The following is a 144,179-nucleotide window of genomic DNA, read 5'->3' on the forward strand; positions in this document are numbered from 1 at the left end:
CAGCAGCTCATTGCTGTTTGTAGGAATGGCAAGAGTTTCTAACTGACTCCCTGCTAATAAACAGGGCTTAGTTATATCCTGCAGTGCAGGTGAAGTTTCATATTATTATAGTCTAATTCCAGTAAGAAAAGGCCTATAACTGTGGCTGCAACTGGGGAACAATGATATTTAATAAGATATAAGAAATGAAAAACAGATTGTGATACAAGGCTTCTCACAATATTTGAATATAATTGCAACACTTTTCTTATGAATAACTTCATAATATGACCTTTTGCAATGGGATAAGGAGACCTGGATTCTTTTGATAATCGTTTGTGTATATTGAACAGTTGAGAGACGCCGAAATCTCAATGCAATAATTAGTAACAATCTTCTTCTTCTTTGGTCTCCTTGTCTCGAGAGACAATGGGTAAGCGCCTGGAGGTGGTCAGTGGATTGTGAAGCAGTGCCTGGAGTGGCTATAAAGACCAATTCTAGAGTGACAATCATTAGTAAACATAGTCATATGAAATACTCCCACCTCCCACACAATGCCATCTAAAATCTGAGCTGTTGCCTCTACATCAGCCAATCTGCCACTGAAACCTTCATCCATGTCTTTGTCACTTTCGGACACAGGTATTCCAGTGCACTTCTAACCAGCTTCCCGTTCTCCACCCTTTGTAAGCTTCAAAGGGTCTAGTTCATATCCTATCCTGCTTATTCATCACCCATTTCTTGCTGATCTACATGGTTTCCTTCCCCCAAAACCTCAAGTTTAAAATTCTCATTCTCATCTTTAAACCTCATCAAAACTTACTCGTCCCTTTCTGTTTAATCTCTTTCTCAATGCCCCCACCCCTCCAAATGCCTGTAGCCAATCTATATCGGCATTGACCTGTCAGTCCCAATACTAAATTCATGCAGCCTGTATTTTTAGATGCCCTCGTTAAGGCCTGCCCCACTCAGAGTCTTCAGCCAGCCTGTCGGTCAGCCATCAAAGATAGGCAGTGACATTTTCTTTTGAAATTAAACAAGAAGTTCCCACAGAGTGGGAGGAGCATGAGTGCTGCCCTGACTTTGCAAGACTCATGATTGTCTCCTGCCCCGTAGCCCTGCCCCCAACCAGCCCTACCCTGCTCCACAGGCAGCATGAATTTGAAGCCTTTGCTCTGGAGAGCTTTCATGTGAGGGTGTGGCCACAGCGTATGCTGATAGGGCTTGAGGACCAATTTCTGTCTTGCTTCGGGAATGTGCTGTTCACACAGCACCCAGTCTGACTAATTTCAACCCCTATAGCCGAGAATTGAGTTACTGATATTAGAGGATGCATAGAATACATTTGAATAAAATTCCTCTGGCCACTAAAACAGCAGCCAATGTAATATTGTACAAGCATGTTAATAATTCATCTGGTAAAGAACACTGCCAACAAATTCCAAGATAATAATTTACCAGAAGCAAATTTATTCAAATATGCTGTAAAACACCAATGATAAAAAATATGGAAAATAGAAAGCAGCATGAATTTTTTTTCATTCATGGGGTGTGAAAATCATTGGCAAGGCCCATCCCTAATTGCCCTTGAGAAGGTGGTGGCAACGAATGGCTGGTAGGTGATGGATAAGCTTTTGGGAGTCAGGAAGTCAGTCACTTGTTGCAGAATTTCCAGCCTCTGAGCTGCTCTTATAGTCACAGTATTTATGTGGCTGGTCCAGTTAAGGTTCTGGTCATTAGTAACCCCCAGGCTGTTGATGGTGGGGGATTCAGTGATGGTAATGCTGTTAAAGGGGAGATGGTTAGATTCTCTCTTCAACGGATGAAATTGTCTTTTGTCATCATTCTATTAATTATTTTATAAGTTTATCCAGTGAGTAGTTGAACCAAACAAAGTGGCTATCTGTTGGAATGACTGCAGAAACTGTACCCAGGTCCCGACAGTCATATTGTGAGTGTCTGTTTATTCTCTCTGAATGCTCAGTCAGTTCCGAGAAGACTTAGACCGGAATTTTACGTTGGACGGGAGGCCCCACCCACAATCCGAAAACTCAGTGGCATGCCCGCCTCCGCCAGGCCTGGGGAGCTAGGCCGGGATTTTTCGCTCCCCAGGCTGTTAATTGGGCTTGGGCAGGGCTTCCACGTCCTTGAGGCGGGAAGTCCCGCCGAATGGAGCTGCCGGCCAATCGGTGGGCCAGCAGCTCTTAGTCCCAGCAGCGCCACTGGGAGCAGTGGCCACTGCTGGGACTATACCCAGCCATCGGAGGCAATAGGAAGGTCAGCCCCAGAACTCATGTAAGTTTTTAGGGCCTCATTGGGGACAATTGGACGGGCCCCAGTGAGGAAAGGGAGGTCAGTTTGGTGGGGGAGGGGGAGTGTTGTGCTGTGGGGGCAGTTGGGGCTTCGGGGACGGCCCTCCATGGGGATTGGGGAACCCGATCAACAGGACCCATCCCTTCCCCAACCCCACGGCCCGCCAGAAGGCTGCCTGGTTTTACTAGGCGGGGTTCTTGAGCCTTTTGCCATCCAGAAGCCAAGGGTAAAATACCAGCTATGGAGGGCGAAGGACCTTGATTGGCCTGGGCTCAGCGGGCCGTTTATCGCTGTCGCTGCCCCGCGTAAGATTGCAGCGGGGGCAGAAGGGAGTCGGGAATGGCCCCCCTGCCTCCCACTCAATTTTACGCCCCCCCACCCCCGCCACCAGCCCGCTCGTTTGGGGGCCGTAAAATTCAGGCTTCAGTGTAACTCACTCAGTCTCACTTCTTGATTTGGGTGTTGGCATAACCTACATGTGATCAATGATGTCATGTTATACATTCACATTCCCTATGTTATGAAAGCACTTCCATTTTTTGTTTTTTTGAGGACTGATATTTAAATTGTGAAGCTTTTATAAATGCTGGACCTTGTGTTTTTTTTCAAAAGAGGTCATCGGAAGGTCTTTTGGACCTGGTTTGTAAACAACCCTTACTAAAAGTCATCTGTCTTCAAATAAGTATCCAGTGGGGAAGATGTTTACAGAGAAGTGACATGTCAAGATTTATAGGGTCAAGAGGCTTGACTGTTGAGATACTGTTTTGCTTTTACTTTGGACAGTCAGTGGGGTTATGGACAGTGTTTTGAAAGGAGTTTAAAAATCCACCTCATGGACAAAACCCCAGCTCAGCCTGTTCCATCTCTTTGAAAAGCCTGCCAGACTTTCCATCTCTTTGATAAGCTCTTAGAAGCAAGGGTAAGCATAGAGAAATCGATGCTGCATTCTTCCTGAAAGGTCTGCCAACCTGATCTTCAACGTCACCTGAAAAGAACTGTTCTAGGAAGATCCCAGTGACAGCCGTCGACATGTATTTGGGACACCAGAATAAAAGGACAATTCACATTTTTCTACAACATCTCTTTTTTCTTCAAGAATTAGGAAGTATTCGGCCAAAATATTCTTTTTTGTCTTTTTGTTGTAGCAGAGCTCTAAAGAGAAAATGTCTTTATTTTTCGCTTAACCGTTGTGTATGTATTAATGTATGTGTCTGTGAGTGTGTTTGTGTGGGCTAAGGTAAAAAGGGAACTTTCATACTTCAGTCTCTGTGTTAATGCTTTGCTTCATTACTGGTTAAGTCTTGTTTTATAATAAACTGATAATTTTGTTGTTTATTAAAGAAACCTTGTTGGTGTGTTTTATTCGAGGATAAAAAGTAGGGTGTATGATTGGCCATATCTGGGTAAACATTTAAATATATATTGTGACCTTTGGAGAAGTGGAACTAGAAAAGACAATGCACTCCTCCCACCTCGGTCGTAGCACCGAGCAGTGTGGTAGGCAGATATTAGCTATGTTCCCTTGTGGTCTGGAGAGGTTTCACACTGCTCTATCATGAGAGTTGCAGCTCCTTTCGTCGGCTCCTGTGCTGTTCTTCCACTAGCATGGGGGAGTCTGCTAGACAGTTGGCTCTGATTGGTTCTAGGCTGAGGATGGGGGTTTCCTGCTGCCTAGACATCAGAACAAAAAGTTAAACAAGAAGGAAAGCCTCTTTTCAACAACCTTATTACCCCCTCTCCCCCACCTCTCCTGCCACTGGCCAATGGGAAAGGTGGAACTTCAAAGTCTTCCAGTGGTGGGAGGGGGAGCTCTGTGTCTCTCCCACCATTGGAATTTCATCTTGTCATGATATTTGTTTGGCATTGGATGGTACAGGGGAAGACATTTCCAGTTGCACCCTGACCCTCACCTTCACCAGTCTGACATTAACGCTTCTGCCATGTTCACAACCAATAGGAATGAAAGTCAAATAAAACAAGCTGGCATAAAAATTAAACTGGAAACAAAACCTTATAGCTAATCTGGACACTACCAGCTTCTTGAACCATGGGCACACTTGGCAGAGCCCATTCTGTGTTTGATAGATTTTTTCATCCATAATATGACCAAATCAAATCTTTTTGGGTATTCTGAATAACTGAAGATGGAGATTAAGGCTGCAGATTTATCACAAGTTAACATTGCAGTGTGAATGAATGCAAATTCTACTTTTTCTGAATTTCATTGAGACTTGCACCATTTTCATGTTATTAATTATCCAATCAATCTTCTGTGTACCGCTGAGAGATGTGAACAGTGTATATTCATTTAACTCGGACCTAAGAGAACCAGAGGACATGATCATAATTAACATCAGCTTCAAGCGTAAATAGAAGTATTCCCCTCTCCTTAATATAGAAAATTAATTATGGTTCAAAGGTTAGATTTTCACCTTGCCCCTGGGTGTAAAATGCACAGGGTTGTAGATCTTTGGAATTCTCTACCCGAGAGGGATGTGGACAATCAGTCATTGAATATATTGAAGACAGAGATTGATAGATTTCTAGATATTAAAGATATCAAGGGATATGGGGATAGTGTGGGAAAATGGCGTTGAGGTAGAAGATCAGTCATGATCTAGTTGAATGGCAGAGCAGGCTCGAGGGGCTGAGTGGCCTATTCCTGCTCCTATTTCCTATGTTCCTATGTTCAGTGGAAAGCAAAACCAGACAGTGTGTGTAACTTAGTGGATCATCTGTTTTATGCCTGGGTAGCAAGTTGAAAATCTATCCCGATGTGTCAAATGAAATCTCCAAAAAGTACTGCATGAAGATTTGTTTAGGAGCAGGATTGAAGCAATAAAGTTTAAGCTCAGATACTGTTACACAATGCTATAGGAAATTGTTGACCTGCACTGCTGAGATTTTGGAAATACCTGGGTTAAAATCATGCTGTGCAATAGTAGAAAGAACACTGTCATTTCTTTGTCTGCTATTTTAGCATTTTTTATTGGCTAATATATTACAGTTCAACTTGAACTATCAAGAGAAAGAACTGGTGTGGGATGAATAATGACAGCGTAAGAAATCCCAGAACAAACATAAAGTCATTCAGCATACCACGCTGACTCCAATCTGACTCCATGCTTGATCATTCGAACATGGACACTTCTCCCACACCATCTTTTGTTCCCTTTTTTCAGGAGAACTTAGTTCCTTCCTTAACTATTCTGAAAAAAAGTATCAGTGTCCTTAATATCGCTCAATCGCATCCAGTTTAAAGGCTGGCAACCCGACCCGAACCCGACGAGACCCGATGACATGTTTCGGGTTTGGGTCAGGTCGGGTTGCACTTCCGAGTACGGCATTCGGGCTTGTGTCGGGCCAGGTTAGACACGCTCTACCACAGGTAAGTGGCTCCAATGTTAATTTAATTTTTGGACTAGAAATGTGGTTTCGTTGCAGTTATTTTAAACTTGTGCAGATCAGCAACCAAGTGAAAAACGAGAGGTAAGTTGGGTTTGGGTCAGGTCGGGCACGGGAAAAAATTGAAGGACTCGGGTCGGGTCAGGCTCGGGTCGGATGTGGTTCTGTTGGGCTCGGGTCGGGCTTTTTTTGCAGACCCGAGCAGGCCTTTAACCCTGTTCCTCAAAAGATGATGATTCAGTTCTGTTTGAAAAGGTGCGAATTGATCCCAATTCAATCACCTTCGCTGAATATCTCTTCCACATGCCCACTATCCTTTGGAGGTACTGAAAAGTGTTTTCCTATTCTCTGACCTTGCTTGAGACAATGTGGAATGATATAGATTGGGTCGAGTTCACTATAGAATGGATGGTTCATGAATGGATTAGGTGCATCAAATGGTCTTTTCTGCCTCCCAACATTCCTCTGAAGATATCAACTCCAAATGAAGGACAAAGAATAGCAAAAATAATCATTTTTCCACACAATTAATATACCAAGCTTCCAAGTATATATTTGAATTCAATATCACAATAGTTTTTCAGAACATATTTATGTACAGAAAGTAAAAAAAGTTAGAAAACTAATAGATTGTATTCTCTATCTAAAAATAATCTCAAATCAAAATCTTTAAAATATAAAAATATTCCGATTTTACATTTTTGTTTACATTGTGGTTACCATACAACTGGACAGGGCGCAAAAAAAAACCTGATTTACAATGATGATACCAGAAATGCAGCAGTATAGATATCAGGAGAGGATGAACAGGCTGGAACTCTTTTCTCTTGAAAAGAGAAGGCTAAGGGGTGAGCTAATTGAGGTCTTTGAAATTAGGAAAGGTTTTCGTAGAGTAGTCACAGAGAGAATGTTTCCACTTGTGGGAAAGAGCAAGACCAGAGGACATCAATATAAGACAGTCACCAAGAAATCAAATAGGGAATTCAGAAGAAACTTCTTTACCCAGAGAGTGATCAGAATTGGAACTTGCTACCACAGGGATCAGCTGAGATGAACAGTATAGGTACGAGATAGGCATATGTGGGAGAAGGGAATAGTGGGTTATGCTGATAAAGTTAGATGAGGAATGAGGTTCGAGTGGGGCATAAATGCGGACATAGACTGATTGGACCAGATGGCCTATTTCTGTGTATTATATCCTGAGCAATCATAGATAGCTTTGGAGGGCAAGGGAATCTGGAGGCTAAAACCAGCACAGAATGGCTTCCACCTGTACAAAGATTTCTAGGATTTTACAATACAACCTGCCACCACATAACACAAAATGATTTCACATCACTGTGTTGCATCATCGCAATGAATATCATGTCTAACTGTTGCTATTCTTTTGTAATCTGAGTTAGTTTGATTGTCATACTGATATGATATATAATATAAAAAAAGTTGTGCATGACATATATTTTTTGCTGTGAATACAAGTCACAAGTGAATGGCATGACAGTGGACTTCCTTCTAAAATGTTTGTGTTTACTTCTCTTCTTTGGGCCTCCTTATCTCGAGAGACAATGGATACGCGCCTGGAGGTGGTCAGTGGTTTGTGAAGCAGCACCTGGAGTGGCTATCAAGGCCAATTCTAGAGAGACAGGCTCTTCCACAGGTGCTGCAGAGAAATTTGTTTGTCGGGGCTGTTGCACAGTTGGCTCTCCCCTTGCGCCTCTGTCTTTTTTCCTGCCAACTACTAAGTCTCTTCGACTCGCCACATTTTAGCCCTGTCTTTATGGCTGTTTGTGTTTACACTGTTCAAAATATTTGCTTGTTTTTCACTTTTGATGCTGTGTGCATGCAAAACTCTTCTTTAAATTCCAGTATTTTCCGTGTCTTTCTTGAAGGCAGTAATTGCTTGAAGGGAGATGGTCCCACAGGCCATTATTCACATTGATGACTATTCATCTGCAGGAGCCACCATGCTTTGAAGGGGAGAAAATTGCAGGGCTATGGGGAAAGATCAGGGGAGTGAGACTGATTGGATAGCTCTGCTGACACAGGCATGATAGGCAAAATGGCCTCCTTCTGCCTGGTAAAATTCTATGATTTTGCAGTTCATGGTTTCCTAACGATAATCCGTGTGGAAACCTGGGTGCAACTCATCACTGTTAACAACTTCAGTGTTCGAGAAAGCCTACTGTGATGGAGTATTGTGGCCTTGGAAGAAAGGCTAATGTGACCAAATAGCAATTAATACAATTGACATACTTGATCACGGGGTGGTTAGGAGTCTTCATGTCGATCTACAACTTGCTGCCCGGTATAAAACTGGTACTGCCATTAGATTGGTCAATAATTATAGAATTGCTTTATTTTCAATGTAAATCAATGGAAACAACAATAACAACTTGCATTTATATAGTAAAAGCAAAATACTGCGGATGCTGGAAATCTGAAACAAAAACAAGAAATGCTGGATTCACTCAGCAGGTCTGGCAGCATCTGTGGAAAGAGAAGCAGAGTTAACGTTTCGGGTCAGTGACCCTTCTTCGGAACTTCCGAAGAAGGGTCACTGACCCGAAACGTTAACTCTGCTTCTCTTTCCACAGATGCTGCCAGACCTGCTGAGTGAATCCAGCATTTCTTGTTTTTGCATTTATATAGTATCTGTAATGTATTAAAAAGTTAGAAGGAGCATTATCAAACAAACTTAGACACTGAGCAATGTAAAGAGATATTAGGACACGGAGTCAAAAGCTTGGCCAAAGAGATAGGAGCATCTCAAAGGAGGAGAATGAGGTAAAGAGACAAAGAGGTTTAGAGAGAGAATTCCAGAGCTTAGGACCCAGGCAACTGAAGACAAGGCCGCCAAAGGTAGAGCGATGAAAATTGGAGATGTGCAACAGGGTACAATTTGGGGAATGCAGAGTTCTCGGAGGGTTGTAGGGCTGGAGAAGTTACAGAGACTGGGAGCAAGGCCTTGGAGAGATTTCAATACATGGATAAGAATTTTTATGTCGAGGTGTTGCTGAAGTAAAAGTGGAGGGCGTCTATAATGGGTAGTCAATCAGATTCTGTAGCTTTATGAGCAACAAAATTAGAGAATCCACTTTATTTGGCTACAGAAGGGGAAAACTCCAGGAATTGTTTTAAGCCATGCCAGAAACTACTTAAAAGCATACTTACATACTTCAGCTAAATTTAGCTCGATAATCTCATTGGGAAATTCCCTTGTTATATTAAATATTGTTTCAGTCTACTGTTAATAAAAAGGTTGCGTCTTCCATATGGGAACCAGATTACATTGCAGGTAAATTATGTGTTTGATGTTTGAAAACAAGGGACAATAGCATGAGGACCAATGCTCTGGAGGTGGTGGGTGGGGATGGTTTATTATTCATTCTTGGTATATGGATGTTGCTGGCAAGGCCAGAATTTATTACCCATCCCTCATGCCCTTGAGAAAGTGATGGTGGACCACCATCTTGAACCGCTGCAGCCACGTGGTGAGGGCGCTCTCATGGTGCTCTGAGGTAGGTAGTTCCACGATTTTGACCCAGTGACCATGAAGAATCAACCGATATATGTCCAATGTCTAGATGTTGTGTGACCTGGAGGGCATCTAGGAGGTGATGGTGTTCCCATGCACCTGCTGCCCTTGTTGTTCTAGGTGGTGTACGTCACGAACTTGGGAAGTGCTGATGAAGAAGTCTTGGCGAGTTTTTGCAGTGCATCCTGTGGATAGTACACACTGCACCTGCAATGTACCAGTGGAGGAGGGAGTGAATGGCCCCATGTAAATTTTTTAAACAAATAAGCTGATAAGCAAGATCAACACGTTATAATATCTTAAAGGGCATTTGAGGGTGTGGGGGGTGGGTATCTCGTTTTAGCGATGGGCGTCCCAGCAAGGGAGGAACATAGCAACATAAAAAGACCCCAAAAAAGTTGATTAAGAGGTAAGTCAAACAGGACTGGAGAAAATTCTGCAGGCTGTCTTTGTAATGGGTTGTGAGCAATTGGACTGTGATTCAGATGGTCCATGAATGGTTTGAGAAACAAGTATAATTGCACAGTACCCGTCACCTGAAGTGCTTGTTTCACTCAACATTCATAGTTAATGTTTGGAAATTCCAGGGCTGTTGGGCACAGGGAGGCCTCTTGACTTGGCACAAGCCTCTTCTTAGCAACATTCGGTGCCAAAGAGAAAATGGCAGAAAAGCTCAGCGAGCCAGTTGGCAACTGAGAAGAAGGAAATGATGTGCAGCTGACAGGAAACTTGTACTCCCTTGCTGCCAGCTGCATTTGTAAAGGTAACAGGGTCTGTTTCTAGTCCGAAATTGGTCATCAGGCCTCATTAATATTTTTGTGCCTGTCATTCCTGCGCAGACAGCTTGCATGCTGAGGATGACAATTTTTATGATGCTTGCCTCACTGTCTAATTGACTTTTCAATGGTTACTTATCTTAAATTAACCATGCCTGAATGTTGCTGTGGTTTTCTCACCACTCCATTTCAACGACAATTTGCATTGGTATTTCAGAGTGTGTTTCCTCTCTTTCCTCACTTCCCCTCGTTCAGCTCCTTTTTAAATATTGTTCATCTATAAGATCTTTCAATTTTGAGGAAGGATTTATAAGCTATTTGCATGACACCTGACCAAGGGTATCCTGTTCTTGTTCGACATGTGATCTATCCTGGAGAAGGAAGAATGTCAGAATGCTCGTGGTGAAAATCCAGAGCATTACAAGAATACTTTAACTACACAGACTATAGAAGAAGAGAAACACAATGGATGCTATTATCATATTGAAACTTACTTTTCACAAAGGTTGAAATTTACAATAATGTTTATAAGTGAACTATTGTGTGAAGGGTTAGGAAGATCGAAATTACTAGATGAAATTTGCCTTCTACTATCCTGGTGGTCACATGGTAGAATAATAATGGAGTTGTTAACTAATCACAGCAATTAATCTCTATCACCAGATCCAAACATGAGGTGAGGAAAGCCACTAGTCATGGAGAACTTTGGAAAGCATGGGTTTTAGTTACAAAATGATTTCCTCTGAGCCTGTATTTAACCCAGTGGGCTTGGTGGTACTATCTTCTTTCTGATAGGTGGTCTCAGAATTTCTTAAGAAGATGGTTTTCAGCTTGTTGAAAAATTGTTCTCTGAACCTGTCCCCCAACATGAAGTAGAAAATGGGGTTTGTAATCGAGTTGAGGAAAGCAATGGGCCGACTGATAGCGTAAAGAGCCTTCACAGTTAATTTGGCACATTCTGACATGCTGTTGTTCTCCATTCTGGAAGCAATGCGGACATTACGCATGATATGATAAGGGGTGAAGAACATCAAGAAAATGACGATGGCCAATATGATCAATGTAAGGGGCTTTTCCACCTGAATCTTGGTGCGCTGTTGCTGTATTTTCTTCAGGCCACGTGCAGTTTGGATGTAGAAGAAAAGCATGATGCAGAGTGGTAGAAAAAAACCAAAAACTGTGAGATACATGCTGTAAATCAGATTGTCAGAGGCATTTCCTGAGCTGGCATAATCTAAACACAGTAGGAGGGACTTATTGCTTGTGGTATTGATATGATCAGCCTCGATGAAAATGAATATGGGCACTAACTCCAGTGTTACAAATATCCAAATACCAACACAGATGACAATGGCGTTCCACTTCTTCTGAAAAAAGTGAAGTTTCAGCGGGCTCATCACCAGTAGGTACCGATCGAAACTGATGCAACTGAGAAATAAGATGCTCGTATACATGTTAATGTGAAGGATGTATCTATTTAATACACACATTACCTGGCCAAATGTCCACTTGTTGCCTTTGCCGTAGTAGACTACGAGCATGGGAAGGGTGCAAATGAATGTCAGGTCTGTGATGGAAAGATTGAAAAGGTAGATGTTGCTGCACTTCCATTCCTTCAGACAGAATATATAGCCCCATATCACACTAAGGTTGCCTACAAGTCCTAATATAAACTCCATCCCATACATGGTTGGAAGGTAGTACTTCTCCAGTTGAGGATTGATGTTCAAACATGTGTCATTCACTTCCTAAAAATCAAAAAAAGACATAGCACAACATGGGCATCGCAAAATGGCTTATGATATATGACATGAACATCTTATAGTTTTAGAGAAATAATGTTGATATTCCAAACTGAAATATGTGAGACTGTTCTTATCATTTCAGTTTTTATATGTACAATAGTTTCACTGTATCAGGAGATAACTGGTTCGTTATTACTCAATTGACAAATTCATACAGTAGAGGACAATCAAGATCAGTTACATTCAACTGATGGTTCAATCAACTTAGAGCCATAGAACAATATAAGTTTACGACACAGGAAAAGGCCATTTGGCCCATTAAGGCTGTGCCAGCTTTCTGATGCAGCAATCTAAAAACTAACCTCTCTGCCCTGCTCTCTCCCCATAACCTTCATTCTTCTTCTATCTCAAATGCATACTCTCTTTACCTTGATCCCTGCCTCAACAATTCCCCATGACAAGGCATTCCATGCCCCAGCAATCCTCTGAGAAAGTAAAGCTCTCCTAACCTTACACAAGATAAGGGTTTGTGGTATTGGTGGTGGTGGGGGGGGCACATATTAGCATGGATTGAGGATTGGTTGACAAAAAGAAAACAATGTGCAGAAATGAATGGGTCATTCTTGGATTGACAGGTTGTAACTAGTGGGTTGCCACCAAGATTAGCTCTTGGGGATCAGCTATTTACAATGTATATCAATGACTTAGATGAGAGGACTGAACACAACATAAAAACACAAGAAATAGGTGTAGGAATACATCATATGGCCCATCGAGTCTGCTCCGCCATTCAATACAATCATGGCTGATCTTAGGCCTCAACGCCACCTTCCCGCCCGCTCGTCATATCCCTTGTTTCCCTGAGAGACCAAAAATCTGTCTATCCCAACCTTAAATGTATTCAATAATGGAGCATCCACCACCCTCTGGGGTAGAGAATTCCAAAGATTCGCAACTCTTTGAGTGAAGTCATTTCTCCTCATCTCAGTCCTAAGTGATCGGTTCCTTATCCTGAGACTGTGCCCCCATGTTTTAGATTCCTGTACTAGCAGAGACAATCTCTCAGCATCTACCCTATCCAGCCCCTTCAGAATCTTATCTGTTTCAATGAGGTTGCCTCTCATTCTTCTAACCTGCAGAGAATTTACTCAGTCTCTCATCATAGGACAACCCCCTCATCCCAGGGACCAATTTAGTGAACCTTCACTGTACCATCTCCTTCTCAAATGAGGAGACCAAAACTGCACATGGTATTCCAGATATGGTCTCACCAGAACCTTGGACAACTGAGTGTAATGTATCCAGGTTTGTTGATGATACAAAGCGAGAATGGTGATAGATTGGGAAAGGGGAAGGTGCAACGAGACCTGGGTGTCCTTGTACACCAATTGCTGAAAGTAAGCATTCAGGTGCAGCCAAGTAGTTAGGAAGGTGAATGGTATGTTGGCCTACATTGCAAGAGGATTCGAGTACAGGAGCAAGGATGTCTTACTGCAGTTATACAGGGCCTTGGTGAGACCACATCTGGAGTATTGCGTGCAGTTTTGGTCGCCTTATCTGAGGAAGGATGTTCTTGCCATAGAGGGAGCGCAAAGAAGATTTACTAGGCCGATTGCTGGGATGGCAGGATTGACGTATGAGCAGAGATTGGGTCGACTGGGCCTATATTCACGAGAGTTTAGAAGAATGAGAGGGGATCTCATAGGAACCTATAAAGTTCTAACAGGACAAGACAGGCTAAATGCAGGGAAGATGTTCCCGATGGCTGGGGAGTCCAGAACCAGCGGTCACAGTCTCAGGATATGGGGTATGCCATTTAGAACCGAGATGAGGACTAATTTTTTCACTCAGAGGGTGGTGAACCCATGGAATTCTCGACTGCACAAGGCAGTGGAGGCCAAGTCATTAAATGCATTCAAGAAAGAGATAGATATATTTCTTAATGCCAAAGGGATTAAGGGATATTGGGAGAAAGCGGGAACAGGGTACTGAATTAGACAATCAGCCATGATCTCTTTTGAATGGTGGAGCAGGCCCGAAGGGTCGAGAGGCCTACTCCTGCTCCTATTTTCTCTGTTTCTATTTTTCTGGATGGGAAAGGAGAGGGATAAAGACATGCCGGGGGAAATTTATAACCACAAGCGAGGTGGATGGTGCGGGTGTTGGTGTGTGATGGAGGGGTGTGGGGGTGTTAAAGATAGAAAAACTGCTGGGATTTCGGAAACCTGGGGCTGGATCTTCAATCAGGGTTTGGGAACTGGAAATGGGAGCTGGTGCCAAGTCCTGACACTGCACAGCGTGCTTCAGACACGACCATAGGGATTTTCAAATCCTCAGCCGTGGCGAGACCACACTGCAGTAAACCTTTAGTATCCATATCTAAGGAAGGAGATTCTTGCCTGAAAGGGGGTGCAACAAAGGTTCACGAGATTGATTCCTGGGATGAGAGGGTTGTCCTATGAGGAGAGAGTGAGTCGAATGGGCCCATTCTCTCGAATGTTCAGAAGAATGAACACTGACAGGCTGTTTTCGCTGGCTGAGTCTAGAACTCAGGTCACAGTCTCAGGATAAGAGGTTGGCCGTTTAGGTCTGAGATGTGGAGAAATTTCTTCACTCAAAGAATTGTGAATCTTTGGACTTCTCTACCACAGGAGGCTGTGGCTGCTCAGTCGTTGAGTATATTGGGAGGAGGATGGGGGAGGAGGGGGGTGTGGGGGTGGCTGTACAGATACACCTGAATGATGACTGGACTAAAAAGGTTAAATTATGAGGTCAGGTTGCATCGACAGGCCTTGTATTCCCTTGAGTATAGAAGATTAAAGGGTGATCAAATTGAGGAGTTTAAGAAGATTAAAGGATTTGAAAGGGTAGATAGAGAAAAACTATTTTCTCTGGTGGGAGAGTCCAGAAGCTGGGGGCATAATCTCAAAATTAGAGCAAGGTCAATCAAGGGTGATATCAGGTGGCACGTCTTCACACAAAGTGTTCTGTAAATTTATAATTCTTTCTCCCAAAAAGCTGTTGAGGTTGGAGGTCAACCGAAAATTTCAAAACTGAGCTTGATAGATCTCTGTTAGGTAAGGATATTAAAGCTTACAAAACCAAGTTGGATAGATGGAGTGAAGATACAGATCAATCATGATCTTCTTGAATGACTGAACAGGCTCAAGGGAATGAACAGGTTCCTCCTGTTCCCATGTTCCTCGTAACCTTGATCTGAAACTGCCGCTTTGTTGAGCTTTTATCCTCATTTTCCATGAAGGCACTTCAATGATCACTTTTCATATTTTCTTCACCTCTCCCCCTGTTCCCCCTGCCCCCGCAGTTTTCTCCCTGACTCTCAGGAAAGGTGTGAAACAGCTACGGTTCCTCTGTCACTGCCTTTCACTTCAAGTGGCCATTGTTCGTGCATCAACCTCGGCTGTGAGTGTTGACAAAACCTTCAACTGAGGTGAAAGTTGAAAGTGAGGCATCGCACATAAGTCAGAAGCAAAATACTGCAGATGCAATAAAGCTGAAGCAAAAGCAGACAATGCTGAAAATACTCAGCAGGTCAGTTCTGATGAAAGGTCGCAGACCTGAAACGTTAACTCTGTTTTGCTCTCCACAGATGCTGCCTGACCTGCTGAATATTTCCAGCATTTTCTGTTTTTGCATCTAAGTCAGATCCTGGTCCTCCCCTGACATCCAGACATAAACCCTTTCCCACAGGAACTCTTGATAATAATCAGAATTCCTGATTTCCCAGAAATGCTGACATGATTCATCGTAAATAAAGCAAAACTAATTTGCATTTATACGGTGCCTTTCACAACCTTACGATGTCTCAAAGCACTTCCTGGCCAATGATATCCTTTTATGAAGTGCAGTCACTGTTTTCATGTAGTGAAATGTGGCAATCAAGGTCCCACAAGCAGTAATGTGATAATTGACAAGATAATCTATTTTAGTGATGTTGGTTGAGAGCTCCCCTGCTTTTACATTCACCTGAATGGGCAAGAAGTGCCTCAAAAAGTTGTAGCTACAGTAATGAGGAGGGACTTGGAATACTGACACTATTCCAATGGTGCAGGGAAGACTTTAAGGCAGTGATGGTGAAAACAGATGGATGAGATCGAACAGGCTGAATGGATTTACCTGTCCATATTTATCTTGTTATATTAAACATATATTAAATTGGAAAGATGCATATTGAAAGAGTTCATTCTTCTATCTAATGAAGGTAGTCAATTGTCATCACAGTGCTGAAGTTAGAAAATACAAAATGTGTTAACATACCATATTGGGGTGTAGTTTTTCCCACTTAGTCAGAAGCTGGGAGGTTGAAAACGTAGACCACACCTCGGTTACTATGCCCGACATTCGGTACAATGGCCTGATCCTAGATATTCACAATGTTCTGTTTTCATAAGCTGGAAGAATGTGGAATAATGTTTATATTCTGAAAAGAAGAAGGGAATTAGTTTCTGTTAAGTGTAATGACAGCCTTCTGTTGACAAAGACAAGAGGAAAATTAATGCAAAGGGAATGAGAAGTGAATCATTTGGTGTTGACAGTTACTGCCCAGCTTTTCCATTCTCACATTTATTCTCGAGAACTATTGCAATAGTAGAGGGCGTGGTTCGCTAACAGTTTAATCACCAATGTCATTGTCAATAGTAGTGCTGGTTAGAAATAAAGAATTTGCATTTATATAGTGCCTTTTGCAACCTCAGGACGACTCAAAGAGCTTTGCAGCCTTCGAGGTCTGGTCACTTTTATAATGCAGAAAACACGGCAGCTAATTTTGCCCAGAGCAAGGATCCACATTAACAATGGGATAAAGCCCAGAAAATCTGTTTGTGACATTGGTTGAGGGGTAAATGTTGTCCAGGATATTGGGCCAACTCCTTCCTTGAACTTGTGCTATGGAGTCTGTGGTGCTTCGACTGGAAATAACACACACGCAGACGCAACTTAATCGGCAATGTTATCACCCTCCTTTATTCATATATCCTCCCAACAGAGACAGCAGTGTTACAATCTGATCAACTCTCATGATATATTGCACTCCCTCCCCACTGTAAAAAAAATGATTACCTCACATGCAATATTTTTTTTTATTCATTCATGGGATGTGGGCATTGCTGGCCAGGCCACCATTTATTGCCCATTTATCTCTCTTGTTGGAGATGGTCATTGCCTGGCACTTGTGTGGTGCAAATGTTACTTGCCACTTATCAGCCCAAGCCTAGATATTGTCCAGGTCTTGCTGCATTTCTACACAGACTGTTTCAGTATCTGAGGAGTCACGAATGGTGCTGAACATTGTGCAATCATCAGCAAACATCCCCACTTCTGACCTTATGATTGAAGGAAGGTCATTGATGAAGCAGCTGAAGAAGGTTGGGTCTTGGACACTACCCTGAGGAACTCCTGTAGTGATGTCCTGGAGCTCAGATGATTGACCTCCAACAACCACAACCATCTTCCTTTGTGCTAGGTATGACTCCAAACAGTGGAGAGATTTCCCATTGACCTCAGATAAAAGCAAAATACTACGGATGCTGGAAATCTGAAATAAAAACAGAAATTCTGGAAATACTCAGCAGGTCTGGCAGCATCTGTGGAGAGAGAAGCAGAGTTAACATTTCAGGTCATTGACCCTTCTTCAGAACTAGCTTCTCTCTCCACAGATGCTGCCAGACCTCCTGAGTATTTCCAGCATTTCTTGTTTTTACCCCAGTGACCTCAGTTTTGCTAGGGCTCCTTGATGCCTTATTAGGTCAAATGCTGCCTTGATGTCAAGGACAGTCACTCTCACCTCACCTCTTGAGTTCAGCTCCTGTGTCCATGTTTGTGCCAAGGCTGTAGTGAGTTCAGGAGCTGAGGGGCCCTGGCGGAACCCAAACTGAGCGTCACTGAGCAGGTTATTGCTAAGCAAGTGCTGCTTGATGACACCTTCCATCACTTTACTGATGATTGCGAGTAGGCTGATGGGGCGGTAATTGGCCGGGTTGGACTTGCCCTGCTTTTTGTGTACAGGACATACCTGGGCAATTTTCCACATTGCTGTGTAGATTCCACTGTTGTGACTCAATCATTCTGAACAATAAATGAAATTTAACAGGTTGGGTTGCCTGTTTGTTTTTTTCTTGCAATCACAATCAATACATATATAACAAATACAGAGTAAATTCCATGTAAAAAAAATTCTATTGCCTCAACACCAGTGTGTGTTCCCCTGATGGGTTTCATTAGAAATGTGTCTTTGATGGAATAACACCTAACCTCCTACCTCTTGCATATTTCTGATAGGTAGATGATATGTTTGCTATATTTGAATCCGCAGCTGCATGCAATAATTTCCTTGCACATCTTAATAGGCTCCATCCTGTGCTCAAATTCACCTTTGAAATTGAGCAGTCAAATGCCCTTTCCTTTCCTTGACATACTAGTTGAGAAATCTGTTGAGGGGTTCTCTACCACGGTCTAGCGCAAACCTACTTTCACTGGTCAATACACACGTTGGGATTCTTACAGTTCCATGTGCTATAAGATTGTCCAGATCGGCAACCTCGTAAATAGGGTCTGAGCCATTTGCTCACCATGCAAGCTTGATGCTGAAATAGGGTGAATCAAAGACATCCTGCATGACAATGTCTATACTGATCAGATCATTTCTCGCTGTTTATCATGCAAACTTATGAATGGGCCTCAGGCTGTCTTTTTCTGCCCTGAAAAGTGCCCAGTCTACCTCAGATTACCCTGGAAGGGTAATGTATCCCAAAAATTCAAGCAACGGGTAAAGCTAGCTGTTTCACGCTGCTACTATGCAGTAGCATCACGTGTGGTGTTCGCCACTAACAGAATGTTGCCGTCAAGCCAAAAAGATGTTTTGCCTATCACACAAATGAGTAACGTGATATATGAATTTTAATGCCAGTGTGATGCTAGGTATATAGGCCACACATCCCAAAGACTGGTGGATCGAATCAAACAGCATGTCCCTTCTGCTGTTCGTAATGGGCAAGGTACGGGCCGTACCCAACCAGCTGGTGCTTGTAAAACTCAAAGCACAGTGTCCAACATTAGATGTGATTCCGCGATTGGACAACATTTGCTAAATAATCCATAGTGTGCTAAGAATTATGCTGACAACCAATTTAAGTTTGTCAGTCGGGCTCACTGTGTGGCGCATTAATACACAGGGCCCTGTTCTTTGCAGACAGAAAGAACATGTACAAACATTGCACCCGTTTCAGCTGAACAAAGTAAGTGACAGCTGGTTCATTCCTCAGGGGAGTGCCTTGACCAATCAGAGTCAAGCTGCCTGGTTTAAATTTTAAACAAAGCTTGGCAGTTAACTGTCAGTCACCATAAACAGGTGCATTCACCATGGCAATGCTTCTACCAATCAAAGTTCACTTGCCAACTAATCAGCACTCTCTTCGCATGCACTATAAGTTGTCGTTTTCCCTTCCATTGGTTATAATTGCGATTGATGATTGCAAGCCGAAAAGCTTCGGCAACATGTCACTATTTTCAGCAATACTAAAGTGAATTTCCTACTGCACAGGTACTTGTGAAACTTTGTGACAGCAAATATGATGACGAATGCCTCTTTCTTATCTTGTGATTAATTTTGCTCTGACTTCATTAACATACGTGAAGCATATGCTACACGCCTCTCCACACCATCTTCCATTATGTGAGATACCACCACATCTATCTAACCCTTGTGGTGAGGTATCACACACTATAATCAGTTATTTCTTGGAATCATAGTAAATCAAAACAGCATCATTGGTCAGTCCTTACTTCATTTCTTCAAATGCTTTCTGGCACTCTACAGGTCACACTAAAGCGATTCCTTTTTGAGCAGTTCAGACAGTGGGATGAACGTGTTAGCTGAGTCTTTCAACGGTTTCCATTTTTTGTTAAAACTTGAGAATCTATATTTTAAAAACTGAAAAGGATTTCATGGATGCTGGAATCTTGAAGAAGCTGAACTTTGGGTGTTTTTCTTAAAAGGAAGGTCAACAGAATGTTGACCAGTAGACAAATCTTACTGGAAAGCATCTGATTTCAAATAAACATAGCAGGAGGTTGTGTTTTGACCTGAAGAGCTATTTGCATATTGACAAGTCAGGATTTATGGCTGTCATAGGACTTGCCTCTGGAAAGGATTTGTTTAATTTTTAACTGTTGAAAGAGCCAGTGAGTGTTTGGCCAAGAACAGAAAGATGTTTGCCTGCCTGGAGAACAGAAGAAGACCCTGCTTATCTTGCTCTTGAAAAGAAAAATCCTGTATAAAGTTGTACTGTTATCTCTCTCTTTGAAGACATTCTGCATCTTTGAAGGAATTTTGCATCGAATGTGTGAGAATTGAAACCTTTGTTGCTGCACACCTGATGTAAGACCTATGTGAAGCCTTCTGTAGCTGCATCTCTTGAAAGCCTACTCGGACTATTCATCAACATCACATGGAAAGAATGGTTCCAGGAATATTCCTAGTGGTAGCCCCCTATTCGCTTTTGGGACACCTCGCCAAAACAAAGGACTCCCACACTTTCTCTTCAGTCTAAGTTTTTTTTATTCCTTCCATTTCTTTATAACAGCTGTAAACAGAAATCCTTTTTTTACCCTGGTTAACTGGTTGTGTATGTGAGTGTGTGTGAGGGTGAGGATAAAAATAAGGGGCTTTAATATTTCAATTCGCGTGTATGTTTACTTTATCATTAGTTCAGACTTGGGGTATAATAAATGGATAATTCTATTGTTTATTAAAGAAACCTGGTTGGTGTGCTTTATTCTGGGGAAAAATAGAGTATCTGATTGACAGTTTTGGTAAGTCGGAAAGTTTAAATACATGTTGTGACCATGGGATAGGAAGTCAGAAATGCTCCATCCATCAATATCGGCGACCACACTCTGGAAGTGGTTCAAGAGTTCACCTACCTTGGCTCAACTATCACCAGTAACCTGTCACTCAATGCAGAAATCAACACGTGCATGGGAAAGGCGTCTGCTGCTATGTCCAGACTGGCCAAAAGGGTGTGGGAACATGGCGCACTGACACGGAACACAAAAGTCCGAGTGTATCAAGCCTGTGCCCACAGTACCTTGCTCTATGGCAGCAAGGCCTGGACAACGTATGTCAGCCAAGAGCGACGTCTCAACTCATTCCATCTTCGCTGCCTCCAGAGAATCCTTGACATCAGGTGGCAGGAGCGTATCTCCAACGCAGAAGTCCTCGAGGCGGCCAACATCCCCAGCATATACACCCTACTGAAAAAGCGACGCTTGAGATGGCTTGGCCATGTGAGCCGCATGGAAGATGGCAGGATCCCCAAGGACGCATTGTACAGCGAGCTCGTCACTGGTATCAGATCCACCGGCCATCCATGTCTCCACTTTAAAGATGTCTGCAAACGCGACATGAAGTCCTGTGGCATTGACCACAAGTTGTGGGAGTCAGTTGCCAGTGATCACCAGAGTCGGCAGACTGTCATAAAGGCGGTGCTGAAGAGTGGCGAGTCGAAGAAACTTAGCAGTTGGCAGGAAAAAAGACAGAAGCACAAGGAGAGAGCCAACTGTGTAACAGCCCCGACAACCAACTTATCTGCAGCGCCTGTGTAAGAGTCTGTCACTCTAGAATTGTCCTTTATAGCCACTCCAGGTGTTGCTTCACAATCCACTGACCACCTCTCGGGGCTTACCCATTGTCTCTCGAGACAAGGAGGCCAAAGAAGAAAAGAAAAAGATGTTGTGGCCTGTGGAGAAGTGGGAATAGAATAAACAGTGCACTCCTTCCAACTCGGTCGTAACATAAGGTGGGGATGAACTTAGAATAATGCACAACAATCCCTTTTCCTAACTGGGTGTAAGGTACTTGTCTGGCCTTGCAAAATGTCAGCTGTACATTGTCCTTTATCTTGTCTTCAGCCTTATGATGCCTAATTTTATCATTTGATCCTCCTTTCTCAAAAACCACATTGTGCTGTTTTAGCACTTTCTCAATGCCAGACGTACTCTTACTGATCCCTACTGTAAATAAGTCAACCCAGTTTAACTGTATCTTCTTAAGCCAATTCCTTCCCAACTACTAGCAAAGGCAAGTAATAGGATGCATCATCATATTCCACTCTAGCGCTCACTTGACCTAACACTGGGATACTGTTATTGGAATAACCAGTTTCACACCAGTTTTGCCGAAGGGAATGTGACTTAGGGATTTCTTGTACTCTCCTTCCGAGATAACAGGCACTGCTGCAGCTGTACCGATGATGAAAGCAAACAGTGAATCTTCTACTTTCATTCTACTACGGGTGCTGGAATTATATCTTCAGCCATATTACTCTCAGCTTCCATGTGTTGTTTTTGTTGATGGCTGACAGAGTACAACTCTTGATCTTCCTGCTTGATAACATCAACTTCTGTTTCCATATTTATCATATGTGCATTTGAGGACTTCCAGGCTTCCACACTAGCTTTTGATCTATCCTGACCTCGACCTGACGCTTAATTGCGAACCGACGCTTGGCCCTGATCTGGTGCTTGACTGCGACCTGGAGCTTGACCGCAACCTGGAGCATTAATGTTTCCTCTAATCCTGCATGCCATTTGGATATGACCGACTTTCCCTCAGGCATCGCATTTTGACTGGAATAAGAGACATTGAGATCGTTTGTGTCTGTTTCTGATACTGCAGAGTTGGCTGCTGAAATCCCACTGAAATCCAGTGGACCTCACCAGCCGGCTTGGAAAAAGAACTCCCTTGTAATTTGCAACTATCTCTTCCTGCCACTCCCATGGCCGTGGCCTCATTGTAGGCATCCCTCCACATCAGCTTATTTCCTTTACTCAACAACTATGCTGGGATTTTATAGTTCTTCAAGCCTCCTTTGAAATTGTTTCCAAGGTTCACACCATACCAACACTGGTGAGAGAGTTTCTTTATGTTAAGAATGTAATCTGCTACAGACTCACTTGGCAACTGTTTCCTCTGATGGAATGCAACTCTCAGTGCGATTTTTATACTTAGTCGTGCCATAATACAAGTCCAGAATCTCATTTATTTTGGTGTTCTCAGAGTACTGGGGTCTGTCGGCTAGCACTGGTTAGACACTATATCAAAGGCATCTAGCCCCATCATGGTGAGGAACACATTAACTTTATCCTCATCACCTATTTTATTTGCTTTCATCCAAATGTTAAGCCTTCATTCATAATTCCTCCAGTCTTCTTTGTCAGTGTTGAATTCCCCCATTGACCCCAAATAATCTTTTTGTGCCTTCTTCATGCAACTACATACACCACTCAATCTAAATTCACATCTGCTCACATATCTGACTGAGATGTGCAATAACGTGAAATCTGGACACAGCGCAATCTTTCTGAACTGCTCAAACATTCTCAAATTTAACTTCAGGGTTTTCAAAAAGTGTCACAATGTTCTCCAGTCCTTGATTATTCCAATGAAATGTAAAAAAAAAAATCCATCTCTTTTTCATCGCTACCTTTCTGTGGTGTTTGGACCGGACTGAGATGAGAAGAAATTTCTTCGCCCAGACAGTAGTGAGTCTGTGGAATTCGCTACCACAGAAAGCAGTTGAGGCCAAAACATTGTATGTTTTCAAGAAGGAGTTAGATATAGCTCTTGGGGTTTAAAGGGGTCAAAAGGTATGGGATGAAAGTGGGAACAGGCTACTGAGTTGGATGATCAGCCATGATCATAATGAATGGTGGAGCAGGCTCGAAGGGCTGAATGGCCTACTCCTGCTCCTATTTTCTATGTTTCTATGAAATACAGAGACTCACACAGAGACTCTACTAAATCGACCATGATGTCTCACTCTCTTATTCAATATCATCTCCCAGCAGAGAGGGCAGTATTATAAAATGATCAGCTCTTACCATATACTAGAATTCCTGAAGAGTCCAGGGTAATCCTGGAGGGTTGGCAACACAAGTGTGGGATGTCAGGTGAGTTTAGGATCCACTTCAATTGGGATGTCCTCCTGCCTGGGGTCAGATTCCAATAAATAATTGTACACCACCAAGAATCTCAATGACCTTCTGGTATGGAAAGGGAGAAAATATATTTTTTAAGTTATTTAAATGTATCTGGGACATCAAAAAACAAAGTTCAGAGTTTCATGAATTCAGTACTGAGTCATGCACTAGTTGCAAATAGAAGTCGATTCAGCGTAAATTGATGTTTCAGCATGCCATGATTTATCAGTTGGAAGATGGCAAAAAGCAAACGAAGAAAAAATGTTTTACTTCAGTAAAACATAATCTATGTCGCCTTCTACATCTACATGTGAACTATCTCAATTCCTCATCAGAAAGTGCTGAAAATAGAACTAATATTTATAAATGGAGCCTAGTTCTCTTTCACCATCAAGCTGCTAAATTTCACACATGACTGTCCTGTTTATATCCCTCTCTTGAATCAGCAGACTCCACACACACTGGCATTTCAGTCAACTGTAATTTAACTCAGAAGTCACTTAGCAATCATCACATGCAAACCATCACATGCCGGTTCACAAACCTATTCTATATGTTATCTGTGTTTTGGTGTCAGGTGATAACTGGAACTTATTTAAAAATTTATTAAAACAATTGTCAGGGCCCTGTAGCTTTTTTTCAGGAATATGCAGTTTGCCTTTAAGGCTTGCAAAGGATCAGTATTGTTTTAAGAGCTGGCAAGCCTTAAGAGTTATAGGAAGGTGCATTTTCGTTGCCTTAGAAACAGCCATTTGGAGATGGCAATTCAAAGGGTGCATTCTCATTACCATAGATATAGCCACTGGGAGTGAGTATGATGCGATACATTTGTTACAATTTAGTTTTGAACTGGCTTAGGAGTTGAAGACAGTTTGTTCTAACAGACACAGACAGAAAAGAAGACTCAGCAGTGGTGTTTAGTACATCTGAAAGAGAGCTCTCAACCATTTAAACTGAAGGACTAGGAATTTAGTCTGTTTCATTATTATCTCTCAAAATTCTAAAACATCAAGCCAAGACAGAGATCTCTGGTAACTTAAACTGAAGAAAGGGAAGTTAGACTGTGACAATCTTTTATCCCTCAAAAACACTAAAGTCAGATTGATTCTGTTAAAAGTATTTGCAAGTTATTAATTGTTGCAATTTGCTGGAGAAGGAAAGCAACATTCTGTGCGGATTTCGAGCAACATCCTGTGAGGACTTCAAGCAACATTGGACTGTAAATTTGCAAGGAATCTATTTTTTCTATTTTAAATGTTGTTCATATCTGCATAGTGTTTAAGAATTTAGTTCTTCTAATTAAAGAGTTAATATATTGATTTAAAGACACCTGGTTTGGTTAATAGATGGTACAATTTGGCTGGGTCTTTCTTTAATTTGGAAAGTTTTAAATGATATGTTAGGCGATCTGTGAAGTGATGGGATTGAATTATAAGTGCGTCTCTCCCACCACAATCAGAATCGTATATTTTGATTGGGGGCTTTGGAGCGGTCGGTCGTAACACAATTATTTTTGATTGAGGTGCTTTCAGAAATCATCTTACTTCCTTCATCAGTGAGCTCTTGTACCACTAGAATTGCACATACATGCTTTCAATGGTGTTGGCCAATTTCACGTGAGCTCTTGCACATTGTGCAATGGAAGGACATCAGCTTACAGCAACAGTCACATTCCCAGGCCATGGGAAGCTTCTTCTCTTCACCATATTTTCCATACTATCCTTATTTATCATTGTCAGTGTCAGCTCTGGCTTAGTTGGTAGCAAGCTTGTCTCTGAGTTAGAAGGATGTGGATTCAAGTTCCACTCCAGAGGCAGAAAAACAAAATCTAAGCTGACATTTCAGAAAGTGCTGCACCATAGGACGTGTTATCTTGCAGATGACATATCAAACCTGCTGTCTCAGGTAGATAGTGAAGGTTCCAGGGTACTAACCTGATGTAAGAGCAGGGGGGGTTAACCTCAGTGTTCTGACCAATATTTATTTCTCAATCAATATCACTTTTTAAAAATCTGGTCATTATCACATTGCTGTTAGTGGAAACTTGCTGTGTGAAAATTGGCTGCCATGTTTCCTGCATCATGATGGTGCCAACACTTCAAAAATACTTCATTGGCTGTAACACACGTTGGGATGTCATGAAAGGTGCTATATAAATGCAAGCCCATTTTGTATTTCTGTAGATACATTTAAGACGAGGCTAGATAAGCACATGAGGGAGAAAGGAATATAATGTTCTGCTGTTAGGGTTAGATGGAGGACTGGACGGAGGCTTGTGTGGAACATAAGCACCAACATAGACCAGCTGGGCCGAACGGCCTATTTCTGTGCAGTAAATATTACGTAATTCTGCAGTAGGAAAGAAAAGAAGAACTTGCATCTTTCAGATCCTCTGGATGCCCCAAATTGCTTCACCTCCAGTTAATTTTTTTGGAATTGTATTCACTGTCATCAAGGAAGAGAACACAGCAGGTTCTGCAAACAGCAACAAGACAAAATAGCACTTAATGGGGTAACGTACTGTCTTCAGCATCTGGTCAGTAATCTGACAAAGTGGATCACTTACCTCTTCTAGAAGTTACTTGAGTTTCATTTCATTTAGGGTCAAAATGGGGGTTTGGGGTGGGGGGGGGGGGGGGCGGGTGGGGGGTTGATTCTTTTGCCACATTATCGCCCTGGTGGTGAAGAGGAAAATTGACCCCAATCTGTTTTTAGTGGTGTTGGTTAAAGGATAACTATTAGAGCCATAGAATTATACAGCACAGAAACTGGCCCTTCAGCCCACCGTGTCCGTGCCGGCCATCAAGCCTATCTATTCTAATCCCATTTTCCAGCACTTGGCCAGTAGCCTTGGTCGCAATGGCATTTTAAGTGCTCATCTAAATATTTCTTAAATGTTGTGAGGGTTCCTGCCTCTACCATCACTTCAGGCAGTGTGTGCCAGATTCCAACCAGCCTCAGGATGAAAAATATTTTCCTCAACTCCCCGTTAACCCTCCTGCCCCTTACCCTAAATCTGTGCCCCCTGGTTATTGACACCTCCGTTAATGGAAAAAGAAATTCTTCCTATCTACCCTATCTATGCCCCTCATAATTTTGTATACCTCAATCAGGTCCCCCTCAGCCTTCTCTGGTATAAGGATAATGACCCTAGCCTACCCAGGCTCTCTTCATAGCTGAAATGCTCCAGCCCTGGACATCATAATAAATTCTCCTTCTTTTCTTCAAACAGTGCCATGGGATCTGACAGACTGGACCTCAGATTAACATTGCACATGGAAGACAGCATTTTTCACAGTGTAGCACTCCCTCAGTGTTGCACTGAAGTGCTAACCTGGATTATAGGCTGAAATGCAGGAATAGGGCTTGAACCCACTAGCCTCAAACTCAAAGGTGAGAATTGAGCCAAGCTGACACTGAAACAAACTAAAACAATTGTGTCTGCATGACTGTCGTGTCCTCGTTTGCTATCAGACTGGTCCAAATGCACCAGATTACAAAACCAGAAAGCAAATAGTAGAAATTGTGTTTTATGCTTTTTTACCATCATCGGGTAGATTTTCAACTCCTCCTTCCTCTTCATGACAATGTCCCCCAGAAACCCCCTGACTTTTATTTCTGTTAAATTTATTGTCCTGGCTCAGAACCACCTCCAATGTTACCAAAGTCCACTGCCTCCTCGCAATTACTGCAAAATGCAACTTCTCCGGCCCGACCCAACTACTACTCAACCTACCTTTTATCTGCTTCATGTTGTCCACCATCTGAGTATTGTGGACTTTACGATAATAGGAGCTGAAAATTAATTAAGGATATGCATTAATAGTTTTCACGGAAAAATGAAAGAATTTGGGGAAGTTTATCCTAAAACAATAGTAAAATCCCAGAATGTTGTGTAAAAAAAATGTTAGCGTCATAGAGTTATGGAGCACAGAAACAGGCCCTTCAGCCCATCGTGTCTGTGCCTGCCATCAAGCCCCTATCTATTCTAATTCCATTTTCCAGCACTTGGCCTGTATATCGGTGCAGATTTTTTTTCCTTTTAAGTTTGGTTCATTAGGTAATTATCTGAGTGGAGCACAAAGAGAAAGATCAGGTGTGGTGTATTGCATGCTTGCCAAGGGGTTTGGTAGTGTAGTTATTATGTTACTACACTAGTAATCTTGTGGCCTCAGTTAACGATCCAGAGACATCAGTTTAAATCACACAGTAGCAATTTGAGAATTTGAATTCAGTTGAAAAAAATTGAAACAAATAGCTGGTATTGATGACAGTGACCATGAAACTGCTGAATTGCTGTAAAACAAATAACATTTTGGAAACGAAGCCCACATTCCTTACTTGGTCTGGGCCTACATGTGACTCCAGTTACATACAAACATAGTTCATTCATAGCTCTCCTCTGAAAGTGCCCTAGCAGGCCACTCAGGGCCACTAAGGATTGGCAATAAATGCTGGTCTTAGCAGTGATGCCCACATCCCAAGAATGCATTTTTAAAACAACACCTGCAATAGATCCTGCCCAATATTCCAGTCATTATAATGCACTCCCGTAATTGCATGAGATATGCAGTTTTGTATCTGATAATCTGTTGATTAATTTATGGCGCTTAAGTTCCCTTTGATGGTTCAATGAGCAACTGCATTGCATTATATGGCCACCTGCTTGAAGGAGGAAGTCCTGCATCATTGAGCTGCTGACCAATCCTTAGACCGGCAGCTTTTAGTCCCAGCAGCACCACCGGGAGTGGTGTGCTCTGCTGGGACTGCAGCCCAGCCGAGGACATGAAGCCAGGAGTGCAGGTAAGTTTGGTTTGCCTCGCCAGGGGTAATCACTCGGGCCACGGTGAGGCAAGGGTGGTTGTTTGGTGGAAGGTGGGGGGCTGTCTTGGGTCCTACGGGAGGTTGAGGAAGCCAAGTTTCACCGGGCGGCCTTTCACGTCTCCAGGATGCCAGCTTGCCACTGTTAAAATCCCCTTGGAGACAGGAGAACTTGATTAGCATGGCACGGGCAGCCCACGGGCACACATAAAGTGGGGCAAAGGCGGGAGTGGGTTGGGAAGGCCTCCTGGAACCTCCAGCTCAATTTTACCCCCCGCCACCATCCGGCTCGCTGGGGTGGTGTAAAATTCTGGCCATTGAGTGTGTCAAGACTTGGTTGAATACAATAAAAAGTTGCGTTGCAACCATACTCGGGGTCAGATTTAAATTCTTGCTCTTGGCTTCAGGGGTAGAGGTAGTAGAGAAAGGCATTAGAGGAGGTGGTCTGTAATCCGAGGAGCAATTGAGAACTGTTCTTAGCTTCCAGGATAATTTGGGAATAGTGAATGCATGAACTCTTCTCAAAACTTTTAAAAGATGCTGTCGCCATGGAGAAGAGTTATTACCATGGTAAACAAAGTGTTTTTTAATGACTGAAGTCATCATCATTAAGAGGTAATAAGGGCCCATTCTTAAAGAGGCACGATAAATTGAATCATAGAATGGTTACAGCACATGAGGAAGCCATTCAGCCTGTCATGTCCTTGCTGGCTCTCTGTTACGATCCTGTTTGGGACCATTAACTTTTCAAAAGAGAAAGTCAAATTCCCAGTTATTACTGCAAGAATTACGCTACAAGATTTCACATTTTAATCAAAAAACTTTACCATGCAAGAGTTAAACAAAGCAAAACATTACTAACTTAAAACTACAATTTGGAAACATTTATATTTTAAACTTAAAATCTTAACAGAACAGGAAGACATATACTTCAAACTCTAAATCTCAACAGAACACTCCTATTTGACTGTTACTTCCACCCCTAGAATTTTCCCTATACCTTAACATGATTTTGGCAGTTTTTTCAAGTCTCCTGAGACCAATTCAAAGTGTACCACAGCTCTTAGAAATTCATTACAATTTCCTTAATTTCTAAGCTGTCTGCCAAGGTATGAGATCACCTTCCAAATCTGGATTTCCCAGCTTCAGCACGAGCCTTCCTCAAAACAGAAACACCCTTGGTTCCCGAGAGCCTCTTTGCTCTTGGGTCCAGTTGCTCCAAAAGCCACTGCTTGTCTGAAGCTAACTGCTTTTCCAAAAGCCAACTGACTGATTGTGTCAGCAAGCATCAGATCAAAAAACCAACAGGCACTCCCGCATCATCTATCTCCATAGAAATGTGGTACAAATGGGATGTCCCTGATAGTAACTAAAGCAAATTACCACCAACTCCAAATCTTCTGTTCGTTCTGGGAAACCATATGAATAATTTAAACGCTTGACTGAGATAGCTTGCAGACACACTGTCTCCATCAACAAGGGGAGTTCCCATTGTGTAAGGTCTTTGCACTTCACAACATCATGACCTTGTTAAATAAACATGGGACACGCTTTGAATTGTAACTCCCTAGGTTTGTTTGCCAGTTTCTCAAACCAGGTGTTTTATTTGTCTTGCATTAAAATAAAATCAATTCCCAAATTAAAAGTTACCTCTAGAAAATTAATATAAACCATGAACCAGGTAATTATAACACTTTGCAAGAGCAACTCACCTAGTGCGACTCCCCTGCCATTTTGTACTCCACACCTCTATTTACAAAGCTCAGGATCCTGTATGCTTTATTATCCACATTCTCAACTTACCCTGCAACATTCAATGATTTGTGCACATATACCCCCATCTGCTCCTGCACCCCTTTTAGAATTGTACTCTTTAATTTATATTGCCTCTTCTCATTCTTCTGACCAAAATGAATCACTTCACACTTTTCTGCATTAAATTCCATCTGCCACTTGTCCATCCATTCCATCTGCCTGTCTACATCCTCTTGAAGTTAATCACTATCCTCCTCACAGTTCACAATTCTTCCAAGTTTTGTGCCATCCTCAAAATTTGCAATTGTGCCATGTACACCAAAGTTAGATCATTAATATAGATCAAGAAAAGCATGGATCCCAACACTGTCTCCTGGGGAACCCCACTATGTACCTCCTCCAGTCCAAAAAACAAGCGTTCACCACAACTCTCTTTCCTGTCATGCAGCCAATTTCATATCCATGCTGCTATTGTCCCTTTTATTCCATGGTCTCTAACTTTTCTGAGAAACCTGTTATATGGCACTTTATTAAGTGCCATTTGGAAGTCCATGTACACCACATCAACTGCATTACTTCATCAACCCTCCTCTGACCTCATCAAAAAGCTCAAGCAAGTTAGTGAAACATCATTCGCCCTTAACAAATTCATGCTGGCTTTCCTTAATTAATCCATATTTGACTAAGTGACGATTCATTTTGTCCCAAATTATCATTTCTAAAAGCTTTCTCACCACTGAGGTTAAACTGACTGGCCTGTAATTGCTGGGCTTGTCCTTATACCCTTTTTTGAACAAAGGTGTAAGTTTTGCAGTTCTCCAGTCCCTTAGCAGCACCTCTGTATCTAAAGAGGATTGGAAGATTATGGCCAGTGCAACGCAATTTCCACCCTTACTTCCCTAAGTATCCTTGGACGCATCTCATCTGGGCCTGGTGACATACAAATAAACTGTAAATTATTCAAATTGTAAATGAAACTTAGAAAATCAGATAATTTTATCCTGGTGGCGTTGCTAGTCCACTCCAGTCCCTCTGGTGCCCACCTGTTGCAGAAGGCCTCAAGTGTCCCGGCAGACACTGCAAACTCCCTCTCAGGGACACACTGCTGCGGACATAGCTGTGGAAGAGGGTTGAGCAATCATGCCGAACTTTCCCCCCGACCGCTCGCTGCCTGGACCAGTCATTGTCCTCCTTGGCCAGGCCCAGACCCTCTTTGGAGAGATCCTCGAACCTGCCCACTCCCCTCTGCGCCGGGTGGCTAAATATCAGGAGCATGGGGCTGAAGTCTGCTGCACTGTAGAAATGGTTGAGAGCTGCAACATGGTCGGCAACACAATAAGATCACTGCGACAGTGATCATGTCTGCTAGAACCTTACCTGCAACAAAGCCTCAGATTAAAAGGAAACTGCATTGCAAAAGCCTGTATTGTAGCAAGTTCCATGAACTGAGCCTATGGTGTATTTCCGAGAATAGTGACTTCGTCATTTTGACTGTGATTTCTATTTTTAATGTCTGCTTTTCTTCCCCTGTCTCTCTGCCCTTCCTTTGTACAGTTTATCAGGCACTGGCAGCTCTCCATTATCTCATCTAAGCAGCTGGTCAGCGAGTGGTGGCAAGTTGTTGAACTGTGGTAATCATCTAACTCAGTCCTGTAACCTAGCATTCACACAGTGATCAGCTTTTAAGAACGGCAGTCAATTCGTAACTCTCTCTTTCCCTAATCTGAGGAAACCTGGAATAATTGTCCCAACAGCTGCCCTTTGTTAGTAAGCAGGGAGCTGATAGCGAGCCAGGGACATTCCTGCTCTGCATCACTCAGTATTGCAGCACACAACCACTCAATCATTTCATTTAAATCTTTTCACAGCTCCTTGATGCTTTCAACAATCTATATCATGCTGAAAGTCATGATAGGCTAACTATTGTCATAATTTATTGCTCATGTAACTTTATGATCATCTGCAAGGAGGTGAGCGGGATAATTCCCTTGAGGATGGTTGGTCCTCCAACTGTCCCTCAGGTCCTCACAAAATAAAGTGACAGGAACAAACTGAGATACAACCACCTTATTGTCACCTTGTAATCTAATATATGGATAACTTGGGGAGGTAATTTTACCTTCATCCCTTGATTGTAAACTGGTGTCAAAATAAAACCTGTCCAATTTTCTTTGTATTGAAATATGGCCAGTTTACCTCCTCACGTGTTGAATATGAAACCTCCACCACCAGTATCTGAGGCTATGGCTCAGTGCTAACACTCTTACCTCTGATTCAGCAAAGTCTTAGGTTCAGATTCTGCTCCAGGAACTCAAGCACAAAATACAGGCTGCTACTCCCAAAAGAGTATTGTCAGGTGGATATCAAACATTACCACAATACTATTTCACAGAGGAGCAGGGTAGTTCTCCCTGGTGTCCTGACCAATAGTTCTCACTTAAAGCTGATTATCTGGTCATTATTGCGTTGCTGTGTGCAAATTCGCTGTTTTCTACATTGCAACAGTGATTCCGTTTCAAAAGTACTTCATTGCCGATGAAACACTGTGGGGTTTCCCGTGTTTGTGAAATATGCAAGTTCTTTCTTTATACCAAACTGATATCAAAGATCTCCACATGAAGTATAGTCATGTGGAGAAATTGTACTACTGGTTTACAGCAGAATTGTCATTTATTTGTATTTTCTACCCTTTCAGTACTTTGAAGGTGAAGTCAGTAAAGCAGTACATGCAACTAAGGATTACTCACCATAACGGAACAAATCCTAGAAGGAGCAGGAAGGTTGCTCTGGTATTCCTACAGATCAGCTCTTGTTGTTGTCTGATTGTGTTTGAGCGCAGTCTCAGAATAAGAGGAGAAGTGAAGCAAACACAAGACCAACAAAGAGGAAGTGGATATGATGCATCTGATGAGTGCTCCATTAGCAATCTTTGTGTGCAATCTCTGGTAACTGTCCCAGTACAGTGACACCAAGACCACCGCCCTCTGGGTGCAGCATGTTCCTGAAGTGCAGAGGATTGTCGTCGTACGATACTGCGAGTTCAGTTCCTTTGGTTAAAGTTGTACAGCTAGACAGCACATGGTGCACATGGAACTAGGAGCATTCTGGGATCAGTGGATAGATGATTCAGCACCAGCAGCTCTTAAAGGGATGTCTGTTACTCCTAAGGGGGAGGGGGTGGGTGAGGAGTTGTTGCTGCAGTCATCTGCAGTAAAATGGCACCAGATAATGAAGCAGCTTTGGAGGTGATACTAGGAGATGTCCTGCAAGGTAGGTTGGTGTTCTTTGGAACTGATGGCCACGCTTCGGAGAAGAGGAGCACCAGAGCAGTCATAGTGGAGGTGGCTGAAAGAGGAAGTGTTGTCTTTGTTGTGTTCTTCGCACAAACTTACTAATCACACGCTGATGAATGGTAACAAATACTTTATGTTCTTTTTATTGAAGTTTCCTGATACCATATACAAGTTACAGGAGTGCTCTACATGCACATCTTACTGGGGATCGACACAACTCCTACTACTGTGTCACATGCTGTATGAGATCACTTGCTGCAGTGATGATGCACACACACTATTTACATATTCTGTTAAAGCAATATCACAAGATCCCCCTTTTTCCTCAAGTAGGGGTTTCAACTTTTCTTCTTTAAACCTAAGAAGGCCTGTTTGTGTTGGTTTCTTTGCCTTATAATTGGAAACCAATGAACAAGGATTCACCAATGGGAAGCTAAAAACACGCTGTGTTTAAAAGTTAAACCCTTTTACAGTAAGACCAGGTGAAGGCTGAGAGGAACCCCTAGACAACTTTCTCACCTATCGTAACATAGTGTTCACAGCAATCCTATTATGTTATGTCATTTATTCTTATTGTGTAATGTTCTACTTGAGGAAAAAGGGGGATCTTGTGATATTGCTTTAACAGAATATGTAAATAGTGAGTGTGCATCATCACTGCAGCAAGTGATCTCAGACAGCATGTGACACAGTAGTAGGAGTTGTGTTGATCCCCAGTAAGATGTCACTGACCCGAAACGTTAACTCTGCTTCTCTTTGCACAGATGCTGCCAGACCTGCTGAGTGATTCCAGCATTTCTTGTTTTTGTTTCAGATTTCCAGCATCCGCAGTATTTTGCTTTTATCCTGGTAAACCTCCTCTGTACCCTCTCCAAAGTCTCCACGTCCTTCTGGTAGTGTGGCGACCAGAATTGCACGCAATATTCTAAGTGTGGCCTAACTAAGGTTCTGTAGAGCTGCAACATGACTTGCCAATTTTTATACTCTATGCCCCGACCGATGAAGGCAAGCATGCCGTATGCCTTCTTGACTACCTCATCCACCTGCGTTGCCACTTTCAGTGACCTGTGGACCTGTACGCCCAGATCTCTCTGCCTGTCAATACTCCTAAGGGTTCTGCCATTTACTGTATACCTCCCACCTGCATTAGACCTTCCATTATTCATTACCTCACATTTGTCCGGATTAAACTCCATCTGCCATTTCTCCACCTAAATCTCCAACCGATCTATATCCTGCTGTATGCTCTGCCAATCCTCATCACTATCCGCAACTCCACCAACCTTTGTGTCGTCCGCAAACTTACTAATCAGACCAGCTACATTTTCCTCCAAATCGTTTATATATACTACAAACAGCAAAGGTCCCAGCACTGATCCCTGCGGAACACCACTAGTCACATCCCTCCATTCAGAAAAACACCCATCCACTGTTACCCTCTGTCTTCTCTGACCGAGCCAGTTCTGTATCCATCTTGCCAGCTCACCTCTGATCCCATGTGACTTCACCTTTTGCACCAGTCTGCCATGCGGGACCTTGTCAAAGGCTTTACTAAAGTCCAGAGAGACAACAACCACCGCCCTTCCCTCATCAATCATCTTCGTCACTTCCTCAAAAAACTCAATCAAATTAGTGAGACACGACCTCCCCTTCACAAAACCATGCTGTCTCTCGCTAATAAGTTTGTTTGTTTCCAAATGGGAGTAAATGCTGTCCTGAAGAATCCTCTCTAATAGTTTCCCTACCACTGACGTAAGGCTCATCGGCCTATAATTTCCTGGATTATCCTTGCTACCCTTCTTAAACAAAGGAACAATATTGGCTATTCTCCAATCTTCTGGGACCTTACCTGTAGCCAACGAGGATGCAAAGATTTCTGTCAAGGCCCCAGCAATTTCTTCCCTTGCCTCCCTCAGTATTCTAGGGTAGATCCCATCAGACCCTGGGGACTTATCTACCTTAATGCTTTGCAAGACACCCAACACCTCCTCCTTTTTGATAACAACATGACCGAGACTATCTGCACTCCCTTCCCTCGGCTCATCATCCACCAAGTCCTTCTCCTTGGTGAATACTGATGCAAAGTACTCATTTAGCACCTCGCCCATTTCCTCTGGCTCCACGCATACATTCCCATCTCTGTCCTTGAGTGGGCCGACCTTTTCCCTGGTTACCCTCTTGCTCTTTATATATGTATAAAAAGCCTTGGGATTTTCCTTAATCTTGTTTGCCAATGACCCCTTTTAGCCCTCCTAACTCCTTGCTTAAGTTCCTTCCTACTGTCTTTATATTCCTCAAGTGCTTCATCTGTTCCTAGCCTTCCAGCCCTTACAAATGCTTCCTTTTTCTTTTTGACTAGGCTCACAATATCCCGTGTTATCCAAGCTTCCCGAAACTTGCCAAACTTGTCTTTCTTCCTCACAGGAACATGCTGGTCCTGGATTCTAATCAGCTGACGTTTGAAAGACTCCCACATGTCAGATGTTGATTTACCCTCAATTTCACTATCAGACCTCACCTGTGAACTCTCAGCACTACTGGAGTATTTGATAAGATGCAGTTCCTCCTCAATGTCGCTCCATTAAGTGTCATGACTTCATATGATCTTGGCTTGCTGCAAATCTTAGATACCTCTGTGGGAAACTAGGTGAATAACTCAAACCTTATACCCCACATGTAAACTAGGCAATTCCACACCTGCATGTCAATCATGTGTAGACTTCACCTTCTCCTGCTTCTCCAGTATTCTTTGCTGGACTGATGAAAACCTGGAGAGATGATGACTCAGAAGTGTCGTTCTAATCTGTCCCCCGCAAATGATTTCGGCTCGTGACGGTAATTCCATGTCTAATGGTGTTGCCCATAAGTGCAACATAGCAACCTGGAAATCTTGCTCTGTTTCCCTGTACTTCACAATAAATGATTTAACTGGAAGAGCCATTTTCTCAGCAAGACCATTGCATCTAGGATGATGTGTAGAGGCTGTTACATAGTTTATGCCCCACTTGGCACATATATCCTGAAATGGTTTGCCTGTATATTGTGATACAATCTCCTCCAGTGTACCAAAAAGATTAATATAGCACTCATCGTAATCTTTGCAGATGTGCTCGATTTATCCCTCTGCCTGATGATTGAGAATTTTGAAAAGTAATCTATGATTAAGATGAAATCATCACCATAAATGGTGAACAGATCCATTGCAATCCTCAGCCAGGGATGTGATGGGACCTCAAGATGGTGTAATTGTTCCCTGTGCTGGTTTGGCTGCTGTGCTTTGCACATTTTCACGGCTCTCTTGGATTTTGACTCGTACTTTTTGCAATCTAGGTGGCACATTTGTCAGAGGTTAATGCTATATCATTTCTAATGACTTGAGATCCATTTCCACAATGAACCGCTTACCAAAAATGTAGCGTGGAACCTCGTAATGCCAAACACTTGAGCAAGTGTCTTGCGCTCGATGTTTGAGTAATTGGCTTGCGTTGGTGAGAGACTCTTTGAACCAAATGCTATCAGTTTCCCTTCCTGCATAAAGCAAGCTCCCAGCACTTTCTGAGATGCATTGACTTCCAGGACTGTTTCCTTTCTTGGTCATAGAGGGATCACCACTGACTTTTCAGCCGATGGACGGGGCCTCTGCCACCACGTAAAATTCTGGCCATAATGTTGATTGTAAAAAACATCTCTAGCTGTCTGATCGCATCTAGACATCGTGTCACATTAACATTAACCCTTTCTTTTTTTGCAATAGGTCTCTCTGGAAGGCTTCGATTGACGTTAAAGCAATGACAAGTTCCACAATTCTGTCTGACAACTCGGCTTCAGAGAAATCACAGGTTCTGCCCTTACCACGACATTGGCGTACAAACTGATCAATTGACTCCTTAGGCTTATATCTCAATGCCATTAACTCTAAACAGTGGATCCTGAAATTCACCTTTACGTGGAATTGATCTTCCAGTATACTCCAGAGTTTCACTGGGTCTTTTTGATCCTCATCAAATAGACCTGATGTATTAATTTGATGGAGTCCCTCATTTCCAATGGCTAATTTAATCTTCACTGCCTGTCTGTCAGGTTTCGCGATGGGGGAATCCAAGAAACATAATTCCATTCTCTGGCGAATAAGTTTAAACTCAGATGGGACATCGGTGGCCTTCCAATTCATGACAGGAAATTTAATAGTCATCATTCCAATGTTCCTTGCTTCTCAAGGATTCTTCTGGTTTCTGGTGTGGGTTGGGTTTCCTTTGATGGATAAACTACACAGTACTGCAGAACTGTTGTGTCTGCAGCTTGAATCTTTGCCAGGCTCAGCCCTGGGCTCTGTATCACTGCAGCTCTCTGGTGCTGTATGGACGCTTTTTCTTTGGCTCCACCCATGAAGCTGCTGTTGCTGGGAACCGCATCACGATGCCCCCATGGCTTTGCAACCTTTCAGTCTGATTCCAAACTCCCCTTTGCAACCCGATCCTGAACTGACTGAATATTCTTACTGACCACTGATCTGGTTATCCTCCTAGTCACTTACTCACTGTTCTTTCAAATTCTGATCCTCGAGGGTACCTCCCTGTGTCTTTTATTTTATTCATTGGATGTGGGCTTCGCAGGCCAGGCCAGCATTCATTGCCCATCCCTAATTGCCCTTGAACTGAGTGGCTTGCTAGGCCATTTCAAGTGCATGTAAGAGTCAACCACATTGCTGTGGATCTGGAGTCACATGTAGGCCAGACCAGGTAAAGACAGCAGATTTCCTTCCCTCAAGGACATTAGTGAACCAGGTGGGATTTTACAACAATCAGCAATAGTTGCATGGCCATCATTAGACTAGCTTTAAATTCCAGATTTAATTGAATTCAAACTCCACCTTCTGCTGTGGTGGGATTCGAACCCATGCCCCCAGAGCAATACCTGGCTCTCTGGGTTACTAGTCCAGTGACAATACCACTACGCCACCTCCCCCTAATTTACCGAATTCGAGTTTAAGTTTTAATAAATTAATAAAATTTAATAATCTCCCCTTTGTTCTCTGGGACACTCCTACCTGCAGCTATGTGTGCAGACTTGACTGCACTCTCCTGTGGCACTTCGACTAGGTGAGACATCACCCTCATGGTTTCTCTGCCCCCCTAGAGGTCTCTCTTTGTCTCTGTACGTTCCTGTAAATGCTGTTAACAATTCTGGTGGGGTGCTTCTATTGTCTGCATTTACATAGGAGGATCTGAGGTCTATCTTTTCACATTTTTTGGGGTTGGCTGACCAGACAGTAGGGGTTTTCATCTGGGATTCCTCCCAGACTTCCTTTAACCTGCCCTCTTGGTCACTTTTTCACCTTCTCTTTCTAAACTTTTGCCAGCCGTGTGCCTGCCTCTCCCCTTTTGTTCTTGGTGGGTGCCCCATACAGTTCATCAACCCTCTGCTGGATGGTCCTCCTAACACCAGCACCGGACTTAGGGATGCAGGTTTCACTGTAGGTTGGGGTTTCCCTTCAATCTGGCACATGTCAGCAACCCCTGCAATACTCCACCACATCTTTGAAGAGTTTAGCCAGTCAAACTGCTCTCTTATGCGGGCTTTGGTCTTTCAGATACCGGCATGGACAGCTACTGTTGTCTCATGGGCTCTTCTTAATATTTCTCCCCGGTACCTCTCTGGCACCACTAACTGGTGAGCCACTGTCCACTCCTTGCCCTCAGGTCTGTGAGGAGAACTCCATTTCTTCATCAGTACTTCATTCTTTAAATAGTAACAATCAGGGACTCCGTCTGCTTCACTTTCAGACTGGGCAGCCTGTGCTAACTCTCGCAATATCGGGTCGGCTCGCTGAGCGTCAGCTAGGGAAAATCCATTTAATACATTCCCTGGGTCTCCTAACTTTCCAAAGGAAGTCTCGGACAGACAGACCTCATGGTCATCTGCCTGCAGTGCCAATGCAGCCTCCTCTGGGGGAGCTGGTTTGATCATGGCCTGATCCACTACACATTCAGGGACACTGCAGGGGACTGTCTCCTGCCACTGCCCTGTCTCTCTGACTTCCTGCAGTCTTTCTTTCACTATTGGGGAAGCTACCACATTCACCCCTGCCAGATCATTACCTAGGCGCAGGTCAACCCCGTCCACAGGCAAACTAGGGACAATCCCAATGGTCACCGGTCCCGAAACTAGGTCGCACTCCAGGTGCAGCTGTTGTACAGGTACAGGCATACACTGCCCTCCAATACCATTCACGACCATTTCACTGCACCCTCTGGGGGAGAGGTCAGGCCTTTTCCCTGTAAAAGGGATCTGGTGGACACTGTATCCCTGAGAATCACTATGGGCTTGCTTGCCCCACTCGAGGGGTATTGGGTTACTCTCCCTTCAGACACAAAACCCTGATAACCTTCAGGAATCCTATTAAACTTTCCTCCACTGGCTGTTGTAAGCTTCCTGGGTTGTACGCTTACTGCAGTTAAAACCACAGCTTGCTCTGCTGTGCTTTCCAGCGGGTCCCTGTCTTCACTGAGCAGGTGTGCCCTGATTAACCCTACTGGCTTTCCCTTTAGTTCCTAGCAGTCAGCTTTTAAATGCCGTGCTTTATTACAATGGAAGCACACATGTCTCCGGGTCCTCCTCTTGCTCACAGCACCTTCCCTTTTGGCTGGATGAGAGCCTGCTGTGTCTCCTGCTTTTGTTTCTCTCCCAGGACTGCCTGGGCGGAAATCACCTTCCTAACCTTTGTCCTTTTCGGATTTGTGGGGGTGATTAGGAAAGGTTCTCCCCTGGGAAACTGACTTATAAATTAAAGAAAACTCATCGGCCAGAACGGGCACTTGCCGGGCTCTCTGGACCCACTGCTCTTCTACATGGGTCTTTATGGAGAGAGGGAGAGAGTTTTTAAATTCCTCTAACAGAAGTACTTCTCTGAGATTCTCATAGCTGAGCTGCATTTTTAGAGCCCTCAGCCACTGGTCAAAAGCTTACTTCTTTCAAACATCCAGATAAGTTTGATTAGCCTGCTTCTTGAGTCTCTAACCATCTGGCGCGATAGGCTTCAGGTACTAATTCATATGCCTTGAGGATAGCATTTTTGGTTAGTTCATAATTTGATGAACACTCATCTGGCAACAAGGAATAAACCTCATGGGCTTTTCCAGTTAGCTTGCTTCGTATTAAAAGAGACCAGGTCTCAGCTGGCCATTTGAGCTGCCTTGCCAGTTTCTTGAAGGACACAAAAACGCTTCCACATCTTCCTCGTTGAAGTTTTGAATTAGTTGGGTGAATTTTAGCAATCTTGTACCCAGCCCTGAATTATGCTCCTCCATATTGGCCATGTTTTCACTGGAGTTATCTGTCACCACATCCCACCCACCCCCCCCCCCCCCCACCCTCTTAGTTAACTCAAGCTGCTTCAACTCTCTTTCTTCACATTGTTTCTGAAATATTCTTTCTTTACCTCTCTCTCCTGCCTTTCATTTCTTTCACGTTCCTTCTGGAAGGCTCTTTCTTTCTCCCTCCCTCTTTCCTCAAAATCAAGTTTCCTCTGTTCCAGTTGTAGCTTTGCTAATACTGTTGGAGTCTGCTTCTAACCCTGTTTCTGCCTTGTCAGATTTAAGGGAAAAATGGTTGGCCACTAGTCTTAGGAGTGCAGACTTCCTAGCCTTGCCACGTACAGTGATCCCACACTGCTCAGCCATTTTCCTCAACTCCTCCATAGACAGTGCTTTTAACCTATCCCAAGTTACTACCTCCTGGCTTGGAGAGCTACTCGCTTCAGTTGCAGACATGTTAGTTTTCAATCAAGAAAACTTTTCACGACAAGAAAACCTGTATTAATCTTGCACTTTTTTGATTGGAAAAAATTTGGCTTCCCACTTCCAATTTCTCTCGCTTGTCTGTGGGTAATATTCCGGATGCTAGCACCCAAATATCTGTTACGACCAGGTGAGAAAGGTGTCTGGGGTTCCCTTTCAGCCTTCACTTGGTCTTATTGTAGCAGGTTTAATTTTTAAACACACAGTGTTTTGAGCTCCCTCTGGTGAATCCTTGTTCACCACTTTCCAATTATAAGGCAAAGAAATTAGCACAACCAGGCTTTCTTAGGTTTAAAGAAGAAAAGTAAACATTTATTAAAACTTAAACTCTAATTCTATTAACACCTACACCATGCCCCATGTTAGCATGCATAGTGCGATACGCACATAAAATAGAGACAGAAAAGAGCAGAAGAAAACTAAAGTGGAGTAGTTTGAGGCCATATCAGAAGAGTTTCTTGTTACTGTCCTTTTTTAAAAAAGAAGTTCTTTCTTTACTTCAGTAACAGTTTAAAAATCAATGTTCATGTGGCGAAATTAATATATCTCGTTCTTGGCAGGTGGGGGCCTGCATGACAATGTGTTTACATTTTACAAGGGCAATGTTTAATGCTGCCACATCAATGACCTTTGCCCTGTTGCCCACTGCACAAGGCAAGCAACAAGCACCCAAACATAGCCAAGAAAAGGCATGTGAATGTTACATATTCACACATTCATCGAATGACTGCTGGCCACTGCACTTGGATGGCGCATATTTTCTCTCAGGTTCCTATTTTCTCCACATGCCTCTTTACTATTGGCTTGCAGGTGAAAACTAAACATAATTGGAAGCAGTACATGAAATTGATGAAAGGTCGCCTAATATCAGACCCTTGACTCCTTGCACGGTGAGAAACAATACGGACATGAACACAATAAAGAACTGGCATTTATATAGCACCTTTTATAATCTCAGGATGTCCCAAAGCTCTTTACAGCCAATGAAGTACTTTTGACATGTAGTCACTCTTGTAATGCGGGAACACAAAAACCAATTTACACACAGCAATCTCCTACAAACAGCAATGTGATAGACCACATCATCTGTTTAAGGTGTTGGCTGTGGGACAAATGTTGGCCAGGACAAATTGCCCATTCTTTGAAAGAGTGCCATAGGATCTTTAATTTAAGGGCAGAAGTGGGTTCAGTTTAACATCTTATCCAAAAGACAGCACCTCTGAAATTGCAGCACTGCATTGGATTGTCAGCCTAGATGTCGTGCTTTGATCATTGCAGTAGGACTTTAACCTGTGACATGATCATGTGACTCAGTGGCACAAGTGTTATCAATTGATCCACAACAGAAAGAACTACTCCGTGCTGTGTTGGGGTGGAATTCTCTATCAGAAGTGACTCCAGACACCTGAATACAAAAATCTAGGCTAAGATGAACACAGTACTGAGGGAGCACTGTACTGTTTGGAAGTGTTGTCTTTCAGATAAGACGTTAAACTGCGGTCCTGTCTGCCCTCTCAGGTAAATGTAAAATACCCCATTGCACTATATCAAAGAAGAGCAGCGGAATTGTCCCTGGTGTCCAGGCCAATATTTATTCCTCATTATCACATTGCTGTTTGCAGGACATTGCTCTGTACAAATTAGCTGCTGCATTTCCTACATTACAAAGGTGACTACACTTCCAAAAACTACTTAATTGACTGTAAAACACTTGAAGATTATAAGGTAGTAAAAGGTGATAGATAAATGTAAATGTTTAATTCTTTCTAGGCAGCTGATGCCAATGGTTGAGCAATAAAAAACAGAGGTACACAAGAGGCCAGAATTGGAGGAATGCAGATATCTCAAAGAGTTGTAGGGCTGGAGGAGGATACAGAGATCGGGAGGCGCTATGCTATGGAGAACACACTCAAATTATTTTTGAACACAAAGTAAGTATGTTAAAGCAATAATTCTGTTGTGTCAAGTCACATTCCCATGCAAGCGGAGGAGATGCACCTTCCCTTTTACCTCCTTCCTTTTCACTATCCAAGGCCCCAAATGCTCCTTCCAGGTTAAATGGAGATTTACTTTTACTTTTTTCAACTTAGTATACTGTATTCACTGCTTACAATGCAGTCTCCTCTACACTGGGGAGAGCAAATGCAGATTGGGTGACCGCTTTGCGGAATACCTTCGTCAGTGCACAATCACGACCCTGAGTTTCCAATCACCTGTCATTTTAATTCTCTGCACCACTCCCACTCTGACCTCTCTATCCTCGGTCTCCTACACTGTTCCAATGAAGCTCAACGCAAGCTTGATGAACAGCACCTCATCTTTCAATTAGGCATTTTACAGCCTTCCAGACTCAACATTGAGTTCAACTATTTCAGATCATAACGTCTGCTCATTTTGTTTTTGTTCGGCAGCTGTTGTTGATGATTCTGCCTTTCCATTTACACCTCCTCTAGACACATTTTTTTGTTTCTTTACTTGTCCCGTTATCTCTCTTTTAGTTTTTCACTATCATCCCTTTTGTTATTTAATATCTCCTGTCTTCCACCCTATCACAGGCCAATCCTTTTCTTCTTTCCTCCTCTCTTCCCTTTCCCTGCCTTACTTAAAAACTGTCATTGACCTGAAATGTTAACTCTGTCTCTCTCTTCGCAGACCTGTTGAATATGTCCAGCATTTTCTGTATTAATATTTCAGATTTACAGCATCTGCAGTAGTTTGCTCTTGTATCATTGGTTAATTCACTGCCAGTTATCATCCAAAAATGCCCACCTTGAAAATGTTCTGTTCTTCTCTCCATTGGGATTTCTGGTTGTCTCTTTCACTGTGCTTACCTTCATTGCATTGTGTGTCTGTAATTTTCTCCAGGCCCACAGCCCTCCAAGCTATGTGTGCTCCTCTAATTCTGGCCTTTTCTGCATCCCTGATTTTAATTACTCCCCCATTGGCAGCCGTGCCTTCAGTTGCCTAGGCCCAAAGCTCTGGAATACGCTCCCTACATCGCTCTGCCTCTCTACCTTGCTTTGCTCCTTGAAGATACTTCTCAAAACCTACCTCTTTGACCATTCTTTTGGTCATCTGACCTATTAGCTCTTTTTGTTGCTCTGTGTAATTCTTTGTTTGATAATGCTCCCGTAAAGCGCATTGGGATGCTTTATTGCATTAAAGGCACTATATAAATATAAGGTGTTGTTGTTTTCCTTCTTGCATTTGATCAGGTAGCTACAAAAACTTGCTTTCAAGGGCACTTCTCCTTCCTCAGCAACTGTCTCCAGCTCAGGCTTATTGCACTTGGATTCCAACTGATATTCCACCCTTCATGTTTCGGATCCACAAATGATGACAGGTATCTTCAAGATATGCAGCATTCCTTGAACCAGTGCCCTCACCGCATTCTGAGATGCACATTCAATGCCATGTGCCACATGCATACTGTCTCTTCAGTTACACTAATTCACAACCTGTCCTGGTCCACAGTTTCATTTCATTCTTCACCTCATCCGACACATCAACAAAAACATTTAATCTTCCTTTCAGTTGTTGGTGATCATAAGCTTCAACAACTCATAGATACCAATGCCCCTCTGTATCCTTCTTCCCCTGAATCCATCTCTTCTTCTAATCTCACCCCTTTCTGTGTTTTCATGATTCTCTCTGAGCTTCCCCTCTCTCAGTCTGAACAATCTGTCCGTAGCAAAGGCCTCAGCTTCATCCCTTTACACCCCTACCTCAATAAATTTCGAGCACGGCATGACATTGAGCTCTTCTTCCGTCACCTTCACCTCCACGCCAACTTCTCGGAGTCTTCACCCCTGCATAGTGGACCCTTTCACCCCTCTTCAGAATTCTTCCTCCACCTGGATCCCTCCTTCTGGCTTCTTTTCTAGATCTTTCCATTTCATCAGCTGTCTCAATTTCTCTACTCCCCTCACTCACTTCACCTATCTCCGTCTGAACTTGCAGCATTCCATTCTCTCAGGTGCAACTCTTACATTGTCAGTAAACTCGCTGACAAGGGAGGTGCTGTTGTTGTTTGGCACACCAAACTCTACCTATCAGAGGCTGAACATCAACTCCCGAACACTTCCTCCTGAACCATGAAGCTATTGTTTCCAGCACTTAAGTGTTGGTTGCTCGAGGAACTCAGGCTCAGAGCTCTTCCCTCCATGGCCTCCAACCTAATGCACACGAATCTTGAACAGCCTGCTTCTACCTCCTTCCCAAGATCCACAAACAGGACAGTCCTGGTAGACCCATCGTTTCAACCTGTGCCTGCCTCACTTAACTGACCTCTTCCTATCTCAACTCTAATTTTTCTCCCATTGCCATTCTCTTCCCATCTACATCTCTAACTCACGCTCTCCATTACTTTAACATTTTCCAACTTCTTGGCCCTAACCGTCTCCTTTTTACCATGGACATCGAATCCCTTTACATTTCCCTCCCTCACTATGATACTCTGAAGCTCTCTGCTTCTTTCTTGAATGGAGGCCCAACCAGTTGTTGTATGATCACTTTAAGAGAGATGTCCCTGTAAGAACTTGGTATGCTAATGAGTACTAGGATATAGTCATGTGGCTAGAAACCATAGTCACTCTGTAACACCCTGGACAAAGGATCTGTATATAGTTTGCCCGTATTATATATATGAGGTTAGATGTTAAAAATCCTTCTAGAGATCTTCAAGGAACTGATATCCACGTACCTCATTGTGTTGCTTAAGATAACACAAAAACTCATGACACCAATCCTCATCCACCACCAGCCTTCTCCACCTGACTGAACTTGTTCTTACTTTGAACAACTTCTCCTTTGACTCCATGCACTTACTCCAAATAAAATGTGTTGATATGGAAACCCATGGGGGTCCTAGCTATTGTTGTTTTAACTTGAGCGATGTGGAGCATTCTTTGTTCCAGTCCAACTCAGGTCTCCTCCCTCACCTCTTTTCCGATACATTGATGACTGTGTCGGTGCTGTTTCCTGCTCTTCTCCTAACCTGGAATATTTCATCAACTTTGGTCCAATTTTTACACTTCCCTGGTCTTAACATGATTCTCCAAATCTTCCCTTTGTGAAATTACTGTGCTGTAATTTTCGAGGTGTTTTTTTGAGAGCTGGTGCTTAAAATCATAGGAATTGCTGTCCGTGATATGGGAACTGTGGTGGCAGGGCCTCTTGGTCTGCAACATGACTAGGAGATGGAGAGAGAGGGGAAGCTCTGTGAAGAGGGAGGAAGAGGAGGGCTCTTACCAATGGTTTTTTGGGAGCACTTTTCCTACCTACACCTGACCCAGGAGCAATTGAGGTGACTAAATTGTGCCACCTCCTACAACCTGACCTGGAGTCTCGCACCAGGACAGGGATTGCCCCACCAGCGGCCGTAAAGGTCACTGTTGCCTTACATTTTTATGCGTCCGGGTTCTTCCAGTGAGGTGTGTAAGACATCTGCAATATTTCCCAATACGCCTTCCATCGGAGCATCTAGGAGACCATCTACTTCAGATGAGGACAGTGCGTTGCTTTCTCGCTCAGGGGAGACAAACAGGATGAGAGGGCACATGGATTCACCAGAATAGCAGCATTCCTGATGGTTCAGGTGCCAGCGAATGAACACATGCGGCTCTGTGGTCCCCATGTCAACAGAGAGAGTTTTAATAACTGCAAGGAGCTCCATTCCATAAACAATCCGTTGGTGTGCGACCACTCCCAATACATCGTGTTGGTGGATGGCGCTATCTTTGCAGCAGCCAAGATGCATTCATCCTGCACCAATCGGTCCTACCCACCATCTTCCTGCGCTCCCAGAGGAACCAGAGGCTGGCTGCATAGGGACAAGGGATACTCCTTCTACACGTTATTGATTATCAACATCCACCTCCCCCCGCCACCCCCAGCCATCCCGCCATGTGAGGAGAGCGCACATAAAATGAAAGCCACAGAGCCACACGAAACATAGACAATCAGTGTGCTGAAACAATCCTTCCACAGCCTTGTCCACTCAGGAGAGGCCTACAGTACATGCCAGAGTGGGTCTTGAAGCTCGTGGTGCTCTGGTGCGTCCTCCACAACATCTCTATGAGGGCGCAGCCATTGCCTCCAAGCATTAGGAGGCCACCTCAAGAGGAGGAGGAGGAGGCGAGTAGAAGGATAAAGAGGAGGACAACTGAAGGGGGAGGAATTAGAGAAGACAGGGAGGTGGCATTCTGGACCTCCATCTAACCGGACAGGTCTCAGAGAATGCTAGATCAGATTCCAGTCTCAATGAAACTATTTCCTCTGAGCACCATGGACTCACCAGTCCTCGCTGTTACATCCATCTGAGACATCCCATCACAGCACTCCCTTGGCTACTATCCAACAATAAACACCACCAACAAAAGCCTTCCTATGAAAATCTTTATCAAACAACACATCCAATTACACAAACTGAAATGAACTCTTCACCCTTGTGCATTCCCTTAATGCCTGTCTTGCAGGTGCCTTTGTCTGGCTTGGTGCTCCTATGCAGTATTACCCCAGAGCCTGCAGAATGGCTGGTGGAAGTCTGATGAATTTCACTGGGGGAGACTGCAGATGGCCTTGCAGGACGTCCTCGAACAACTCCGGGACTTGAGGGACAAGCTTTGGACTGCACTATCTTGGCATGCAGTCCGGGCTGGTTGGCTGAGAGGCAATAGTAAGGGAGTGACAGATGCTGTCATCCTGAGAGAAACATGGGTTTTCTTTTTCTGTTCACCTTCAGTGCAGCATCTGTGAGCCTGGAAGCCTGGTGCTCCATATTCCTTATTCAAATTTACACCACTATCAATCTGCAACAGCCTTCTGTTATCCAGTGCAGTTTCCTTTTAAAAGGGACAGAGTGCCTTTAAGAATTGGAGGCTAGCTAGACGCATACTAGCCTCGCACGCTGTTAGGGCTCCTGCTGTGCATGCAGCCAGCCATCATTTAAATGAGGAGGCAGCATGAAATTCACACCCTGCCTGTCTTCACAGCAAAGAACGCAGGCAGATCGTGAATTGCGACCACCCCCAGACTAAAAAACAGTGTGGATCAATTTCCAGCCCCTGGTCTCTTCTCACCAGGACTGTTTGCAGTGCAGCTCAACCCCTGCACCTTCTGACCAGAGACAGGAATGCCATGACTAAACTAAAGAATCACTCCTAATGATGGAGTGATAGAAGTAGACAGATGGGTTACTAGGTATAAGGCTAGAGTGACTGGCAGTAATTCAACATGGTGCACAAGAAAATTTGCTTGATATATATTAGTGACTTAGACTTGGGTGTGCAGGGCACAATTTCAAAATTTGCAGATGATACAAAACTTGAAAGTATTGTGAACTGTGACAAGTAATGTAATAGACCTCATAGGACGTCGGCTGGTGGAATGAGCGGACTCATGGCAGATGAAGTTTCATGTGAAGATTAATAAAGACGTGTGAAGTGATACATCTTGGCATGAAGGACAAGGAGAGCCAATATAGAATAAAGGGGACAATTTTAAAGGGGGTGAGGAACTGAGAGACCTGAGGGTATATGTGTACAAATCGATGAAGTCTGCAAGGCAGCTTGAGAAATTTATTAAAAAGGATACAGGTCCCAGGTTTTATAAATAGAAACGTGGACTACAAAAGCAAGGAAGTTAAGATGAATCTTATAAAATACTGGTTCAACGTCAAAGAGAGTATTGTGTCCAATTCGGCACACCACACTTTAGGATTGGATGTGAAGGCTGTAGAGAGGGTGCAGGAAAGAATTACGAGAATGGTCCCAGGGATGAGGGTCTTCACTTATATGAGTAGATTGGAGAAGTTGGGTTGTTCTTCTTAGAGAATGACATGGACTTAATGTGCCAAATGTGCCATAAATGACTCTATGACTCTAAGGTTGAGAGGAAATTTGATCGAGGTGTTCAAAATGATAGACATGTAGATTGAGAGAAACTGTTCCCATTTGGAGAAGATGGAGAACCAGAAGACACAGATTTCAAGTGATTCACAAAAGAACCATAGGCGACATGAGGAAAAACTTCTTAACACACTGCGTGGCTGTGATCTGGAATGCACTGCCTTAAAGTGTGGTGGAGGCAGATTCAATCACGACTGCCAAAGGGAAATTGGATAAGCACCTGAAGAGCTACAAGGAAAAGGTAGGGAAGTGGGACCAGTTAAATTGCCCTTACAGAGAGTTGGCACAGGCTCAATGGGCCAAATTCATTCTGTGCTGTTACCATTCTATGATTTTAAGATTGTATGAATATGTGACTTTTTGATTTTAAAGCCCCTATATAAGTTAATGTTCTTGCTGTCAACAACTTAAAAACATGTCCCAGAATCACTAGAATGATATCAGGACTAAAAGTGTGAAATTATGAGAACAGGTTGCATGGACTGGACTTGCGTTTCCTTGAGTATGGAAGGTTAAGCGTTGATCAGACCGAGGTGTTTAAGATGATCGAAGGATTTAATAGGATAGATAGAGGAAAACATTTCCTCTGGGTGGAGAATCCAGAACATGAAGGCATTACCTTCAAACTAGACCTAGGCCCTTTAGAGTTCATGTGAGGAAGCACTTCTTCACATAAAGGATAGTGGAGATCACATAGTCTCTCTCACAAAAATGCTGCTGAGGCTGAGATTGAATTGAAAATTTCAAAAGTGGGACTAATAGCTTTTTGTTAGGCAAGACTGCTAAGGGTTACAGAACCAAGGCAGGTGGATGGAGTTAAGATTAAGATCAGCCATGAGCTAAATGAATGGTGGAACAGACTCGTAGGGCTGAATGGCCTAATCCTCTTCCTATGACCCTGGTCAGTTTAAAAAAAAAACATATTAAGTTGATGGCTGTGCTATCATACTTTCAAACTTTTTTTTCAAACTTAATTCAACCAATCTGTATTTATTCTGATAAATTAATCTTAAGAAATCTGGAATAAAAGGGGAAGGAAAGATGTCTCAAGAGATTCAGCTGACCAATATTAAAAATGAAAAAGTGATGGTGCAATTGTTAACAAGAGTACAAAGGGTTTTGTGCCAATCCATGTAATTTAGGAGTGCCCGTTTTAAAAGACGTCCTTGATTAGCAGGCAATCGTTGTGAGATCTGAACTGTTCCTGTATTGTTCCATATGCAAAGATCAAATGATTCTATTCAGTGAAAAATAGGTTAATCAGAGGGACCCGTATGTCTTTTCATCAAACCTTTTTGAGCTCAATGGAAGCAGTTGACACAGCTCATTGCAATGACCAACCCCAACAAGAGAGTCTAACCATCTCCCCTTGACATTCAACAACATTCCCATCGCCAAATAGCCCACCAACTTGCTGGGTGTTATCATTGACCAGAAACATAACAGGACCAGCCACATAAATACTATTGTTACAAGAGCAGGTCAAAGGTTGGGAATTCTGTGGCGACTAACATACCTCCGAGTGTCAAATGCGACAAGGCACAAGTCAGGAGTGTGATGCAATACTCTCCACTTGCCTGGATGGGTGCAGCTTCAACAACACTCAAGAAGATCGACGCCATCCAGGGCAAAGCAAACTGTTTGATCGGCACCCATCTTCAACATTCACTTCCTCCACCACCGATACACAGTGGCAGCAGTGTGTACAATCTACAAGATGCACTGCAGCAACTCACCAAGCATCTTTCGACTGTACCTTCCAAACCCGTGGTCTCTACCAGTTAGAAGGACAAGGGCAGCAGACGCATGGGTACACCACCCATGGCAAGTTCCCCTTCAAGTCACACAGCATCCTGAATTGGAACCAAATCATTGTTCCTTCACTGTTGCTGGGTCAAAATCCTCGAACTTCCTTCCTAACAGCTCTGTGGGTGCACCTACCTCACATGGAATGTAATGGTTCAGGAAGTTGGCTCACCACCACCTTCTCAAGGTTATATAGGGGTGGGCAATATGGTCTGGCCTTGCCAGTGCCACTCATATCTCATATGGATTGCTTAAGAAGGTAAAAGCCCATGGGATCCAAGGCAATTTGGCAAATTGGATCCAAAATTGGCTTAGTGGCAGGAAACAGAGGGTAATGGTGGAGGGTTGTTTTTGTGAGTGGAAGCCTGTGACCAGTGGTGTATCAAAGGCGTCGGTGCTGGGAACCTTGTTGTTTATAGTGTACATTAATGACTTAGATGTGAATATAGGAGGTATGATCAGTTAGTTGGCAGATGACACGAAAATTGGTGGTGTCGTAAATATTGAGGAGGAAAGCCTTAGATTACAGGTCGATATAGATGGACTGGTAAGTTGGGCGGAGCTGTGGCAAATGGAATTTAATCCTGTGAAGTGTGAGGTGATGCATTTTGGGAGGACTAACAAGGCAAGGGAATGTACAATGGATGGTAGGTCCCTAGGAAGTACAGAAGGTCAGAGGGACCTGGGTGTACTTGTCCGTAGATCACTGGAGACAGCAGCACAGGTAGATAAGGTGGTTAGGAAGGCATATGGGATACTTGCTTTTATTAGCGAGGCATAGAATATAAGAGCAGGGAGGTTATAATGGAGCTGTATAAAATGTTAGTTAGGTCACAGCTGGAACACTGTGTACAGTTCTGGGCACCACACTATAGGAAGGATGTGATTGCACTGGAGAGGTTGCAGAGGAGATTCACCAGGATGTTGCCTGGGCTAAAGCATTTCAGCTATGAAGAGAGACTGAAAACGCTGGGGTTGTTTTCCCTGGAACAGAGAAGGATGAGGGGGGACATGATTGAGGTATACAAAATTATGAGGGACATTGATAGGTTAGATAGGAAGAGACTTTTTCCCTTAGTGGAGGCGTCAATAACCAGGGGCCATAGATTTAAGGTAAGGGGCAGGAGGTTTAGAGGGGATTTGAGGACAAATTCTTTCACCCAGAGGGTGGTTGAAATCTGGAATACACTACCTGAAGAGGTGGTAGAGGCAGAAACCCTTACAACATTTAAGGAGTATTTAGATGAGCACTTGAAAAGCCATAGCATACAAGGCTACGGGCCAAGTCCTGGAAAATGGGAGTCGAATAGTTAGGTGCTTGATGGCCGGCACACACACGATGGACCGAAGAGTCTGTTTCTGTGCTGTATAACTCTATGACGCCAGGACTATGACTCGTGAAAGAATAAAAAATAAATATAAAGCCCCATTACACTAATCCTAACTTTGTTTCCCAAAATGTCCAGAGGATCCACAATGATTATACGAGACGAGGAGCTGGGTGAAAAGAATAGAAAAGTTGACATACCAACTCTCACAGGAGTAATTGGTAAGGTTGTATTTGGTCCTATGAAAAATGAGGACAGAGAGTACAAATAAAATTTAAATTTAAATAATTTTAAATTCATACCTTTATTTTTACCAACAATAACTTTCACCTTCCATAGCCTGCTTAATCCTGCAAAAGCAACAGAAGCCAGTCCTCCATGTGACGTCCTCTTCATAAATTCCCATTCTCTGTCACTAGCAAGTCAAGGTAGATAAACTTTTCCACCCGTTAAACTGCAACCCATCCGACTAGAATGTGTATCATCCTCCTGATTTTTCGCAAATGGCAAGTCCTTTATCTTCTTTTTGTTAATGTGTAATCCGAGATTTTTACTCTCCACAGTTAGTTAGTTTATGAAAATCTATAACAGGTGTTACTATGAGATCAATGTCATCAGCAAATGTGAGCTTGTTTAAATTCTTGCCACACATGTAGGCTCCCGCAATATCATCTTTCAATGCAAGTTGATTGAAGTCAATGGAAATAAAAAATCAGGAGAGATGTCAAACAGGCTGAACAATAACACAAAGTCAGGATCGACCACTCTGTGTGATATTTTTAGGAAGGCGTTAATTAATTTCAAGTAACTGGGTTAATGGCAGCTTTTGAGTACCTCAAAGGAGAATGTAGTACCTGGGTGTTAAACGTTCAGCCTTCAACATTTTGATCAGACAGATACATTTGGTGTACAGCATATTCCAGCATTTTGGAATCTATTTTTGAACTGATAAACATTTTAGCTGTCATGGTGGAAGTAGTTAGCTTGCTTCAACTCCTGGACACATTGCAGGTTCCCTCTAACAGGAGTTCCTCCAGCCTGATCTTGCCAGACCTGATAAAGCATGAATGTATCTTCCTTTTTTCAGGATTCTATCCACCTCATCATGTACTTCCAATGTTCCTCTGGCTTATATTTATCCCTCATCAATAAGAACATCAGAAATAGCAGCAGTAGTAGGCCATATAGCCCCTAAAGACTGCACCTCCATTCAATAAGATCATGGCTGATCTGATCTTCGTCTCAACTCCACTTTACTGCCTGCTCCCAATAACTAAGGCCCTACCAAATTCACAGCCATGAAAAATGCATCACGCATCGTGAACTCTTGGATCTTCCGTGAAATTGGCCATTATGTGAACTTCACACATTTTATTCTTTGTCACATAGCTCATCTCGGTGATTGCTGGACATGTTGTAAACTTTGCATTTTAGTGATTGACACAAGGCTCACCTTGCTGATTGGTAGAGGAGGGAGGGTTTCCGATGCAGTTTTGAGAGTAGCAGTCTCGAGCGTTAGCAGACAATTGAGAACGCCAGAATGAGCAAATCAAAAACAGCCACAACCATTATGCAGCATATCAAGCGAAAGAATTTGGAAGTCAAATTCTGCATGTTGATGGTGGGATACTGTTTTGTACAAGCTGCAATGTTCCGTTGGATCACACACGTCAGGCAATGGTTCAGCACCACTTAGAGTCAGAAAGCCATTGCAGCAGAAAGTGAGCATCCGACACTGCACTGCTGGAAAATGAATGCATGAGAAAACCAGCAAAAATTTCACTTCAACTTTAGAAATCGACAGAGAGCTCAGAAAAACGTCAGTCTGTTACGATGGAGTTTGTGGAGGCTTTTGCAAGCGCCAACAGACCATTGAAAATCTTGATCATCCAAAACTGCATATGTTCATTCAACGTCACGTGCAAAATGGTGGTTGCTTGCCAAGTGCAAATAAACTATGACAGAGCTACCTACTGAATGTTTTTGCTACTGCACATTGTGAGGAGATAAAGTCTCCGATGAACGCGTGTGAGTCTGTTGCAATTATTTGTGATGAATCCACTGACGAGCAAGACAACAATATGCTGTATGTTTTATTTGATTTTATGTCTGATAAGGCTGAAGATGTACAGTCAGGAAAGCTAACAACAGTGCTCCCAAACTGTGTCTACCTAGAAGCTTTTAATTGCACCACCGTTTCCCAAACAATAACCTAAATTATTTCAAAATACGGTGCAGATTTCAACAGAGTGTCTGTTTTCATTATTGACAATGTGACTTTTCATGAGAAAATCTTCTAATCTCTGCTCCAAGGTGAAATGATTAATGCTGTCCATATTACATGTAATACATATAATTGGGGGTGGGGTGCATTTTTATGTTGGCAACGGATGTCTCAGCCACAGGCTAAAGAGCCGGGTAGAGCCCTGCGTCATCTCCTCTGGAGAAGACCCACTGGATTATGTGCCAATTAGGCACTTAAGTGGACAGTGGTGGGCCTTCTCCAGGATTAAGGACCCAAGCAACAGAAGACCCACCTGCTGAGTGCTGCCTGCCTGTCAGAGGTTGGCAGCTCTTTAACTGAGCAGCGCTACTGTGCAGGTGGTGGCTGCTGCCGGTAATGCACACACCTGAGATCGAGGATCATCGAGGGACTCAAGCTGCAGGTGAGTCATGGTGGGAAGGGTTTTGCGGGGGTGGGGGTCACAGGGGAGGGGTTGTAGGGGGTTCAGCAGCAAGGGTAGGGGTTTGCCCTCATTGGGCCCCACATTCTCAATGCCTGGTCCCTTGATCATGAACTAAGTGCCTTTTAATGAGGGACACCCCTTCTCCCCCCAGAGCTGGCAAGCAACCCGCACGCGTTGACTTGGCATGCTCCCCACATGCCGACAGGCTACCTGCCCCTGAGCTAATACTAGATGAGGCCCTTAATTGGGCATTAATTGCTTACTTAAGGGCTTCAACTGGTGGCAGGCGGGAAGGCCATCCACGGGCTTTCCCACCACGGACTTAATTGGAGTGGAGGCGGGAAGGTGACATGGTCACTGCCTGCCACCATTCCACCTGATGAAATGCTCTCCCACCTGCAAATTCACGATGGAGGAGAGCATAAAATCCCCCACATAAAATCCTCCCCGGCTCCCCACCAGTGATCTGTGAAAAAGTTGACAAACTGGCCGGCTACATTAAAAAGATCTTCAAATACTGCCCTATCCACAAGCGTCGATACAGGCAAAACATTGCGAATGCAGCTGCAATGGCTGAAATTGGGGAACCAAACATCATCCTTGCTCCAGAGCGAGTAATTACACGTTGGACTTATTGATTTTGGGCAGTACAGTATCATGTACATCACCTGAAATACTATTCAGATTTCATCTTGAAGCAGCTCACACTGACACCAAAATATAGGTTTTAACAGACATTGTAACCTTTCTACATGATGCTCAGCTTAATGAGGAGGTTCAGTTTGTGCCAAGGATGCTGCACAACTGATGGATTTAATCACTTCGTTTGAATCTCAATATATCACAATCCACAAAGCTTACAGTAAAGTAATGGATGTACTGTTCTGGGCTGAAGCACAATCAAATGCACAACACTCTGATGATACTGAATTAAATGCCTGTGCTCAGCAGATGTTTTCTTGCATGGCAAAGAAGCTCAAACATTCTTACTGCTAGAGAGAAGAGACAAGCGATGAAGGAAAAGCAGCTCACAGGTTTCAACAACCTTCTGTGGTGTTCCTGTAAGCTGTGCGTATCTTTGGCCCTGCACAAATGCACCTGTTGATGGTGGATTTAAACTTGTTTGATGCGATTCCTGGCTTTGACAAGAACTGAAGGCTGGAGATTCCTGCTTATAAAAGCATTGCAAAAGAAGCAGATTGTACTTTGACGGTGCTGCAATTTTGGAACTCTGTGGAAAGCAGCACCCCCCACTCTTGCAAGGCTGGCACAGCACTGTCTGACAATTGCAAAAACTCCGTGGACATGGAGCGAGATGTGTCTAAACATGGACAAGTTGTCACAGTGCAGTGATAGGGGATGAAGAAAGAGATAGTTGCAGGTTGCTCCATGCTCACATTCAACCACTGACTTCAGTGAGTAAAGAATGTGGCCTGTTTATAGTTAGCTTTTTACAATGATTTTTGAGTATACGTGAAATGCTATTTGAAACCAGAAACCACTCTTTTGTTTTTTTTTAATAGATCATTTTCATGGTTTGTTGTGACACCATGAAATTGTCAATTTAAATATGTGCAATTATGAAACTCACGATTCTTAAAATGCTGTGACCATGAAATTGATAAAATTTGACTGTGAATTACCCGTGGCCCCCCATAGTTCAACAATCTGTCTGTCTCAGCCTTGAATATATTCAATGACTCAGCCTCCACCGCTCTCTGGGGTAGAGAATTTCAAAGATTCACGACCTCTGAGAGAAGAAATTCCACCTCATCTCCATCTTAAATGGGCAACACCTTATTCTGAAACTATTGCCCCAGGTTCTAGATTCCCCCATCAATGTAAACATTCTCTCAATTGCCCTCAGAATTTTATGTATTTCAATGAGATCACCTCTTATTCTTCTAAACTCCACTGGATACAGGCCCAAACTGTTCAACATTTCCTTATAAGACAACATCTTCATCCCAGGAATCAACATGGTGAGCCTTCTCCGAACTGCCTCCAATGCAAGTATATCTCTCCTTAAATAAGGAGACAAAAACTGTATGGTGTACTCTAGGTGTGATCTCACCAATGCCCTGTAGAGTTGTAGCAATACTTCCCGACTTTTATATTATTATCGGGGGTAGGCGGAAATGTGGAGTAATCAGTTCAGCCATAAACTTATTGAATGACAGAGCAAGCCCAAGGGGTCGAGTGAACTACTCCTGCTCTTAATTTGTATGTTCGTATGTTACTTTAGCTACTCTCTTCCTTTTTATATAGAGACTTTTTATGTAGAAACTCTTACTGTCTGTTTTTATATTTCTTTCTGGTTTATTCTTATAATCTATTTTATCCTTTTTTCGTCATCCTTTGCTGGTTTCTAACCTTTTCCCAATCTTCTAGCTGACCACTAATCTTCGCAGAGTGTACACCTTTTCTTTCAATTTGATACCATCCTTAATGTCCATAATTAGCCTCAGATGGTTTTTCCTTCGCATAGAGTCCTTTTTTCACAATGAAATACATTTTTGTTGAGAATTTTGAAATATCTCTTTAAGTTTCAGCCACTGCTTATCTTTTAACATATTTTCCCAGTCCACTTTAGCCAGTTCTGTCTTATTGCCTTTATTAAAGTTTGAGGCCCAAGTTTCAAACCCAAGTTTCTCCAAACTCAAATTGAATGTGAAATTATATCATAGTATGATCACACCAACATAACTAAAAACAGATTATCTGATCATTATCACATTGCCATTTGTGGAAACTTGCTATGTGTCATTTGGCTGTCATGTTTCCTACATTACAACATTGTATGTGGCTACATTGAATGTAAAGTGCTTTGGAATTTCCTGCGGTCACAAAAGTCACTAAACCTAGCTTTTCCAAGTATTTTCCCATAAATCAGTGCCCTTTGTGACCAAGTGATTAAAGGAAACTGCCCAGTGAGACCTGCAAAACCAGCCTTGATTCCTAAACTGAATGAACTGATCTAATCCAGTGTGGCAGTATGGACAGTATAGTTCAACTCAGTGCTCTTGGACTAGAGAGGGAAAAAAATCAACCAGAGTATCACTCTACTGATCACTGTCGATTGATCCTCAGATCCTGTTGAGAATAAGCCCAGGCTCGTTTGTGATGCCTGCCATTATTCATCGTCTAGGTTCATATATGAGGAACGGCCACTTGGGTGTGATGTTGGAACCAAACTGTGTTAAAACCATAACTGTGTCATAAACTGTGGCCATGTCCTTAATTGTACTGTGTCATGAACAATATCGTGCCATAAACCATGCTATCTTAAACTGTGCTGTGTCCTGAATTGTACTGTGTTGTAAACCATACCCATGACATGAATCATACATGTCATGGATTGTACTGTGATGTGAATCGTACTGTGCTGTGAACCGTACCTGAGTTGTCAGCCGTACCTGCGCCATGAATCATACTGTGTAGAGAACCATACCCTTGCTGTGAATCGTACCCATGTCATGAATCATATTGTGTTATGAATCGGATCCATGTCATGACTCTTAATATGTTGTGAATTGTTGTATGTTGTGAACCATACTCATGCCATGAATTGCATCTGTGCCCTGAGTGTACTGTGTCATAAACTGTACTGTGTCATAAACTGTACTGTGTCATAAACTGTACTGTGTCATAAACTGTACTGTGTCATGAGCCATACCCATGTCGCGAATTGTACATGTGCTGTGAATCGTACTGTGGCATGAATCATACCCATGTTGTTAATCATATTGTGTCATGAATTGTACCCATGTTTTGGATCATACCCATGTTGTAAATCACACTGTTTAATGAGTCATACCCATGAACTCCAGGACAGGAGGGATGAAAGTATGAAAAAAAGCTTAAGATTTGCAAGGAGCTGAAGCAATGTCTTGGTTAGCAAAATATTTTCAAAACTCGCATATTGTGCAAATGCGGTCCAGTTACACAAGTTCTTGCATAAATTATTTTTTGACGTTTCAGGGGCCTGGTGCTTTTCAAAATGGAAACTGCAAAAAATTGTCAGTTTCTATAAAGCAGACTTTCCTGTTCAATTAATGTACAAAACAAGGCATAAACGAAGTTAAACAAAAGCAAAATACTGCAGATGCTGGAAACCTGAAATAAAACTGGAAATTGCTGTAAATACTCAGCAGGTCTGACAGAATCTGTGGAGAGAGAAACAGATTTACCGTTTCAGGTTGATGATGAAAGGTTCTGATGAAAAGTCATCGATCTGAAACATTAAATGATGCCGACCTGGATCTAATGCTCGAGCCTGTGAGGGAGAGGAGGGAGGTCCTCCTCCCAGAGGATGGCAGGAGGCAGCCATCTCGTTGTGCAGCAGGGGCACCTCTCTTTTCAGTGTCATCTCCATCCACCTCCTCTTCCTCCTCCTTGCTCACCTCCTGCCCCAAAGTGCTGTCCCCTTCCAGGGCCTCACTATCCTCAAGGTCCACACCTCTCTGGAGATCCATGTTATGGAGAGTAGAGCAGACCACCACAGTGACCATGACCCGTGCAAGTGCGTATGGAAGGGCGCTACCCGACCAGTCCAGGCACCACAATTGCATCTCCAGAAACCCGATGGTCTTCTCAATGTTTGTCCTGCTGAGCAGGTGGCATTGGTTGTATCTCCTTTGTACCTCTGTCTGGGGCTCCTGTAGAGGGCTCAGTGGCCATCTCTTGAAGGGATTTCCTTTTCCCCAAGGATCAGTCTATGCACTTTGGGGGTTGGAAGATCTGACGGAGCCTGGATGACAGAGAATGAAGGATTCATGGAGGCTGCCAGGTAGCTGAATGCACACATGGAGGAAGCTCTTGCTGTGGTCACAAACCAGTTGGACGTTGAGGAAGTGTAAACCCTTTCTATTGATGTATCACAATGGCCAGTCGCTGGGTGCCTTGATGGCCACATGGGTGCAATTGGTGATGCCCTGGACTTGGGGGAATCCAGTGATGGAGGTGAGACCCAATGCCCTCTGTGCCTGCGAGGTCATATTTGTTGTGAAATGAATCGGCCTGCCGCAGTGTTCCAGTGAAACTCAACACAAGCTTGAGGAACAGCACCTTATCTTCCAATTAGGCTCTCTACAGCCCTCTGGACTCAACATTGAGTTCAGACCATGACTGCCATTTTCATTGTTTTTCACCAAGTAGCAGGCTTAAACTTGTTTTTCATGTTTTTGCTTTCAGATAGAGCTGTTCATTATTCTCCATTAATACTCTCTCTATACAAATGCTTTGCCTTTTATTCCATGACATCTTCATCATTTAATCTCTCCTTTCCTCCACCCCATCACAGACATTCTATTTTGTTGTTCTTCCCTCACCTCCCCCCTTGCACAAAGTACTTTTTGAAGTGTAGTCAATTGTGATGCTTTCGGGACTTGAGTGAGTTTTAACCAAGTTTGGTAAAAGATGTGAGGCAGAGATTGAAACAGAGGCATCAGGCTGTTGAACATAATGAGTGTTCTTTATTCTGTTTTATTTTCACTTGCCCTTTAATAGCATGTGTGTTCTACAGCTGCCCCAAGTGTACAGAATGCACAATGCAATTGTAATTTCAAAGCACTACAACATTAGAGTCAATGTTGTAATGTAGGGAACATAGCAGCCAATTTGTACACAGCAAGCTCCCTCACACAGCAATGTGACAATAACCAAATATCTGTTTTAGTGATGTTGATAGTAGGATAAGTATTAGCCAGGACATACAAGAGCACAGCTGATGGGAGATGCAGATGTCTGCTTTGCTCAGCTACACTGCATATTAAAAAGTGTGTCAAATGTCCCAGGGGGTTAAATGAGCTGATGACTGCATTTACACCCGATTTGGTCTTTGCACTACGCAATAGAGCCCAATGCGACAAGTACATGACTAACGGCTACAAGGTGGTGCAAGAATACCACTCTTACTAACTGGGAAAAGTGAAAAAAAGGAAATGTAAAAATAAGATTCAATGAGTGTTCCGGGAAAAATTTCAACTCACTGTGTTTGTTGTTCATGATGCAGTCTCCTTTACAATGGAAAGACCAAACGTAGATTGTGTGATCACTTTGCCGAATACCACCATTGCGTCTGTAAATGTGACCCTGAGTTTCCATGCGTTTGCCACTAATTCACCTTCTCACTCCCACTCTGATCTGGGCCTTCTCCGCTGTTCCAGTGAAGATCAACAGAAGCTCAAGGAACAGCATCTCATCCTTTGATCTCACCTTCCGGCCTCAACATCAAGTTCAGCAACTTTTGATCATAACCACTGCTCTCATTTTCTCGGACAGTAGGTGCTGGTCATCGTTCCACTATCACTATTTACACCTCATCTGGGCCCATCTTTACTTGTCCCATTTTCACTCCTTTTTTCCTTGCATCATCATCCCCAGAGAAATCTGGAACTCACTCCCCAAAATGCTGTTGAGGCTGGGAGTCAATTAGAAATTTTAAAACTGATAGATTTTTGCTTGGCACGATTATTAACAGATATGGAACTGAATGAGTTAAGATACAGATCAGCTACAATTTAATGCAGATGCTCTGAAACTTTACTTATAGTGTCCCCCTTCCAAATTTACCAGCTGCCCACGTACCCATGCCAGTGTGCAGGTTTAATATCTTCACCCATAAAATGCCCCAGCATTGTACAAAATGTACAAATTATAATACTCATATACAACTTATACAATGCCTTAATGAAGAGGTTATCTGTTCAAACATAGATGCATAATGTTTGGAGTAATTTTTTTAATATCCTTTCAAGTGATATGGGCGTCACTGGCAAGGCCAGCATTGGTTGTCCATCCCAAATTGCCCTCGACACCTGAGTGGCTTGCTCGGCCATTTAAAAATCAACCACGTTGCTGTGAGTGTAGAATCACATGTAAGCCAGACCAGGTAAAGATGGCTGATTTTCTTCCCCAAAGGACATTACTGAACCAGGTGGGTTTTTAACAACCATAAATGAAAGTTTTATGGCAGCATAATGAGACTAGTTTTCAACTCCAGATTTATATTAATTGCTGCAGTGGTGGTAGATGAATCCATGCCCCCAGGGCATTAGCCTAGGCCTCAGCATTACAAATGCAGTGACATTGCCACTGCACCACCATCTTCCCCTCGGTGAAAGAGTCAAGTTATTTTCTACACATTAGCTCCGCTCTCCCCCTGAACCTCCTCTGCATGTCCACCAGTCTCTGCTCCTTTAAAAGTCTTCTCATAAACCCATCCTATTTGCCAGGTTCCTGCCATCCCTGACAAATTGCTTCCTCCATGGCTCACACTCTTTCCCTGCCAACTTCCATTTGTGAAATACCTTGGGGCCTTTTTCTTTAAGTTAAAGGTGGTACATATTTTTGTTTGAATTTGCTATTCAGATTATTGTATTATATCTGCACACAAATCAACTGAACTTTGTTTTTATCAAGTCGATACCCCTTTAAATGTTGGTGACATCATGCATACACTTATATAAAATGCAGGCTGAGAGGGTCACTGATGACCAAATGGGACCCTGGGACTCCTGGGCCATGCCGCATGCCCTTGGCTTTGGGAAAAACACAACAGGCAGAGCAAAAATCCAGCGGGAAGCTGGATAAAGGTCTTCTTCTTCTTCTTTGATCTCCTTGTCTCGAGAGACAATGGGTAAGCGCCTGGAGGTGGTCAGTGGTTTGTGAAGCAGCGCCTGGAGTGGCTATAAAGACCAATTCTAGAGTGACAGGCTCTTCCACACGTGCTGCAGATAAAATTGGTTGTCGGGGCTGTTACACAATTGGCTCTCCCCTTGCGCTTCTGTCTTTTTTCCTGTCAACTGCTCAGTCTCTTCGACTCACCACACTTTAGCCCCGCCTTTATGGCTTCCCTCCAGCTCTGGCGATCACTGGCAACTGACTCCCATGACTCGTGATCAATGTCACAGGACTTCATGTCGCATTTTCAGACGTCATTAAAGCGGAGACATGGATGGCCGGTGAGTCTGATACCAGTGATGAGCTCGCTGTACAATGTGTCCTTGGGGATCCTGCCATTTTCCATGCGGTTCATATGGCCAAGCCATCTCATGGATAAAGGTGAGTTGAAGATTAATAACACAAAGCACTTCTTCATATAAAGAAAGAAAGACTTGCATTTATATAGCACCTTGCATGACCACCAGACATCTCAAAGAACCTTACAACCAATGAAGTACTTTTGACGTATAGTCATTGCTGTAATATGGGAAACGCAACAGCCAATTTGCACACAGCAAGCTCCCAAAAACAACAATTCAATAATGACCAGATAAACAGTTTTTATAAAGGCAAAATACTGTGAATGCTGGAAATCTGAAATAAAAACAGAAATTGCTGGAAATACTCAGCAGCTCTGGCAGCAGCTGTGGAGAGAGCAACAGAGTTAATGTTTCAGGTCGCATATATCCCTGCTTCAGAACCAAAAGAAGGTAAAAATGTGATGGAATTTATGCTGTTGACAGTGGGGTCATGGGAGGAAGATCAACAGGGAAGGTCAGTGATAGGGTCGAGGGCGGGAGAGATTAAATGTTAAAGATGTCATGGAATAAAAGGCAAAGGGAGTTGTAATAGTTAATAGTGGTAACTGTTTTTGTGATGTTGATTGAGGGATAAATATTGGCCAGGACACCAAGGAGAACTCCCCCACTCTTCAAAATAGTGCAATGGGATTTTTTATATCCACCTGATAGGACAGGCAGATCCTTGGTTTAATGTCTTATCCAAAAGGCAGCTACTCTGACCATGCAGCACTCCCTCAGTACTGCACTGAGGTGTCAGCCTTGATTTTTCTGCTCAATTCTTCTATGGGATCCTAGTTCTATCACCTTCCTGACTTAGAGATAAGTGTGCTACTAATTGAGCCATGACTGACACTGAGCAAGTGGCTAATAGCTGAAGTGGCCTTTCACATAGAGTAACAAAGGGAAAAATACTGAGGACAGGGTCTATTTACATTTCAACTGCAGCACTGGTGCAAATTGGTTTGGCTTTGCATTGATAGTGCAGTGATATTCCTAATTGATCCAGAATCAAAGGTCAGAGCCTGGCATTAGAACAAAGTGGGCTGAGACGTCCAGGGAGAGGTCAGTTTGGGTCTTACCATCTGACCAATACCATACAGCCAAAAACTCTTCACAATGATAATAAGCTTGCATGCTAAATGTACCCTTTGATGTTGTAATAGGAGGTGTGGAGAACCACAGCATTCTATAGAATGATGGGCTGAATGGTCTCCTTCATTGATTCTTATTTTTGTGAACTCAGACTGTTCTGGAGACTAAAATTGCTTTTACCTCTTGCTTTTGCAAGTGATAAACCACAAGAAATAAAACAGAAGGTCTCTATCTCCCACTGGAGGGCTATAACCAGTTTTATTGAATCAAACACATTAATACAGCAGCCCATTGCTGTTTGTAGGAATGGCAAGAGTTTCTAACTGACTCCCTGCTAATAAACAGGGCTTAGTTATATCCTGCAGTGCAGGTGAAGTTTCATAACATTATGGTCTGATTCCAGTAAGAAAAGGCCTATAACTGTGGCTGCAACTGGGGAACAATGATATTTAATAAGATATAAGAAATGAAAAACAGATTGTGAAACAAGGCTTCTCACAATATTTGAATATAATTGCAACACTTTCCTTATGAATAACTTCATAATATGACCTTTTGCAATGGGATAAGGAGACCTGGATTCTTTTGATAATCGTTTGAGGATGTATACATTGAAGAGTTGAGAGAGGCCGAAATCCCAATGTGATAATTAGTAGCAATCATTGTTAAAAAAAAGCCAAATGAAATACTCCCACCTCCCACACAATGCCATCTAAACTCTAAGCTGTTGCCTCTGCCTTAGCCTATCTGCCACTGAAACCTTCATCCATGTCTTATTCACTTTCGGACGCAGGTATTCCAGTGCACTTCTAACTAGCTTCCCGTTCTCCACCCTTTGTAAGCTTCAGCTTATCATATCCTGTCTTGCTTATTCATTCCCTTTTCTTGCTGACCTACCTGGTTTCCTAGTCCCCCAAAACCTCAAGTTTAAAATTCTCATTCTCATCTTAAAACCTCATCAAAAACTTGCTCCTTTTTTCTGTAATCACCTTCCCAAAAGCCCCAACCCTCAAAATACACATTTCCCTGTCTCTGGCCTCTTGCCCATCCCCACCGCAGTTGTCCCACCATTGGCATCCAGCCGTCTGGGCTCCTCTCTCTGGAATTCCCACCCTAAACACTTCCGTCTCTCCATCTCCCTCTCCATTCTTTAACGTCTACCTTAAAACCCACTTCTGTTGCCCTTCCCTCCAATATGTCCTTACTTGTCTCGACACTCATTTTTATCTGATTACATGTCTGTGAAGCCATTTTTTAAATCTTCATGCTGCTATATAAATGCACTTGACATTGTTAAGGAGATAAAGATCTGAAAATAATAAAGTCAATATAACAATGATAATAATTGCTTTAAAATATTTGGCTGCCACATTTTCCTACATCATAACAGTGATTACGCTTTAGAGGTACTTAGTTGGTTGTAAAACTTTGAGGTCATGAAAGTCACCATATAAATGCAAGTTCTTTCTTGTTCTTTATTTTGTAGATCATTGTCCTACAACTGATCTAAGCATGGCAGGAAATGAGATTAGTAAGTAATTAAGTGATGCATTAGGTTAACCTACCCTCTGTTAACCTCTCAGAATCAAATTCAAATGCAGCTCAATCTGCTGGGATTAAAGTTTTCCCTTTCATTATGGGATTAACTATGCTGGGTCCTGATACCAGGGTCTAGTGCAGTCTGTGGATCCACAGCAAGGACTTACTGAATTCGCCAAAGTTCCGGTGCTTGGTCTTACTGGATCCAATGGGTATACCTTGGGCTTGTAGACAGTTGTGCAAGAATGACGTATTGGAAATTGGCATCACTCACGTGGGTGTCTTGCAAGGGTCCTTTGTGAAATTAGTTTAAGTTATTCTCCAGACCAGAACAATTGAGCAGTGAGATGAAACAAAGCTGGGTGGGGGTGTGAGCTGTGAGGAGGATGCAGAGAAGCTCAAGTGTGATTTGGACAGGTTGAGTGAGTGGGCTAATGCATGACAGATGCAGTATAATGTGAATAAATGTGAGGTTATCCACTTTGGTGGTAAAAACAGAAAGGCAGATTATTATCTGAATGGCGATAGATTGGGAAAGGGGGAGGTGCAGTGAGACCAGTTAAGAAGTCAAATGGTATGTTGGACGTCATAGCGAGAGGATTCGAGTACAGGAGCAAGGATGTCCTGCTGCAATTATACAAGGCCTTGGTGAGACCACATCTGGAGTATTGTGTGCAGTTTTGGTCTCCTTATCTGAGGAAGGATGTTCTTGCTATGGAGGGAGTGCAGCGAGGGTGAAGACTGATTCCTGGGATGGCAGGACTGATACATGAAGAGAGATTGGGTCAAATAGGCTTGTATTTTCTAGAGTTTAGAAGAATGAGATGGGATCTCATAGACACCTACAAAATTCTAACAGGACTGGACAGACTAGATGCAGGAAGGATGTTCCCAATGGCAGGGCAGTCCAGGACCAGGGGTCACAGTCTAAGAATAAGGGGTAAGCCATTTAGGACTGAGATGAGGATGGTTTTCTTCATGCAGAGAATGGTGAAGCTGTGGAATTCTCTACCACAGAATGCAGTTGAGGCCAAATCATTAAATATATTCAAGAAAAAGTTAGATATAGTTCTTAGGGCTAAAGGGATCAAGGGATACAGGGAGAAAGCGGGAACGGGGTACTGAGTTTGGATGATCAGCCATGATCGTATTGAATGACGGAGCAGGCTCGAAGGGTCGAATGGCCTACTCCTGCTCCTATTTTTCTATGTTTCTATGGTTCTATCATCTGTACCCGATCTATATAGGCATCGATCTGTCAGTGCCACTGCTAAATTCATGAAGTCTATATTTTTAGGTGCCCTGGTTAAGGCCAGCCCCACTCAAGGGTCTTCAACCAGCCTGTCAGTCAGCCATAGGAACATAAGAACATAGGAACATAGGAACAGGAGTAGGCCATTCAGCCCCTCGAGCCTGTCCCGTCATTCAATGAGATCGTGGCTGATCCGCGGCCTAACTCCATATACCTGCCTTTGGCCCATATCCCTTAATATCTTTGCTTAACAAAACTCTATCGATCTCTGATTTAAAATTAACAACTGTTCTAGCTTCAATTGCTGTTTGTGGGAGAGAGTTCCAAACCTCTACCACCCTTTGCGTGAAGAAATGCTTCCTAACATCTCTCCTGAACGGTCTGGCCCTAATTTTTAGACTATGCCCCCTAGTTTTAGAATCTCCAACCAGTGGAAATAGTTTATCTTTATCTAGCCTGTCTTTTCCTGTTGATATCTTGAAGACTTTGATCAGATCACCCCTTAACCTTCTAAATTCTAGCGAAAACAGGCCTAATTTGTGTAATCTCTCCTCGTAACTTAACCCCTGTAGTCCAGGTATCATTCTTGTAAACTTACGTTGCACTCCCTCCAAGGCCAATATATCCTTCCTAAGGTGTGGTGCCCAGAACTGCTCACAGTACTCCAAGTGGGGTCTAACCAGGATTATGTACAGCTGCAGCATAACCTCTGTGTCTTTATACTCCAATCCTCCAGATATAAAGGCTAGCATTCCATTAGCCTTTTTGATTATTTTCTGCACTTGTTCGTGGCATTTTAAAGATCTATGCACCTGAACCCCCAAGTCTCTTTGGACATCCACTGTACTTAACCTCTTCCCATTTAGAAAGTACCCTGCTCTATCCTTTTTTGGTCCAAAATGGATGACATCACACTTGCCCGCATTGAAATCCATCTGCCACAATTTTGCCCACTCACCGAGTCTGTCAATATCTCCTTGCAATTTTATGCTATCATCTAGACTGTCTACAATGATGCTTAACTTTGTATCATCAGCAAATTTGGATATATGACTTACTATGCCATCATCCAAGCTGTTAATGAAAAATGTGAATAGTTGAGGCCCCAACACAGATCCCTGTGGGACACCACTAGTCACATCCTGCCAATCAGAGTACTTACCATCAAAGATAGGCAGTGACATTTTCTTTCTAAATTAAACAAGAAGTTCCCATAGTGTGAGAGGAGCTTGAATGCTGCCCTGACTTTGCAAGACTCATGATTGTCTCCTGCCCCCTAGCCCAGCCCACAACCAGCCCTACCCTGCTCCGCACGCAGCATGAAGTTGAAGCCTTTGCTCTGGAGAGATGCCTGTGAGGGTACGGCCACAGTGTACGCTGATGGGGCTTGAGGACCAATTTCTGTCAGTCCTTCGGGCTCTTGCTTCGGGAATGTGCTGGTCACACAGCACCCAGTTGAATGTGTTCGGACTAATTTCAACCGCAATAGCCTAGAATTGAGTTACTGATATTAGAGGATGAACATTTGTTTTAAAACAGCAGCCAACGGAATATTGTACAAGCATGTTAATAATTCATCTGGTGAAGAACACTAGCAGCAAATTCCAAGATAATAATTTACTAGAAGCAAATTTATTCAAATATGCTGTAAAACGATAGTGTCACGCAAACGCCTCACCTGCCAAAACTGAGGCACACATTATTTCGCCACATGAACAAAAACTTAATATTGCAAGGCCTGCCTGGAAGGACCTTTGCATACTACCAGACGATGTTGAAACATTGGGGACCCAATAGCTGCTTCTCCAATACACAGAAGTGGTCAAACCACTTTTAGTCACATGACTAGCTGGCTGGCATTTCTGAATTTGAACTTCCAACAAAGGATTTGAACTCAGAACGCAATGTGCTTGTGGACTGAGAACTTCTCCTCTTCCGTTTGCCTGCCTTAATTTTTTCCCATGGAACTGAATCTTGTGAAAAAATGTGAAACTCAACTAGAGAAAAGTTTCCTATGTGAACAAGGTTTTAAGAAGATGACTGGGCCCCAACGAAACACAAGACCATATCTCCAATCAAGGACTACAGCAAGCTTGAGAAACAGTAACAAGATATTGCCTCAAACTGTTCTATGTATCTTTTCTTCTGCTGTTTTCTGTCCCTATCTGCATGCTTATATTGCGTGTGCATGCTAGCGTGGGCGTATCATATATCCGTAGGCGTGAACTGTATTAAAGTTTAAGTTTAAGGTTTAATAAATTTCATCTTTCTTCTTTAAACCAAAGAAAGCCTGTTTGTGCTCATTTCTTTGCCTTATAATTGGAAAATGGTGAACAAGGATTCACAAAAAGGAGCTCAAAATACAATGTGTTAAAAATTAAACCCTGCTACAATAAGACCAAGTAAAGACAGCACAAGACCCCTCGACTCCTTTCGCATCTGGTCGTAACACTAGGGATACACCAGGTGGGGTTCTTGAGCTTTTTGCCATCCGGTCGTCTGGGGTACAATACCAGCAGTGGAGGGTAAATGACCTTAAGTGCCAGTTAATTGGCCACTTAAGGGCCTTGATTGGCCGAGAGCAAGTGGGCCATTTCTCACAGCCGCCCACCCATGTAAGATTGCAGCGGGGGTGAGAGGGAGTCAGGAACAGCCCCTCGCCTCCCACTCAATTTTACACCACCTCCACCCCATGCCACCAGCTGGTTTGTTTGGGGGCCGTAAAATTCCAGCTTTAGTGTAACTGTGTCTCATTTTAGTAGTTATACTTCTTGATTTGGGTGTTGGCATTACCTACATAAGATCAACTATATTATGTTATATATTCACATTCCCTATGTTATGAAAGAACTTCAATTTTTTGTATTTTTGAGGACTTATATTTCAATTGTGAAGCTTTTTATAAATGCTGTACTTTGTGTTTTTTTTAAAAAAGAGGTTATTGGAAGGTCCTTTGGACTTGGTTTGTAAACAACCCTTACTAGAAGTCAGCTGTCTTCAGATAAGTATCCAGCAAGGACTTTTTGAACAGGGAAAGATGTTTACAGAGAAGTGACAGGTCAAGATTTATGGGGGTCAGGCGGCTTGACTCTTGAGATATTGTTTTGCTTTCACTTTGATCAGTGGGTGTATGGACAATGTTTTGAAAGGAGTTTAAAATTAACCTGAAGGACAAAACCCTAGCTCAGCCTATTTCAGCTCTTTGAAAATCCTGCCAGCTTTTCCATCTCTTTGATAAGCTCTTCGAAGTGAGGGAAAGCAATAGAGAGATTGATGCTACATTCTTCCTGAAAGGTCTGCCAACCTGATCTTCAACGTCACCTGAAAAGAACTGTTCTAGGAAGATCCCAGTGACAGCTGTCTATACATATTTGGGACACCAGAATAAAGGGACAACTCACATTTTTCCATAACTTCTCTTTTTTCTTCAAGAATTAGGAAGTACGTGGCCAAAATATTCTTTTTTGTCTTTTTGTTGTAACAGAGCTCGAAAGAGAAAATCTCTTTATTTTTCAGTTAACCAGTGTCTATGTATGCATATGTATGTGTTTGGGGGCTAATGTAAAAAGGGAACTTTCAAAATTCAATCTGTGTGTTAATGCTTTGCTTCGTTACTGGTTAATTTATAATAAACTGATAATTTTGAAGTTTATTAAAGAAACCTTGTTGGTGTGTTTTATTCAAGGATAAAAAGTAGCGTGTATGATTGGCCATATCGGTATCTGGATAAACATTTAAATATATATTGTGACCTTTGGAGAAGTGGAACTAGAAAAGAAAATGCACTCCTCCCACCTCGGTCGTAACACCGAGCAGTGTAGTAGGCAGATATTAGCTATGCTCCCTTGTGGTCTGGAGAGGTTTCACACTGCTCTATCATGAGAGTTGCAGCTCCTTTCGTCGGCTCCCATGCTGATCATCCACTAGCATGGGGGAGTCTGCTAGATATCTGGGTTTGATTGGTTCTGAGGATAGGGGTTTCCCACTTGCTACATATCAGAACAAAAAGCTGAAAAAGGAAAGCCTCTTTTCAACAACCTATTACCCCCCTCTCCCCCACCTCTCCTGCCATTGGCCAATGGGGATGGTGAAACTTCAAAGTCTTTCAGTGGTGGGAGGGGGAGCTCTGTGTCTCTCCCACCATTGGAATTTCATCTTGTCATGATATTTCAGTGCTCCGGAACATTTGTTTGGTATTGGGTGGTACAGGGGAAGACATTTCCAGTTGCACCCTGACCCTCACCTTCACCAGTCTGACATTCACGCTTCTGCCATGTTCAAAACCAATAGGAATGAAAGTGAAATAAAACAAGCTGGCATAAAAATTAAACTGGAAACAAAACCATATAGCTAATCTGGACACTACCAGCTTCTCGAACCATGGGCACACTTGGCAGAGCCTATTCTGTATTTGATAGATTTTTTCATCCATGATATGACCAAATCAAATCTTTTTGGGTATTCTGAATAACTGAAGATGGAGATTAAGGCTGCAGATTTATCACAAGTCAATATTGCAGTGTGAATGAATGCAAATTTTACTTTTTATGAATTTCATTGAGACTTGCACCATTTTCATGTTATTAATTATCCAATCAATCTTCTGTGTACCGCTAAGAGATGTGAACAGTGTATATTCATTTAACTCGGACCTGTGAGAACCAGAGGACACGATTATAATTAACATAAGCTTCAAGCGTAAATAGAAGTATTCCCCTCTCCTTCTTAATATAGAAAATTAATTATGATTCAAAGGTTAGATTTTCACCTTGCCCCTGGGTGTAAAATACTCAGGGTTGTAGATCTTTGGAATTCTCTACCCGAGAGGGATGTGGACAATCAGTCATTGAATATATTGAAGACAGAGATTGATAGACTTCTAGATAGTAAAGATATCAAGGGATATGGGGATAGCGTGGGAAAATGGCGTTGAGGTAAAAGATCAGTCATGATCTAGTTGAATGGCAGAGCAGGCTCGAGGGGCTGAGTGACCTATTCCTGCTCCTATTTCCTATGTTCCTATGTTCAGTGGAAAGCAAAACCAGACAGTGTGTGTAACTTAGTGGATCATCTGTTTTATGCCTGGGTAGCAAGTTGAAAATCTACCCCGATGTGTCAAATGAAATCTCCAATAAATACTGCTTCAAGATTTGTTTAGGAGCAGGATTGAAGCAATAAAGTTTAAGCTCAGATACTGTTACACAATGCTATAGGAAATTGTTGACCTGCACTGCTGAGATTTTGGAAATACCTGGGTTAAAATCATGCTGTGCAATAGCAGAAAGAACACTGTCACTTCTTTTTCTGCTATTTTAGCATTTTTTATTGGCTAATGTATCATAGTTCAACTTGAACTATCAAGAAAAACAATTGGTGTGGGATGAATAATATGACCATTTGAGTTAAAAGCAGAAGTAGGCCATTCTGCCCATCGAATCTGCTCCACCATTCAATAAGATCATGGCTGATCTGATTCTGTTTCGAATTCCACACTCCCATCTACCCCCAATAATCTTTGATTCCGTTGCCGAACATGAATCTATCTACCACCGCGTTAAAAATATTCAATGACCCCACCTCCACCATCTTTTGAGGCAGAGAATTCCAAAGTCGCACAACCCTCTGAGAGAAAAAATTTCTCCTCGTCTCTGTCACCCACAAGAGGAAACATCCTTTCTACATCCACCTTGTCAAGACCGTTCAGGATCTTATATACTTCAATCAAGTCTCCCCTCACCCTTCTAATCTCCAGTGAAAACAAGCCCAGTCTGTCCAACCTTTCCTCATAAGAGCATAAGAAATCCCAGAGCAAACACAAAGTCAATCAGCCTATTACCCTGACTCCAATCTGACTCCACGCTTGATTATTCAAACATGGACCCTTCTCCCACACCATCTTTTGTTCCCTTGTTTCAGGAGAACTTAGTTCCTTGCTTTACTATTCTGGAAAAGATAGTAAGCAGTGCCCTTAATATTGCTCAATTGCACCCGGTTCCTCAAAAGATGATGATTCAGTTCTGTTTTAAAAAGTGCCAATTGATCCCAATTCAATCACCTTCTCTGAATATCTCTTCCACATGCCCACTATCCTTTGGAGGTACTGAAAAGTGTTTTCCTATTCTCTATCCTTGCTTGAGACTATGTAGAATGATACAGATTGGGTCGAGTTCACTACAGAATGGATGGTTCATGAATGGATTGGGTGCATCAAATGGCCTTTTCTGCCTCCTAAAATTCCTCTGAATATATCAACTCCAAATGAAGGACAAAGAATAGCAAAACTAATCATTTTCCCACACAATTAATATACCAAGCCTCCAAACAGCAAATTATCATTTATTTGAATTCAACATCACAATAGTTTTTCAGACCTTATTTATGTACAGATGACTGAGTTAGAAAAGTAATAGATTGTACTCTGTATCTAAAATATTCCCAAATCAAAATCTTCAAATTATAAAAATATTCCTATTTTACATTTTTGTTTACATTGAAGTTACCATGCTACTGGACAGGGCGCAATCAAAAAACGAGTTACAAAGATGATACCAGAAATGCATGAGTATTGCTATCAGGAGAAGGCTAAGGGGTGAGCTAATTGAGGTCTTTAAAATTAGGAAAGGTTTTAGTAGAGTAGTCACAGAGAGAATGTTTCCACTTGTGGGAAAGAGCAAGACCAGAGGACATCAATATAAGACAGTCACCAAGAAATCAAATAGGGAATTCAGAAGAAACTTCTTTACCCAGAGAGTGATCAGAATTGGAACTTGCTACCACAGGGATCAACTGAGATGAACAGTATAGGTACGAGATTGGCATATGTGGGAGAAGGGAATAGTGGGTTATGCTGATAAAGTTAGATGAGGAATGAGGTTCGAGTGGAGCATAAATGCTGACATAGACTGATTGGACCAGATGGCCTATTTCTGTGTATTATATCCTGAGCAATCATAGATAGCTTTGGAGGGCAAGGGAATCTGGAGGCTAAAACCAGCACAGAACGGCTTCCACCTGTACAAAGATTTCTAGGATTCCACAATACAACCTGCCACCACATAACACAAAATGATTTCACATCACTGTGTTGCATCATCGCAATGAATATCATGTCTAACTGTTGCTACTCTTTTGTAATCTGAGTTAGTTTGATTGTCATACTATGATATATAATATAAAAAAAGTTGTGCATGACATATATTTTTGAATACAAATCACAAGTGAATGGCATGCAGTGCACTTCCTTCAAAAATGTTTGTGTTTACACTGTTCAAAATATTTGCCTGTTTTTCACTTTTGATGCTGTGTGCTTGCAAAACTCATTTTTAAATTCCAGTATTTTCCGTGTCTTTCTTGAAGGTAGTAATTGCTTGAAGGGAGGTGGTCCTACAGGCCACTATTCACATTGATGACTATTCATCTGCAGGATGCTTTGAAGGGGAGAAAATTGCAGGGCTATGGGAAAAGATCAGGGGAGTGAGACTGATTGGACAGCTCTGTGAAATCGCTGGCACAGGTGGGATCGTCCAAATAGCCTCCTTCTGCCTGGTAAGATTCTATGATTTTGCAGTTCATCTGTGTAGAAACCTGGGTGCGACTCATCACTGTTATCAACTTCAGTTTTCGAGAAAGCCTCCAATGATGGACAATTGTGGCCTTGGAAGAAAGGCTAATGTGACCAAATAGCAAAAGTCTGTTTACTGTTTAATACAATTGACACACTTGGCCACTGGGTGGTTAGGAGTCTTCATGTAGATCTACAACTTGCTGTGTATAAAACTGGCACTGCCATTAGATTGGTCAATAATTATAGAATCTGTTTGATTTTCATTTCCATTGAAATAACAACTTGCATTTACATAGCATCTTTAATGTAGTAAAAAGTCAGAAGGAGCATTATCAAACAAACTTAGAAACTGAGCAACGTAAAGAGATATTAGGACAGGGAGTCGAAAGCTTGGCCAAAGAAATAGGAGCATCTCAAAGGAGAAAACTGAGGTAAAGAGGCAGACAGGTTTAGGGAGAGAATTCCAGAGCTTTGGGCCCAGGCAACTGAAGGCAAGGCCGCCAATGGTAGAGCGATGAAAATTGGGGATGCACAATGGGTAGAATTTGGGGAACGCAGAGACAGAGTTATAGAGTTGTACAGCACAGAAACAGGCCCTTTGGCCCATCATGTCATCACCGGCCATCAAGCACACAACCCAAGATCTCAGAGGGTTATAGCGCTGGAGAAGTCACAGATACTGGGAGCAAGGCCTTGGAGAGATTTCAATACAAGGATGAGAATTTTTATGTCGAGGTGTTGCTGAAGTAAAAGTGGAGGGCACCTATAATGGGTAGTCGATCAGTATCTGTAGTTTTATGCATGAGCAGCAAAATTAGAAAATCTACTTTATTTGGCTACAGAAGGGGGAAACTCCAGGAATTGTTTTAAGCCATGCCAGAAACTACTTAAAAGCATACTTACATACTTCAGCTAAATTTAGCTCGATAATCTCATTGGGAAATTCCCTTGTTATATTAAATATCGTTTCAGTCTACTGGATTGCAATTAATAAAAAGGTTGTGTCTTCCATATGGGAACCAGATTACATTGCAGGTAAATTATGTGCTTGATGTTTGAAAACAAGGGACAATAGCATGAGGACCAATGCTCTGGAGGTGGTGGGTGGGGATGGTTTATTATTCATTCTTGGTATATGGATGTTGCTGGCAAGGCCAGCATTTATTACCCATCCCTCATGCCCTTGAGAAAGTGGTGGTGGACCACCATCTTGAACTGCTGCAGCCACGTGGTGAGGGCGCTTTCATGGTGCTCTGAGGTAGGTAGTTCCACAATTTTGACCCAGTGACCATGAAGAATCAACCAATCAATGTCCAATGTCAAGATGTTTTGTGACTTGGGGGCATCTAGGAGGTGATGGTGTTCCCATGCACCTGCTGCCCTTGTTGTTCTAGGTGGTGTACGTCACGAACTTGGGAAGTGCTGATGAAGAAGTCTTGGCGAGTTTTTGCAGTGCATCCTGCAGATAGTACACACTGCACCTGCAATGTACCAGTGGAGGAGGGATGGCCCCAAGTGAAGTTTTTTTTCAACAAAAAAGCTGATAAGCAAGATCAGCACATTATAATATCGTAAAGAGCATCTGAGGGTGGGCGGAGTGGGTATCTCGTTTTAGGGATGGGGGTCCCAGCAAGCAAGGAACATGGCAATATAAGAAAGACCCCAAAAAAGTTGATAAAGACGTAAGTCAAATAGGACTGGAGAAAATTCTGCAGGCTGTCTTTGTAATGGGTTGTGAGCAACTGGACTGTGATTCAGATGGTCCATGAATGGTATGGGAAACAAGCTAACTGCACAGTACCATTGCTTGAAGTGCTTTATCACTCAACATTCATAATTAATGTGCAGACATTCCAGGGCTGTTAGGCATGGGTAAAGGGTCTTTTCCAGTGCAAACGGGAGGCCCAAGACCCAGACCAAAATTGGTCATCAGGCCTCATTAATATTTTTGTGCCTGTCATTCCTGCGCAGACAGCTTGCATGCTGAGGATGACAATTTTTATGATGCTTGCCTCACTGTCTAATTGACTTTTCAATGGTTACTTATCTTAAATTAACCATGCCTGAATGTTGCTGTGGTTTTCTCACCACTCCATTTCAACGACAATTTGCATTGGTATTTCAGAGTGTGTTTCCTCTCTTTCCTCACTTCCCCTCGTTCAGCTCCTTTTTAAATATTGTTCATCTATAAGATCTTTCAATTTTGAGGAAGAATTTATAAGCTATTTGCATGACACCTGACCAAGGGTATCCTGTTCTTGTTCGACATGTGATCTATCCTAGAGAAGGAAGAATGTCAGAATGCTCGTGGTGAAAATCCAGAGCATTACAAGAATACTTTAACTGCACAGACTATAGAAGAAGAGAAACACAATGGATGCTATTATCATATTGAAACTTACTTTTCACAAAGGTTGAAATTTACAATAATGTTTATAAGTGAACTATTGTGTGAAGGGTTAGGAAGATCGAAATTACTAGATGAAATTTGCCTTCTACTATCCTGGTGGTCACATGGTAGAATAATAATGGAGTTGTTAACTAATCACAGCAATTAATCTCTATCACCAGATCCAAACATGAGGTGAGGAAAGCCACTAGTCATGGAGAACTTTGGAAAGCATGGGTTTTAGTTACAAAATGATTTCCTCTGAGCCTGTATTTAACCCAGTGGGCTTGGTGGTACTATCTTCTTTCTGATAGGTGGTCTCAGAATTTCTTAAGAAGATGGTTTTCAGCTTGTTGAAAAATTGCTCTCTGAACCTGTCCCCCAACATGAAGTAGAAAATGGGGTTTGTAATCGAGTTGAGGAAAGCAATGGGCCGACTGATAGCGTAAAGAGCCTTTACAGTTAATTTGGCACATTCTGACATGCTGTTGTTCTCCATTCTGGAAGCAATGCGGACATTACGCATGATATGATAAGGGGTGAAGAACATCAAGAAAATGACGATGGCCAATATGATCAATGTAAGGGGCTTTTCCACCTGAATCTTGGTGCGCTGTTGCTGTATTTTCTTCAGGCCACGTGCAGTTTGGATGTAGAAGAAAAGCATGATGCAGAGTGGTAGGAGAAATCCAAAAACTGTGAGATACATGCTGTAAATCAGATTGTCAGAGGCATTTCCTGAGCTGGCATAATCTAAACACAGTAGGAGGGACTTATTGCTTGTGGTATTGATATGATCAGCCTCGATGAAAATGAATATGGGCACTAACTCCAGTGTTACAAATATCCAAATACCAACACAGATGACAATGGCGTTCCACTTCTTCTGAAAAAAGTGAAGTTTCAGCGGGCTCATCACCAGTAGGTACCGATCGAAACTGATGCAACTGAGAAATAAGATGTTCGTATACAAGTTAGTGTGAAGGATGTATCTATTTAATACACATGTTACCTGGCCAAATGTCCACTTGTTGCCTTTGCCGTAGTAGACTACGAGCATGGGAATGGTGCAAATGAGTATCAGGTCTGTGATGGAAAGATTGAAAAGGTAGATGTTGCTACACTTCCATTCCTTCAGACAGAATATATAGCCCCATATCACACTAAGGTTGCCTACAAGTCCTAATATAAACTCCATCCCATACATGGTTGGAAGGTAGTACTTCTCCAGTTGAGGATTGATGTTCAAACATGTGTCATTCATTTCCTAGAAAAAAAAAGACATAACACAGCATGGGCATCGCAAAATGGCTTATGATATATGACATGAACATCTTATAGTTTTAGAGAAATAATGTTGATATTCCAAACTGAAATATGTGATACTGTTCTTATCATTTCAGTTTTTATATGTACAATAGTTTCACTGTATCAGGAGATAACTGGTTCGTTATTACTCAATTGACAAATTCATACAGTAGAGGACAATCAAGATCAGTTACATTCAACTGATGGTTCAATCAACTTGGAGCCAAAGAACAATATAAGTTTACGACACAGGAAAAGGCCATTTGGCCCATTAAGGCTGTGCCAGCTTTCTGATGCAGCAATCTAAAAACTAACCTCTCTGCCCTGCTCTCTCCCCATAACCTTCATTCTTCTTCTATCTCAAATGCATACTCTCTTTACCTTGATCCCTGCCTCAACAATTCCCCATGACAAGGCATTCCATGCCCCAGCAATCCTCTGAGAAAGGAAAGCTCTCCTAACCTTACTCAAGATAAGGACTTGTGGTATTGGTGGGGTGGGGGGGGACACATATTAGCATGGATTGAGGATTGGTTGACAAAAAGAAAACAATGTGTAGAAATGGATGGGTCATTTTTGGATTGACAGGTTGTAAATAGTGGGTTGCCACCAAGATTAGCTCTTGGGGATCAGCTATTTACAATGTATATCAATGACTTAGATGAGAGGACTGAACACAACATAAAAACACAAGAAATAGGTGTAGGAATACATCATATGGCCCATCGAGTCTGCTCCGCCATTCAATACAATCATGGCTGATCTTAGGCCTCAACGCCACCTTCCCGCCCGCTCGTCATATCCCTTGTTTCCCTGAGAGACCAAAAATCTGTCTATCCCAGCCTTAAATGTATTCAATAATGGAGCAGCCACCACCCTCTGGGGTAGAGAATTCCAAAGATTCGCAACTCTTTGAGTGAAGTCATTTCTCCTCATCTCAGTCCTAAGTGATCGGTTCCTTATCCTGAGACTGTGCTCCCATGTTTTAGATTCCTGTACTAGCAGAGACAATCTCTCAGCATCTACCCTATCCAGCCCCTTCAGAATCTTATCTGTTTCAATGAGGTTGCCTCTCATTCTTCTAACCTGCAGAGAATTTACTCAGTCTCTCATCATAGGACAACCCCCTCATCCCAGGGACCAATTTAGTGAACCTTCACTGTACCATCTCCAATGCAAGTATATCCCTTCATAAATGAGGAGACCAAAACTGCACATGGTATTCCAGATATGGTCTCACCAGAACCTTGTACAACTGAGTGTAATGTATCCAGGTTTGTTGATGATACAAAGCGAGAATGGTGATAGATTGGGAAAGGGGAAGGTGCAACGAGACCTGGGTGTCCTTGTACACCAATTGCTGAAAGTAAGCATTCAGGTGCAGCCAAGTAGTTAGGAAGGCGAATGGTTTGTTGGCCTACATTGCAAGAGGATTTGAGTACAGGAGCAAGGATGTCTTACTGCAGTTATACAGGGCCTTGGTGAGACCACATCTGGAGTATTGCATGCAGTTTTGGTCGCCTTATCTGAGGAAGGATGTTCTTGCCATAGAGGGAGTGCAAAGAAGATTTACTAGGCCGATTGCTGGGGTGGCAGGATTGACGTATGAGCAGAGATTGGGTCGACTGGGCCTATATTCACTAGAGTTTAGAAGAATGAGAGGGGATCTCATAGGAACCTATAAAATTCTAACGGGACAAGACAGGCGAAATGCAGGGAAGATGTTCCCGATGGCTGGGGAGTCCAGAACCAGCGGTCACAGTCTCAGGATATGGGGTATGCCATTTAGAACCGAGATGAGGACTAAGCTTTTCACTCAGAGGGTGGTGAACCCATGGAATTCTCTACTGCAGAAGGCAGTGGAGGCCAAGTCATTAAATGTATTCAAGAAGGAGATAGATATATTTCTTAATGCCAAAGGGATTAAGGGATATTGGGAGAAAGCGGGAACAGGGTACTGAATTAGATGATCAGCCATGATCTCTTTTGAATGGTGGAGCAGGCCCGAAGGGTCAAGTGACCTACTCCTGCTCCTATTTTCTCTGCTTCTATTTTTCTGGATGGGAAAGGAGAGGGATAAAGACATGCCGGGGGAAATTTATAACCACAAGCGAGGTGGATGGTGCGGGTGTTGGTGTGTGATGGAGGGGTGCGGGGGTGTTAAAGATAGAAAAATTGCTGGGATGTCGGAAACCTGGGGCTGGATTTTCAATCAGGGTTTGGGAACTGGAAATGGGAGCTGGTGCCAAGTCCTGACACCGCACAGCGTGCTTCAGACACGACCACAGGGATTTTCAAATCCTCAGCCAATTAAAGGCCAGGGAATGGGCTTGGCATCCAATCAGGGAAGGTGGGCAGATTCCCGATACTGAAGGGCCAATGGGAGGCCCTCTAGTACCCAGTGATTAGCAAGCCCACTGAAGATGGAGGGAGGGAGAGAAGGCTGGCTACCTGGCCATGATCCTGAAGTGGGTGACCCATCCAGGGGATGGCCAACAGCCAGAGCTGTGGACCAGTGGCCATTATGGGTCGGGAGGGGGGGTTCAAAGTCGACGTGGACTGTCCGCATTGCTGGTTGGAAACTTCAGCCCCTGACATGAACCTGCTGACTTCCGGATTTAATTGGTGCACGTTTCATGTCACGCAGGGACAGGAAAACAATTCGAAAGTAAATGGTATGTTAGCCTTTATTTGAATTGGGTTATAGTATAGGAGTAAGGAACCCTTGCTTCAATTATATAGGCCATGGCGAGACCACACTGCAGTAAACTTTTAGTATCCATATCTAAGGAAAGAGATTCTTGCCTGAAAGGGGGTGCAACAAAGGTTCACTAGATTGATTCCTGGGATGAGAGGGTTGTCCCATGAGGAGAGAGTGAGTCGAATGGGCCCATTCTCTCGAATGTTCAGAAGAATGAACACTGACAGGCTGTTTTCGCTGGCTGAGTCTAGAACTCAGGTCACAGTCTCAGGATAAGAGGTCGGCCGTTTAGGTCTCTACCACAGGGGGCTGTGGCTGCTCACTTGTTGAGTATATTGGGAGGAGGATGGGGGAGGAGGGGGGTGTGGGGGTGGCTGTACAGATACACCTGAATGATGACTGGACTAAAAAGGTTAAATTATGAGGTCAGGTTGCATCGACAGGCCTTGTATTCCCTTGAGTATAGAAGATTAAAGGGTGATCAAATTGAGGAGTTTAAGAAGATTAAAGGATTTGAAAGGGTAGATAGAGAAAAACTATTTTCTCTGGTGGGAGAGTCCAGAAGCTGGGGGCATAATCTCAAAATTAGAGCAAGGTCAATCAAGGGTGATATCAGGTGGCACGTCTTCACACAAAGTGTACTGTAAATTTATAATTCTTTCTCCCAAAAAGCTGTTGAGGTTGGAGGTCAACCGAAAATTTCAAAACTGAGCTTGATAGATCTCTGTTAGGTAAGGATATTAAAGCTTACAAAACCAAGTTGGATAGATGGAGTGAAGATACAGATCAATCATGATCTTCTTGAATGACAGAACAGGCTCAAGGGAATGAACAGGTTCCTCCTGTTCCCATGTTCCTCGTAACCTTGATCTGAAACTGCCGCTTTGTTGAGCTTTTATCCTCATTTTCCATGAAGGCACTTCAATGATCACTTTTCATATTTTCTTCACCCCTCCCCCTGTTCCCCCTGCCCCCGCTGTTTTCTCCCTGACTCTCAGGAAAGGTGTGAAACAGCTACGGTTCCTCTGTCACTGCCTTTCACTTCAAGTGGCCATTGTTCGTGCATCAACCTCGGCTGTGAGTGTTGGCACAGCCTTCAACTGAGGTGAAAGTTGAAAGTGAGACATCGCACATAAGTCAGAAGCAAAATACTGCAGATGCTATAAAGCTGAAGCAAAAGCAGACAATGCTGAAAATACTCAGCAGGTCAGTTCTGATGAAAGGTCGCAGACCTGAAACGTTAACTCTGTTTTGCTCTCCACAGATGCTGCCTGACCTGCTGAATATTTCCAGCATTTTCTGTTTTTGCATCTAAGTCAGATCCTGGTCCTCCCCTGACATCCAGACATAAACCCTTTCCCACAGGAACTCTTGATAATAATCAGAATTCTTGATTTCCCAGAAATGCTGACATGATTCATCGTAAATTAGGCAAAACTAATTTGCATTTATACAGTGCCTTTCACAACCTTACGATGTCTCAAAGCACTTCCTGGCCAATGATATCCTTTTATGAAGTGCAGTCACTGTTTTCATGCAGTGAAATGTGGCAATCAAGGTCCCACAAGCAGTAATGTGATAATTGACAAGATAATCTATTTTAGTGATGTTGGTTGAGAGCTCCCCTGCTTTTACATGCACCTGAGTGGGCAAGAAGTGCCTCAAAAAGTTGTAGCTACAGTAATGAGGAGGGACTTGGAATACTGACACTATTCCAATGGTGCAGGGAAGACTTTAAGGCAGTGATGGTGAAAACAGATGGATGAGATCGAACAGGCTGAATGGATTTACCTGTCCATATTTATCTTGTTATATTAAACATATATTAAATTGGAAAGATGCATATTGAAAAAGTTCATTCTTCTATCTAATGAAGGTAGTCAATTGTCATCACAGTGCTGAAGTTAGAAAATACAAAATGTGTTATCGTACTATATTGGGGTGTAGTTTCTCCCACTTAGTCAGAAGCTGGGAGGTTGAAAACGTAGACCACGCCTCGGTTACTATGCCCGACGTTCGGTACAATGGCCTGATCCTAGATATTCACAATGTTCTGTTTTCATAAGCTGGAAGAATGTGGAATAATGTTTATATTCTGAAAAGAATGCTTGAACTCCTCTCAAAACATTTAAAAGATGCTGTCGCCATGGAGAAGAGTTATTACCATGGTCAACAAAGTGTTTTTTAATGACTGAAGTCATCATCATTAAGAGGTAATAAGGCCCCATTCTTAAAGATTTTGGCAGTTCTTTCACGTCTCCTGAGACCAATTCAAAGTGTACCACAGCTCTTAGAAATTCACTTCAATTTCCTTAATTTCTCAGCTGCCTGCCGAGGTACGAGATCACCTCCCATAATGGGCTGAATGGCTTGTTTCTGTGCTGCATAACTCTCGGATTCCATGACTGTATGACTCCCAATTCTGGATTTCCCAGCTTCAGCACGAGCCTGCCTCAAAACAGAAACACCCCTGGTTCCCGATAGCCTCTTTGCTCTTGGGTCCAGCTGCTCCAAAAGCCACTGCTTGTCTGAAGCTAACTGCTTTTCCAAAAACTAACTGACTAATTGTGTCAGCAAGCATCAGATCAAAAAACCAACAGGCACTCCCGCATCATCTATCTCGAAAGAAATGTGGTACAAATGGGATGTCCCTGATAGCAACTGAAGCAAATTACCACCAACTCCAAATCTTCTGTTTGTTCTGGGAAACCATATGAATAATTTAAACGCTTGACTGAGATAGCTGCAGACACACTGTCTCCATCAACAAGGGGAGTTCCCATTGTGTAAGGTCTTTGCACTTCACAACATCATGACCTTGTTAAATAAACATGGGACACGCTTTGAATTGTAACTCCCTAGGTTTAGTTTTAGTTTTAGAGATACAGCACTGAAACAGGCCCTTCGGCCCACCGAGTCTGTGCCGACCATCAACCACCCATTTATACTAATCCTACACTAATCCCATATTCCTACCACATCCCCACCGACCCTATATTTCCCTACCACCTACCTATACTAGGGACAATTTATAATGGCCAATTTACCTACCAACCTGCAAGTCTTTTGGCTTGTGGGAGGAAACCGGAGCACCCGGAGAAAACCCACGCAGACACAGGGAGAACTTGCAAACTCCACACAGGCCGTACCCAGAATTGAACCCGGGTCGCTGGAGCTGTGAGGCTGCGGTGCTAACCACTGTGCCACTGTGCCGCCACTTGTTTGCCAGTTTCTCAAACCAGGTGTTTTATTTGTCTTGCATTAAAATAAAATCAATTCCCAAATTAAAAGTTACCTCTAGAAAATTAATATAAACCATGAACCAGGTAATTATAACACTTTGCAAGAGCAACTCACCTAGTGCGACTCCCCTGCCATTTTGTACTCCACACCTCTATTTACAAAGCTCAGGATCCTGTATGCTTTATTATCCACATTCTCAACCTACCCTGCAACATTCAATGATTTGTGCACATATACCCCCATCTGCTCCTGCACCCCTTTTAGAATTGTACTCTTTAATTTATATTGCCTCTTCTCATTCTTCTGACCAAAATGAATCACTTCACACTTTTCTGCATTAAATTTCATCTGCCATTTGTCCACCCATTCCATCTGCCTGTCTACATCCTCTTGAAGTTAATCACTATCCTCCTCACAGTTCACACTTCTTCCAAGTTTTGTGCCATCCTCAAAATTTGCAATTGTGCCATGTACACCAAAGTTAGATCATTAATATAGATCAAGAAAAGCATGGATCCCAACACCGTCTCCTGGGGAACCCCACTATGTATCTCCTCCAGTCCAAAAAACAAGCGTTCACCACAACTCTCTTTCCTGTCACGCAGCCAATTTCATATCCATGCTGCTATTGTCCCTTTTATTCCATGGTCTCTAACTTTTCTGAGAAACCTGTTATATGGCACTTTATTAAGTGCCATTTGGAAGTCCATGTACACCACATCAACTGCATTACTTCATCAACCCTCCTCTGACCTCATCAAAAAGCTCAAGCAAGTTAGTGAAACATCATTCGCCCTTAACAAATTCATGCTGGCTTTCCTTAATTAATCCATATTTGACTAAGTGACGATTCATTTTGTCCCAAATTATCATTTCTAAAAGCTTTCTCACCACTGAGGTTAAACTGACTGGTCTGTAATTGCTGGGTTTGTCTTACACCCTTTTTTGAGAGGTGCAGTTCATCTTTGGTGAATACTGATGCAAAGTACTCATTTAGCACCTCGCCCATTTCCTCTGGCTCCACGCATAGATTCCCTTCTCTGTCCTTGAGTGGGCCAACCCTTTCCCTAGTTCCCCTCTTGCTCTTTATATACGTAGAAAAAGCCTTGGGATTTTCCTTAATCCTGTTTGCCAAGACTTTTCATGACCCCTTTTAGCCCTCCTGACTCCTTACTTAAGTTCCTTCCTACTATCTTTATATTCCTCAAGGGATTCGCCAGTTCCTACCCTTCCAGCCCTTACGAATGCTTCCTTTTTCTTTTTGATGAGGCTCACAACATCCCGCGTTATCCAAGGTTCCCGAAACTTGCCAAACTTATCCTTCTTCCTCACAGGAACATGCTGGTCCTGGATTCTAATCAACTGACGTTTGAAAGACTCCCACATGTCAGATGTTGATTTACTCTCAAACAGCCGCCCCCCATCTAAATTCTTCAGTTGCTGCCTAATATTGTTATAATCAGCCTTCCCCCAATTTAGCACCTTCACCCAAGGACTACTCTTATCCTTATCCACAAGTACCTTAAAACTTATGGAATTATGGTCACTGTTCCCAAAATGCTCCCCAACTGAAACTTCGACCACCTGGCTGGGCTCATTCCCCAATACCAGGTCCAGTACTGCCCCATCCCTAGTTGGACTATCTACATATTGTTTCAAGGAGCCCTCCTGGATGCTCCTTACAAATTCTGCCCCATCCAAGCCCCTAGCACTAAGTGAGTCCCAGTCAATATCGGGGAAGTTGAAATCACCCACTACTACAACCCTGTTACCTTTACATCTTTCCAAAATCTGTCTACATATCTGCTCCTCTACCTCCCGCTGGCTGTTGGGAGGCCTGTAGAAAACTCCCAACATCGTGACTGCACCCTTCCTATTCCTGAGCTCCACCCATATTGCCTCGCTGCACGACCCCTCCGAGGTGTCCTCCCGCAGTACAGCTGTGATATTCTCCTTAACAAGCAATGCAACTCCCCCACCCCTATTACATTCCCCTCTATCCCGCCTGAAGCTTCTAAATCCTGGAACATTTAGCTGCCAATCCTGTCCTTCCCTCAACCAAGTCTCTGTAATAGCAACAACATCATAGTTCCAAGTACTAATCCAAGCTCTACGTTCATCTGCCTTACCTGTTATATTTCTCGCATTGAAACAAATGCACTTCAGACCACCAGTCCCGCTGTGCTCCGCAACATCTCCCTGCCTGCTCTTCCTCTCAGTCTGACTGGCCTTATTTACTGGTTCCCCCTCATTTATTTCGCTTGCTGTCCTACTGCTCTGGTTCCCACCCCCCTGCCACACTAGTTTAAACCCTCCCGAGTGACGCTAGCAAACCTCGCAGCCAGGATATTTGTGCCCCTCCAGTTTAACTGCAACCCATCCTTCTTGTACAGGTCCCAGCTGTCCCTGAAGAGATCTCAATGGTCCAGATATCTGAAACCCTCCCTTCTACACCAGCTGTTCAGCCACGTGTTTAGCTGCACTATCTTCCTATTTCTAGCCTCACTGATACGTGGCACATGGAGTAATCCTGAGATTCCAACCCTCGAGGTCCTGTCTTTTAACTTTCTACCTAACTCCCTAAACTCCCCCTGCAGGACCTCGTCACTCTTACTGCCTATGTCGTTGGTACAGATGTGTACCACAACCTCTGGCTGGTCACCCTCCCCCTTCATAATGCTCCCTGTCCATTCAGAGACATCCTTGACCCTGGAACCAGGGAGGCAACATACCATCCTAGTGTCTCTTTCACGTCCACAGAAGCGCCTATCTGTGCCGCTGACTATAGAGTCCCTTATAACTATTGCTCTTCTGCGCTTTGTCCCTCCCTGCTGAACAACAGTGCCAGCCATGGTGTCACTGCTCTGGCTGCTGCTGTTGTTTTCCCCTGATAGGCCATTCCCCCCAACAGTATCCAAAACGGTATACTTGTTAGAGAGGGCGATAGCCACAGGGGATTCCTGCACTGACTGCCTGCCTCTTCTAGCGGTCACCCATCTATCTGCCTGCACCTTGGATGTAATCACTTCTCTAAAACTCCTGTCTATGATGCTTTCTGCCACCTGCATGCTCCTAAGTGCATCCAGTTGCCGCTCCAACCGATCCATGTGGTCTGTGAGGAGCTGCAACTGGGTATACTTCCTGCAGATGTAGTCATCCGGAACGCTGGAAGCGTCACAGACCTCCCACATCTCACAGGGGAAGCACTTCACCCCTCTAATTCACATTTCTAGCATTAATTAATAAATTAATTTGAAATAAATAAATACTTTTTAAATCCTTGCTAAATTGTTTTAATTAACTCTATGGTCCCTAGTGCTAGATTCCTACTATAAATATTAAATGCTAACTAAACACAGTGATCTCCTCCTTCTGGTTTAGTTACTCTACTTATTAATTAGTTAATTAGGGTTTTAATCAATTTTTATCAATGTTTTATTTTCAAATTTCGTTAAAAAATTCCCTACCAGCCAATCAGGTCACAGCTTTTCTGTGACATCACTTTTTGAGTTGTTTTTTTACCAGAGGTAAGTTTTTTATACGTCCCGGTCTGGAACTCCGCCCTCCGAGTCTTCTCCCAGTCAGCTGTGCTCTTTGTAAGTTCTCAGCTCCCCTCACTCTGAGGACAGGTAGGAAATGAAAGGAGCTCCTCGCTCCCTCCTTACCGAACTTCCTCAGTTACCAAACTTCCACTGTACCACTCTAATGCAACCCAAGTCAGCACTCCTGTGCAAACAAAAACATGCTGAAAGTCATGATAAGCTAACTATTGTCATAGTTTATTGCTCATGTAACTTTATGATCATCTGCAAGGAGGTTCGTGGGATAATTCCCTTGAGGATGGTTGGTCTTCCAACTGTCCCTCAGGTCCTCACAAAATAAAGTGACAGGAACAAACTGAGATACAACCACCTTATTGTCACCTTGTAATCTAATAAATGGATAACATGAGGAGGTAATTTTACCTTCATCCCTTGATTGTAAACTGGTGTCAAAATAAAACCAGTCCAATTTTCTTTGCATTGAAATATGGCCAGTGAGTCCATTTCAAAAGTAGTTTGTGATGAAATATAGATATAATAGGCTTAATTAGGTAGAATTTAGATATAGTTAATATATCATACCTTTTCGAATTAAGGATTGAATAAATGGTCAGTTTTCAAGACTCACTGAAATTCCCCTTTAAGAAGGTAGAGTTAGAAATTTCAAGGTCATTCAAGGTCCCTGTTACAACAGAATGTCAACCAGAAACACCTTTTAAGTTGGGAAATCCATTTCAGCGTTTCTGTTGCCAGGGAATTGGACGATAAACACACATTGAAACATCCTGTGTGACATCAGTAAGAGATAGCTATAAACTTAATTAGTTGATAGTGTTGGTGATGTAGAAAAATTGACTCAAAAGAAGGGTTCAAGGTACCATAAAAAAATTTTGGATATTAAAATTAATAAAACGAAGTGGTACTTACAGAAACAGATGCCAATTAAACCCAATTATCAACATTTTGACCAGATGAAAGCTCATAGCTTCATGAGCTGGGGATTTCCAGCAAATAAGTTAAGTGGGGATGGTAGCTAATGATGTTATCATATATGGATCTCAAAAGCAGAAAAACACACACAGAAAGGTAACACCTATATGCTAAAAGGTCAGATGATAGCTTAGAAACAGTATAAACATGAGGGTTTTTGAAGCAAGAAACTAGAAGTATTGAATTCCTCATCGACGCTTCCCAACCTATGACATACAGGGGGAATTTAAGATAAAAGTTTACTTTAAATTTTGATGGCTATTCGAAGATATTTTGCCGTAACATTATCAACTTTTGGATTCTATTTTAGAAATAAGATTATGTGTTACATCTCTTAGTAATCTTTGATATTGTGGTATACTTATCCACTTAAAGTGTATTGCATGTTCAATTCTCTAATAAATATATAAAAGTTAATAAATCATCTCATGTATTATTCTGTATACAACTACAAGAAGCTTCTCTTTGTGTCTCTTTAAGTGGAGAGATACATATTGAAGAGAGTTTCCCAGGCCATTATAATATTTGGGATATTTATGACTTAGCCATAAGTATTAGAAAATAGGCTAGCCGAAAGATTGTAATATTCTATGTTAGTTTTCTTCCTTTGAGGGAAGACAAGTTCAGTTATTTAAACCCAAATAAGTGTCTATAAGAATTTATCTGGTTTGAACTTAATTAAAGGAGGTTCATAGGGATATACGCTTGATTTGGTTTAGTCCCTATAAGGGATAAAAATCATTAACCACTTCAACTTCATTGGCTGTGAAGCACTTTGGGGTTTCCTGAGTTCGTGAAACATGCAAGTTCTTTCTTTATATCAAATTGATGTCAAAAATCTCCACATGAAGTATCGACATGTGGAGAAATTGCACTACTGGTTTAGAGCAGAATTATCATTTAATTGTCTTTTTTCTAACCTTTCAGTACTTTGAAGGTGAAGTCAGTAAAGCAGTACATGCAGCTAAGGATTACTCACCATAACGGAACAAATCCCAGAAGGAGCAGGCAAGTTGCTCTGGTATTCCTATAGATCAGTTCTTGTTGTTGTCTGATTGTGCTTGAGCGCAGTCTTTGCGGAACAAGAGGAGAAGTGAAGCAAACACAAGACCAACAAAGAGGAAGTGGATATGATGCATCTGATGAGTGCTCCATTAGCAATCTTTGTGTGCAATCTCTGGTAACTGTCCCAGTACAGTGACACCAAGACCACTGCCCTCTGGGTGCAGCATGTTCCTGAAGTGCAGAGGATTGTCGTCGTACGATACTGCGAGTTCAGTTCCTTTGGTTAAAGTTGTACAGCTAGACAGCACATGGTGCACATGGAACTAGGAGCATTCTGGGATCAGTGGGTAGATGATTCAGCACCAGCAGCTCTTAAAGGGATGTCTGTTACTCCCAAGGGGGGGCTGAGGAGTTGTTGCTGCCATCATCTGCAGTAAAATGGCACCAGATAATGAAGCAGCTTTGGAGGTGACACTAGGAGATGTCCTGCAAGGTAGGTTGGTGTTCCTTGGAACTGACGGCCACGCTTCGGAGAAGAGGAGCACCAGAGCAGTCATAGTGGAGGTGGCTGAAAGAGGAAGTGTTGTCTTTGTTGTGTCACTGGGTTCTTCACACAAACTTAACAATCACACATTGATGAATGGTAACAAATACATTATGTTCCTTTTATTGAGGTTTAACGCTATATCATTTCTAATGACTTGTGATCCATTTCCACAATGAACCGCTTACCAAAAATGTAGCGTGGAACGTCGTAATGCCAAACACTTGAGCAAGTGTCTTGTGCTCGATATTTGAGTAATTGACTTGCGTTGGTGAGAGACTCTTTGAACCAAATGCTATCAGTTTCCTTTCCTGCATAAAGCAAGCTCCCAGCCCTTTCTGAGATGCATCGACTTCCAGGACTGTTTCCTTTCTTGGTCACAGTGGGATCACCACTGACTTTTCAGCAGGTGGACAGGGCCTCTGCCGCCACATAAAATTCTGGCCATAATGTTGATTGTAAAAAATGCCTCTCGCTGTCTGATCACATCCAGACATCGTGCCACATTAACATTAACCCGTTCTTTTTTTCCAATAGGTCTCTCTGGAAGGCTTCGATTGACGTTAAAGCAATCAGAGAAATCACAGGTTCTGCCCTTACCACGACATTGGCGTACAAACTATCAATTGACTCCTTAGGCTTATATCTCAATGCCATTAACTCTAAATGGTGGATCCTGAAATTCACCTTTACGTGGAATTGATCTTCCAGTATACTCCAGAGTTTCACTGGGTCTTTTTGATCCTCATCAAATAGACCTGTTGTATTAATTTGATGGAGTCCCTCATTTCCAATGGCTAATTTAATCTTCACTGCCTGTCTGTCAGGTTTCGCGATGGGGGAATCCGAGAAACATAATTCCATTCTCTGGCGAATAAGTTTAAACTCAGATGGGACATCGGTGGCCTTCCAATTCATGACAGGAAATTTAATAGTCATCATTCCAATGTTCCTTGCTTCTCAAAGATTCTTCTGGTTTCTGGTGTGGGTTGGGTTTCCTTTGATGGATAAACTACACAGTGCTGCAGAACTGTTGTGTCTGCAGCTTGAATCTTTGCCAGGCTCAGCCCTGGGCTCTGTATCACTGCAGCTCTCTGGTGCTGTACGGACGCTTTTTCTTTGGCTCCACCCATGAAGCTGCTGTTGCTGGGAACCGCATCACGATGCCCCCATGGCTTTGCAACCTTTCAGTCTGATTCCAAACTCCCCTTTGCAACCCGATCCTGAACCGACTGAATATTCTTACTGACCACGGTTATCCTCCTAGTCACTTACTCACTGTTCTTTCAAATTCTGATCCTCCAGGGTGCCTCCTTGTGTCTCACTGTATTGCTTCTCCTTTTGTAACACACCACTTGTGTTGTCCCAATTTTCTTTCTCTGGCTTCTCCTGATCTTTGGACAGTCTCCATTCTGTAACCTCTGCACTAAAGCGAATAAACGTTATTCCGATCTTCCCAGTTGCGCTTCAATTTTTGCAACATAGTCTTCAAAAATACACAGCTGCCACCATATTGTGTTACCGGGTTTTCTTCACACAAACTTAACAATCACACACTGATGAATGGTAACAGAAACTTTGGGTTATTTTTATGTAAGACTCACAATACTATATACAAGTTACAGGAGATCTCTACCTGCTTTGAGCTCACTGCAGTCCTTTTGTAGGTAGTTCTTGATTGTCGGTAATACTTGCTTTTCTTTGGGGCCCAATATTCTTCTTCAACCTTGTTCACTGTCAGAAACTTTTCTCTCTTGGTATTCCTGTGTCTTCAATGGTTTCCGAAGCTGGTGAGAGAGATGAGAGCAGGCAGGAGAGAGATGTTCTCAGTCCAGGAGCAAAGAGCTTTCTGAGTCTTCGAAATGTGTGGCAAGTTCAAACTTAGTCATGTGACTAAACTGGTCTGACCACATCTGTTTGTGTATTTGGCCATCTTACCAGTTAACCTGGAATGCTAGCTTCTCCACCTTCTACGTCTGGTAATCAAAAGTCCATTGTGGATTAAACTGGAGCAGGGAGTGGCCCCTTTGTCCTTTCTAAGTACTGTCTGTTACTATGCAAATGTTGTTCCAGGCAAGAGTCTGGTGGGGTTGGGGTGGAATTCTCTATCAGAAAAGACTCCAGACACCTGATTACAAAAATCTAGGCTAAGATGAACGCAGTACTGAGGGAGCACTGTACTGTTTGGAAGTGTTGTCTTTCAGATAAGATGTTAAACTGCAGTCCTGTCTGCCCTCTCAGGTAAATGTAAAATATCTCATGGCACTATTTCAAAGAAGAGCAGGGGAATTGTCCCTGGTGTCCAGGCCAATATTTATTCCTCCATCAATATCACTAAAACAGATTATCTGGTCATTATCACGTTGCTGTTTGCAGGACATTGCTCTGTGCAAATTAGCTGCTGCATTTCTTACATTACAACAGTGACTGCACTTCCAAAAACTACTTCATTGACTGTAAAACACTTTTGAACATTATAAGGTAGTAGGTAAGTTAAAGCAATAATTCTGTTGTGTCAAGTCACATTCCCATGCAAGCGGAGGAGATGCACCTTCCCTTTTACCTCCTTCCTTTTCACTATCCAAGGCCCCAAATGCTCCTTCCAGGTTAAATGGAGATTTACTTTTACTTTTTTCAACTTAGTATACTGTATTCACTGCTTACAATGCAGTCTCCTCTACACTGGGGAGAGCAAATGCAGATTGGATGACCGCTTTGCAGAATACCTTCGTCAGTCCACAAACAGACCCTGAGTTTCCAATCACCTGTCATTTTAATTCACCGCACCACTCCCACTCTGACCTCTCTATCCTCGGTCTCCTACAGTGTTCCAATGAAGCTCAACGCAAGCTTGGGGAACAGCACCCCATCTTTCGATTCGGCATTTTACAGCCTTCCAGACTCAACATTGAGTTCAACTATTTCAGATCATAACGTCTGCTCATTTTGTTTTTGCTCAGCAGCTGTTGTTGATGATTCTGCCTTTCCATTTACACCTCCTCTAGACACATTTTTTGTTTCTTTACTTGTCCCGTTATCTCTCTTTTAGTTTTTCACTATCATCCCTTTTGTTATTTAATATGTCCTGTCTTCCACCCTATCACAGGCCAATCCTTTTCTTCTTTCCTCCCCTCTTCCCTTTCCCTGCCTTACTTAAAAACCGCTAAACTCTCAGCACTCCCAGTTCTGACGAAGAGTCATTGACCTGAAATGTTAACTCTGTTCTTCTCTCCACAGACCTGTTGAATATTTCCAGCATTTTTATATGTGTTTTTATATTTCAGATTTACAGTATCTGCAATATTTTGCTCTTGTATCAGTGGTTAATTCACTGCCACTTCTCATCCAAAAATGCCCAACTTGAAAAAGTTGTGCTCTTCTCTCCAATGGGATTTCTGTTTGTCTCTTTCACCGTGTTCACCTTCATTGCTTTCTATCTCTGTAATCTCCTCCAGCCCCACAACAATCCAAGTTATGTGTGCTCCTCTAATTCTGGCCTTTTCTGCATCCCCGATTTTAATCACTTCTCCCATTGGCAGCCGTGCCTTCAGTTGCCAAGGTCCTAAGCTCTGGGACACGCTCCCTATACCGCTCCGCCTCTCTACCTTGCTTTGCTCTTTGAAGATACTCCTCAAAACTTATCTCTTTGACCCAGCTTTTGGTCATCTGACCTCATAGCTCTGTTTGTGTCTCGGTGTCATACTTTGTTTGATAACACTCCTGTAAAGCACCTTGGGATGCTTTTTTGCATTAAAGGTGCTATATAAATATAAGGTGTTGTTGTTTCCCTTCTTGCATTTGTCAGATAGCTAGAAAACTTACTTTCAAGGGCACGTTTCCTTCCTCAGCCACTGTCTCCAGCTCGGGCTTGGATTCCAACTGATTTCCACCCTCCATGTTTCGGATCCACAAATGATGACAGGTACCTTCAAGATATGCAGCATTCCTTGAACCAGTCCCCTCACCGCATTCTGAGATCCACACTCAATGTTATGTGTCACACGCATACTCTTCAGTTTCATCAATTCACAACCTGTCCTGGTCCAGAGTTTTATTTCATTCTTCGCCTCATCCAATACTTCAACAAAAACATTTTATCTTCCTTTCAGCTGTTAAGCTTCAACAACTCATAAGTACCATTGCCCCTCTGGATCCTTCTTCCCCTGAACCCATCTCTTCTTCTCACCTCATCCCGTTCTATGTTTTCATGAACTTCCTGTCTCTGAGTCCGAACAATCTGTCCTTAGCAAAGGCCTCAGCTTTATCCATTTACACCCCTACCTCAAAGAATTTCAAGCACGGCATAACGCAGAGTTCTTCTTCACCTCCACGCCAACTTCTAGGAGTCTTCCCCCTTGCATAGGATCATAAAAACATAGAAAATAGGAGCGGGAGTAGGCCATTTGGCCCATCGAGCTTGCTCCGCCATTTATTATGATCATGGCTGATCATCCAACTCAGTAGCCTGTTCTTGCTTTCGCCCCATATCCTTTGATCCCTTTAGACCCAAGAGCTACATCTAACTCCTTTTTGAAAACATTCAATGTTTTGGCCTCAACTGCTTTCTGTGGTAGCGAATTCCACAGGCTCACCACTCTCTGGGTGAAGAAAGTTCTCCTGCTCTCAGTCCTGAAAGGTTTACCCCGTATCCTTAGACTATGACCCCTGGTTCTGGACTCCCTCACTGTCGGGAACATCTTTCCTGCATCTACTCTGTCAAGTCCTGTTAGAATTTTATAGATTTCTATGAGATCCCCCCTCACTCTTCTGAACTCCAGTGAATATAATCCTAACCAACTCAATCTCTCCTCATATGTCAGTCCTGCCATCCCAGGAATCAGTCTGGTAAACCTTTGCTGCATTCCCTCTATAGCAAGAACATCCTTCCTCAGATAAGGAGACCAAAACTGCACACAATATTCCAGGTGTGGCCTCAACAAGGCCCTGTATAATTGCAGCAAGACATCCCTGCTCCTGTACTCGAATCCTCTCGCTATGAAGGCCAACATACCATTTGCCTTTTTTACTGCCTGTTGCACCTGCATGCTTACCTTCAGTGACTGGTGTACGAGAACACCCAGGTCTCACTGCATATTCCCCTCTCTCAGTTTATAACCATTCAGATAATAATCTGCCTTCCTGTTTTTGCTATCAAAGTGGATAACCTCACATTTATCCACATTATACTGCATCTGCCATGCATTAGCCCACTCACTCAACTTGTCCAAATCACCCTGAAGTCTCTCTGCATCCTCCTCATAACTCACCCTCCCATCCAGTTTTGTGTCATCTGCAAATCTGGAACTATTACATTTAGTTCCTTCATCTAAATTATGAATGTATATTGTGAATAGCTGGGGTCCGAGCACCAATCCCTGCGGTACCCCACTAGTCATTGCCCACCATTCAGAAAAAGACCCATTTATCCCTACTCTTTGTTTCCTGTCCGCCAACCCATTTTCTATCCATCGCAAAACACTACCCCCAATCCCATGCGCTTTAATTTTACATGCTGGTCTCTTATGTGTGACTTTGTCGAAAGCCTTCTGAAAGTCCAAATAAACCACATCCACTGGCTCCCCGTCATCAACTCTACTAGTTACATCCTTGAAGAATTCTAGTAGATTTTTCAAGCATGATTTCCCTTTCGTAAGTCCATGCTGACTCTGTCCAATTCTACCACTGTTCTCCAAGTGCTCTGCTATAAAATCTTTGATAATGGACCCTAGAATTTTCCCCACTACGGACATCAGGATGACTGGTCTATAATTCCCTGCTTTCTCTCTACCTCCCTTTTTAAATAGTGGGATTACATTAGCTACCCTCCAATCCACTATTTCTAGGGCCATTTCCTTAAGTACTTTGGGATGCATACCATCAGACCCTGGGATTTATCGGCCTTCAATCCCATCAATTTCCCCAACACCATTTCTCTACTAATACTGATTTCTTTCAGTTCCTCTCTCTGTTGTTCCCCAACATTTCTGGTATGATATTTGGATCCTCCTTTATGAAGACAGAAACAAAGTATGCATTTAGTTGGTCAGCTATTTCTTTATTCCCCATAATAAATTCCCCTGTTTCTGACTGTAAGACATTTGTCTTCACCAATCTTTTTCTCTTCACATACCGATAGAAACTTTTACAATCAGTTTTTATGTTCCCCACAAGCTTACTCTCGTACTCTATTTTCCCCTTCTTAATCACTCCCTTGTTCTTTCTTTGCTGAATTCTAAACTGCTCCCAATCCTCAAGTCTGTTGTTTTTCCTGGCAAATTTATATGCCTCTTCCTTGGATCTAATGCTATCTCTAATTTCCCTTGTAAGCCATGGTTTGGCTTCCTTTCCCGTTTTACTTTTGCGCCAGACAGGGATAAACAATTGTTGCAGATCATCCATGCGCTCTTTAAATGTTTGCCATTGCCTATCCATCCCTTTAAGTAACGTTTCCCAATCCGTCACGGCCAACTCGCGCCTCATACCTTTGTAGTTTCCTTTACTAAGATTCAGGACCCTTGTCTCAGAATCAACTATGTCACTCTCCATCTTGGTGAAGAATTCTATCATATTATGGTCGCTCGTCCCCAAGGGGTCTCGCACCACTAGATTGTCAATTATTCCTCTCTCATTACACAATACTCAGTCTAGGATGGCCTGTTCTCTCGTTGGTTCCTCAACGTATTGGTCCAGAAAACCATCGCGTATACACTCCAAGAATTCCTCCTCTACGGTATTGTGACTAATTTGATTTGCCCGATCTATATGCAAGTTAAAGTCACCCATAATTACAGCTGTTCCTTTATTGCATGCATCTCTAATTTCCTGTCGAATGACATTCCCAACATCACCACTACATTTTGGGGGTCTATATACAAACCCCACTGACGTTTTTTGCCCCTTAGTGTTTCTCAGCTCTACCCATACAGATTCCACATCTTCAGAGCTAATATCTTTACTCACTATTGCGTTAATTTCCTCTTTAACCAGCAATGCAACTCAACCACCTTTCACTTTTTGTCCGTCCTTCCTAAATACTGATTATCCCTGGATGTTCATTTCCCATCCCTGGTCATCTTGCAGCCATGTCTCCGTAATCCCGACTATATCAAACCCATTTACATCTATTTGCGCGATTAATTCATCCAATTTATTGCGAATGCTCCGCGCGCTAAGGCACAAAGCCTTGAGGCATGTCTTTTTAACATTACTTGTCCTCTTCCCAATATTTTTCACTGTGTCCCTCTTTGATTCTGGCCCTTGATTTCTCTGCCTATCACTTTTCTTATTCCCTTTACTGTCTTTTGTTCTTGTCTTTGATCCTCCTTCCTCTGACTCCTTGCATAGGTTCCCATCCCCTTGTCATTTTAGTTGTAACCCTCCCCAACCACTCTGGAAAATACTCCCCTGAGGACATCAGTCCCATCCTGCCCCAGGTGTAACTCTTCCAGTTTGTATTGGTCCCACCTTCCCCAGAACCGGTCCCAATGCCCCAGGAATCTAAAACCCTCCCCCTCACACCATCTCTTCAGCCACGTATTCATCCGATATATCCTGCTATTTCTACTCTGACCAGCACGTGGCACTGGTCGTAATCCTGAGATCACTACCTTTGAGGTCCTATTTTTCAACTTACTTCCTAGCTCCCTATATTCTGCTTTTAGGACCTCATCCTTTATAAAAAATCTTTGTTGTTTGTACCAATGTGTACCACGACCACTGGCTGTTCACCCTCCCCCTTCAGAATGTCCTGTAACTGCTCTGAGTCATCCTTCCCTAGCACCAGGGAGGCAACATACCATCATGGAGTCTCTTTTGCGGCCACAGAAATGCCTATCTATTCCTCTTACAATTGAATCCCCTATAACTATTGCATTCCCACATTTTTTACTCCTCCCCTGTGCAGCAGAGCCAACTGTGGTGCAAAGAATTGGGCTGTTGCTGCTTTCGCCTGAGAGGCCATTTCCCCAAACAGTATCCAAAGCAGTATATCTGTTTTGCAGGGGAATAGCCACAGGAGATTCCTGTACTGCCTGCCTGGACCTCTTGCTCTGTCTGGTGGTCACCCATTCCCCTCCTGCCTGTGGGGTCCAAGCCTGCGGTGTGACCACCTCTTTATACGTGCTATCCACGATACACTTCGCCTCGTGGATGCTCCACAGTGTCCCCAGCTGCCGCTCCAGCTCCGAAACCCGGGCTTCCAAGAGCTGCAGCTTGAGACACTTCCTGCACACATGCTGGTCCAGGGCACTGGAATTGTTCCCGGCTTCCCACATGAAGTACGAAGAGCACACCACAGCTTTGAGCTCTCCTGCCATAACTGAATCCTTTAAATTAAACTAAACCTTCTGGAAGATCTTAATCTCCAATAATATCAGTTACTCTAGGGCCCTTCTTCCCTGGTCCTCGTTACTACAGAACTCCCTAAAAAAAAACTACTTACTTTATTTGAAACCTTTCACCCCTCTTCAGAATTCTTGCTCCACCTGGATCCCTCATTCTGGCTTCTTGTCTGGATCTTTTCATTCCATCAGCTGTCTCAGTTTCTCTGCTCCCCTCACTGACTTCACCTATCTCCCTCTGAACTTGCAGCACTCCATTCTCTCAGGTATAGCCCTAACATTGTCAGCAAACCTGCTGACAAAGGAGGTGATGTTGTTGTTTGGCACACCAAACTGTACCCATCAGAGGCTGAACGTCAACTCCCTGACACTTCCTCCCCCACCAACAAACATCAAGCTACGGTTTCCAGGACTGTCACTGACCTCATCTCATCTGAAGCTCTTCCCTCCATGGCCGCCAACCTAATGTACACCCCAACTCGAACAGCCTGCTTCTATCTCCTTCCCAAGATCCACAAGCAGGACTGTCCTGGTAGACCCATCGTTTTATCCTGTTCCTGCCTCACTGAACTGACCTCTTCCTATCTCAACTCTATTTTTTCCCGCCTTCCGATCTACATCTGTAACTCTTCTGAAGCTCTCCATTACTTTAACATTTTCCAGTTTCCGGGCCCTAACCATCTCCTTTTCAACATGGGCATTGTCAAGGAACTGTATTTATTTCCCCCTTGGATTAAAACAGTGTTCCATTACGACTCTGTTTAAAAACAGTGTGCCTTTAAAAACTAAGAGGCAAACTGTGCCAGCTGCACTTGTTACCTAGGCAACCACAGGAGAGTGAAGAAGTCACTTTTTTAAAATTCATTCATGGGATGTGAGTGTCACTGGCTATGCCAGCATTTATTGCCCATCCCTAATTGCCCTTGAGAAGGTGGTGGTGAGCTGCCTACTTGAACCACTGCAGTCCATTTGGGGTAGGTACACCCACAGTGCTGTTAGGAAGGGAGTTCCAGGACTTTGACCAAGCGACAGTGAAGGAACGGTGATATAGTTCCAAGTCAGGATAGTGTGTGACTTGGATGGGAACTTGCAGGTGGTGATGTTCTCATGCATTTGCTGCTCTTGTCCTTCGAGGTGGTAGAGGTCACAGGTTTGGAAGGTGCTGTCTAAGGAGCCTTGGTGTGTTGCTGCAGTGCATCTTGTAGATGGTACACACTGTTGCCACTGTGCGTTGGTGGTGGAGGGAGTGAATGTTATAATGGCATAATGTTTCAATTTAACTATGTAAAAACTAGCTAAAACCAGTTTAGAGATAGACACCAGCGAAGTGTGATTACTTTTTTAAAAATTCATTCAGGTGATGTGGGCATTGCTGGCCAGGCCAGCATTTATTGCCCATCCCAAATTGCCCTTGAGAAGGTGGTGGTGAGCTGCCTACTTGAACCGCTGCAGTCCATTTGGGGTAGGTACACCCACAGTGCTGTGAGGAAGGGAGTTCCAGGACATTGACCAAGCGACAGTGAAGAAACGGTGATATAGTTCCAAGTTAGGATGGTGTGTGACTTGGAGGGGAACTTGCAGGTGCTGGTGTTCCCATGTATTTGCTGCCCTTGTCCTTCTAGTTGGTAGAGGTCACGGGTTTGGAAGATGTTGTCTAAGGAGCCTTGGTGCGTCGCTGCAGTGCATCTTGTAGATGGTACACACTGCTGCCACTGTGCGTCGGTGGTGGAGGGAGTGAATGTTTGTAAATGAGGTGCCAATCAAGCGGGCTGCTTTGTCCTGAATGGTGTCGAGCTTCTTGAGTGTTGTTGGAGCTGCATCCATCCAGGCAAGTGGGGAGTATTCCATCACACTCCTGACTTGTGCCTTGTAGATGGTGGACAGGCTTTGGGGAGTCAGGAGGTGAGTTACTCACCTCAGGATTCGTAGCCACTGACCTGCTCTTGTAGCCACAGTATTTATATGGCTACTCCAGTTCAGTTTCTGGTCAATGGTAGCCCCTAGGATGTTGATAGTGGGAGATTCAGCGATGATAATGCCATTGAATGTCAAGGGGAGATGGTTAGATTCTCTCTTGTTGGAGATGCTCATTGCCTGGCACTTGTGTGGTGCAAATGTTACTTGCCACCTATCAGCCCAAGCCTGGATATTGTCCAAGTCTTGCTGCATTTCTACACGGACTGTTTCAGTATCTGAGGAGTCACGAATGGAGCTGAACATTGTGCAATCATCAGCAAACATCCCCACTTCTGACCTTATGATTGAAGGAAGGTCATTGATGAAGCAGCTGAAGATGGTTGGGCCTAGGACACGACCCTGAGTAATTCCTGCAGTGATGTCCTGGAGCTCAGATGATTGACCTCCAACAACCACAACCATCTTCCTTTGTGCTAGGCATGACTCCAGCCAGTGGAGAGTTTTCCCCCGATTCCCATTGATTTCAGTTTTGCTAGGACTCCTTGATGCCATACTCGGTCAAATGCTGCCTTGATGTCAAGGACAGTCACTCTCACCTCACCTCTTGAGTTCAGCTGTTTTGTCCATATTTGAATCAAGGCTGTAATGAGGTCAGATGCTGAGTGGCCCTGGAGGAACCCAAACTGAGCGTCACTCAGCAGGTTGTTGCTAAGCAAGTGCCGCTTGATGGCACTGTTAATGGCACCTTCCATCACTTTACTGATGATTGAGAGTAGGCTGATGGGGCGGTAATTGGTCGGGTTGGACTTATCCTGCTTTTTGTGTACAGGACATACCTGGGAAATTTTCCACATTGCCGGGAAGATGCCAGTGTTGTAGCTGTACTGGAACAGCTTGGCTCGGGGCGTTGAAAGTTCTGGAGCACAGGTTTTCAGTACTATTGCTGGAATATTGTCAGGGCCCATAGCTTTTGCAGTATCCAGTGCCTTCAGTCGTTTCTTGATATCACGCGGAGTGAATCTAATTGGCTGAAGTCTGGCATCTGTGATGCTGGGGACTTCAGGAGTAGACCGAGATGGATCATCAACTCGGCACTTCTGGCTGAAGATTGTTGCAAATGCTTCAGCCTTATCTTTCACACTGATGTGCTGGGCTCTCCCATTATTGAGGATGGGGATATTTGTGGAGCCACCTCCTCCAGTTAGTTGTTTAATTGTCCACCACCATTCATGGCTGGATGTGGCAGGACTGCAGAGCTTAGATCTGATCCGTTGGCTATGGAATTGCTTAGCTCTGTCTGTTGCATGCTGCTTACGCAGTTTGACACACATATAATCCTGTGTTGTAGCTTCACCAGGTTGATACTCATTTTAGGTATGCCTGGTGCTGCTCCTGGCATGCCCTCCTGCACTCTTCATTGAACCAGGGTTGGTCTCCTGGCTTGATGGTAATGGTAGAGTGGGGGATATGCTGGGCCATGAGGTTACAGATTGTGGTTGAGTACAATTCTGCTGCTGCTGATGGCCCACAGCGCCTCATGGATGCCCAGTTTTGCACTGCTAGATCTGTTCAAAATCTATCCCATTTAGCACGGTGGTAGTGCCACACAACACGAAGGAGGGTATCCGCAATGTGAAGGCGGGACTTTGTCTCCGCAACGACTGTGCGGTGGTCACTCCTACCAATACTGTCATGGACAGATGCATCTGCAGCAGGCAGATTGGTGAGGACGAGGTCAAGTATATTTTTCCCTCTTGTTGGTTCCCTCCCCACCTGCCGCATACCCAGTCTAGCAGCTATGTCCTTTAGGACTCGGCCAGCCTGGTCAGTAGTGGTGCTACCAAGCCACGATGACATTGAAGTCCCCCACCCAGAGTACATTCTGTGCCCTTTCCACCCTCAGTGCTTCCTCCAAGTGCTGTTCAACATGGTGGAGTACTGACTCATCAGCTGAGGGAGGGCGGTAGGTGGTAATCAGCAGGAGGTTTCCTTGTCCATGTTTGACCTGATGCCATGAGACTTCATGGAGTCCAGAGTCGATGTTGAGGACTCCCAGAGCAACTCCCTCCCTACTGTATACCACTGTGCCGCCACCTCTGCTGGGTCTGTCCTGCCGGTGGGACAGGACATACCCGGGGATGGTGATGGCAGTGGCTGGGACACTGAAGGAAGTAGCTGTCTTTTCTCTCACTAGAAATTCTACAAAGAGCTACAGGCCATGTTAATTGCCTAAGCAGGAAAAAACACTTTGAGGAGACTATTTGTATTGCTGGAGGTAGCAAAATTCCTTTTCTTTACATCCAATCTAAGCATCTTTGCTTCAAGATTGACTGATTGTATTTTCTGGAATTCACAGTAAAGTTTTTACCAAAAGAATGCCGATTTTTTAAAAATTCAAGGAGACCTACCACTGTGCTCATTTTTGAAAGAACTGTTTATTGCCTGTTGCTGCTGAAGTGCTTTGAATGCCTATATATTGATGGACTGTTTTATCAAATCCGTGTGGAGACTTTGAATGGCATTTGATTATTTTTACACTTGGATACCTCACCCTTTGGGAACGTAACCCACAAAGACTAACAATCCCATTATTTATTTATTTATTCTTCAGATATTTAATATTTAAAATATCATTTTTTTAAGTAACTAGTTAACCGTGATTTTTGACCGTATGTGTGTGAATGGGGGAGTTAGCTTAAATAAGAAAGTATAAGGTCTTTCGCCATTTCAGGTTTATCTTAGTAGTGTTTAAGATTTAGTTTTAATAAATAGTTAATTTGTTGTTGTCTAAAGATACCTGGTTTGGTTTGTTTTATTCTGGGGGTTACAAGACTGCTTAATTTGGCTGTTTTCCGGTTGGGTGGAAAAACTTTAATAATATGCTGTGACCTGTGGAGTGATGGGACTGAATTGACAGTGCATCTTCCCCCGCCTCGTTCGTAACAGCATTCAACCCCTTTACATTTCCATCCCTCACTATGATAGTCTGAAGGCTCTCTGCTTCTTCCTTGAATGGAGGCCCAACCAGTTGTTGTATGATCACTTTAAGAGAGATGTCCCTTTAAGAAATTGGTATGCTAATGAGTTAAGTACCAGGATGTAGTCATGTAACTAGAAGCCATAGTCACTCTGCACTGTAACACCCTGGACAAAGGTTCTGTATATAGTTTTCTCGATATTGTGTGTATTAGTTTAGCTGCTAATAGAGCTAAAGATCTTCAAGGAACTGGAATCCATGCACCTCGTTGTGTTGCTTAAGATAACACAAAAACTCATGACACCAGTCCCCATCCACCACCAGCCTCCTCCACTTGATTGAACTTGTTCTTACTTTGAATGACTTCTCATTTGGCTCCTTACACTTACTCCAGATAAAAGGTGTTGCTATGGAAACCCATAGGGGTCTAGCTATTCCTGCCTTTACATGGGCGAAGTGGAGCATTCTTTGTTCCAGTCCTACTCAGGTCCCCTCCCTCACCTCTTTTCCAACACATTGATGACTGTGTTGGTGCTGTTTCCTGCTCTCCTACTGACCTGGAAAATTTAATCAACTTTGCGTCCAATTTCTATACGTCCCGGGTCTTCCCAACTCTTCCCTTTGTGAAATTACTGTGCTGTGTTTGTGGAGGTTTTTTTGAGAGCTGGTGCTTAAAATCAGCGTGGACGTAGGAATTGCTTTCCGAGATATGGGGACTGTGGTGGCAGGGCCTTTTGGTCTGCAACATGACTAGGAGATGGAGAGAGAGGGGAAGCTCTGTGAAGAGGGAAGAGGAGGAGGGCTCTTCACAGAAGGCCCCACTTACCAAGGGTTTTTCGGGAGCAGTTTTCCTACCTACACCTGACCCACGAGCAATTTAGGTGACTAAATTGTGCCACCTCCTACAACCTGACCTGGAGCCTCGCACCAGGGCAGGGATTGCCCCACCAGTGGCCGTAAAGGTCACTGTTGCCATACATTTCTAGGCATCCTGGTTCTTCCAGTGAGGAGCGTAAGACATCTGTAATATTTCCCAGTATGCCGTCCATCAGAGCATCAAGGAGACCATCTACTTCAGATGAGGACAGTGCATTGCTTTCTCGCTCAGGACATACAAACAGGATGAGAGGGCACATGGATTCACCAGGATAGCGGGATTCCCAATGGTTCAGGTGCCAGCGACTACACACATGCGGTTCTGCAGTCCCCATGTCAACAGAGAGAGATTTAAGAACTGCAAGGAACTCCATTCCATAAACATGCCGTTGGTGTGCGACCACTCCCAATGCACCATGTTGGTGAATGGAGCTATCTTTGCAGCAGACATGAGGAAAAACCTCTTTGCACACTGCGTGGCTGTGATCTGGAATGCACTGCCTTAAAGTGTGGTGGAGTCAGATTCAATCACAGTTTCCAAAAGGGAATTGGGTAAGCCCTGTTAAGAAAAAAAAATCTGCAGGTCTACAGGGAAAAGGTAGGGAAATAGGACTAGCTAAATTGCCCTTGCAGAGAGCTGGCACAGGCTCAATGGGCCAAATGGCCTCCTTCAAGGCTGTAACCATTCTATGATTTTATGATTATGATTATTATGCCGCTGGGGCGGTACAGTGGCGCAGTGGTTAGCACCGCAGTCTCACAGCTCCAGCGACCCAGGTTCAGTTCTGGGTACTGTCTGTGTGGAGTTTGCATGTTCTCCCTGTGACCATGTGGGTTTCTACCAGGTGCTCTGGTTTCCTCCCACCGCCAAAGACTTGCAGGTTGATAGGTAAATTGGCCATTGTAAATTGTCCCTAGTGTAGGTAGGAGAATGGTAGGGAATATGGGATGAATGTAGGATTAGTATAAATGGGTGGTTGATGGTCAGCACAGACTCAGTGGGCCAAAGGACCTGTTTCAGTGCTGTATCTCTCTATGATTGTGTAACTTTTTTAACTTTAAAGCCCCTATATAAATAATGTTCTTGCTGTCAACAACTTAAAAACTTGTCCCAGAATCACTAGAATGATACCAGGACCAAAAGGGTGAAATTATGAGAACAGGTTGCATGGACTGGACTTGCGTTTCCTTGAGTATGGAAGGTTAAGCGTTGATCATACTGAGGTGTTTAAGATGATCGAAGGATTTAATAGGATAGATAGAGGAAAACATTTCCTCTGGGTGGAGAATCCAGAACATGAAGGCATTACCTTCAAACTAGACCTAGGCCCTTTAGAGTTCATGTGAGGAAGCACTTCTTCACATAAAGGATAGTGGAGATCACATAGTCTCTCTCACAAAAATGCTGCTGAGGCTGAGATTGAATTGAAAATTTCAAAAGTGGGACTAATAGCTTTTTGTTAGGCAAGACTGCTAAGGGTTACAGAACCAAGGCAGGTGGATGGAGTTAAGATTAAGATCAGCCATGAGCTAAATGAGTGGTGGAACAGACTCGTAGGGCTGAATGGCCTAATCCTCTTTCAATGATCGTGTGCATTTAAAAAAAACAGATTACATTTCTGGCTGTACTATCATAATTTCAAACTTTGTTTTTCAAACTTAATTCAACCAATCTGTACTTATTCTGATGAAATAATCTTAAACAATCTGGAATAAAAGGGGAAGGAAAGATGTCTCAAGAGATTCAGTTTATCAATATTAAAAATGAAAAAATAATGGTGCAATTGTACTTCATTGTTGGCAAGAGTACAAAGGGTTTTGTGCCAATCCATGTAATTTAGGACTGCCTGTTTTAACAGGCGTTCTTGATTAGCAGGCAACCGTTGTGAGATCTGAACTATTGCTGTATTGTTCCATATGCAAAGATCAAATGATTTTATTCATTGGAAAATAGGGTCATCTGAGGGACTCGTATGTCTTTTTATCAAAGCCCTTCGAGCTGAACAGAAGCTGTTGACACAGCTCAATGCAATGATCATCCCCAACAAGACAGTCTAACCATCTCCCCTTGACATTCAACAACATTACCATCGCTGAATCCCCGACCATCAACATCCTGGGGGTTACCATTGACCAGAAATTTAACAGGACCAGCCACATAAATACTATGGCTACAAGAGCAGGTTAGAGGCTGGGAATTCTGTGGCGAGTAATTTATGTCCTGACTCTCAAATGCTTGTCCAGCATCTACAAGGCACAAGTCAGGAGTGTGATGAAATACTCTCAACTTGCCTGGATGGGTGCAGCTCCAACAACACTCAAGAAGATCGACACCATCCAGGGCAACGCAGCCTGCTTGATTGGCACCCCATCTACAAACATTCACTCCCTCCACTACAGACGCACAGTGGCAGCAGTGTGTACCATCTACAAGATGCACTGCAGAAACTCAACAAGCCTCCTTCGACTGCACCTTCCAAACTTGCAATCTCTTCCAGCTAGAAGGATAAGGGCAACAGATGCATGGGTACACCACCAGCTGCAATTTCCCCTTCAAGTTAGACAGCAACCTGACTTTGAACTATATCGTCCTTCTTTCACTGTTGCTGGGTCAAAGTCCTGGAACTTCCTTCCTAACAGCACTGTGGGTGCACCTACACCAGATGGAATGTAATGGTTCAGGAAGGTGGCTCACCAACACCTTCTCAAGGGTATGTAGGGGTGGGCAACATGGTCTAGCCTTGCCAGCGCCACTCATATCTCATGAAAGAATAAAAAATAAATATAAAGTCCTGTTACACTAATCCTAACTTTGTTTGGCAAAATGTCCAGAGGATCCACAATGATTATACGAGACGAGGAGCTGGGTGAAAAGAATAGAAAAGTTGACACACCAAATCTCACAGGAGTAATTGGTAAGGTTGTTTTTGGTCCTGTGAAAAATGAGGACAGAGAGTACAAACAAAATGGTGCAATTTTAAATTCATACCTTAATTTTTACCAAAAATAACCTTCACCTTCCATAGCCTGCTTAATCTTGCAGAAGCCAGTCCTATCCTTCATGTGACGTTCTCTTCATCACTTCCATTCTCCGTCACTAACAAGTCAAGGTAGACAAACATTTCCACCTGTTAAACTGCAACCCATCCGACTAGAATGTGCATCATCCTCCTGATTTTTCCCAAATGGCAAGTCCTTTATCTTCTTTTTGTTAATGTGTAATCCGAGATTTTTACTCTCCACAGTTAGTTAGTTTATGCAAATCTATAACAGGTTTTACTATGAGATCAATGTCATCAGCAAATGTGAGCTTGTTTAAATTCTTGCCACACATGTAGACTCCCGCAATATCATCTTTTAATGCAAGTTGATTGAAGTCAATGGAAATAAAAAATCAGGAGAGATGTCAAACAGGCTGAACAATAACACAAAGTCAGGATCGACCACTCTGTGTGATACTTTTAGGCAGGTGTTAATTAGTTTCAAGTAACTGGGTTAATAGAAGCGTAGAAACATAGAAAATAGGAGCAGGAGTAGGCCATTCGGCCCTTCGAGCCTGCACCACCATTCAATACGATCATGGCTGATCGTCCAAACTCAGTACCCTGTTCCCACTTTCTCCCCGTATCCCTTGATTCCATTAGCCCTAAGAACTATAACTAACTCTTTCTTGAATATATTTAATGATTTGGCCTCAATTGCTTTCCGTGGTAGAGAATTCCACAGGTTCACCACTCTCAGTGTGAAGAAATCCCTCCTCATCTCAGTCCTAAATGGCTTACCCCTTATGCTTAGATTGTGACCCCTGGTCATCGGGAACATCCTTCCTGCATCTAGTCTGTCCAGTCTTGTTAGAATTTGTAGGTTTCTATGAGATCTGCTCTCATTCTTCGAAATTCTTGCGAATACAAGCCTAATCGACCCAATATCTCTTCATACATCAGTCCTGCCATCCCAGGAATCAGTCTGGTGAACCTTTGCTGCACTCCCTCCATAGCAAGAACATCCTTCCTCAGATAAGGAGACAAAAAGTGCATACAATACTCCAGATGTGGTCTCACCAAGGCCTTGTATAATTGCAGCAACACATCCTTGCTCCTGTACTCGAATCCTCTCGCTATGAAAGCCAACATATCATTTGCCTTCGTAACTGGCTGCTGCACCTGCACGCTTAATTTCAGCGACTAGTACACAAGGACACCCAGGTCTCGCTGCACATGCCCCTTTCCCAATCTATCGTTGTTTAGATAATAATCTGCCTTTCTCACTCACTCAACCTGTCCAAATCACACTGGAGCTTCTCTGCATCCTCCTCACAGCTCACACTCCCACCAGCATTGTGTCATCTGCAAACCGGTCTATAATTCCCTGTTTTTTCTCTGCCTCCTTTTTTAAATAGTGGGGTTACATTACCTACCCTCCAATCCATTGGATCTGTTCCAGAGTCTATAGAATTTTGAAAAATGACCAGCAATGCATCGACTATTTCAAGGGCCACTTCCTTAAGTATTCTGGAATGTAGATTATCAGGCCCTAGGGATTTATCAGCCTTCAATCCCAGCAATTTCTCTAACACCATTTCCCTATTAATACTGATTTCATACAGTTCCTCCTTCCCACTAGACCCTATGTTCCCCAACATTTCTGGGAGGTAATTTGTGTCCTCCTTTGTGAAGACAGAACCAAAGTATGTATTTAATTGGTCTGCCATTTCTTTGTTCCCCATTATAAATTCCCCCGTTTCTGACTGTAAGGGACCCACATTTGTCTTCACTATTCACAGCTCGTCACTGGTATCAGACCCACCGGCCGTCCATGTCTCCACTTTAAAGACTTCTGCAAACGCGACAGGAAGTCCTGTGACATTGATCACAAGTCATGGCAGTCAGTTGCCAGCGATCGCCAGAGCTGGCGGGCAGCCATAAAGGCGGGGCTAAAGTGTGGCGAGTCGAAGAAACTTAGCAGTTGGCAGGAAAAAAGACAGAAGCGCAAGGAGAGAGCCAACTGTGTAACAGCCCTGACAAACAAATCTTTCTGCAGCACCTGTGGAAGAGTCTGTCACTCTAGAATTGGCCTTTATAGCCACTCCAGGCACTGCTCCACAAACCACTCACCACCTCCAGGCGCTTACCCATTGTTTCTCGAGACAAGGAGGCTAAAGAAGAAGAAGAATTATTTTTCTCTTCACGTATCTATAGAAGCTTTTACAGTCAGTTTTTATGTTCTCTACAAGCTTACTCTCATACTCTATTTTCTCCTTCTTAATCAATCCCTTTGTCCTCCTTTGCTGAATTCTAAACTGCTCCCAATCCTCAGGCTTGCTGCTTGTTCTGGCCATTTTATATTTCTCCTCCTTAGATCTAATACTATCCTTAATTTCTTTTGTTAGCCACAGTTGAGCCACCCTTCCTGTTTTATTTTTGCACCAGACAGGAGTGAACAATTGTTGTAATTCATCCATGTGCTCTTTCAATACTAGCCATTGCCTATCCACTGTCAACCCTTTAAGTAATGTTCCCCAATCTATCATAGCCAACTCGCGCTTCGTACCTTCATGGTTTCCTTTATTTAGATTCAGCACCCTAGTTTCGGTATCAACTCTTTCACTCTCCATCTTAATGAAGAATTCTATCATGTTATGGTCATTCTTCCCCAAGGGACCCCGCACTACAAGATTGTTAACTAATCCTTTCCCATTACACAATACCCAATCTAGGATGGCCTGTTCTCCAGTTGCTTCCTCAACATATTGGTCCAAAAAACCATCACGTATGCATTCCAGAAATTCCTCCTGTACAGTATTGTTGCTAATTTGGTTTGCCCAATCTATATGGAGATCAAAGTCACCCATAATTACAGTTGCACCCTTATGCATGCATCTCTAATTTCTTGTTTAATGCTATCCTCTACATCACCACTGCTGTTTGAGGGTCTATATACAATCCCCACCAATGTTTTCTGCCCCTTGGTGTTTCTTAGATCCACCCATACTGATTCCACATCAGGATTCTCTGAGCTAATATCCTTCCTCACTATTGCATTGATTTCCTCTTTTATTTACAACGTTACTCCACCTTCTTTCCTTTTTTTGCCTACCCCTGGATGTCCAGTTCCCATCCTTGGTCACCCTGCAGCCATGTCTCAGTAATCGCAACTATATTGCATCCATTTACATCTATTTACGTGATTAATTCGCCTACCTTATTGCGAATACTCCATGCATTGAGTCACAATGCCTTTAGGCTTGTCGTTTTAACATTCTTAGTCATCTTAGCATTATTTCACACTATGGCCCTATTTGTTTCTTGTCCTTGATTTCTATGCCTTCCATTTTTGCCTTTTTGTTTCTTGTCTTTCACTTCTATCCTTGTTTCATCCTCCTCAGTCTTCCCGCTCAGGTTCCCATCCCCCTGCTATTCTCGTTTAAATCCTCCCTAACAGCACTAGCAAACACCCCTGCGAGGACATCAGTTGCAGTCCTGCCTGGGTGTAACCTGTCCCGCTTGTACAGGTCCCACCTTCCCCAGAACCAGTCGCAATGTCCCAGGAATCTAAATCCCTCCCTCCTGCACCATTTCTCCAGCCATGCATTCATCTGGTCTATTCTTCTGTTCCTATACTCACTAACACGTGGCACAGGAAGTAATCCTGAGACTACTACCTTTGAGGTCCTGCTTTTTAATTTAGCTCCTAACTCCTTAAATTCATCTTGCAGGACCTCATTCCTTTTTCTACCTATGTCGTTGGTACCAACATGTACCATGACCAATGGCTGTTCACCCTCCCCCTTCAGAATGTCCTGCAGCTGCTCCGAGACATCCTTGACCCTAGCACCAGGGAGGCAACATACCATCCTGGAGTTTTGTTGCGGCTATAGCAACGCCTGTCTGTTCTCCTTACAATTGAATCTCCTATCGCTATGGCCCTCCCAGTCTTTTTCCTCCCCTGCTGTGCAGCAGAGCCATCAGTGGTGCCATGAACTTGGCTGTTGCTGCTTTCCCCTGGGAGGCCATCACCCCAACAGTATCCAAACTGGTATATCTGTTTGAGAGGGGGATGGACACAGGGGACTCCTGCACTACCTGCCTGCACCTACTACTCCGCCTGGTGGCCAACTATCCCTTTTTGGCCTGTGCAGCCATTATCTGCAGTGTGACCACCTCGCTAAACGTGCTATCCATGACATCAGCTTTTGAGTACCTCAAAGGAAAATGTAGTACCTGGGTGTTAAACGTTCAGCCTTCAACATTTTGATCAGACAGATACATTTGCTGTACAGCATATTCCAGCATTTTGGAATCTATTTTTGAACTGATAAACATTTTAGCTGTCATGGTGGAAGTAGTTAGCTTGCTTCAACTCCTGGACACATTGCAGGTTCCCTCTAACAGGAGTTCCTCCAGCCCGATCTTGCCAGACCTGATAAAGCATGAATGTATCTTCCTTTTTGCAGGATTCTATCCACCTCATCATGTACTTCCAATGTTCCTCTGGCTTATATTTATCCCTCATCAATAAGAACATCAGAAATAGCAGCAGTAGTAGGCCATATAGCCCCTTGAGACTGCACCTCCATTCGATAAGATCATGGCTGATCTGATCTTTGTCTCAACTCCACTTTACTGCCTGTTCCCCACAACTAGGTCCCTACCAAATTCACAGCCATGAAAAATGCGTCACGCATCGTGAACTCTTGGATCCTCCATGAAATTGGCCATTTTGAAAAATTCACACATTTTATTCTTTGTCACATAGCTCATCTCGGTGATTGCTGGGCATGTTGTAAACTTTGCATTTTAGTGATTGACACAAGGCTCACCTTGCTGATTGGTAGAGGAGGGAGGGTTTCCGATGCAGTTTTGAGAGTAGCAGTCTCGAGCGTTAGCAGACAATTGTGAACGCCAGAATGAGCAAATCAAAAACAGCCACAACCATTATGCAGCATATCAAGCGAAAGAATTTGGAAGTCAAATTCTGCATGTTGATGGTGGGATACTGTTTTGTACAAGCTGCAATGTTCCGTTGGATCACACACGTCAGGCAATGGTTCAGCACCACTTAGAGTCAGAAAGCCATTGCAGCAGAAAGTGAGCATCCGACACTGCACTGCTGGAAAATGAATGCACGAGAAAACCAGCAAAAATTTCACTTCAACTTTAGAAATCGACAGAGAGCTCAGAAAAACGTCAGTCTGTTACAATGGAGTTTGTGGAGGCTTTTGCAAGCGCCAACAGACCATTGAAAATCTTGATCATCCAAAGTTGCATATGTTCATTCAAAGGCACGTGCAAAATGGTGGTTGCTTGCCAAGGTGCTTGGGGTGGCACAGTGGTTAGCACCGCAGCCTCACAGCTCCAGCAATCCGGGTTTGGTTCTGGTTTCTGCCTGTGCAGAGTTTGCAAGGTCTCCCTGTGATCGTGTGGGTTTCCGCCGGGTGCTCCAGTTTCCTCCCACAGCGAAAGACTTGCAGGTTGATAGGTAAATTGGCCATTATAAATTGTCCCTGGTGTAGGTAGGTGAATTGAGGGAATGTGGTAGAGAATATGGGATTAATGTAGGATTAGTATAAATGGGTGGCTGATGGTTGGCACAGTCTCAGTGGGCCAAAGGGCCTGTTTCAGTGCAGTATCTCTCTACGACTCTAAACTACGACAGAGCTACCTACCGAATGTTTTTGCTACTACACATTGTGTGGAGATAAAGTCTCTGATGAACGCCTGTGAGTCTGTTGCAATTATTTGTGATGAATCCACTGATGAGCAAGACAACAATATGCTGTATGTTTTGTTTGATTTTATGTCTGGTAAGGCAGAAGATGTAGAGTCAGGAAAGCTAACAGTGCTCACAGACTGTGTCTACCTAGAGGCTTTTAATTGCACCACCCAGGCGATAACCTAAATTATTTTAAAATACGATGCAGATTTCAACATAGTGTCTGTTTACATTATTGACAATGCAACTTTTCATGAGAAAATCTTCAATTTTAATCTGTGCTCCACGATGAAATGATTAATGCTGTCCATATTACATGTAATACATACAATTGGGGGTGGGGAACGGTTTTATGTTGGCAGCGGATGTCTCGGCCACAGGCTAAAGAGCTGGCAAGAGCCCTGCATCATCTCCTCTGGAAAAGACCTGCTGGATTACGTGCCAATTAGGCACTTAAGTGGACAGTGGCGGGCCTTCTCCAGGATTAAGGACCCAAGCAACAGAAGACCCACCTGCTGAGAGCTGCCTGCTTATCAGAGGTCGGCAGCTCTTTAACTGAGCAGCGCTACTGTACAGGTGGTGGCTTCTGCCGGTGAGGCACGCACCTGAGGCCTAGGATAATCGAGGGACTCAGGCCACAGGTGAGTCATTGAGGGAGGGGTTTTGTTGGGTTGGGGTCACAGGGGAGGGGGTTGTAGGGGGTTTAACAGCAAGGGAAGGGGGTTTGCCCTCATTGGGCCCCCTCTTCTCGAAGCCGAGTCCTTTGATCATGAACTAAGTGCCTTTTAACAAGGGACACCCTCTTCTCCCCCCAGAGCTGGCAAGCAACCTGCATGTGTTGACTTGGCATGCTCCCCACATGGCAATTGGCTGCCTGTCCCTGGACTAATACTGGCATTGGCAGGATGAGGCCCTTAATTGGGCATTAATTGCCCACTTAAGGGCTTCATCTGGCGGCAGGCGGGAAGGCCATCCATGGACTTTCCCACCACGGACTTAATTGGAGTGGAGGCGGGAAGGTGACATGGTCACTGCCTGCCACCATCCCACCTGATGAAATGCTCTCCCCACCTCCAAATTTGTTGCAGAGGAGAGCATAAAATCCCGAACATAAAATCCTCCCCCCGCCCCCTCCACTCCAGTGAGCTGTGAAAAAGTGAGTTTGGTAAAGGTGACAAACTATTCGATTACATTAAAAGATCTTCAAATACTGCCCTATCCACAAGCGTCGATACAGGCAGTACACTGCAAATGCAGCTGAAATGGCTGACATTGGCGAACAAAACATCGTCCTTGCTCCAGAGCGAGTAATTACACGTTGGACTTCTTGATTTTGGGCAGTACAGTATCATGTAGAGCACCTGAAATACTATTCAGACTTTGTCTCGGTGCAGCTCACACTGACACAGAAAACACAGGTTTTAACAGACATTGTAACCCTTCTACATGATGCTCAGCTTAATGAGGAGGTTCAGTTTGTTGCCAAGAATCCTGCACAACTGATGGATTTAATCACTTAGTTTGATCTCTATATATAACAATCCACAAAGCTTACAGTAAAGTAATGGATGCACTGTTCTGGGCTGAAGCACAGTCAAACCCACAACACGCTGATGACACTGAATTAAATGCTTGTGCTCAACTAGTGTTCTCTTGCATGGCAAAGAAGTTCAAACAATATTATGGCTACAGAGAAGAGACAAGCGGTGATGAAAAAGCAGCTCATAGGTTTCAACAACCTTCGGTGGCATTCCTGTAAGCTGTGCGTATCTTTGACCCTGCACAAATGCAACTGTTGATGGTGGATTTAAACCTGTTTGATGTGATTTCTGGCTTTGGCAAGAATGGTATTCTGGACATTCCTGCTGATAGAAGCATTGCAAAAGAAGCAGATTGTACTTTGCGTGTGCTGCAGTTCTGTAACTCTGTATTGCAGCATTCCCCACCTAGCAAGGCTAGCACAGCACTGTCCGACAATTCCAACAAATTCTGTGGACACGGAGAGAGCCTAAACACAGACAGGTGTTCACAGCGCAGAGACAGGGAATGAAGAAAGAGACAGTTGCAGGTTGCTCCATGCTCACATTCAACCACTGACTTCAGTGAGTAAAGAATGTGGCCTGTTTATAGTTAGCTTTTTACAATGGTTTTCAAGTATACATGAAATGCTATTTGAAACCAGAAACCTCTCTTTTTTTTTGTTTTAAATAGATCATTTTCATGGTTTGTTGCAACAGTGTGAAATTGTCAATTTAAATACGTGAAATTGTGAAACTTATGATTCTCAAAGTGCTGTGACCGTGTAATTGGTAAAATTTGACTGTGAATTATCCTTAACTCCCCAGTAGTTCACCAATCTGTCTGTCTCAGCCTTGAATATATTCAATGACTCAGCCTCCACCGCTCTCAGGGGTAGAGAATTCCAAAGATTCACGGCCTCTGAGAGAGGAAATTCCACCTCATCTCCACCTTAAATGGGCAACACCTTATTCTGAAACTATTGCCCCAGGTTCTAGATTCCACCATCAATGTAAACATCCTCTCAATTGCCCTCAGAATTTTATGTATTTCAATGCGATCACCTCTCATTCTTCTAAACTCCCACTGGATACAGGCCCAAACTGTTCAACATTTCCTCATAAAGACAACATCTTCATCCCAGGAATCAACATGGTGAGCCTTCTCTCAACTGCCTCCAATGCAAGTATATCTCTCCTTAAATAAGGAGACAAAAACTGTATGGTGTACTCCAGGTTTGGTCTCACCAATGCCCTGTAGAGTTATAGAACATAGAACATAGAACATAGAACATACAGCACAGAACAGGCCCTTCGGCCCACAATGTTGTGCCGATCCTTTGTCCTCTGTCAAGGACAATTTAATCTATACCCCATCATTCTCCTTTATCCATATACCTATCCAAAAGCCTTTTGAAAGTCCCTAAAGTTTCTGACTCAACAACTTCCCCGGGCAAGGCATTCCATGCCTCGACCACTCTCTGGGTAAAGAACCTTCCCCTGACATCCCCCTTATATCTCCCACCCTTCACCTTAAATTTATGACCCCTTGTAACGCTTTGCTCCACCCGGGGAAAAAGTTTCTGACTGTCTACCCTATCTATTCCCCTGATCATCTTATAAACCTCTATCATGTCACCCCTCATCCTTCTCCTTTCTAATGAGAAGAGGCCTAGAATGTTCAGCCTTTCCTCGTAAGACTTATTCTCCATTCCAGGCAACATCCTGGTAAATCTCCTCTGCACCCTCTCCAAGGCTTCCACATCCTTCCTAAAATGAGGCGACCAGAACTGCACACAGTACTCCAAATGAGGCCTTACCAAGGTCCTGTACAGCTGCATCATCACCTCACGGCTCTTAAATTCAATCCCTCTGCTAATGAACGCTAACACCCCATATGCCTTCTTCACAGCCCTATCCACTTGAGTTGCAACTTTCAATGATCTATGCACATAGACCCCAAGGTCTCTCTGCTCCTCCACATGCCCAAGAACCCTACCGTTAACCCAGTATTTTGCATTCATGTTTGTCCTTCCAAAATGGACGACCTCACACTTTTCAGGGTTAAACTCCATCTGCCACTTTTCAGCCCAGCACTGCAACCTATCCAAGTCCCTTTGCAGACGACAATAGCCCTCCTCGGTATCCACAACTCCACCAACCTTTGTATCATCTGCAAATTTACTGACCCACCCTTCGACTTCCTCATCCAAGTCGTTAATAAAAATCACAAACAGGAGAGGACCCAGAACTGATCCCTGCGGCACGCCACTGGTAACTGGGCTCCAGGCTGAGTATTTACCATCTAAGACCACTCTCTGCCTTCTATCAGTTAGCCAATTCTTAATCCAACTGGCCACATTCCCCACTATCCCATGCCTCCTGACTTTCTCCATAAGTCTACCATGGGGGACCTTATCAAATGCCTTACTAAAATCCATGTACACCACATCCACTGGTTTACCCTCATCCACTTGCTTGGTCACCTGCTCAAAGAATTCAATCAGGCTTGTGAGGCAAGACCTACCCCTCACAAAACCGTGCTGACTGTCCCGAATCAAGCAGTGTCTTTCCAGATGCTCAGAAATCCTATCCCTCAGCACCTTTTCCATCAACTTGCCTACCACCGAAGTAAGACTAACTGGCCTGTAATTCCCAGGGTTGTTCCTATTCCCTTTCTTGAACAGGGGCACAACATTTGCCACCCTCCAATCACCTGGTACCACCCCCGTCAGCAGAGAAGATGAAAAGATCATTGCCAGCGGCTCTGCAATTTCATCCCTTGCTTCCCATAACATCCTTGGATATACCCCGTCAGGCCCGGGAGACTTGTCTATCTTCAAGTTATTCAAAAACCCCAACACATCTTCCCTCCTAACGAGCACTTCCTCGAGCTTACCAGTCTGTTTCACACCGTCCTCTTCAGTAATACACCCCTTCTCATTCGTAAATACCGAAGAGAAGTACTCATTCAAAACCTCACTTATCTCTTCCGGCTCAACACACAGTCTCCCGCTATTGTCCTTGACCGGACCTATGGTCCCCCTAGTCATCCTCATATTTCTGACATACGCGTAAAAGGCCTTGGGGTTTTCTTTTATCCTACCCGCCAAGCATTTTTCATGCCCTCTCTTAGCTCTCCTAATCCCTTTCTTCAGATCCTTCCTGGCCATCTTGTATCCCTCCAGAGCTATGCCTGTGCCCTTTTTCCTCAACTTTATATACGCATCCTTCTTCTTCCTAACAAGACTCTCAACCTCTCTTGTCAACCACGGTTCCCTCACATGACCATCCCTTCCCTGTCTGACAGGGACATGCTTATCAATGGCCCCTACTATCTGCTCCTTGAAAAAGTTCCACATTTCGACCGTGCCCTTCCCTGCCAGCATATGCTCCCAACTTATGCTCCTCAGTTCCTGCCTGACAGCATCATATCTACCCTTCCCCCAATTGTAAACCTTGCCCTGTTGCACATACCTATCCTTCTCCATTACCACAGTGAATGCTACAGAATTGTGATCACTATCTCCAAAGTGCTCGCCCACCAACAGCTCTATCACTTGCCCTGGTTCATTACCTAGTACCAAATCCAATATTGCCTCCCCTCTGGTCGGGCAGTCTACATACTGAGTCAGAAAAGCTTCCTGGACATACTGCACAAACACTACCCCATCCAAACTATTCGATCTAAAGAGTTGCCAATCAATATTTGGGAAGTTGAAATCCCCCATAATTACTACCCTGTGACTTCTGCTCCTTTCCAAAATCTGTTTCCCAATCTGCTCTTCCACCTCCCTGCTGCTATTGGGGGGCCTATAGAAAACTCCCATCAAGGTGACTGCTCCTTTCCTGTTCCTGACCTCAACCCACAGTGCCTCAGTCGGCAGATCCTCCTCGAAAATTCTTTCAGCAGTTGTTACACTATTTCTAACTAACAATGCCACCCCCCCACCTCTTTTACCACCATTCCTAATCTTATGAAAACATCTATAACCAGGTACCTCCAAAAACCATTCCTCCCCCTCACCTATCCACGTTTCAGTGATGGCCACAACATCGTAGTCCCAAGTGCCCATCCACGCCTTCAATTCACTCACCTTATTCCTGATGCTTCTTGCGTTGAAGTATACGCACTTTAACCCTTCTCCGTGCCCATCTGTCCTCTGTGACAGTGCTACCTTCCCCAATACCTCACTACACTCTTTGTCTTTCTGAGTGGACCCACTGGTCCCTGGATTACAAGTCCGGTTCCCATCCCCCTCCCAAACTAGTTTAAACCCTCCCGAACAGTACTAGCAAACCTCCCTCCCAGGATATTGGTGCCCCTCTGGTTCAGATGCAGCCCGTCCTGTTTGAACAGGTCCCATCTTCCCCAGAATGCAGTCCAATTATCCAAGAACTGGAAGCCCTCCCTCCTACACCATTCCTGCAGCCACGTGTTCAGCTGTGCTCTCTCCCTATTCCTAGCCTCACTATCACGTGGCGCCGGCAACAAACCAGAGATAACAACTCTGTCCGTCCGAGCTTTCAGCTTCCAGCCTAACTCCCTAAACTCACTTCTAACATCTGTGCCACCCTTCCTTCCTACGTCGTTGGTGCCAATGTGCACCACGACCTCTGGCTGCTCCCCCTCCCCTTTAAGGATCCTGAAGACGCGATCACAAACATCACGGACCCTGGCACCAGGGAGGCAACAAACCATCCGTGCGTCTCGCCTGCGCCCACAGAACCGCCTGTCCGTACTCCTCACCATCGAGTCCCCGATGACTAGTGCTCTCCCATTCTCCCTCCTTCCCTTCTGAGCCACAGTGCAGGACCCCGTGCCAGAGGCCCGGTCACTGCAGCCTGCCCCCGATAGGCCGTCCCCCCCAACAGTATCTAAAACTGTATACTTGTTGTTGAGGGGAACGACCACAGGAGATCCCTGCACTGACCTCTTCCCACCTCTAACTGTTACCCAGCTGCCTTTGATTTGTGGAGTAACGACCTCCGTGTAGCTTCTATCTATCACCCCCTCAGCTTCCCGAATGATCCTCAGTTCATCCAGCTCCAGCTCCAATTCCCTAACACGGTCTGATAGGAGCTGGAGACGGATGCACTTCCAGCAGGTGACGTCGGCAGGGCCACCGGAGGTTTCCCTCACCTCGAACATTCTGCAGGAGGAGCACTGCACTACACTGGCTGCCATTTCTTTTATTCAATTACCCCTTAGTTAAGTACAACTATAGATATTAACAAAAACAGTAAATAGCTTACCTGCTCAGTCCTTTTTGGTTAGAGGAGGAGGGTAAAAAGGGTCTTATTATTATGTTAGAGGAGGAGGATGGGTGGGAGACACTACATGTGTAGCGGCTCGGGTTTACTCAGCTCCGCACCTTTAAGGAAAATACCTACCCAGGAGTCCTCGCTGCCGACCAGCTTCCGGTTCCTCCGGCGCCAAAAGAAACTCAAAGACAAGGAAAACAGTAAGTAAAACAGTAAGTACTTACTTTTAAAACACAGCTCCTGATGCCTTCACTCACCCACCGAAGAGTCGCTACCTTCTCCTGCTGCTCCGCCGGGAAATGAGGCCGAGTCCACGGAGCTCCGCACCTTTAAGGAAAATACCTACCCAGGAGTCCTCGCTGCCGACCAGCTTCCGGTTCCTCCGGCGCCAAAAGAAACTCAAAGACAAGGAAAACAGTAAGTAAAACAGTAAGTACTTACTTTTAAAACACAGCTCCTGATGCCTTCACTCACCCACCGAAGAGTCGCTACCTTCTCCTGCTGCTCCGCCGGGAAATGTAGCAATACTTCCCGACTTTTATATTCCATGCCCCTTGCAATAAATGCCAATATTCCACCTGTCTTCCTAGTTACTTGCTGTATGCTAATATTTTGGGGTTTCAAATCGAGGACACCCGGATCCCTCTGTACTGCAGCATTCTGTAGGCTTTCTCCATTTAAATAATATTTTGCTTTTCTATTCTTCCTACCAAAGTTGCTAACCTTATATTTTCCTACATTATACTCCATATCCCAAATTTTTTGCCCACTCACTTAACCTTTGAATTCTTTGAATCCTCCTCACAACTTGCTTTTCCACCTATCTTTGTATCTTCAGCGAATTTGGCTACAATACACTCAATCCCTTCATCCAAGTTATTAATATAAATTGTAAACAGTTGAGGCCCCAGCACTGATCCCTGTGGCACCCCTGCTAGTTACAGTTTGCCAGCCTGAAAATGAGCCATTTATCCCAACTCTCCAATTTCTGTTTGTTTGCCAATCCTCTGTCCATACTGTTGTAATATCCACATGAGATTTTATCGAGTGCAGTAACATGTTATGCCTTTTGGAAATCCAAATACACTACATCTACTGGTTTCTCTTTATCCATCCTACTTCTTACATCCTCAAAGAACTCTAATAGGTTTGTCAAACATGGTTTCCTTTTCATAAATCTATGTTAACTCTGCTTTTTTTTCATTCCTTTTGTGGGATGTGGGCATCGCTGGCTTTATTGCCCATCCTGAATTGCCCCTGAACTGTGTAGCTTGCTTAAGTGATTTCAGAGAGCATTTTAGAGTCAAGCACATTGCTGTGGGTCTGGAGTCACACATAAGCCAGACCAGGTAAAGATAGCAGATTTCCTTCCCTAAAGGACATGAGTAAGCCAGATGGGTTTTTACAACAATCAACAATTGTTTCATGGTCACCATTAGACTAGCTTTTTAATTCCCAGATTAATTTAATTCAAATTTCACCATCTGCCGTGGTGGGATTCAAACCCAGGTCCCCAGAGCAGTAGCTTGGGCCTCTAGGTTACAAGTTCAATGACATGCCCACTCCGCCACTGCCTCTCCGTAATTATAGTGATTATATTATGTTTTTCTAAATGTCCTGCTGTTACTTCCTCAATAATGAATCCCAACATTTTCCCAAGACAGATGTCAGGCTAACTGGCCTATAGTTTCCTGCTTACTGTCTCCCTCCTTTCTTGAATAGAGGTGTTACATTTGTGGTATTCCAATCCATTGGGACCTTTCCAGAAACTAGGGAATTTTGGAAGATTACAACCAATGCATCCAGTCTCTCTGCAGTCACTTCTTCGAAGACCCCAGAATGCAGGCCATCAGGTCCAGGGGACTTGCCAGCCTTTGATCCCTTTTGTTTGCCGAGTACTTTTTCTCTCGTGATAATGATTGTTTTCAACTCCTCCGTCACTTTTGCCCCCTGATTTTCTACTATTATTGGGAGACTTTTAGTGTCTTTTACCATGAGGACAGATGCAAAATACTTGTTCAAAGTCTCTGCCATTTTTGTTGTTTCCCATTATTAATTCCCCAGTCTCATCCTCCAAGAGACCAATGTTTACTTTAGCTACTCTCTTCCTTTTTATATACTTATAGAAGCTCCTACTGTCTGTTTTCATGTTTCTTCCCAGTTTATTCTTATAATCTATTTTAACTTTTTTTTTCATCCTTTTCTGGTTTCTAACATTTTCCCAATCTTCTAGCTTACCACAAACCTTCGCAGAGTGTACACCTTTTCTTTCAATTTGATACCATCCTTAATGTCCATAACAGCCATAGGGCGGCACAGTGGTTATCACCGCAGCCTCACAGTTCCAGGGACCCGGGTTCGATTCTGGGTACTGTCTGTGCAGAGTTTGCAAGTTCTCCCTGTGTCTGTGTGGGTTTTCGACGGGTGCTCCGGTTTCCTCCCACATCCAAAGACTTGCAGGTGATAGGTAAATTGGCCGTTGCAAGTTGCCCCCAGTGCAGGGAGGTGGTAGGGAATATGGGATTACTGTAGGGTTAGTATAAAAGGGTGGTTGTTGGTCGGCACAGACTCGGTGGGCCGAAGGGCCTGTTTCAGTGCTGTATCTCTAAATAAAATAAATAAAAATATAAAATAATTAGCCTCAGATGGCTTTTCCTTCTCGTAGAGTCCTTTTTTCACAATGAAATACATTTTTGTTGAGAATTTTGAAATATCTCTTTAAGTTTCAGCCACTGCTTATCTTTTAATCTATTTTCCCAGTCCACTTTAGCCAGTTCTGTCTTATTGCCTTTATTTAAGTTTGAGGCCCAAGTTTCAAACCCAAGTTTCTCCAAACTCAAATTGAATGTGAAATTATATCATAGTATGATCACACCAACATAACTAAAAACAGATTATCTGATCATTATCACATTGCCATTTGTGGAAACTTGCTATGTGTCATTTGGCTGTCATGTTTCCTACATTACAACATTGTATGTGGCTACATTGAATGTAAAGTGCTTTGGAATTTCCTGCGGTCACAAAAGTCACTAAACCTAGCTTTTCCAAGTATTTTCCCATAAATCAGTGCCCTTTGTGACCAAGTGATTAAAGGAAACTGCCCAGTGAGACCTGCAAAACCAGCCTTGATTCCTAAACTGAATGAACTGATCTAATCCAGGGTGGCAGTATGGACAGTATAGTTCAACTCAGTGCTCTTGGACTAGAGAGGGAAAAAAATCAACCAGAGTATCACTCTACTGATCACTGTTGATTGATCCTCAGATCCTGTTGAGAATAAGCCCAGGCTCGTTTGTGATGCCTGCCATTATTCATCGTCTAGGTTCATGTATGAGGAACGGCCACTTGGGTGTGATGTTGGAACCAAACTGTGTTAAAACCATAACTGTGTCATAAACTGTAGCCATGTCCTTAATTGTACTGTGTCATGAACAATATCGTGCCATAAACCATACCGTCTTAAACTGTGCTGTGTCCTGAATTGCACTGTGTTGTGAATCGTACCCATGACCTGTACTGAACTGTGTTGTAAACCATACCCATGACGTGAATCATACACGTCATGGATTGTACCCATGTCGTGAATTGTATGGTGATGTGAATCGTACTGCACTGTGAACCGTACTTGAGTTGTAAGCAAAACTGTGTCATGAATCATACTGTGTTATGAATCGTATTCATGTCATGAATCTTAATGTGTTGTGAATTGTTGTATGCCATGAATCGCATCTGTGCCCTGAGTGTACTATGTCATAAACTGTACTGTGTCATGAATTATACTGTGTCATGAGCCATATCCATGTCGTGAATTACACACGTGCTGTGAATCGTACTGCGGCATGAATCAGACCCATGTTGTAAATCACACTGTTTAATGAATCATACCCATGAACTCCAGGACAGGAGGGATGAAAGTTTGAAAAAAAGCTTAAGATTTGCAAGGAGCCGAAGCAATGTCTTGGTTAGCAAAATATTTTCTAAACTCGCAAATTGTGCAAGTGCGGTCCAGTTACACAAGTTCTTGCATAAAATATTTTTTTGATGTTTCAGGGGCCTGGTTCTTTTAAAAGCAGAAACTGCAAAAAAATTGTCAGTTTTGAAAAGCAGAGTTTCCTGTTCAGTTAATGTACAAAACAAGGCATAAATGAAGTTAAACAAAAGCAAAATACAGCGGATACTGGGTAGGCAGTGGCATAGTGGTATTATTACTGGACTAGTAACCCAGAGACCCAGGGTATTTCTCCGGGGACATGGGTTCGAATCCCACCACAGCAGAAGGTGGAATCTGAATTTAATTAATAAATCTGGAATTAAAAGCTAGTCTAATGATGGCCTGGTCTGGCCTACATGTGACTCCAGACCCACAGCAATGTGGTTAACTCTTACATACCCTCCGAAATGACCTAGCAAGCCACTCAGTTGCACCTAACCACTACAAAGTCAATAAAAAGGAATGAAACCGGACGGCCCACCCGGCATCAACCTAGGCAACGGAAGCGACAACGGCAAAGCCAGCCCGGTCGACCCTGCAAAGTCCTCCTTACTAACATCTGGGAGCTTGTGCCAAAGTTGGGAGAGCTGTTCCACAGACTAGTCAAGCAACAGCCTGACATAGTCACAGTCACGGAATCATACCTTACAATGTCCCAGACACTGCAATCACTATCCCTGGGTATGTCCTGTCCCACCGGCAGGACAGACCCAGCAGAGGTGGTGGCACAGTGGTATACAGTAGGGAGGGAGTTGCCCTTGGAGTCCTCAACATCGACTCTGGACCCCATGAAGTCTCATGGCATCAGGTCAAACATGGGCAAGATAACCTCCTACTGATTACCAACTACCGCCCTCCCTCAGCTGATGACTCAGTACTCCACCATGTTGAACACCACTTGGAGGAAGCACCGAGGGTGGCAAGGGCACAAAATGTACTCTGGGTGGGGGACTTCAATGTCCATCACCAAGAGTGGCTCAGTAGCACCACTACTGACCGAGCTGGCCGAATCCTAAAGGACATAGCTGCTAGACTGGGTCTGCGGCAGGTGGTGGGGGAACCAACACAAGGGAAAAACATACTTGACCTCATCCTCACCAATCTGCCTGCTGCAGATGCTTCTGTCCATGACTGTATTGGTAGGAGTGACCACCGCACAGTCCTTGTGGAGACGAAGTCCTGCCTTCACATTGAGGATACAGTCCATCGTGTTGTGTGGCACTATCACCGTGCAAATGGGATAGATTTTGAACAGATCTAGCAATGCAAAACTGGGCATCCATGAGGCGCTGTGGGCCATCAGCAGCAGCAGAATTGTACTCAACCACAATCTGTGACCTCATGGCCCGGCATATCCCCCACTCTACCATTCCCATCAAGCCAAGAGACCAACCCTGGTTCAATGAAGAGTTCAGGAGGGCATGCCAGGAGCAACACCAGGCATACCTCAAAATGAGGTGTCAACCTGGTGAAGCTACAGCACAGGACTATCTACGTGCAAAACTGCGTAAGCAGCAGGCGATAGACAGAGCTAAGCGATCCCACAACCAACAGATAAGATCGAAGCTCTACAGTCCTGCCACATCCAGCCGTGAAAGGTGGTGGACAATTAAACAACTAACTGGAGGAGGTGGATCCACATACATCACCATCCTCAATGATGTGGGAGCCCAGCTTATCAGTGCGTAAGATAAGGCTGAAGCATTTGCAACAATCTTCAGCCAGAAGTGCCGAGTTGATGATCCATCTCGGCCTCCTCCTGAAGTCCCCAGCATCACAGGTGCCAGACCAGCCAATTCGATTCACTCCGCGTGATATCAAGAAACGACGGAAGTCACTAGATACTGCAAAAACTATGGACCCTGACAATATTCCGGCAATAGTACTGAAGACCTGTGCTCCAGTACTTGCCGCGCCCTGAGCCAAGCTGTTTCAGTACAGCTACAACACTGGCATCTACCCTGCAGAAAATTGCCCAGGTATGTCCTGTCCACAAAAAGCAGGACAAGTCCAACCCGGCCAATTACCGCCCCATCAGCCTACTCTCGATCATCAGTAAAGTGATGGAAGGTGTCATCAACAGTGCCATCAAGCGGCACTTGCTTAGCAATAACCTGCTCAGTAACGCTGAGTTTGGGTTCCGCCAGGGCCACTCAGCTCCTGACCTCATTACAGCCTTGGTTCAAACATGGACAAAAGGGCTGAAATCAAGAGGTGAGGTGAGAGTGACTGCCCTTGACATCAAGGCAGCATTTGACCGAGTATGGCATGAAGAAGCCCTAGCAAAACTGAGGTCAATGGGAAAACTCTCCACTGGCTGGAGTCATACCTAGCGCAAAGGAAGATGGTTGTGGTTGTTGGAGGTCAGTCATCTGAGCTCCAGGACATCACTGCAGGAGTGTCCTAGGCCCAACCATCTTCAGCTGCTTCATCAATGACCTTCCTTCAATCATAAGGTCAGAAGTGGGGATGTTTGCTGATGATTGCACAATGTTCAGCACCATTTGTGACTCCTCAGATACTGAAGCAATCTGTGTAGAAATGCAGCAAGACCTGGACAATATCCAGGCTTGGGCTGATAAGTGGGAAGTAACATTCGCGCCACACAAGTGCCAGGCAATGAGCATCTCCAACAAGAGAGAATCTAACCATCTCCCCTTGACATTCAACAGCATTACCATCGCTGAATCCCCCACTGTCAACATCCTAGGGGCTACCATTGACCAGAAACTGAACTGGAGTAGACAAATAAATACCGTGGCGACAAGAGTAGGTCAGAGGCTACGAATCCTGAGGCGAGTAACTCACCTCCTGACTCCCCAAAGCCTGTCCACCATCTACAAGGCACAAGTCAGGAGTGTGATGGAATACTCCCCACTTGCCTGGATGGGTGCAGCTCCAACAACACTCAAGAAGCTCGACACCATCCAGGACAAAGCAGCCCGCTTGATTGGCACCCCATCTACAAACATTCACTCCCTCCACCACCGACGCACAGTGGCAGCAGTGTGTACCATCTACAAGATGCACTGCAGCAATGCACCAAGGCTCCTTAGACAGCACCTTCCAAACCCGCGACCTCTACCAACTAGAAGGACAAGGGCAGCACATACATGGGAACACCACCACCTGCAAGTTGCCCTCCAAGTCACACACCATCCTGACTTGGAACTATATCACCGTTCCTTCACTGTCGCTGGGTCAAAATCCTGGAACTCCCTTCCTAACAGCACTGTGGGTATCCCTACCCCAAATGGACTACAGCGGTTTAAGGAGGCAGCTCACCACCACCTTCTCAAGGGCAATTAGGGATGGGCAATAAATGCTGGCCTGGCCAGCGTCACCCACATCCGATGAATGAATAAAAAAAAAAGGATGCTGTAAATCTGAAATAAAAATGGAAATTGCTGTAAATACTCAGCAGGTCTAACAGAATCTGTGGAGAGAGAAACAGATTTACCATTTCAGGTTGATGATGAAAGGTTCTGATGAAAAGTCATGGATCTGAAATCTTAAATGATGCCAACCTGGATCTAATGCTTGAGGCTGAGAGGGAGAAGAGGGAGGTCCTCCTCCCAGAGGGTGGCAGGGGCACCTCTCTGTTCAGTGTCATCTCCATCCACCTCCTCTTCCTCCACCTTGCTCACCTCCTGCGCCGAGGACCTGTCTCCTTCAAGGGCCTCACCATCCTCAAGGTCCACACCTCTCTGCAGGTCCATGTTATGGACAGTAGAGCAGACCACCACAGTGACCATGACCCGTGCAAGAGCGTATTGAAGGGCACTACCCGACCAGTCCAGGCACCACAATCGCATCTTCAGAAACCCGATGGCCTTCTCAATGTTTGTCCTGCTGAGCAGGTGGCATTTGTTGTATCTCCTTTGTGACTCTGTCTGGGCTCCTGTAGAGGGCTCAGTGGCCATCTCTTGAAGGGATTTCCTTTTCCCCAAGGATCAGTCTATGCACTTTGGAGGTTGGAAGATCTGAGGGAGTCTGGACTGCTGGAGAATGAAGGATTCATGGAGGCTGCCAGGTAGCTGAATGCACACATGGAGGAAGCTCTTGCTGTGGTCACAAACCAGTTGGACGTTGAGGAAGTGTAAACCCATTCTATTGATGTATCACAATGGCCGGTCGCTGGGTGCCTTGATGGCCACATGTGTGCAATTGGTGATGCCCTGGACTTGGGGGAATTCAGTGATGGAGGCGAGACCCAATGCCCTCTGTGCCTGAGAGGCCATATTTGCTGTGAAATGAATCGGCCTGCTGCAGTGTTCCAGTGAAACTCAACACAAGCTTGAGGAACAGCACCTTATCTTCCAATTAGGCTCTCTACAGCCCTCTGGACTCAACATTGAGTTCAACAACTTCAGACCATGACTGCCATTTTGATTGTTTTTACCATGTACCAGGCTTAAACTTGTTTTTCATGTTTTTGCTTTCAGATGGAACTGTTCATGATTCTCCATTAATACTCTCTCTGGACAAATGCTTTGTCTTTTACTAAGGTTATTACTACTCCCTTTGCCTTTTATTCTATGACATCTTTGTCAGTTAATCTCTCTTTCCCTCCACCCCATCACAGACCTTCTATTTTGTTCTTCTTCCCTCACCTCCCACCTTGCACTTTCTCAAAGTACTATTTGATGTGTCGTCAATTCTGATGTTCTTGGGACTTGAGTGAGTTTTAACCGAGTTTGATCAAAGATGTGAGGCAGAGATTGAGACAGAGGCATCAGGCTGTTGAACATTATGAGTCTTCTGTATTCTGTTTTACTTTCACTTTCCCTTTACTAGCACGTGTGCACTACAGCTGCCCCAAGTGTACACAATGCACAATGCAATTGCAATTTCAAAACACTGCAACATTAGAGTCAATGTTGTAATGTAGGGAACATAGCAGCCAATTTGCACACAGCAAGCTCCCTCACACAGCAATGTGACAATAACCAAATATCTGTTTTAGTGATATTGATAGTAGGATAAGTATTAGCCAGGACATACAAGAGCACAGCTGATGGGAGATGCTTTGCTCAGCTACACTGCATATTAAAAAGTGTGTCAAATGTCCCAGGGGGTTAAATGAGCTGATGACTGCATTTACACCCTATTTGGTCTTTGAACTACGCAATAGAGCCCAATGCGACCAGTGCATGACTAACGGCTACAAGGTGGTGCAAGAAAACCACTCTTACTAACTGGGAAAAGTGAAAAAAAGGAAATGTAAAAATAAGATTCAATGAGTGTTCCGGGAAAATTTTCAACTCACTATATTTGTTGTTCATGATGCAGTCTCCTTTACAACGGAAAGACCAAATGTAGATTGTGTGATCACTTTGCCGAATACCTCCATTTAGTCTGTAAATGTCACCCTGAGTTTCCATGCGTTTGCCACTAATTCACCTTCTCACTCCCACTCTGATCTGGGCCTCCTACACTGTTCCAGTGAAGATCAACATAAGCTCAAGGAACAGCATCTCATCCTTTGATCTCACCTTCCGGCCTCAACATCGAGCTCAACAACTTTTGATCATAACCACTGCTCTCATTTTCTCAGACAGTAGGTGCTGGTCATCGTTCCACTGTCACTATTTACACCTCATCTGGGCCCATCTTTACTTGTCCCATTTCCACTCCTTTTTTCCTTGCATCATCATCCCCAGAGAAATCTGGAACTCACTCCCCAAAATGCTGTTGAGGCTGGGAGTCAATTGGAAATTTTAAAACTGATAGATTTTTGCTTGGCACGATTATTAACAGATATGGAACTGAATGAGTTCAGATACAGATCAACTACAATTTAACGCAGATGCTCTGAAACCTTGTTCAAGCATGGATGCATAATGTTTGGAGTAGTTTTTTTTAATATCCTGCCATGGGATGTGGCCGTCACTGGCAAAGCCAGCATATGTTGCCCATCCCTCATTTCCCTCGACAACTGAGTGGCTTGAAAGGTCATTTCAGAGGGGATTTAAATGCCAACCACATTGCTGTGGGTCTGGAGTCACATGTTGGCCAGGCCAGGTAAGGATGGCAGATTTCCTTCCCTAAAGGACATTAGTGAACCAGATGGGTTTTTGTGACAATCAATGATAGTTTTATGGCACCATTACTGAGACTGGCTTTCGAATACAGATTTTTCTTGATTAATTAAATTTAAATTCCATCAGCTTTCAAATCCACGGTGGGATTTAAACACATGTCCCGAGGGCATTAGCCTGGACCTCTGCATTACTATTTCAGTGACATTGCGACTATGCCACCGTCTTCCACTAGATGAGAGTGTCTTAAATTATTTTCTACACATTAGCTCCACTCTCCCCCTGAACCTCCTCTGCATGTCCACCAGTCTCTGCTCCTTTAAAAGTCTTCTCAAGAACCCATCCTTATGGCCAGCTTTCTGCCATTGCCGACTATTTGATTCCTCCATGGCTCGCACACCTTTCCCTGCCAACTTCCATCTATGAAATACTTTAGGGCATTTTCTATTCAGATTATTGTGCATATCTGCGCACAAACTTTTTTTCAATCAAGTCAATACCCCTTTAAATGTTGGTAACATCATCCGTACACTTACACAAAATACAGGCTGAGGGGCTGCTGACGACCAAATGGTACAGAGACCTGCCACCCTGAGACAAACCCACTAGCCCCTTCCTGGGCCATGCCACATGCCCATGCCTTTGGGAAAAACACAACAGGCAGAGCAAACATCCAGCGGGAAGCATCCTAAATTTACATTTCTTTACACACATACACATACAAAAATGAAAAAAATAAAGAAGTAAAAATAAATGAAGGAAAAAAATGATTCATTGTTTGTTTTAGAGTTTAAATCCATCATGAGACAATTTCTACTTTCTACCCCCCAGAGATGTTTCCTGTAGCCCTGGGGCACACGTACCATAGTTTGGGAAAACTGATCCGATTGAATGGTGGAACAGGTCCAAGATGCTGAATGGCCTACTCCTGTTCCTATGATGTAGATTTTTAATGTCTTTTGTTATTCAATACTGATTTCAGTAAATGGCAAAATAGATGGATGTTTTATTTGCATTTTGGGCCATTGTGGTGAGGGATCTGCATCTACATTTTGATGTACAAATTCCCTTTGGTTTGTATCAGAGTGACATTGTCAACAGTTTTGCAACAATTTCTTCTGAGTTTTTTTTTGTTCTTGGAATGTTGGCAAACTGCATTTACAGCCCATTCCTGATTACCATGAGGAGGTGGTGGTGGGTCCTTTCCTTGAACTGTGCAGTCCTGATAGTGATTGTTTTTAACCACAGTGGTGTTAGGTTGGGAATCCAGAATAATGGACCAGCTACAGAGAAGGAAATGTAACATATGTTCAAGTCAGGATGGTGTGTGACTTGAATCAAACGTGGAGGTGATGAATGTTCTCATAACATTGCTTGACAAGATGGTAAACTTCTTTCACAAAGTATTTAGTATTTTACTAGAAAAACAATGTCAGAGAGTCATTTATGGCACAGAAGGAGACCATGTGGCCCATCGAGTCCACGCTGGCTCTTCACGGAGCTATGCAGTCAGTCCCAATCCCCGGCTTGATCCCTGTAGCTGTGCAAGTCTATTTCTGTCAGGTGACCATCCAACTTCCTCGTGAAGTAATTGATCGTCTCTGCTTCCACCATCCTTGTGGGCAGCGAGTTCCAGGTCATTACTATCCGCTGTGTAAAAAAGTGCTTCCTCATATTCCTCTAGCATCTTTTGCCCTAAACTTTCAATCTGTATCCCCTAGTCTTTGTACCATTTGTTAATGGGAGCAGTTTTTCCTTGTATAACTTATCTAAGCCTGTCATAAGCTTGTACACTTCTATTAAATCTCCCCTCAATCTCCTTCGTCCTAAGGAGAACAAACACAGCTTTTCCATCCTATCCCTGTAAATAAAATCCCCCATCCCTGGAACCATTCTGGTAAATCTCCTCTGCACCCTCTCAAGAACCCTCACATCCTTCTGAAAGTGTGGTGACCAGAACTGGACATAATACTCCAGTTGAGGCCTAACCAGAGCTTTATAAAGTTTTATAAAGCTTTATGTCACTGCAAATAGTGGTGGGATTGGAGTGGTGGCGTGGAGGTTCTTGGGGGTGGGAGTGCAGCAGAATGAACCATTGGGGGCGGGGGGGGGGGGGGGGGGGAAGTGTGCAGCGGAATGAACTCCCCACTGTTCCTTTCTATGAGGGTGTAAATTCAGTGCTGCTGTCAAACAATTCCCTCTTTACAACCCTTGCATTGGTTGCAGTGTAACTACAGAAATGTGTCCCAACATCAATGTGTAAAAACATCTAGAGAAGGCAGTCTTGTGCTGCTTGGCATTAACACTTCACAGAGTATCCCTTCAGCACATTGTCAGTCACCATTTGGTAAGTGCTCAGGGGATCCACATGTTCTAAACTTACCCAGAACTTATTTAAATCCATTGAAAGCACAGAAGATCCAGCTCATGTTCTCAATGTATACAGGATGAAGAGATTTGCACATGTGTGATAAGCACGTGCCCCCAGAGCTACTTTTGAATCTACCAGTTCTAATTTCAGACAGACAGTATAAGAGGAGCGCCGGAATGACAGATCTTCTCCCCTCTTTCTCCTGGCCTTTATATCCCAAGAAATGGGTGTTCCTGGGAACAAGGATGGGGACAATTGGGCTCTTTCTTTAGCTGTGGTGTACTGTAGAAATCCAACTTCGTAATTTATTCGAACTGATCCTGAATTCTCAACACACATTCTTGGTGTGTGAAGGTGTACACTCTGAGATTAAATTTAAAATCTAATTTTAAGATGCATGAATTCCTGGGCTTAAACAGGGCTGTTTATGGCTTTTTTCAGCACAGAAGAACCAGCAACGCAATTGCAAAGTGCCGCAAGGGAATGAAAGTCAAGTAACTCGGGGTCTATAGTGAGCTCGATTTTTGCTTTAATAACCTGGGTTTCCATTATTTTAGCAAGCATAAATAATTTAATTCCCCCATGCTCTGTGAAACTGCTTGGTGCTTTTAATTAATGAGACCATAATTATCTTTATCTAGAATTTAAACAACTGAAAGTAGATTTTAGCCAAGATCCCCTTTGAGATTTGGTTATATTTTTTAACCACAGCAATTTCACACAATTGTTCAATACTTGTTAATTCTACTTCATCACACTTTGACTGTAAACTGCACATTGTGAATAATGCATACTGAAGAGTAATTAGAGGGCGCTGGTCTCCTTGAGGGGGTTTTATGTGAAATGGCACTGCTATGTTAGTTTCAAATACATTAAAGCAATGTGAAAGTCCTCTGTCTGCTATTTTAACAAAGTGTTAGTTTGAGAAGCACAATGCCCCAGAGCAGGGGTTGGCAAATGTTTTTACCCGAAAAACCATTTTTTTAAAAAATTGCTGAAAATTAAAAACTATTGGAAGCCACAAGACAAACTTTCAGCATTCCTAAGCCAAATACTTGTCAAATTGCCAAGTGTCTCTGGCAGCATGCATAATTTGCATATGTATTAAATAAAATACATGTATCGAATTCAGGTATCATTAGAAAAAAAATCCAAACTAAAATATACCTAACTCTGAATTATCGTGTTTTTGACTTTCTCTAACTATAATTTTGTCAGTCAAGTCATCTTTAAAACAAATTATAACTAAGATGCGTAGAAATAAGACAAGTTTTTTTGGCTATGAATTCTCGTGATAAAAAATAGCTTCGTGTGGCACATTCAGAATGATTTATCATCTCAGCTACATCAGAAACAATGGGGGATCGGAGGCAGGGAGAGCATAAAATCAGGTGGGATGGTGGTGCAGGGGGAACTCCACCACCACCACCACCACCACCAGCCAAATTAAGTCTGGGGCGGGAAGGCCTGTGAATGGTGTGTGGGGGGGGGTCCCTTGTTAAAAGGCACCTAGCGCCTGAACGAGGAACAAGGCATCGGGAAGGGATTGCCCACTGAGAGCCACCCCCTTGCCCTTGCTGCCAACCCGTCTACACACCACCCCCCACCCGTGACTCCCACCCCACCAAACTCTTCCTTCTATGGCTTACCTGTGGCCTGGTTCCTGGGCCTCGGATGAGTGCTGTACCGGCAGCACCCACCACCTCCTCGGTAGCGCTGCTCAGTTCTACATGCAAGCTTCTGATTGGCCGGCAGCTAACAGCAGGCAGGACTTCCATCATCAGGGTTCTTGATCCTGGGGAAGGCCCATTGCTGTCCACTTAAATGCCTAATTGGCACTTGATTTGGTGGGTCTTCCCCAGAGGAGGTGACACGGACTTTAACTGGTGCTTTTGCCGGTGGTCGAGACCCCTGTTGCCAAGACAAAATCCCTGCCAATAATGGTTGCAACTATAAAACCTGTTCCTCGAACCAAAGGCATTAACTATAACAATTATGTAGCTATACCACTCAAACAGGTTTATTTAGAGCACAATGATGCTTTTTGTTAAAATAATCATTTGAAACCAGAAAAGTGCAGCATAATGATTAGCTTTTTATTCCCACAATAAAAACACAGCTCTTATTTTTCTTGATGTAATCTTTTTAGGCTTTTTTCATATTAATATCATAGAATCACAGAATTGTTATGGTGCAGAAGGAGGCCATTCTGCCCATCGTGTCTGCACTGGCTCTCTGAAAGAGCAATTCCCTCAGCTCCATTCTCCTGACTTCTCCCAATAACCTGCATGTTCTTCCTTTTCATATAACTGTCTAATTCCCTTTTGAATGCTTCAATTGAACCAGTCTCCACCACGTTCTCAGGCAGCACATTCCAGACCTTAACCACTTGCTGTGTGAAAAAAGTTTTCCTTGTGACACTTTTGCTTCTCTTACCAAATACTTCAAATCTGTGCCCCTTTGTTCTTAATCTTTTCACGAGTGGGAACAGTTTCTCTCTATCTACTCTGTCCAGACCCCTCATGATTTTGATCAAATCACCTCTTAGCCTTCTCTTCTTCAAGGAAAACAGTCCTAATTTCTCCAATCTATCTTCATAACTGAAATTCCTTATCCCAGGAACCATTCTCGTGAATCTTTTCTGTACTTTCTCCAATGCCTTCACATCTTTCCTCAAGTGCGGCACCCAGAACTGGATGCAATACTTCAACTGAGGCTGAACTAGTGTTTTACACAAGTTCAACATAACTTCCTTGCTTTTGTATGCTATGCCTCTGTTAACAAAGCCCAGGATGCTGTATGCTTTATTAACTGCTCTCCCAACCTGACCTTCAATGATTATGCACATATACACCTAGGTCCCTCTGCTCTTGCACCCCCTTTAGAATTGTATCCTTGATTCTATATTGTCTGTCCATGTTCTTCACACCAAAATGAATCACTTCAAACTTCATCTACCACCTGTCTGTCCATTCCACAAACTTGTCTATGTCCTTTTGAAGTGCTACACTATCCTCCTCACAGTTTACAATGCTTCCAAGTTTCATATCATTTTATTTAGAGATACAGCACTGAAACAGGCCCTTCGGCCCACCGAGTCTATGCCGACCATCAACTACCCATTTATACTAATCCTACATTAATCCCATATTCCTACCACATCCCCACCTTTCCTCAATTCCCCTACCACCTACCTATACTAGGGGCAATTTATAATGGCCAATTTACCTATCAACCTACAAGTCTTTGGCTGTGGGAGAAAACTAGAGCACCCGGCGAAAACCCACATGGTCACAGGGAGAACTTGCAAACTCCGCACAGGCAGGACCCAGAATTGAACCCGGGTCGCTGGAGCTGTCAGGCTGCGGTGCTAACCACTGTGCCACTGTGCCGCCCCAATCATCTGAAAACTTTGAAATTGTGCCCTTTACACCAAGGTCTAGGTCATTAATATATATCAGGAAAAGCAAGGGTCCCAACACTGATCCCTGGGGAACTCCACTACAAACCTTCCTCCAGCCTGGGAAACATCCATTAACCACTACTCTTTGTTTCCTGTCACTCAGCCAATTTCGTATTCATGTTGCTACCGTCCCTTTTATTCCATGAGCTACAAGTTTGCTCACAAGTCTGTTGTGAGGCACTGTTCCCTCTTCAAAAACTCCAGCAAGTTAGTTAAACATGATTTTCCCTTAAGAAATCCATGCTGGCTTTCCTTAATTATCTTGCATTTGTCCATGTGACTATTGATCTTGTCCCAAATTATTTTTTCTAGATGCTTTCCCACCACCCAAGTTAAAGTGACTGGCCTGTAGTTGCTGGGCTTATCTTTACACCCTTTTTTGAATAAGGGTGTAACATTTGCAATTCTCCAGTCCTCTGGCACCACCCCCCGAGCCTGAAGACTGAAAAATTATGGCCAGTGCCTCTCTGATTTCCACCCTCACTTCCCTCAGTATCCTTGGATGCATCACATCTGGTCCTGGTGTTTTATCCACTTTAAGTGCAGATAGCCTTGCCAATACTTCCTCTTTATCAATTTTAAACCCCTCCAGAGTCTGACTTACCTCCTCTTTCATCATTGCCTGGGTTGCATCTTCTTCCTTGGTAAAGACAGATACAAAGTATTCATTTAATACCCCAGCTATGCACTCTGCCCCCATGTGTAAATTCCCTTTCTGGCCTCTAATCAGCCCCAAACTGTACCCAAACTATCTCTTCTTTGAAGGTTCATCGACCGGTTTTCCTGCCAGCTTTTGACTCCAATTTATTCACCCCAGCTCCATTCTTACTCCATTAGATATGATCCACCTGGGAAAGGTTGGGAGCCACAAATGTGATGTGAAAGAGCTGCATGCAACTCCGGAGTCACAGATTGAATTAGAATTAGAATTAGAACATTACAGCGCAGTACAGGCCCTTCGGCCCTCGATGTGCGCCGACCTGTGAAACCATCTGACCTACACTATTCCATTTTCATCCATATGTCTATCCAATGACCACTTAAATGCCCTTAAAGTTGGCGAGTCTACTACTGTTGCAGGCAGGGCATTCCACGCCCTTACTACTCTCTGAGTAAAGAAACTACCTCTAACATCTGTCCTATATCTATCACCCCTCAACTTAAAGCTATGTCCCCTCGTGTTTGCCATTACCATCCAAGGAAAAAGACTCTCACTATCCACCCTATCTAACCCTCTGATTATCTTATATATGTCTATTAAGTCACCTCTCCTCCTCCTTCTCTCCAACGAAAACAACCTCAAGTCCCTCAGCCTTTCCTCGTAATACCTTCCCTCCATACCAGGCAACATCCTAGTAAATCTCCTCTGCACCCTTTCCAAAGCTTCCACATCCTTCCTATAATGCGGTGACCAGATCTGCACGCAATACTCCAGGTGCGGCCTCACCAGAGTTTTGTACAGCTGCAGCATGACATCGTGGCTCCGAAACTCGATCCCCCTAATAATAAAAGCTAACACACCATATGCCTTCTTAACAGCCCTATTAACCTGGTTAGCAACCTTCAGGGATTTATGCACCTGGACACCAAGATCTCTCTGTTCATCTACACTACCAAGAATCTTCCCATTAGCCCAGTACTCTGCATTCCTGTTACTCCTTCCAAAGTGAATCACCTCACACTTTTCCGCATTAAACTCCATTTGCCATCTCTCAGCCCAGATCTGCAGCCTATCTATGTCCCTCTGTACGCTACAACATCCTTCGGCACTATCCACAACTCCACCGACCTTCGTGTCATCCGCAAATTTACTAACCCACCCTTCTACACCCTCTTCCAGGTCATTTATAAAAATGACAAACAGCAGTGGCCCCAAAACAGATCCTTGCGGTACACCACTAGTAACTAAACTCCAGGATGAACATTTGCCATCAACCACCACCCTCTGTCTTCTTTCAGCTAGCCAATTTCTGATCCAAAGCTCTAAATCACCTTCAACCCCATACTTCCGTATTTTCTGCAATAGCCTACCGTGGGGAACCTTATCAAACGCCTTACTGAAATCCATATACACCACATCCACTGCTTTACCCTCATCCACCTGTTTGGTCACCTTCTCGAAAAACTCAATAAGGTTTGTGAGGCACGACCTACCCTTCACAAAACCGTGCTGACTATCGCTAATGAACTTATTCTTTTCAAGATGATTATAAATCCTGTCTCTTATAACCTTTTCCAACATTTTACCCACAACCGAAGTAAGGCTCACAGGTCTATAATTACCAGGGCTGTCTCTACTCCCCTTCTTGAACAAGTGGACAACATTTGCTATCCTCCAGTCTTCCGGCACTATTCCTGTCGACAATAACGACATAAAGATCGAGGACAAAGGCTCTGCAATCTCCTCCCTGGCTTCCCAGAGAATCCTAGGATAAATCCCATCTGGCCCAGGGGACTTATCTATTTTCACACTTTCCAAAATTGCTAACACCTCCTCCTTGTGAACCTCAATCCCATCTAGCCTCGTAGCCTGAATCTCAGTATTCTCCTCGACATTTTCTTTCTCTACTGTAAATACTGACGAAAAATATTCATTTAACGCTTCCCCTATCTCCTCTGATTCCACACACAACTTCCCACTACTATCCTTGATTGGCCCCAATCTAACTCTAGTCATTCTTTTATTCCTGATATACCTATAGAAAGCCTTAGGGTTTTCCTTGATCCTATCCGCCAATGACTTCTCGTGTCCTCTCCTTGCTCTTCTTAGCTCTCCCTTTAGATCCTTCCTGGCTAGCTTGTAACTCTCAAGCGCCCTAACTGAGCCTTCACGTCTCATCCTAACATAAGCCTTCTTCTTCCTCTTGACAAGCGCTTCAACTTCTTTAGTAAACCACGGCTCCCTCGCTCGACAACTTCCTCCCTGCCTGACAGGTACATACTTATCAAGGACACGCAGTAGCTGCTCCTTGAATAAGCTCCACATTTCGATTGTGCCCATCCCCTGCAGTTTCCTTCCCCATCCTACGCATCCTAAATCTTGCCTAATCGCATCATAATTTCCTTTCCCCCAGCTATAATTCTTGCCCTGCGGTATATACCTGTCCCTGCCCATCGCTAAGGTAAACCTAACCGAATTGTGATTACTATCACCAAAGTGCTCACCTACATCTAAATCTAACACCTGGCCGGGTTCATCACCCAGTACCAAATTCAATGTGGCATCGCCCCTGGTTGGCCTGTCTACATACTGTGTCAGAAAACCCTCCTGCACACACTGGACAAAAACTGACCCATCTAAAGTACTCGAACTATAGCATTTCCAGTCAATATTTGGAAAGTTAAAGTCCCCCATAACAACTACCCTGTTACACTCGCCCCTGTTGAGAATCATCTTCGCTATCCTTTCCTCTACATCTCTGGAACTATTCGGAGGTCTATAGAAGACTCCCAACAGGGTGACCTCTCCTCTCCTGTTTCTAACCTCGGCCCATACTTCCTCAGTAGATGAATCCTCAAACGTCCTTTTTGCCGCTGTAATACTCTCCTTGATTAACAATGCCACACCCCCCCCTCTTTTACCATCTTCTCTGTTCTTACTGAAACATCTAAATCCCGGAAACTGCAACATCCATTCCTGCCCCTGCTCTACCCATGTCTCTGAAATGGCCACTACATCGAGATCCCAGGTACCAACCCATGCTGCAAGCTCACCCACCTTATTCCGGATGCTCCTGGTGTTGAAGTAGACACACTTTAAACCAAGTTCTTGCTTGCCAGTGCCCTCTTGCGTCCTTGTAACCTTATCCCTGACCTCACTACTCTCAACATCCTGTACACTGGAACTACAATTTAGGTTCCCATTCCCCTGCTGAATTAGTTTAAACCCCCCCCGAAGAGCACTAGCAAATCTTCCCCCCAGGATATTGGTACCCCTCTGGTTCAGGTGAAGACCATCCTGTTTGTAGAGGTCCCACCTACCCCAGAAAGAGCCCCAATTATCCAGGAAACCAAAACCCTCCCTCCTACACCATCCCTGCAGCCACGTGTTCAACTCCTCTCTCTCCCTATTCCACGCTTTGCTATCACGTGGCACGGGCAACAACCCAGAGATAACAACTCTGTTTGTTCTCGCTCTAAGCTTCCACCCTAGCTCCCTGAATTTCTGCCTTAAATCCCCATCTCTCTTCCTACCTATGTCGTTGGTGCCTATGTGGACCACGACTTGGGGCTGCTCCCCCTCCCCCTTAAGGATCTCAAAAACACGATCCGAGACATCACGAACCCTGGCACCTGGGAGGCAACACACCAACAGTGAGTCTCTCTCGTTCCCACAGAACCTCCTATCTGTTCCCCTAACTATGGAGTCCCCAATGACTAATGCTCTGCTCCTCTTCCCCCTTCCCTTCTGAGCAACTGGGACAGACTCTGTGCCAGAGACCTGTACCCCATTGCTTACCCCTGGTAAGTCGTCCCCCGCAACAGTATCCAAAACGGTATACCTGTTGTTGAGGGAAACGGCCACAGGGGATCCCTGCACTGCCTGCTGGTTCCCTCTCCTTCCCCTGACGGTAACCCATCTACCTACTTCTTTTACCTGAGGTGTGACTACCTCCCCATAACTCCTCTCAATAACCCCCTCCGCCTCCCGAATGATCTGAAGTTCATCCAGCTCCAGCTCCAGTTCCCTAACGCGGTTCTCGAGGAGCTGGAGTTGGGTGCACTTCCCGCAGATGCAGTCAGCAGGGACACTCTTGGCGACCCTTACCTCCCACATTCTGCAGGAGAAACATACAACTGCCTTAACCTCCATTCCCACTATTCTAAATTCCCAACAAATCTACAGAAAAACCAAAAAAAAAAGTCAAAACTTGTTAGCTTAACAATCCGACGGACAGAACTTTTTAAATAAAAAGCTTACCTTATCAACACACCAGAGTCCTTTTTTTTTGGTTAGAGGAGGAGGGTGGGTGGGAGACACTACACTACACGTGTAGTGTCTCAGGTACAGCCACCGCCCAAATATATAGTTTTTACTTACCCAGCAGTCCCCTGGTCCTCCGAAAACAAAAGTGAATTAACTTTTAACTTACACTGAAACTGACTTCCCAGCTGCAAGTTCGCTCCGTACCTCCGCTTCTGTCAAAGCTGCTGCAACCAAAACTAAAAGAAAGTGATTTTAAACTGCCCAAATATATAGTTTTTACTTACCCAGCAGTCCCCTGGTCCTCTGAAGACCCCTGACTTACAGAATACAGAATGTCTCAATACCCTTCATGAGACTCATGAAGGCTCAAAATGTTGGCTGCAATATTGTTTTGACCTTTGACAGCTAAGCAGGTCAAAGAGGAAATATCAAGGCATTAGCATTAATAGCCTTTTAAAATTCAACCTAAAATGAAATATTGTTTACAGCTCAGAAACAGGCCATTCGGCCCAGTTGGTCTATGCTGGTGTTTATGCTCCACACGAGCCTCCTCTCATCCAACTTCATCTTTACCTATTAGCATATCTTTCTATTCTTTTCTCTCTCATGTACTTATCTAGTTTCCCCTTAAATGTTATTCTCACCATCTACACCATGTGGTAGAGAACACTGCATCGTACCATGGTATACACTTAACTGTATTATTTGATGGTTTTCAGTTACAGATTACAGTAGAAGTTCGTCATTGAACGATTAGACTGTGATCACAGAACAGTTGGATGAAGCATTCTGGCAAAAGCTGTCATCAGTATATTTAGAAAGAAAACTCAAAACAGAATAAAACTCTCACCACAATCTAAGAAAGAATTCTGAATTAATGTATTTGCTGTTAGTGGAGGGCTCCATTTTGGCCAGCTATTCAAATAATTCCACAGCATCTTTTAGCTCCACTTGAATAGACAGGCTTAGTCTCAGTGCGGTGCCTCACCTGACAGTGCAGCACTACCGTAGTACTTCAATGGTAGTGTCAATCTACATATGTGCTTATGTGCTGAAGTCCTGCAGTGGGACATAAACTCACGACTTTCTGACTAAGAAGAGAGGCTACTATGACTGAGCCGAGCTGACACTGGAGCTATAAAAGGTAACTTCATAAGTTTATGATTTCGGCATGGAGCGACATACACATGGTGTGCTTATCAGGAACGTGGATAATCCCTCTCCTGTGATTTTTGTCCATTAAATAAATGATGGAAAATCTTAGTCATAAGAACATAAGAAATAGGAGCAGGAATCGGCCATTCAGCCCCTCAAGCCTGCCCCACCATTCAATAAGATCATGGCTGATCTTCCCCAGACCTCATCTCCTTTCATGCCAGCTCCTCAAAGAACCTCAACTGCCCGATATTTCAAAAATCTATCTACCTCCTCTTTAAATACTTTCATTGATCTAGCCTCCACAACTCTCTGGGGTAGAGAATTCCAGACATTCACTACCCTCTGAGAGAAGAAATTCCTTCACATCTCAGTTTTAAATGAGTGTCCCCTTATTCTGTAACTATGTCCCCTAGTTTGAGATTCCCCCACCAGCGGAAACATCTTCTCAACATCTACCCTATCAAGCCTCCTCAGAATCTTGTACGTTTCAATAAGATCACTCCTCATTCTTCTAAACTCTAATGAATAAAGGCCTAACCTGTTTAGCCGTTCTTGATAAGTCAACCCTTTCATCCCAGGAATCAGTCTAGTGAATCTCTTTTGAACTGCCTCCAATGCCAGTATATCCTTTCTCAAAAGGGGACCAAAACTGTACACAATACTCCAGGTACGGCCTCACCAGCACCCTGTACAGTTGTGACAAGACTTCCCTATTTTTAAACTCCTACCCCGTAGCAATAAAGACCAAAATTCTATTTGCCTTCTTAATTACTTGCTGCACCTGCATGCTAACTTTTTGTGTTTCATGCACAAGAACACCCAGATCCCTTTGTGCTGCACCTTTTTGAAGGTTCTCTCCATTTAAATGATAGTCTGCCTTTTGATTCTTCCTACCCAAAGTGCATGACCTCACACTTCATTAAACTTCATCTGCCAAGTTTTTGCCCACTCACTCAACCTATCTATATCCCTTTGCAGATTCCTTATGTCCTCATCGCAACATGCCCTCCCACCTATTTTTGTATCATCAGCAAATTTGGATGTATTACACTCTGCCCCCTCCTCCAAGTCATTAATATAGATAGTAAATAATTGAGGCCCGAGGATTGATCCTTGTGGCACTCCACTAGTTACATCTTTCCAACTTGAAAAAGACCCATTAATCCCGACTCCCTGTCAGTGAGTTAGCCAATCCTCAATCCATGCTAATACATTACCCCCAATACCGTGTGTTCCTATCTTGTGCAATAATCTTTTATATAGAGCCTTATCGAATGCCTTCTGGAAATCTAAACACACTACATCTACCGGTTCCCCTTTATCAACTCTAATATCCTCAAAGAACTCTAGCAAATTTGTCAAACATGATTTCCCTTTCACAAAACCATGTTGACTCTGTTTGATTGCATTAAGCTTTTCTAAATGTCTTGCTATTTCTTCCTTAATAATGGACTCCAGCATTTTCTCAATGACCAATGTTAGGCTGATAGGCCTATAGTTTCCTGCTTTTTGCCTCCCTCCCTTCTTGAACAGGGGCGTCACATTAGCAGTTTTCCAATCTGCTGGGACCCTCCCGTAATCCAGTGAATTCTGGAATATTTCGACCAATGCCTCCACTATCTCTGCAGCCACTTCCTTTACAACCCTTGGATGTAGGCCATCAGGTCCTGGCGACTTGTCTGCCTTTAGTCCCATTAGTTTGTCAAATACTTTGTCCCTCATGACAGAGACTGTTACAAGATATTTCCTCCTATTAATTCCTTGCTTATCTGATATCTGTGGGATGTTTATCATGAAGACTAATGAAAAATATTGGGGTTTAAATTATCTGCCAGTCTCATCCTCCAAGGGTCCCATGCTCACTTTAGCTACTCTCTTTTTATATACCCATAGCAGCTTTTGCAGTTCATGGAGTGCTCAAGAGTGCCAAGCCTGAAATACTCTCAGCACTCCATGAACTGCTTTGCCTGTGCTGGGATGAGAGAGCAGTACCACAGGACATGCGCGATGCCAATATAAGAACCCTCTATAAGAACAAGGGTGACCGCGGTGACTGCAACAACGACCATGGAATCTCCCTGCTCAGCATAGTGGGGAAAGTCTTCGCTCGAGTCATTTTAAACAGATTCCAGAAGCTGGCTGAGCGTGTTTATCCTGAGGCACAGTGCGGCTTTCGAGCAGAGCGATCGACCATTGACATGCTGTTCTCCCTTCGCCAGCTACAGGAGAAATGCCACGCACAACAGATGGCCCTCTACGTTGCTTTCATAGATCTCACCAAAG

The 144,179-nt window shown here is 43.6% G+C and overlaps 2 protein-coding genes across 17 annotated transcripts; both read right to left on the bottom strand.

Moving 5' to 3' along the window:
- Positions 1 to 8,290: 8,290 nt before the first annotated feature.
- LOC137375445 (succinate receptor 1-like) lies at positions 8,291 to 89,856 on the bottom strand. 15 transcript variants are annotated; one of them, XM_068042682.1, is made up of 6 exons: positions 89,770 to 89,856; positions 27,487 to 27,545; positions 26,129 to 26,225; positions 23,652 to 23,813; positions 16,032 to 16,194; positions 8,291 to 11,756 (listed from the first exon to the last, which is right to left on the bottom strand). In XM_068042682.1, the coding sequence occupies exons 5-6, from the start codon at positions 16,113 to 16,115 to the stop codon at positions 10,734 to 10,736; spliced, it is 1,107 nt and encodes a 368-aa protein (XP_067898783.1). In that variant the 5' UTR covers positions 16,116 to 16,194; positions 23,652 to 23,813; positions 26,129 to 26,225; positions 27,487 to 27,545; positions 89,770 to 89,856; the 3' UTR covers positions 8,291 to 10,733. The 15 variants fall into 15 exon arrangements, with proteins under 15 accessions (XP_067898783.1, XP_067898788.1, XP_067898778.1 ...); XM_068042687.1 differs by lacking the exon at positions 89,770 to 89,856 and adding an exon at positions 33,074 to 33,192 and having other exon boundaries at positions 16,032 to 16,165; XM_068042677.1 differs by lacking the exon at positions 89,770 to 89,856 and adding an exon at positions 33,074 to 33,191.
- On the bottom strand, positions 73,374 to 89,858 carry LOC137375447 (succinate receptor 1-like). 2 transcript variants are annotated; one of them, XM_068042694.1, is made up of 3 exons: positions 89,770 to 89,850; positions 82,948 to 83,081; positions 73,374 to 78,273 (listed from the first exon to the last, which is right to left on the bottom strand). In XM_068042694.1, exon 3 carries the CDS (start codon positions 78,268 to 78,270, stop codon positions 77,251 to 77,253), a length of 1,020 nt encoding a protein of 339 aa, XP_067898795.1. In that variant the 5' UTR covers positions 78,271 to 78,273; positions 82,948 to 83,081; positions 89,770 to 89,850; the 3' UTR covers positions 73,374 to 77,250. The 2 variants fall into 2 exon arrangements, with proteins under 2 accessions (XP_067898795.1, XP_067898794.1); XM_068042693.1 differs by lacking the exon at positions 82,948 to 83,081 and having other exon boundaries at positions 89,770 to 89,858.
- Positions 89,859 to 144,179: the final 54,321 nt, after the last annotated feature.

The sequence above is a fragment of the Heterodontus francisci genome, chromosome 11 (genome assembly GCF_036365525.1).
Source record: "Heterodontus francisci isolate sHetFra1 chromosome 11, sHetFra1.hap1, whole genome shotgun sequence".
In the NCBI taxonomy this organism is placed as follows: Eukaryota; Metazoa; Chordata; class Chondrichthyes; order Heterodontiformes; family Heterodontidae; genus Heterodontus; species Heterodontus francisci.

Bases quoted from the DNA above. Each gene is read 5' to 3' on its own strand.
- LOC137375445 (XM_068042683.1), bottom strand. From the start codon at position 16,115: ATGTCGGGCATAGTAACCGAGGTGTGGTCTACGTTTTCAACCTCCCAG. The intron at 11,757-16,031 runs GTATGTTAACAC...TTTGATTTTTAG, and splicing joins AAAAACTACACCCCAATATG to GAAGTGAATGACACATGTTT.